At 35.3% G+C, this 126,232-nt stretch overlaps 15 protein-coding genes and 1 long non-coding RNA gene across 25 annotated transcripts in view; 7 read left to right on the plus strand and 9 right to left on the minus strand.

Moving 5' to 3' along the window:
- Positions 1 to 2,139: 2,139 nt before the first annotated feature.
- On the plus strand, positions 2,140 to 5,614 carry LOC142546168 (aluminum-activated malate transporter 12-like). The gene is made up of 6 exons (XM_075653723.1): positions 2,140 to 2,667; positions 2,783 to 2,923; positions 3,422 to 3,694; positions 3,897 to 4,018; positions 4,146 to 4,289; positions 4,840 to 5,614. Exons 1-6 carry the CDS (start codon positions 2,379 to 2,381, stop codon positions 5,473 to 5,475), a joined length of 1,605 nt encoding a protein of 534 aa, XP_075509838.1. The 5' UTR covers positions 2,140 to 2,378; the 3' UTR covers positions 5,476 to 5,614.
- Positions 5,615 to 6,271: 657 nt separating this feature from the next.
- On the minus strand, positions 6,272 to 14,340 carry LOC142546169 (putative chloride channel-like protein CLC-g). The gene is made up of 7 exons (XM_075653724.1): positions 14,104 to 14,340; positions 12,567 to 12,767; positions 12,008 to 12,185; positions 9,960 to 10,222; positions 8,182 to 8,451; positions 6,938 to 8,063; positions 6,272 to 6,705 (listed from the first exon to the last, which is right to left on the minus strand). Exons 1-7 carry the CDS (start codon positions 14,295 to 14,297, stop codon positions 6,571 to 6,573), a joined length of 2,367 nt encoding a protein of 788 aa, XP_075509839.1. The 5' UTR covers positions 14,298 to 14,340; the 3' UTR covers positions 6,272 to 6,570.
- Positions 14,341 to 17,286: 2,946 nt separating this feature from the next.
- On the minus strand, positions 17,287 to 29,044 carry LOC142546170 (bifunctional purple acid phosphatase 26-like). 3 transcript variants are annotated; one of them, XM_075653726.1, is made up of 10 exons: positions 28,886 to 29,044; positions 28,091 to 28,298; positions 27,455 to 27,655; positions 27,088 to 27,199; positions 25,117 to 25,343; positions 19,378 to 19,516; positions 18,470 to 18,690; positions 18,018 to 18,139; positions 17,731 to 17,892; positions 17,287 to 17,373 (listed from the first exon to the last, which is right to left on the minus strand). In XM_075653726.1, the coding sequence occupies exons 1-10, from the start codon at positions 28,990 to 28,992 to the stop codon at positions 17,295 to 17,297; spliced, it is 1,578 nt and encodes a 525-aa protein (XP_075509841.1). In that variant the 5' UTR covers positions 28,993 to 29,044; the 3' UTR covers positions 17,287 to 17,294. The 3 variants fall into 3 exon arrangements, with proteins under 3 accessions (XP_075509841.1, XP_075509843.1, XP_075509842.1); XM_075653728.1 differs by lacking the exon at positions 28,886 to 29,044 and adding an exon at positions 28,823 to 28,844; XM_075653727.1 differs by lacking the exon at positions 28,886 to 29,044 and adding an exon at positions 28,517 to 28,593.
- A 323-nt stretch (positions 29,045 to 29,367) lies between these two features.
- LOC142544692 (protein PLANT CADMIUM RESISTANCE 2-like) lies at positions 29,368 to 30,962 on the plus strand. Of its 4 annotated transcripts, none has more exons than XR_012820079.1 (5): positions 29,368 to 29,684; positions 29,792 to 29,863; positions 30,015 to 30,224; positions 30,439 to 30,549; positions 30,742 to 30,962. XR_012820079.1 is itself a non-coding variant. In XM_075651730.1 (5 exons), exons 1-4 carry the CDS (start codon positions 29,480 to 29,482, stop codon positions 30,529 to 30,531), a joined length of 576 nt encoding a protein of 191 aa, XP_075507845.1. In that variant the 5' UTR covers positions 29,368 to 29,479; the 3' UTR covers positions 30,532 to 30,549; positions 30,742 to 30,962. The 4 variants fall into 4 exon arrangements, 3 of the variants coding, with proteins under 3 accessions (XP_075507845.1, XP_075507846.1, XP_075507847.1); XM_075651730.1 differs by having other exon boundaries at positions 30,443 to 30,549; XM_075651731.1 differs by having other exon boundaries at positions 30,443 to 30,549; positions 30,758 to 30,962.
- A 3,944-nt stretch (positions 30,963 to 34,906) lies between these two features.
- On the plus strand, positions 34,907 to 36,760 carry LOC142546171 (arogenate dehydrogenase 2, chloroplastic-like). Its single transcript, XM_075653729.1, has 2 exons — positions 34,907 to 35,261; positions 35,349 to 36,760. The coding sequence occupies exon 2, from the start codon at positions 35,398 to 35,400 to the stop codon at positions 36,520 to 36,522; it is 1,125 nt and encodes a 374-aa protein (XP_075509844.1). The 5' UTR covers positions 34,907 to 35,261; positions 35,349 to 35,397; the 3' UTR covers positions 36,523 to 36,760.
- A 1,841-nt stretch (positions 36,761 to 38,601) lies between these two features.
- Positions 38,602 to 42,852, plus strand: LOC142546172 (triphosphate tunnel metalloenzyme 3-like). Of its 3 annotated transcripts, none has more exons than XM_075653731.1 (2): positions 38,602 to 39,562; positions 42,623 to 42,852. In XM_075653731.1, exon 1 carries the CDS (start codon positions 38,930 to 38,932, stop codon positions 39,533 to 39,535), a length of 606 nt encoding a protein of 201 aa, XP_075509846.1. In that variant the 5' UTR covers positions 38,602 to 38,929; the 3' UTR covers positions 39,536 to 39,562; positions 42,623 to 42,852. The 3 variants fall into 3 exon arrangements, with proteins under 3 accessions (XP_075509846.1, XP_075509847.1, XP_075509845.1); XM_075653732.1 differs by lacking the exon at positions 42,623 to 42,852 and adding an exon at positions 40,046 to 42,511 and having other exon boundaries at positions 38,602 to 39,534; XM_075653730.1 differs by having other exon boundaries at positions 38,606 to 39,534.
- Positions 42,853 to 43,692: 840 nt separating this feature from the next.
- On the minus strand, positions 43,693 to 45,870 carry LOC142546173 (uncharacterized). The gene is made up of 4 exons (XM_075653733.1): positions 45,704 to 45,870; positions 45,488 to 45,613; positions 44,359 to 44,411; positions 43,693 to 44,277 (listed from the first exon to the last, which is right to left on the minus strand). The coding sequence occupies exons 2-4, from the start codon at positions 45,587 to 45,589 to the stop codon at positions 43,950 to 43,952; spliced, it is 483 nt and encodes a 160-aa protein (XP_075509848.1). The 5' UTR covers positions 45,590 to 45,613; positions 45,704 to 45,870; the 3' UTR covers positions 43,693 to 43,949.
- A 2,236-nt stretch (positions 45,871 to 48,106) lies between these two features.
- Positions 48,107 to 56,489, plus strand: LOC142546174 (protein S-acyltransferase 24-like). Its single transcript, XM_075653735.1, has 13 exons — positions 48,107 to 48,541; positions 50,574 to 50,714; positions 51,226 to 51,338; positions 52,656 to 52,735; positions 52,839 to 53,002; positions 53,292 to 53,430; positions 53,518 to 53,617; positions 54,174 to 54,231; positions 54,325 to 54,402; positions 54,509 to 54,607; positions 54,896 to 54,974; positions 55,088 to 55,236; positions 55,794 to 56,489. Exons 1-13 carry the CDS (start codon positions 48,278 to 48,280, stop codon positions 56,223 to 56,225), a joined length of 1,896 nt encoding a protein of 631 aa, XP_075509850.1. The 5' UTR covers positions 48,107 to 48,277; the 3' UTR covers positions 56,226 to 56,489.
- A 542-nt stretch (positions 56,490 to 57,031) lies between these two features.
- On the minus strand, positions 57,032 to 61,323 carry LOC142546175 (protein PHOX1-like). 2 transcript variants are annotated; one of them, XM_075653736.1, is made up of 3 exons: positions 58,368 to 61,323; positions 58,051 to 58,278; positions 57,032 to 57,364 (listed from the first exon to the last, which is right to left on the minus strand). In XM_075653736.1, the coding sequence occupies exons 1-2, from the start codon at positions 60,430 to 60,432 to the stop codon at positions 58,130 to 58,132; spliced, it is 2,214 nt and encodes a 737-aa protein (XP_075509851.1). In that variant the 5' UTR covers positions 60,433 to 61,323; the 3' UTR covers positions 57,032 to 57,364; positions 58,051 to 58,129. The 2 variants fall into 2 exon arrangements, with proteins under 2 accessions (XP_075509851.1, XP_075509852.1); XM_075653737.1 differs by having other exon boundaries at positions 57,561 to 58,278.
- A 3,877-nt stretch (positions 61,324 to 65,200) lies between these two features.
- Positions 65,201 to 72,507, minus strand: LOC142546176 (uncharacterized). The gene is made up of 11 exons (XM_075653738.1): positions 72,112 to 72,507; positions 70,859 to 70,981; positions 70,648 to 70,744; positions 69,526 to 69,561; positions 69,007 to 69,194; positions 68,826 to 68,928; positions 67,154 to 67,335; positions 66,988 to 67,065; positions 66,667 to 66,769; positions 66,501 to 66,594; positions 65,201 to 65,677 (listed from the first exon to the last, which is right to left on the minus strand). Exons 1-11 carry the CDS (start codon positions 72,423 to 72,425, stop codon positions 65,322 to 65,324), a joined length of 1,674 nt encoding a protein of 557 aa, XP_075509853.1. The 5' UTR covers positions 72,426 to 72,507; the 3' UTR covers positions 65,201 to 65,321.
- Positions 72,508 to 73,823: 1,316 nt separating this feature from the next.
- On the minus strand, positions 73,824 to 76,722 carry LOC142546177 (uncharacterized). Its single transcript, XM_075653739.1, has 7 exons — positions 76,247 to 76,722; positions 75,463 to 75,600; positions 75,287 to 75,355; positions 75,129 to 75,200; positions 74,940 to 75,022; positions 74,442 to 74,787; positions 73,824 to 74,025 (listed from the first exon to the last, which is right to left on the minus strand). Exons 1-7 carry the CDS (start codon positions 76,679 to 76,681, stop codon positions 73,981 to 73,983), a joined length of 1,188 nt encoding a protein of 395 aa, XP_075509854.1. The 5' UTR covers positions 76,682 to 76,722; the 3' UTR covers positions 73,824 to 73,980.
- Positions 76,723 to 79,300: 2,578 nt separating this feature from the next.
- LOC142544693 (uncharacterized) lies at positions 79,301 to 81,498 on the minus strand. The gene is made up of 2 exons (XR_012820080.1): positions 80,399 to 81,498; positions 79,301 to 80,076 (listed from the first exon to the last, which is right to left on the minus strand). It is a non-coding gene; the product is annotated as an uncharacterized LOC142544693 (long non-coding RNA).
- Positions 81,499 to 86,956: 5,458 nt separating this feature from the next.
- Positions 86,957 to 87,436, minus strand: LOC142547853 (uncharacterized). Its single transcript, XM_075656315.1, has one exon. It carries the CDS (start codon positions 87,434 to 87,436, stop codon positions 86,957 to 86,959), a length of 480 nt encoding a protein of 159 aa, XP_075512430.1.
- Positions 87,437 to 104,205: 16,769 nt separating this feature from the next.
- Positions 104,206 to 106,058, plus strand: LOC142544694 (protein CHLORORESPIRATORY REDUCTION 6, chloroplastic). Its single transcript, XM_075651733.1, has 4 exons — positions 104,206 to 104,439; positions 104,514 to 104,645; positions 105,270 to 105,478; positions 105,725 to 106,058. Exons 1-4 carry the CDS (start codon positions 104,253 to 104,255, stop codon positions 105,941 to 105,943), a joined length of 747 nt encoding a protein of 248 aa, XP_075507848.1. The 5' UTR covers positions 104,206 to 104,252; the 3' UTR covers positions 105,944 to 106,058.
- Positions 106,059 to 110,088: 4,030 nt separating this feature from the next.
- Positions 110,089 to 113,449, minus strand: LOC142546178 (uncharacterized). The gene is made up of 3 exons (XM_075653740.1): positions 113,210 to 113,449; positions 111,776 to 111,834; positions 110,089 to 110,481 (listed from the first exon to the last, which is right to left on the minus strand). Exons 1-3 carry the CDS (start codon positions 113,268 to 113,270, stop codon positions 110,263 to 110,265), a joined length of 339 nt encoding a protein of 112 aa, XP_075509855.1. The 5' UTR covers positions 113,271 to 113,449; the 3' UTR covers positions 110,089 to 110,262.
- Positions 113,450 to 124,306: 10,857 nt separating this feature from the next.
- Positions 124,307 to 126,232, plus strand: part of LOC142546179 (putative flavin-containing monooxygenase 1) — a 2,585-nt gene continuing 659 nt past the window's right edge. Inside the window, exons 1-4 of one of the 2 annotated variants that reach the window (XM_075653741.1) lie at positions 124,307 to 124,871; positions 124,968 to 125,217; positions 125,290 to 125,465; positions 125,558 to 125,916. In XM_075653741.1, the coding sequence (XP_075509856.1) occupies positions 124,434 to 124,871; positions 124,968 to 125,217; positions 125,290 to 125,465; positions 125,558 to 125,916 (1,223 nt within the window). In that variant the 5' untranslated portion in view covers positions 124,307 to 124,433. The remainder of the gene's footprint in view (positions 124,872 to 124,967; positions 125,218 to 125,289; positions 125,466 to 125,557; positions 125,917 to 126,232) is intronic. The other variant, XM_075653743.1, reaches the window with a different exon arrangement.

Here is a 126,232-nt window from a genome sequence, read left to right on the forward strand (position 1 = left end):
GGTTAATATTTTTTTACCATACATGAAAATATTAGGGTGTGCAAAATTTTTATTTATCAAAATTTTATTAAAAAAATGGGATAAAATACAAAATAAGATTCTTCCATTATTTTATATTATTTTTAACAAAATATATAACACGTCCTCCGGTATTTAATTGTATTTTGTAACAAAAAAATTTACTTTTAACTATATCAAACACTAAATATTAAAATTAATCTATGTCTATTTTTTATTCTTAAGAATTTTTTTATGCAAATATATTAACTATAAATTCGATATGTAATATGTTTCATAAAATAAAATTTTGTTACTATTCATGTTTATTCTATATAAGATTTTGTGATTAATTAAAAAATTAAAACATTTAAAATTTCAATAAAAAGTAATAAGATATTGAATGAAAGATTGAAATATTCACTTGATTCGAAAAATTGGATTTAAACGTAAATAAAATAAATGAAAATAAAAGAATCAATTAGTTTAGTGAATTATATTTTTAATATTTGTTTTGTGTATTTTTTATGTTTAATATTATCATTAAATTAACTCTACTATTTTGAGTAAATAAAAGTTTTAGAGGACTTATTTTAGGAATTTAAACGATTAATAAATTTACTAAAAATAAGAAAAAATCAATTAAATTGTCAATTTATAACACAAAAATAAAATTTGGCCAACTCAAAGGATATTTGAAGTGGAGACGAGGATAATATGAAAATCTAATCTCTGCTGGGACGGGGAAGGGATGACAAACTTCATTTCATTGTCATTCCTAAAAAGAGATTTATTTGCAATGAAATAATCAATTGTTTTTTCTGTACAAAAATTGTTACTATATATCGCACCATGATAGATTGGTGGCTAGCCCGTACACCGTTCAGGGTTTTTACTGGTTTGTTTCAACCTACCCGTGCAGGCAGTGCCTGCACGGGCAATGAACGGCCCGGATCACTCCACATGAGTGATCCGGGCCCACCTCCATGTAAAAAAAAAAAAAAATTGGCTCGAATTGGATCGACCCCTGCAGGCAGTGCCCGCAGGGGTAGGGTCGACCGAACCGTTTTTACTGGACCTAAAAAAATCCACTAATATCTCGAGTGATCATAAAACATATTTTGCTTTTTTTAGAAAGACTCGATTGAGGAATTGTTACAATGATAATTCGAGATCTTTCTATTCTATATTTGAAGTATATATTCATCTATTATGTGATAAACTCATATAATCTAATGATGTTGAGACTGAATCGATAATTCAAAATGTTATTTGAACAACTTGTAATTTGCAGATATCAAACTTACAAATTTAGTATGAACAATGACCGAACTGATTTTTTTAAAAAAAAATATTTAGGATAATTTTTTTAAAAAGAAATTATTTTTTAAAAAAAATTTTGAAAATAAAATTAATTTCATATATTAATCGAAGAAAAAAGCAGATATTATAATATCGCCCTGGCTCAGAGGAATGGCGAGGGAAGAGAAAGAAATGTAGCTCTATAACACAAGAATCAGGAACAGTTCACAAGCAATTATGTGATGCTTTTGACAAACTATACAGCTAGCGGAAAACACAGAGAGAGAGAGATATATATATATATACATATATATATATATATATATCAACCTCTATATTTGGTATATATGGTTGCAACGTTTAGTTGTGGTAGGCAAGCAAATCTGAGTACCCCAAACTTGTTTCTTGTATCCGGATTTCATGTGAATATATCAACGAAAAGAGAACCTAAAAGAAAAAAGGACACGTGAATTCTAAAATTCAAATATTTATTTTTAATTCCAATTTAAGGAAAATCTCATGTTACAAATTATATTTCTTTAATTATTTCATGTATGTACGTAGATGAATGATAATTGTCGGTAGAAAATAATTTTATTTATCGACACAAGGGGCCGGGAGAGGCACTTGTGATACAAAAATGATAAGGCTATACGATACATGAGAAGTTATATTTGTGCATAAAATGTGGGTTTTAAGTGCAATTTTCCAATTACACTTGTTCTATGTTTATTCATTATTTGAGGAGTTGACTGCTTTTTATGTATAATATTGGGTGTATCAAATATAAAATTTTAAAGAGGTTTTCTCACATAAGAAATAGAAATAGGTACATGAAATGTGAGATGCAACACAAAAAGGTGAATTTGGACATTTTCCAGATCTCTTCTCAAACCTTTCCAATATAATAGTTATTTGCCAAAATTTGAACCATGAAATATTTTCTATACTACTGTCCTCTGATCTCCTGTATATAGCCTCATGGCCTAACTTGAGATTGTGTCCCCAATTCAAATTACTAAACTTGCTTGCATATACATACTCTCCGTTTTTCACAATCCTAAATATATCTAACTGCAATGGGAATCGAAAATCTTAACGAGTGGACAGCCAAGGTTAATGCCTTGAAGAAATATACAACCAATATTTTAGCACTTGAGAAAGTGAAAATATTTGCAGGTTCGACAATGCAAACGATATGTCAAGTCGGGCGAGAAGATCCACGCCGGGTTTTTCACTCACTTAAAGTGGGTTTTTCTTTAACATTAGTTACACTGTTGTATTTGATGGAACCATTGTTTGAAGGAATTGGACAAAATGCCATTTGGGCTGTTATGACTGTTGTTGTCGTGCTTGAGTTCACTGCTGGTTAGTCTTTTACTTTTTCACTTCTTTTTTTTTTATGTTGGAAGTTTTATTGCAAGTGAGTTAGATAGTATGTTGTCAAAGTTTGATGATGCATAATTAATTATGGTGTACGTAGGGGCAACATTGTGCAAAGGATTGAATAGAGGGCTTGGCACATTTTTAGCTGGATCACTGGCTTTCTTGATCGAGTATATTGCCCAAAAAACGGGACATGTGTATCGAGCTATCTTCATCGGGACCGCGGTTTTTGTTATAGGTATGCATCGTACAAGTTCATGCGGTTTGATTGCAACACCATGTGATCTAAATTAGATTATGAAAGATATAACTAGTCATTGTACAAGTTTAATAAGTTCAGTTAGACAACTCTTCTATCTAAAGTACTAGTATTTTGGATTGGTGCTCTTGCTGAAAACCCTAAGTTCCCTTATGTTTGTTATTGCAAAATCTTGAGTGTAGGGATGTTAATATATCAAATTGGATCAATCCAGAACTGGTCTGATTCAATTTTGAAATCGATTATATTGGTTTCCAGTTGAACCGTGCAAATCCGACACTGATGTTGAATCGGATTGGGTTGTTGAAAGTGCATCCGAAGCCATTTTAATCCGGTCCGGTCCGGTCCAGTGATGTAGCATGCCTACTTGAGTGTGTAACTTCACAAAACATTTGTGCATAAAAAATTGGAAGTTATTTTAAACCAACCGATCGTTAAAGTAGAAAGTACTGATTGAAATTACTTTGTTGATAACAGGAGCAGCAGCTACGTACATGAGATTTTACCCGTACATAAAGAAAAATTACGATTACGGAGTTGTGATATTTCTGTTGACCTTCAATCTGATTACTGTCTCCAGCTATCGAGTTCATAATGTGCTAAAGATAGCCCACGAAAGATTTTACACAATCGCCATTGGCTGTGGAATCTGTCTCTTGATGAGCCTCCTCATTTTCCCGAATTGGTCCGGCCAAGATCTCCACAATTCCACTGTTTCTAAGCTTCAGGGGTTGGCAAATTCGATTGAAGGTACTTGTCTGGCATAAAATTATGCCAACACCGTAGATTTTGGTACAGAAACAAAGATCCGATCCATTACATCAGAGCTACTTCTCCACAATCACCACTTTTGTAAAGTGTTCAATATATGATATTTAGACTACTCTACATTAATATAGATTATTTGAGTTTAAGGGATGAAAAAGATTAAAATTCTCTTATCCATTTTCAGCATGTGTCAATGAATATTTCAGCAATGATACGATAGATGAAGACAAAGAAAAATCATTGGAAGATCCTATATACAAGGGTTATAAAGCTGTTCTGGATTCAAAATCCACTGACGAGACACTGGTACATGTACACATTAATTTAAAGCTATAGAGCGCTTCAGAAATAGGAAAAAAAAAACGAAGAAGCGACATATACTTAATTGTCTTCTTGTTCATCTTTCTTGATTGTTTTCTTCATGAAAGTATAGGCATTACATGCTAGTTGGGAGCCACCACACTCAATACACTGTTACAGGTTACCATGGCAGCAGTATGTCAAATTGGGAGACGTTCTTCGTCATTTCGGTTATACAGTCGTAGCTTTACATGGATGCATTCAAACTCAGATTCAGGTCATTATTTTGATTAGAAGCATCCTTAGTAGCATTTTGTTGGACAATATCAAAATATTGGGTATTCCCAAATTATGCCTACCAAAAATGATGTTTATTTGGCAACTCGTTATGCTACCTTGAACTGTAACCGAGACGAGATCGACAGTAGCTCGGTAGGAGTCAAGCTTGATAACCTCGAGACGAGATCAAGCACGAATGTCTCAGCTAAAAAAGCAGCTGGAGTAACCATCGTTTTTAAATATTTCTTACATCGCAATTTTAAGATAAATTGTTTGTCCTGACAAATTTTTATAAGTTCAATAATACTTTCGCAATTTTCCAAACAAATATCAAGCTTTAGTTAAAAAAATTGAACTTCTTGAGTTTTACTCAAATCACATGAAAGCTCGGAAAGTACAGATATATCCATCAAGTTCAAGTTCAAACTCGAGCATTGAAATTTTTTTCTGATCGAACTCCTCTAGTTTTTATTCACATGTGCTACATTTTAATGTAATATATATTCTCTACCTATTATTCGCTAATTCATAACTTGCATAATTCTCAGACTCCCAAGTCTGTTCGAGCTCTTTTCAAAGATCCATGCATTCGAGTAGCTGCAGAAGTAACCAAAGCATTAATGGAACTAGCTGAAAGTATAAAAAACCACCGCCAATGCTCCCCTGAGATTCTATCCGACCACCTACACCAGGCCCTGCAAGACTTGGATACCGCCTTAAAATCCCAGCCGAGGCTCTTTCTAGGATCCAAAGCCACCAACGCCAAAACCAATATGTATGCCTTAGCAGCGGCCACTGCCAGAGAAAAGTCTTCCCAAAACTACGGAGCCTCGCTATCGAGCGTAAAAACCGATACATCAGCATTGCTCAAGTGGAAGTCACAAAGGGTGAGGGAACAAGGAAAGGAGGCCGACAAAAAGATGTTGAGGCCAACCTTGAGCAAGATTTCCGTCACGAGCCTTGAGTTCTCGGAGGCACTTCCATTTGCTGCCTTTGCCTCCTTATTGGTGGAGGCAGTAGCTAGGCTCGATCTCGTGATTGAGGAGGTAGAAGAGTTGGGGAGGGTGGCTAACTTCAGGGAGTTTGATTCCAGTAATGATCGAGTGGTTGTGATTTGCCAAAAACCTGAGATGGGGAATGCCGCGCCATCGAAGAATAATTTGCCTTCCCATGGACCAGAATGACGGCAACATTTAAAACACTGCTAGCATAATTATCCCATCCATATGGGATTGTTCTGGAACTTATTAAAATTATTCATCAAAACCATATTTATTATACAGGTAAAGGTGTAACTGAAAGTTGAATCAAATAACTTGTTTGGCATTTGAGCACCGACATACATATTCCACCTGTCAAAAGTTCAACTCTTGCATTCGTATAACAGTGAGTAAAAATTATATGACTTTTCAACATATATATATACGAGGGCATGGATCCAAAAGGAATTGAAAACTGCTTAAAATAGTGTTATCATGCACGAAGATCTTATTACACAATTGCTCATTCACGAGTGTCAAAGGAGTCTGGCTTAGAATCTGCACGAAGTAGACGTGATTTAAGGTGGGAGACCACTCATCTACGAGCCTACAAGGACTTCATTTATGTATAGGACTATAAAACTTCAAAATATATCATGAAAAATTTAGAAATCACGGTTGTTGTAAATAAAGTTTATAATTGATATATTTATTTTTTGTTTTATTACTTTGAATACTTAAAGTCTAACTATATTATTTTTACAATTTTAAAGTTTGCGATATTAAAAAAATATCATAGTGATAGTAAGATTATGGTTCTGGTGAAGGATCACATTAATAAATATTTTTATATTTAGACAAAATATTGCAACACTATATATTTATATGTATATCAAACCCAAAACAATTCAATTATATTAGTATTCAAAAACTCAAACAAAAAATAAAATCCGAACTTTATCGATATATTGTAGATTGAAAAAATAAAAAAAGCGAGTAATAAATATAATAATTTTTTTCCTCGTATCATCTTTTTACATATCTTCTAGTATAATAAAGGTGGAAGGCGTCAATTTATTTTAGTAAATGAAACTGTGAAAAATTCATAGTTCCAAGTTCACAATTAGAAAACTTGAATCTTTGCCAGACCTGAATGCATACCAGGCCAACTGATGAAGAATGAAGGTCCTTATGCTCCTCTTGAATCAAAGAAAAAGAAGAGAATCGGTGCATCATTTGGTTCGAAGCCAAGGTGAATCATAGAGCTTTAAAAACACTCAAAGGTTTAGCTGCAATTCTCTAGATAAGCTTGTGTGACTGAGGGAACTGAAATATCAATCTTTTCCATCTGCTGGTCAACAAATGTGGGTATAAATTAAGGATATGTTCTGGCATGAAGTCATGCCTAGTCAATATACCAACAACAGGAACTCTCTGCAAAACAAAATAAATGGCATTCTAATAAGCCTGGAGAAACGACGTTTACCATGAAGGCAAATATGTTCATACTCATAAATGTTCAACTGATGTTTTTAAACTTCCTGGCAAAGGAAAATGGGTAACATAAAGACCAAAATTAATGAGAAATAATATTGTTTACAGTTACCAGAAAAGAGAAAAAGGATCAATATAATGGTGTATCGGTTATAAAATAAAAATGTCTTACGTCAGAAGTCTTGGGAATAACCAACAGGTGCCTCAAACCAACTTGACGAAAAAGAATGAAAGCCTTCGCTAATAACATAGTCTCTACAACAGTATAGGGTGATGTGTTAGTAAAGGGATGCAAGTCTATGAACATTTCCATCTCTTCCTCGGACAAATCCACATCTTCAATTTTGTCACCATGGCCCAATCCCTTCGAAAAATCATCAGCTGAAAACCGTGTAGAAGCATCTGAGCCAACAAGTGCCGGGGTTTGCAAGAAAATCTTCATTTTTAATAAAGTGATGAGATGAGCACGAAGGATTAAACCAGATAGAACTGGAGAAACAGAGAGGGGGGGCTCATCTACCACTGGAAATCCATTGTGCCTCGTGGTTTTGAGGATATGGACTATATTACTTACTTTCTCGATTCCATGGAAGATACGAAGAGGGCCAGTAACCACATCACCAACTGTCAATTGCCTCATATATGGCTCAGCATAAGATTCTAAGTAAGGAAAACCCTTTGATGTCACAATGAGGTCATATATATTTCCATTGAATGCATCGGCAACAGTCTTGGAGATGAGAAGAACAAGCATACTAAGTGGTAGCAGTAATAAATTATTTGTGAGTTCAAGAATAATTACACATAAGGAAACTGTTGTCCTCATAGTTCCCCCAAGAAGAGAAGCAGAACCAAGAACTGCGAAGAGGCCATGGTTGAGGTTTGAGTTAGAACCAACTAACATTCCAACAAATCGTCCATAAGCTGCACCTGTCACAATAACTGGCACAAAGAGGCCTGCAGGAGCCACAATACCATAACTGAAAATGCTGAGAAAATAGCATGTGACAAAGAAAATAAACATCGATGCAAGATGAAACTCAGAGTCTGTGTTTTTGCTGAAGAGATTTTTGATAGCATCATCATTTGTATTGAAAAAGAGGCTGGCAAGATCATTGTAGTGACCAGGCTGGCATTGAAATTTCTTGTAATTTCCAGAACGGCCAATTGTTGGACAGGGCTCTGAAGTATCAGATGGGCATGGACGACAATATGCAAGCCATGGCAATCCAAATAGAAGACAAGAAGTGAAAATGGAGATAGAGCACGCTAAAATTATCTTGTAAGCGATTCCCTTCCTGGCACAGACAAAGAAGAAAACTATCACAAATCCCCATGCGCATAGGTTAGTGGATTAAAAAGGACATTTAATCACCTCGCTATCAAGAAAATCAATAACCAAAAGCAAAGACATACTCATTTATCATGTTATATATTCGGAGAATTTTATCGAGTAAAAGATTGTAGAAACTTCCAACAATGCCTCCAATAACTCCAAGAAGAAGAACGGGAGGTACATCCCTCAGTTGATAGGATATATTTGCTGAGGTGACATCAAACATTATGAGACCCCCTTTACCAAATAGTCCACATTCACCCCTCAAACAGACATCAATCAGAGCTCGAAGGACAATTGCAACAACAGCTGTGGTAAAGAAAGCTCTCCACAGCAGAGCACTTCTCCACCTGCAGAGAAGGTCGAGTATAACTAATATTAGTAGCACAGTATACAATACATTCTCAGAACCACACATTGTTCACTATTACATATATCACTTTCTTAATTGTTACATCCACATATTCGTCATGGACTCATCATGGCTTAAGTAACCATTTTTTCTCACTTGCACATCAGATAAGGCTTAGTGTCACCAAATTGCTAAAAGGATATGTACCAAAATTTTGAATATTAACTAATTTATAATTAGAAGGTAATGGATGATTGCTAAATTAATCTAGGGCCCAAAGTTCTCAAAGTAATTGATTTAAAGTCTATGACTAAAGAAGAAATTAAACGGAAGCAGTTAAGTCGACCAAAAGAATGATGATACCAAGTATAGACAACATAACCAGTAAGGACTAGTCAAACAAAAGAAAAAAGGTTAAAGAAATGTCAAACAAAAGAAAACAGGTAAAGACAGAAACAAGATAACCAATATGGATGATGTCGCTGGTAGGAATGGAAAGAGTTGGCACACTGGCGGAACCAACTTAACCAATGAAGATGATGCTCAAGGCAGAAGCAACAAGCAAAGAGACACGATAACTACATAGTGGCCACATTCCGTAAAGTAAATGCTTAAGGTTGGAGGATGAATGGTCGACCATGATAAGCCATTTAGTGACTCCATGATGACAAGTAATGACAAGTGGCACATATGTAAACCAAAATAAACATCGTTTCACAATAACTGTTTTCCAATAAGTATTTACTTATTACATAGTACTGACATGTTCAGATATAACGGAACTAAGACATGGGAGCCTAATGATAAGACTACGTTTACTAAAAATAGGAAGATTTTACACTATAATTATGGATCATAAGTTCACAATACAAACTCGTTTATGTGATCCTCATATACAGTTTATACTCAGGAAGTAAGGAACAAGGCACCTCGAAGTCTCAGTAAAACAGCAGTGAGCAACTTTAGGGGAAAACCTGATATTTGAAGTTTGGTAAGATTAGAACTTCCAATAAGAATAAGATACCAAATAAAAGATAAAATTGCTACATCACTTTCCATTATCTGCACAATTAATACCTGAATTATCGTAAATGTTAAATTGACTGAGGAAATACAGATAGAATTTACCACACACGTAGAAACATGACATCAGATACATGCTAAAGAAGCATCATCAACCGATTAAATATGAATGTTAAGAACACCACGAACAACAATACAAAATTCCACCTAGAGGAGCTTAAACAAGAAAAACAAACCATCAATTCTTATCAAACTTTTCTTATCCTCTCTTACCTAATGTTCTGAAATTCTTTAATTCAATAAGTAGCCTTGCGAGATAGATAACATGTGTGCCATATAATCAGAATGTGTTGCATGATTGCATCTTTCAGAGATATAGAAGTATATAGAGCAACTCAACCGTATGACATCAATTTTAAAGCTAATAAGGCAAAACCATAAGGGAAACTTGGGAAACCCTAAAGGACATAAGTCAAGTAATACCAAGATGCCAATTCCTCAAGAGCGAACAACAAACCACCAACTGGAGCACGAAATGCAGCAGCTATTCCTGCGGCAGATCCGCATGTAACAAGATCTCGCCTGTCTTGATCATTATTGAAAACCCGTAACCACTTCCAGGTCAACCTAAACTTATCTGACCCACCCTGACCTATTATTGTAGCTACGATGGCACCTGTATGAACCATTGGCCCTGCCTTTCCAATGTTAAGAGACGATGACACAGCACATATGCTTCCAACAATCTGTACAGGTGTAAAACTTTTGAAAATTTTGAAGAACTTAATAATACTGGCTATGAATCTCAAGCAATTAGCAATCTACACAAAGAGTTTCTATTCACTTTTGAAGTACAATTTAATCATACAGATAAAAAAAATCTCAGTTTCCATTTTTTTGGCTTTTCAATAGAGATTATTTTCCACAAATCCAACTGTTTGGTTTCATATCTCTGAAAATCAACTTGCTCTAACTCTCACCATATCATTCCTAAAAAATATACATCCCATATTTCAAATTTTATTAATATCTCACATTTAAATCTAAACCAAACACATTATCAAATAACAAACATCACATCAGCTCCAAAAATTTCCAAATAAAATTTACTTTTCAGAAAACTTTCATAAGTGACTTCTAGAATTGAGTTGGCATTATTGAACATAGCCCAGCTGTGGCCAATTAAGTTCTGGAACATGGTCAAAGTGATTTGCAGGTCATTCCACATTAATTTGAATTAGCACCTTCTTCATGTTAAAGTATTTGCAATCATATTGAAATTCGATCATGAGATCCAGTAGGGTCAAAATAAGAAGTAAACAGTATACTTAAAAAATGAAGAGGGTGTAAAATTGACTAAGAATGGAGTAATCGAGAAAAATTTAGGTGATTTGGAGACAACAGCATCTCTATTTTTCAAACTCATCACGATGAAGAGAGATAAGCTTGATTATAAACTCCGTAAGGTTATTGATGATGATAGAATGGCAACTTCAATAGCACGTATGGTCTCCTTCTCTTGACAATAAGGATGGGTTGAATCTTTAGGGTCGCACAGAAAGATTAGAAAAGAAAGATGGCATGGAACTGGAGGATTGCGGCTCAATTGGTACAGAGGGGTGAGAAGTAATAGGGAAGCTTAACCAACTAAATAAGCAGAAAAATGTCGTTCTGAATCTCAATGAACGACAGCAATAGCTAAGAAGCAGAAAGCATAATTGTTGAAAACACGTGCTTATAGAACTTTTTCGAAACAAAACTTTCCTAGTCATAGAGGGGGGAAACGTAAGTCTAGCCTGAAACTTGAAAACATTATATCTATACTTACACCCAGGAGCAGGCTGCATTTGGTACTCAATATCCAACGCAGTGGCACAAATATGGAAGAGTGTCAATATAATTTCTATCTAAGTAATATTTCAAATTCAAAGTGAAACTGGATGAAAGAGCTTGGACCAAACGTTTAAGGCTATGTCACAACTTTTCTGCAAACTGACTGAAGAGTGTTACCAACAATGTTCGAGGATGACGCATTTAACTGGAAAAGAGTGTTTCTTTGTAATAGGGCAAGTTGTGAACAATGGGATACATAATTGTTTACTAAGTACATTCGGTGAAACTGTCCAATACTTGAAGGGTGCTGGAAAAGGATCCCGCCAAAACCGTGATCAAACAGCCAGGATAGCAAAACTTTCGGAAAACTTCAGTAACACATAAGCGTCACATCCCTTTGAATATTATTATGAGGAGGGCATGTTATTAGTGCCCAAATTTTTATTTGTTTTTGGCAACCAATACAAGTTTATATTAACTTGTGTTGATCTGAAGAACTAAAGAGATGCCAATCTAGGTACTTCACCTAAGCAATTTGAATTGTAGCCTTCTTTCACTTAACAGAAAGTTCATTTTGACAACTTAACTATCGAATCCAGAATCCTCTAAGAGTTGGTTGAGAAATTTCCAATTACACAATCTCCTACTGAGAGACACAGAGAAATAGGAAGATAGAGAGAGAAAAAGAGGCAAGGTACCTTGATGATCAGAGTTCGCAACGAAAATATTGCTGGCGCATCTACACCATTCAAATAAGCCTTAACCTCTGGTATTCCTGAACCGGCAGCTTCAGGTGCTATAAAAGCAGTGATCAAGCTTGCAAACAATGTCAATCCAAAATTTGACGATGCAAATACAAGGAAAGCCACCGTGTACCTGATACCAAAATCAGTATATAAACTTTAGTTAAGACGCAAAACCCTAATACAAAACATGACAGAGGTGACATGGGAGAAGCCAACAAAAATAATAATACCCAGATACCATGGAAAATTATTAACTATGACATAGCTATAGTTTAAAAGTTTTAAAAGCAAAACATGAAGTAACCTCCATCATTTTAGATATCTAGAGGCTGCCAAAGAAAGGCAGCAATGAAGCTAAAAAAATGATACATTCACAAGAAGAAAATTATCATTCTGGAATCGAATATTATTAGATAAGCCAAAGCTTAGTACGAAAAATCTACATGCAAATGCAAGTACCAAGATTCTAACTTTCTGGCCAACATTATACATAAAGTACCAAGATTCTTACTTTCTGGCCAACATCATGTTCGAGGTAACGACAAACTTAATTCCAGCTATATTTTCTACAGCAAGGTTGTTGAAGAACCCAAGCAGACCGACTATAACTCCAATAAGAAAACAAAATATCCATCTAATGAGTATATATTGAAATATCTGGGTCTTCCCTCTGCTCCTCCAATCTTTTTTGAAAAAATCGTTCTCTATGATCCTGTAAAAAAAGTTACTTCAGTAAGACCTTAAAGACTATAAAATCATCCAGAGCATAGGCAAACAACACGACAAGGTCAATGATTCTTAAATTACATTCCCTTTATGATAGGATGTATTAGTGTGAATAAAATAATTCAAAAACAAACAACATTGAGAAAGGAATCACATGATACAAGGGGAAGAAATTCAAAGATGTGCAATCACTACCATTTAGTGCAACATAAAACGATATCTATAAAGCTAAATTTTTGTGGACTCAATAAACTTTATTTAGGCTACAAAGCAACAATTTCATGCCCCTCTTTCAGGGACATGACATGGCAATGCTGAGTCCCAAAATGAAATCAATGTACGAAGCCTCACAGATGGAATAATGATACAAAACTTACAACTTCAATAAATGTTGCAGAAGGGTCTTTACATCACAATGAAAAAAAAAATCCTCATTATAATGACAATCAAAGGAACCATAGTCAGTCCTAAATACAAGAAATATAGATATTCGAACATGAACCTGTGGTTGTTCGCAGAAATGATCATTCTCATTATTAATATTGACAGGAACCTCTTGCAAATAATAGGAAATAATGAGTGAAAAAATCACCCTGTATGTAGTTCCAGAGCTTCAACCGATACGGACAAGGTATGTAGTATACATTTTTAATACAATCACCTTAAAATCATATTTTTGACTCGATAGTATTATCTTTATGTGATTAGTTGTTTAACACTATATAAATGTATGAATGTGTGCATATATATGTATAATATATATATATGTATATATACACACACACACACATACATATATATATACATACAATAAACAATCTTGTAATGAACATAAAACATGAAACGTGGTAATTTGAGCATACAAACTTCTTACAGAATATATACAAACTTCATAAATTACTTTCAGCCTTAAAAATGTAAATTGAATAATCGAACAAAAACTGAAGTCGATCATGCATCGACACTAGCATATAGTTTCACCACGCGTCATTTTATAACTAGCGAAGCTCGTATTTCCGTCAAATACCGATGCAGCTGAAAATTAAATCATTTCAAAATACAAAGAACATAGAATTTTGAGTCAACATCAAGTAGATCAAGAAAATATCTGTCAAACACTTGTAAAAAAGTGCAAAGGTATTAATATTTATCCTCTCACACAAACTTCGAGTAAGCGTCCAAATTAATTGAAAAGTAGAGTATCGTATACATAATACACTTCTCTTCTAACCACGCAGCAGTATACACATACAAACACTAATGCTACACACGCACCCACGTTCATATACACACACAGATTGTACATGAACAAGAAAAAATACTCGTAATCAAGGCTTTCAATTGGACAGAGATTGGAGCCGACAATGGCGACTTGAGAGGACGTATTAGACTGCGATCGGCGAAGGCGCATCGACTCCTCCTGCTGCCGCTGCTGTTGATACTGCAGCAACGGCTCCTCCAGCACCGCCGGCGACTCCTCGTCCTCCGCCGAAGCCAAGCCGTTCGAAACCGCCATCTACCCGTGTGATTCACAGAAAATAAATGGCATTAACTGATTATAAATGTGTTTGATGAATGATTACAAAAATCAACAACCAAAGTGTCCGAATAACGACAATAAGTGGGGCCCGTTTGGTCACCGTGCATCATAATATTATCCAATTTATATTTATATTTATATTTATATATACCAGTTATTCTGTACACACGATGTGTGTATAGTTTTTTTTATCATTATCGATGTATTAAAGTGAAATTTGACAAATTATGGAGGGACTAAATTGATATTTTAATTATTCAAATAAAAAAAATAAAAATAAAAGTGTGTGTTGAAATTTTAAAAAAACAAAACAAAAAACGAAAGTGTAAATATTAGTATCATATAAGGTAAAGTTGGAAGAAAAAATTGGTGTCCTTGTTAGATAGTTACTATCGTGTGATTTTAATAGAACATTTCAAAAATAAATTTTCCTTGTTACTGCATTGGAAAATAAAATTATATATATATATATATATTATTATTAATATATATATATATTATTATTATATGGTGGTGGAGTTCGAGATTGAATAAGCTTACTCGGATATCTCTTATTGCGTCACTCCGCCGCAAGTGAGACAACGATGTTGCGATAAGTTCACTCAGATATCTCTTTATTGATTCATTCCGCACGCAAGTGAGACTAACGACAAAAAATATATTTAACTAATGAGTCCGTTGCAAAACTGTCCATGCAATTTTTTTAAAAAGACCTCGTATTAAAAAAAGATGATCCTACATGTTGGGATGATGTACTTTTCCTACATAAAAAAAATCAAGGTTTATTTTTTATATTTTTATAAAAATTACACAGATCTACGTGAACCATGTAATAAGATGTTGGGATGACGTACGTAGTTCTTGGACTAGAAGCAAATCAAATACTTGATAATTATTGAGCCGAGCTATTCCCCTAAACTTGATAACTAGAATAATAAAATATTGATTATTATTTATTAAATATATGCACTAAATTAACTCAATGTGCTGTTTTGACTTGTTAGCACCGAATATATTTATTGTCGTTGAGGACACCATCTTTTTCTTCCAATTTTACCCTTATATGATACTAATATTACACTTTTGTTTTTTGTTTTTTTTTTTTCAATTTCAACACACTTGTTTTTATTTTAACAATTCAAATATCAATTTAGTCCCACCATAATTTGTCAAATTTCACTTTAGTCCATCGATAATGATAAAAAAGATTGTACACACACGCATAACGTGTGCAGAGTAACTAGTTCTATTTAATATTACGCCACCTCCACCAACAATAATAATAGGAATAATAAATGGCAAACTATGGCAACTTCTTTTTGTACATTTCGTGCTGATCCCTTTCTGAATTTATAATTAAGTATGTATATTTCCAGTAATTACGAAAGCAATCATGTTAACAAACACTACCTTGGACAAACTGGACTGATTGTGAAACAACAACAAATGATAAAAACAAACTATGGAGCAAGTGTAAATCAATCAAATTTAAAATAAAATCTAACCCCGTCAGTTTTGCTCGATCCATGGCTAAGTTTGGTTACTGTCACAAGGGCTATGCAACACAGCGAATTATTGCTAACTTTTCCAACCCTTGTGCGGGTAGACTTGCACACTCAAGCCTATTCACCCTCTCACGTTTTTGATCACACTTGTGTTTGATTATATTTTCTGAATATAATTCACTTAAGCCAAGCAAGCAAGAATGATAACAATGGCAAACGAGATTACTAGGCAAATCTGCCCAACCTTGCACTAACACAATAGTTCACAATACAAGGAAATAATATGCCAATGGCTTGCACACAAAAAGGCTTAGCACTCGTGTGTCTTCAAGCCTTGTGCAACTCATGGCCTATATAAACGAAATGCAAGGCAACAATATCAGATAAACTCGAGTAACTGCCCCCTAGAACCGCCAACTGTCAAGCCCAACTGCCATGTCTGGATAAGAACAAGCCTAACTGCTGCCAGATTGCATGCTTGTCTTCCTGCCACTTGTCCTAGACGTTGGCCAAGTGTCCCAACCGTCCACACAACTGCCCAAACATCAGATTCAAGACTTACACGTGTCCAAGGCCTTAACCAACTCGAGTTGACTTGCTTGCACAGCCAAGTCCAAATCTTCCAACACCTAGCCGCCCCTAGCACACCCTCCCAAATGTGCTAGTCGTTTATACACTTAGCCGATTCATTCCAACCGATGCCGGATGCACTCGGCAACATGCCACAATGTTCCGCACAAACATTATGGCTCAAATACTTAGTAAATCACGGATGTAACAGTTACCCTTATATGTAATCCATAATGTATCATCGGTTTTCAATGTTATATGTGATAATGTGCCAAATCAAGAATTATTAGATAATCAAAATATGGAGTGAGTCCCTCATAAAATATAAACATGATGAGATATTTAGAAAAATAGACTTGTTCAACCATTTTTTTTATATAAAAAATTGACATCATCAAGTGTTTTTGAAATACACGACAGGAGGTCGTTTTTTTAAAAACAATTGTCGACTAAAGTTAAATAACAAAATATCCCAATATCATATCCACATAATCCAATGGTTTTGAAACAAGGTCGTGTGTTATAATCATGGATAAATTAGTTTGATATAACTTTGACTATAGCTGTTAAGCCTGATTGGCTAACTGCGGCTCACATATTAAGCCTTTAATCACGTTCTTCTAGTAGCAATTTTAGTTACCTTGGAAATTAAATGGGATTCCCCAATCTCGGTATCAGTTTGTACATGTCGATTTCATGACGGTGTCGTGCAAGTATTAGTCTTAGAAAAATTCACATGGATTGCTTGGATGGTAGTCCATCATCCCCTACCTAAAATTGAAGTCAATAATATTAGATGTCCAAATTTAGAAGCCTCGTAATCCGGAAAGTTCCTTAACTTGAAAACCTATCCAAAATCAATACCTCTCACCAAATTGAAAACCTCTATCACTGGCTATCACTGGCTGTATGCCATTTTGGATATGACTGGATGGAGATGGTTCTTCTTCAGCTTTCTTCTTCGATGATTGTTTCCCCTCTGCATCACCCCAGTCATTTGGTTGAACACATTCTTCTATAAATGAAAGAAATAAGTGGTGGGCTTTCTTAACCCTGATCCGAGCTAAGAACATAATCAGGTACTATATCCTAATGGTACCTAACACAATATTGAGGGAACAAGCGATTTTAACTTGGCACGAAGTTACTGAAATATGACTTAAATGACTTGGGGTGATTAAATTTAAGCCAAAACATATTCAAGCTGATAGATCCATATAATGACACTAACTGGTTTGAAACAAAAATTGGGTTATGACGGTCAACATGCTGGCGAAGAAAAAAATATCGGTCGACCTCAGATAGTCAGATATTATGCAGTTTACTGAAATTACCAGTACTGATTGTGTAGCACAAATGAATCTGTTGTCACTCTTTTGCCATCATCATTCCGATTCCAATGGTAAAGTGCGTGTGTTTTGTTTCTTATCTCTAAGGTGGAGTGTCCGTAACTGGCTTCCCGAAAAGCAGAATAATCTGGCTGGGGCTCTCTAAATCTGCAGAGGCATCAAATTCAATGAAGCATATAAAAAAATGTAATACCGGTATTAAGTGAAGATTCTGAGGAGATCAAACCGCATAGGACGAACTAGGAAAATCAATGTAACATGCTATGCTATACCTTAAAGCCAGGCCTTCCTGATTTCCTCCATCTCCAACAGTAATGTAAACAGGAGCCGATTTATCTGGAACAGGGTAGGAAGCTCCGGTCGATACATTGTATTGTATGTTTGAGATTCGGTACTGAAAGCAGACAAGCTCATCAGATAACTCAACATAAACACAAGGTGAAATGATAACAACGCAGGGGAATGGGAACTTTTTACTAAGAGACAAAACGGTAATGAAGAAATGGGCAAATGAAGAGCCTCAAAAATGAATCACACAAGGGTGAACGACCTTTCAGGTTTTACTAGGATAAGCAACCATGAGACTTAGTGTTAGACAGTTTGACAAAAATTATCGGCCCAAGTAATATGCGATGTCATAAACTTGTATGGATGGTCAGCTTTGCGTAGACACACTAAGTAAATGTTAAAAAGAAAAAAAAGGTATAGTGTTATGAAGACAAACCGATCTTTCGTAGGCATGTACATGACCTGCAAAAACAACATCGACTTTATAGTGACAAAACCAGCTCTTAAAAACAACTCTCATGCTTTCTCCCTCCAAGAAATGAGCATCATTGCTATTGTAGATTGGAGCATGCATCAGGACAATAAGCCAAGGAGTCTTCTCCCTATCTACATGTTTCAACTCTTGAGCAAGCCACCTCCACTGAGGAGTATATTTAACTGAAATTAAGAAGAGACATAAAGTGAACTAATCATGCATAAAAATTAATAGCGGAAAAAATCAATGCAGGAGAAGATTATCATATGAAAATGACTAATAAACCAATGATACACTACCGCAAATGGATTTTTTCCCCAGTTTATTTAAGAATAACAGAAAGAAGAAGAAAGTTAGAATATTATCACAGTTTTCACGACAGTCAACTGTTGGAGTTCAATGTACTAAAGTTACATGAAAACCACCATCCCTTGCCATATGAGATAAATTCCATTCATTTAACTGTAATAAAAATAAATTGGAAGGATGAATATGAAAAGGATAGGCTATAGTACATTGTAACATACAGCCCGTACTAATCCACAAGGCCGAAACATGAGGCAGGCTGGTAAATTCTTGTATGATAAATCATAAATGAAACATGATATATAACCTAACAGAGTGCATATTTGAAAGTTGTGACTGTATCAAGGCTTTCCAAACCAGAGAATTGATTACTCAACATAGGAGGTATCACAAGTCCTTGCACTCAAGTATATAAGAAAAATAATATACGCTTATCAAGCTGAAACAAGAATCTAAACTGCCTTTAAACAGTATAGATAATTCTCTCTTACTAATAGAAATTAATACTATTTCATCTAAATGAAAGTAAGAAGACAACCACGACCGTGGAAATCAAAACTTACCAAATGGAGAGTAGCTAGACAGGACAATAATGTGAGCAGACGCCCGTCTCACAGCATACCAAAGTGGGCTACTGCTCTCACTAGCAACATAAGGTGTAGGGTATCTATGAACATAATTTCTAAACGGAGTTACTTCCCGCTGGAAAAAAAAAAAGGCATTAAGAGAAAATTTACAAATAGCATATGGAAGTTGTTATCATGTTGCCTATATTTGAGACTGTTGTGTCTGCAATATAAAATGAAAATAAATTATGAGAAGCTACAGACATAAAGTATGAGATAAATACGGGGAGATATAGAGACAGTTGGAGGAAACTAAATTATGTTTTCTCATAGTTCTCATAAGAGAATCAGAAAAAGCATCTCAGTATTTCACAACCAATGACCATCAGTACAAGATGTGTTGACGCAGTCTAGAGAAATCTTAGGCTAATTGTTAGAATAATTGCAATAGTTTAGGTCTAGAGAAATCTTAGGCTAATTGTTAGAGTGATTGCAATATTTTAGGATGTGATTAATTGGTTTTATTCTTTCCTTTTTTATCTCTTGTAACCTACAATATAAATAGATAAGTCTGTATCTTAATTTTTTTTTATGAATGAATCAAAAATTATCATCTCCTGTTCTAGTGCTTTTATGGTATCAGAGCAATAAAAGCCTTTTTTGAATATTTTTTCATCAATGGAAAAATCAGAGATGCAACCTGTTCTCAGTGCCTCTGATAACTCCCTTCCATTCCAAATTACCAGCTTTAAACTCAGTGGCCGGAACTACTTACAGTGGTCTCGTTCCGTCCAACTCATTATCCGCGGGAAAGGACGATTTGGATACCTTGATGGTTCCATTTCGACACCAAACCAATCTGATCCTTCGTTTGCAGCGTGGGATATTCAGAATTCCATGGTTATGGCCTGGCTTCTTCACTCTATGGACGACTCCATTGCAGAGATCTACCTCCATGACCCAACAGCAAAGGCTACTTGGGACGCTGTTGCCTTAGCCTACTCAGATCTTGAAGACTCGAATCAGATGTTCGACCTCCGGACTCGCTCTCGTAATCTGCGACAAGACGATGGTACTGTAACTCAGTACTTCGTTTCGCTAACAAAACTGTGGCAAGAACTCGATCTCTTCACTCAACCTGAGTGGACTGATGCTGCCAACCGTGAGATCTACCAAAAATTGCTCGCCAAAGAAAGAACCTATGACTTCCTCACCGGCCTACATCCATCCCTGGATGATGCTCGTGGACGGATTCTGAGTATCAAGCCATTACCGAGCCTTGATACCATTTTCTCCGAAGTCCGTCGAGAAGAACAGAGGAAACGAATTATGCTCGGTGAAGCCACCATACCCGTTGCCACCAATCATGATGCCTCTGCCATGGCCGCTCGAGGATCCCGCAAACCGCAGCTGTGGTGTGAACATTGCAACCGACCTCATCATACTAAAGCCACATGTTGGAAGCTCCACGGCAAGCCAGCTGACTGGGTGCCACGCAGCCAGCGTAACGCCGAGTCCACCAAGCCAGCCGTACCGGTGAAAGTCGACAACAACACACCATCATCCGCTGCAACATTCTCTCAAGCACAACTCAATCAACTTGGCCAGTTCCTTTCCACCTCGACTTCACTGATGGCGCACGGTACTTCTTCCTCTGTTACCGACCCTGGTAACTCTGGTGAGTGTTGGATTATTGATTCAGGTGCATCCGAACACATGTCCGGAGTTCGCACCCTTTTCTCATCATATCAACCATGCCAAAGATGTAGATCAGTAACTTTGGCAGATGGTTCAATTTCTCCTGTTCTTGGTATTGGCACTGTTTCGTTGAGTCCCCGTATGATATTACAGAATGTCTTGTTTGTCCCTCAATTGACTTACAACTTGCTGTCGATCAGCAAACTCACCCTTGACTCCGATTGTATTGCCAATTTTTCACCTAAGTTGTGTATTTTTCAGGATCGGGCCTCGGGGAAGACGATTGGGCGTGCTGCTGAGGTGTCGGGTTTATATCACTTTCTATGAGCTGATTCTACTGTTCGGTGCTGCCAAGTGGTCCATGATTCTACACATCAATCCCGTCCCCAACAAATAATGTTACTTCATCAACGCCTTGGTCACCTAAGTTTTTCTTATTTAAAACATTTGTTTCCTTCGTTGTTTCACTCTTGTGATAGGTTTGTATGCGAAGTATGTCAGATAGCTAAACATACTCGCATACCTTTTCCCATTCATCTTTATCATGAATCTATGCCATTCTCTCTCATACACAGTGATTTGTGGGGTCCGTCTCGAGTCGCTTCAATTTCTAATAAAAAATGGTTTATTACATTTATTGATGATCACTCTCGTGTCTGTTGGATTTTTCTCCTTCCTAACAAATCTGAAGTTTTGAAAATTTTTGAACAGTTCTACAATATGATCCTTACTCAATTTAACTCTAAAATACAAATCCTTCGGTCTGACAATGGCACCGAGTATTTCAATTCATCACTCAATGAATTTTCTTCAAAACATGGTATTATTCATCACAGTTCATGTGTTGATACCCCTCAACAAAATGGGGTTTCCGAAAGGAAAAATCGGCACCTTTTAGAGGTCGCTCGCGCCCTTCTTTTCACAAACAATGTTCCAAAAATCTATTGGGTGGATGCTATTTTAACCGCATGTTACCTAATCAACAGACTTCCGTCTCGGGTGTTAAAATTCCAAACACCATTAAATACCCTCAGAAAATCATTCCCAAAGTCCAAAATATTCACTGATCTTCCTCTACGTACGTTTGGATGTTCGGCGTTTGTTCATATTCATGATAATTCTAGGTCTAAGTTGGATCCTCGTAGCCACAAATGTATGCTTGTTGGTTATTCTTCTACACAAAAGGGTTATCGATGTTATTCTCCATCCAAAAGAAAATATTTTATTTCACGGGATGTCACATTTCTTGAATCGCAATCGTTCTATCCCCCTACTCCGAATCCAATTCTCATCTCCCCTCATAATTATGCTCCCGATCCTACTTCCTCGTCTAGAACCAAAAATTTTTTTTGGGAATATTTATGGGAACCGAATCCAATACAAGAGTCACAAATCCCACCTCCATCCCAACTTAACACTCAAATCCCACAAAATCAGGAATCTCCCTCTTCCTTAGAGCCAGAATTATTTTTGGGATTTCCGTCCACCTTGGAGCCACATTTAATTCCAGAAAATCCGCAGCCTTCACCCAGTATACCACAAAATCCGCCTACTACTCCTGCTCCAAATCCAATTCCACCTTCAAGTCCACCCGCTGAAATTTCTGTAACACCAACTCATCCTCCTCGTGGAACCACTGACCGCTTTGCAGCAACTTACAGCAGACGCAAGCACAAGAATATCGAACCTGCACCTTCTGCATCGCCCCCGTCAAACCCAGCGCCCGATCCGGATACCACCGAATTGGCAAATTTGGATATCCCGATCGCCCACCGCAAAGGTACTCGGATATGTACTCAACATCCTATTTCACATTTTTTGGGGCATTCTAAGTTGTCGCAGCCGCTACAAGCCCTGGTCACTAACCTGTCACATTCCACCGTTCCCTCAACCATTGATGACGCCCTTCGCGATGACAAGTGGCGTACAACAGTATTTGCCGAGATCAAAGCCCTCGAAAAAAATGGGACATGGGAGATTGTTCCGAAACCCGATGGCAAGAAACCGGTTGGTTGTAGATGGCTGTTCACCATCAAGTGCAATAGTGATGGGAGCGTTGACAGATATAAAGCGCGACTTGTGGCTAAGGGATACACGCAGACCTATGGTATCGACTACCTAGAGACATTTGCACCAGTAGCCAAAATCAACACTATCCGAGTGTTGCTTTCTCTCGCAGCAAACTTGGATTGGCCACTTCACCAACTCGATGTCAAGAACGCGTTTCTCAACGGCGATCTCGTTGAGGAGGTGTACATGGATCTACCACCCGGTTTTCACAATCAGGGAAGTAACGACAAGGTTTGCCGGCTAAAGAAAGCTCTCTACGGTTTGAAACAGTCTCCGAAAGCTTGGTTCGACAGATTTTCCACCACTGTTCATCTTCTCGGGTACAAACAGACTCATTGTGATCATACATTGTTCTATCATCGGGTCAAGGATAAGATTGCTATTCTTATTGTATATGTTGATGATATTATAATCACCGGGAATGACGTGGCTGAAATAGAGCGAATTAAGAAGAAATTGGCCACTTCTTTTAAAATGAAAGACCTCGGTCACTTGAGATACTTTCTCGGAATGGAGGTAGCTAGAAGCAAGGCTGGAATCTGTGTTTCACAGCGACACTACGTCATTAACTTACTCAATGATACCGGATTGATGGGTTGTAGACCGGCCGATACCCCCATGGATCCTAACATCAAACTCGAGGCCAAACCAGATGATACACCTGTCGACAGGGGGAGATTTCAACGGTTAGTCGGTAGATTGATATACCTCTCGCACACCCGGCCGGACATTTCCTTCCCTGTGAGTTGCATTAGTCAATTTATGCACTCACCATACCAATGTCATCTTGATGCTGCAATCAGGATATTACGGTACTTAAAGGGCACTCCGGGCCGTGGTCTCATGTTCAGAAAGCAAGAAAAGAGGTGTGTTGAAGTCTTTGTTGATGCCGATTGGGCTGGATGCCCAAATGATCGACGCTCCACGTCTGGTTATTGCTCCTTTGTATTTGGAAATCTGGTTACTTGGCGCAGCAAGAAGCAATCAGTTGTTGCACGAAGTAGCGCGGAGGCAGAACTTCGATCAGCGGCTCTTGGAATTTGTGAAGCTCTTTGGATCAAACTGTTATTGGAAGAACTGAAAATAGAGAAAAAGAGCCATATGCTTATCCTATGCGACAACAAAGCTGCCATAGCTATTACTCACAACCCGGTTCACCATGATCGTACCAAACACGTTGAAATTGATCGGCATTTCATAAAGGAGAAGATTGATAAGGGGATACTTGAAGTGTCCTATATTCCTACGTCGCAACAAACTGCTGATATCTTAACAAAGGCTTTGTTCAAGCCTATGTTCGAAAGACTGATTGACAAGCTTGGGATGTACAACATTTACCATCCAGCTTGAGGGGGGAGTGTTGACGCAGTCTAGAGAAATCTTAGGCTAATTGTTAGAATAATTGCAATAGTTTAGGTCTAGAGAAATCTTAGGCTAGAATAATTGCAATAGTTTAGGTCTAGAGAAATCTTAGGCTAATTGTTAGAGTGATTGCAATATTTTAGGATGTGATTAATTAGTTTTATTCTTTCCTTTTTTATCTCTTGTAACCTACAATATAAATAGATAAGTCTGTATCTTAATTTTTTTTTATGAATGAATGAAAAATTATCATCTCCTGTTCTAGTGCTTTTAAGATGCCTACATCTTTGGTCAATCGGTAAAATCCAAACGAAGATAATTTTTTGACAACAAACTGTCTCTTCGGTAGTTTATACTAGGGGTAAGTAGTGTCAGACAACAGAATATAGCACTAGAAAATTCTTATCTTCAGGCAATTAAAAATGAACATGCAATAGGGATATATGTTCTGTAGAATCACAGCGGGAATGGAATAAAAAGGTTTAAATTAAGAAAATTAATAATAAGAAAAGTAAAGTAAAAACATTCCCCACTCCCTCCCCCCGCAACTAAAAATCTTGGAAAAAACATTGCTATCTTTAATCTCTGCATTCTGCGTATTATTACCAAATGTGGAAAGTACTCTATCTCGTGATTTCCAGCCGACCAGATCCATGGACGATAAGCTGCACTACGCTCAACAAAACGACCCCATGAATCCCAGCGGACACCAACATCATTATAATCGTATCTATCAGCATATGAAAGATCACCAACAAATAAGACAGCATGTGCATCAGTCTGCCAACAATGCTCAATTGTTGAAAGGGAATTATATGTTTGACCAAGATCACCTACAATAAATAAATAATTTGATTCATAAATAGGCATTTCATAAGGCAATTAAACGTAAATCATTTCATTAAACAATTTATTCTGCTCACTCCATATTAAAAGTAAAAAAACTATAAGATAATATGTGTGTGTGTGTGTGTGTGTGGCATAAAGATCGGTCAAATGCAAGAATATGCCGCCAACAACTACAGTTTTGAGAATGATAAATTGTAGCCTCCAAATTATTCAATGAAATTTGCTTGCATGATTCTTGCCTCTAAGTCGGTCCTGCTTAACTAGGTCTCAACAGTTTGATTGGGTCAACATATGGGAATTTCACAAGTGGATTTTTCGTCGTACAAAACAAGATGATCAAGCAGGCAAATGAATTTCCTAATAAACCATCACTCACCCAAATGCCATCCCAAACCACTCCATACGTATTTCACACCAAGGAATCCCTCATTTTCATCTGGGCTTGGTTTAGGGGGAAATAAAAATTAAAAAGGGTCACTCAAATCTTTATCAACCTGTCCATTTTAACCACTCCAACCCAATGCATCATTCTCAATAACAGAATGCTTCGAAAGGAACAAAGTTCCTGCCACTTTAACTGGAGGAGATTTCATGAACTGATTATCAATCAAGTAACAATAATAATTTTGCAATAACACCTTAAATTTGCGAATTGATTGGCAGCATGAAGTCATCTGAAATATGATGAACACAAAAGACTGAAGATGAATGTGTATTTTGAATGCATGAACCCACATTACGTTTTTTATAGCTAATGGAAAAGTCTTAAAAAGGGCACATTTTTTAGGACATGCAATACATTCTCAGAGATGATAGAAGAGTGAGAATATCAGTATTTGGCCATCCAACCCCCCCAAAAAAAATATATAAGTTTCGTCAAGTCTTACATCTCAAAAACTGGGATCACATAAGTACTTTATTAACCATTAATTTTTATAGATTTTGGATCTCATACGCTCATTTCAAGAGGACTCACATTAAAATTCCTTATACGTCTAGAAGACCTTAATGTCTAAATTATATTCCTTTGAAACTAATATATTTCATCCAAAATATCAAGAGCGTCAGAATTCATTCCGGGAAGTTTCTCAGAAGAGATGATATATGGAGGAAGTTAAGAGTATTTTTGTCCAATCAAGTCTACACCTGTCACTGTCACAGAAATGATAGAAAGCCATAATACAACAGATAGATGCGATAACTCACTGTTTACTTTCTTAAGTTCAAGATAAAGCACAATTTGTTCACCATTGAACATGAAACCAACTTTAAGTAAACTGGAAGTTGATTTTCATTCGTGCAGAGCACATAGTAATAGACTGTTATAAACACGAAGCAGAACTTCAACATAAACCTTTACACATCTGCAGTTTAATCTATTCTCACTTGTACACCTAATAGAGATTTTTCACAAACTCTAGGCCATTCTCAAAGTGTACAGTGTATCCTGGACAGTTCAGGTTTTATTTGCTTCCCATAGCTGTTTACAATAAATAGGTTGGGGAACGTATTGACCTTGTCCGTGAAAGACAGTTTCATCAAATAGTGAACAGGTTTTTCAAGGTACATAATCCTATTTCTGACCCCAAAGGTTGCACGTGACTCAGAAAATCTTATCAAAGATCTTGAGAGAAGAATAATTTATTTCCTTAGCCGGTATTGCTTATCCCTTATCTCTCAAGAATGGCGTTTGCTAATGTGGATATTCAACATAAAAGAAAAACTGACCAATAATTCCAAATTTGTAAGAAGCATCTGGATCAATTTCTGGAGGTGTTTGGAACCAAAACCTTCTGGAAGAATCACCACTCCCAATCTCATAGTGATACTTTGTAGAGTACTGGAAAAATTAGCGATCATATCAAATGAGAAAAGAGAACCTGTTGTTCAATAGATTAATATATGAGTACTTTGGGGCATCTGATATCTGCTGAAATCACCAAATTTAGGAAGGAGATGTATCTTCTGATTCAAACATATACATGCCTACCGTGTCTTACAAGAAGAGAAGAAAGAGCTTCTTATTTTATTTTACAGAATCTAGGTGTCAACATGTAGCTGTAGCTGTAAATAACAAAATTGAGTTCAATGGTACCTGAAGACCATCAACTAGACACTGATGAATATAACCAGATTTGTAATTATAAAAGGTATAGTTTTGAACTGTTCCATCTGCTGTGAAATCATATTTTCCCTCTGATAATCCATATTGAACTGTGTTGGATCCTGGTTCATCAGCTGTCACCCATGAGATTATGACAGCCTTTCCATCATAATCACCTTGTGTAATGTGCACCTGAAAATAAAAATCAAAACATGTTAAATACCACTAAAACATTAGGAAACCACTTCAGTAATTCAAAAAAGAAAAATGAAACTGAAGAATTATGTCTAGTCCAATATCGCCAAGCACATGTGTACAGCAATCTTCACCAAATGAGTAGAAGAAAACCAGAAATTGCATGGAAACACAAGGACTTGAATCTTAAGCATCATGTAAGGACACCCTAATACTTTAGAGAAAGTATTTTACATTCAATTGATCAATATTTCATCACTATCCTGTTGTAGCCCTGAAGTACAGGTTAGTGCTGAGTAACCCAAAAAAAAAAAAAAAGAAACCATAATGTCCTTGAAATCTTTTAATAAATATTGTTTCTCTCAGCAGTCAACACCAATATGCCCTTTGTCAAATGGGACCATGTGAATCATCTAGAACACGCAGGCTTACTTGCTGTGGAACATTGTAACCTTTAGGCACAGCAAAAACTTCATTGTCCAAAGGAATATCAACTGATGGCCACTCATTACGAACAAAGGCACTAGTCACACCAGCACTTGCATGACTTATGCAGCTGTACATAAAAAAAGTCGAAAGCAGAAGAGGCACCACCATCGAGCCCGTTCCCTTACTTTTGTACTTAGTCTTGATTATACATCTACCACATCCACAAAAAAATACTAGAATCATTACCAGGAAAAACCAACTTAAGATTAAAAAAAATTAATCATATGAGAATAATGAAAAAGAAATCCGAAAATTCATAATTTATTCTGTAATCAGGGGTCACGGGCCCAACAGAAATCCTCGAATAGGTAATACTAAAACCATGCTGCCAGAATATTTACGAGTAAGCCATAATCTTGTGATAAACACCTAAACCCCGCTCTTATTCCTGCTTTAAAGCCTTTTTCCTCAACATTTGCAGACAGAGACATTTAGCCCCAAAAAGACAGCTACCATCAATTTATCATAGAACAAAAGGAATTTCCAAATATACATGGAATCAATAGTCTATAGTGACAAACTAAAGAACAATCCTCCATTCCTCAGGTAAGTCACCGATCAGTTTCATAAAAATGACTTTTTTTTAACATAAGCACTTCTTTCACCCGATAAAAAGTTTACTGGATTGCATGCTCGAGCTTCGTACATTAAATTCACAAATGCGATTGATATTACCCGCACAGATGCAATTCTAATTAATTTTTACATCGAGCCAACACAATAAAATGTATGGATTACCTAAAACATTCGAAGCAAAGGCTGATGATCTTGCTTCCAATCAAAGTCAGAACTGAGAAGTGATGGTGATTATTTATCCGCGTGTACGCAGGTTTGCTGGGATACATCCCTGGCACATTAATTCTGACACGTGTTCGATTCTCATTACTTGAAAATACGGCGAACTGGATGTTGACAAAAATTAAGCCAAATATAATAAATGATTTGCCCATGTCTATGCTTGAGCAATCATGACGTTAATAATTCAGAAATTAGTTTTAATTTTTAATATTTTTGAAAAATAATATTAATTTTTATATATGCCATGTTTTTAATATTTAGTTGTATTGGATTATGAGCTTTAATTTAACTAAGAAATCAGTTCTCATTCTTGCTCATATGCGGAAAATTCTTTTTAACTTTTTTTTTTAAAAAAAAATGTTTTGAATAATCTCTCGATTACTGGCAGTAATCTTATAAAAAAATGGGTGCTCGTTCAAATCAATACGTATGTCATGCAAATGCATCTTCTTACACATGCATTTATTCAATTAAAAGACCGGCACAAAAAAACCTGCGATTCCCATTTTCTCATCCTCGATCTCCCAACGAACCATGCCTTCTTACCAATTTTTTCAACTCCGGCATCCTCCGCCGTCGTTACTCTCTCTTGAAGCTCCGGATAATGGCCACAACCCACCAATCCCGGCAACCGGTGTCCTCTATATACAACCGACTCCGGTTGGAATTGATTCAAAACGACACCAAGAATCGAAATGGAATACCGGTCTGTTCGGATGTCATGGTGACCTGAAAATTTGTAAGCCACTATCAAGAATTTATGGATGATTATTCATCTCATTTAGGCTTTTCCAATCCTTTCTTCTTCTTTTTTGGTTCCCTTAAATTTCTTTTTGTACGTACGAGGTTGCAAAACGTTGTTCTGTCCATGCATCACGGCTTCTGAGATCGTGGAGATCATAACCGAGGGAACTACGTGTAAGAAACAAACAGATTATATATAGAAATTTATATACATGAATATATAAATATATTTTATAAAAGACACAATTTTGAATTTTTTTTAGGCATGACACTTCCATTTTGTTCTCTAATAATTGCTGTATATGTTGCAATATTCAAAATGCAGCTACAAGGGAAGCATTGGTAATTCTTGGATTGTTCTCGGTGACATATTGCATGTGGGCATACACATGCTTCAATCGTACCATAATCAGAACAAGATTCAACATTAAGGGAAGCCCTTGGAACGATTGTCTTGCTCATGGATTCTGCTTGCCTTGTGCTCTATGTCAAGAGTATCGAGAGCTGGATCATCGGGGATTCGATCCTAGTCTTGGTAAACTCCTCCATCGAATTATATATATATATTTTTTATCATAGTCGAATGACGAGAGCGAAATAAATAATATATGCGTATATATTATATTTGCATGAGCATACAAAATTAATTTTATATGAAATTATAGTAATGAGTTTGTTCTCGACACAGCTAGAAGATGTAACTTTGTGGGTTATTAAATATTTCTAATTAGTTTGTTTGTGAAATGGAGAAAGGATGGTTTGAAAATGTTGAGAGACAAAAGAACGCAGTCGCCATTTACCAAATCACACCACCACAGCCTGCATCAATGACAAGATCATAGAAGTTCAAGGAGTTAAAGGTCTGCTAGGATTCTTAATTATTTTCGATTTTTAATTTCTTTGACGACGTTGTCTCAGAACGAACGCGAATAATCAATCCAACTCGAACATAAATTCATAATAATAATAATTAGAAAAAACTATAAAATTGGAACGAGGCACAAGATTATTCGAAATAAATTAACGACTAACATGTCTGATTGTGTGGCTAGATAAACGGGATGGAAGGCACGCAGAAAGGCCTCCACAGCTTGCGTTGCAGTTGGAGATAAACGGGGAGGGAGTTAGCAACACAATGATCAAGAAGCAGCAAGAAAAAATTTTGAGGAATCGCATAACTTAATTATATATTTCTTTTAATTGTATATAGAGAGAGACAAGTTTTGGACAGATATACAAATACATAATGTATATATAACATAATATATATATATATAATAAATTTATAAGAATGAGCAAATTAAACCAGTATTTAATGTCATCGTCAATAATCCAATGTCCAATGGGATTGATCGATTCATTATAGTCATAAAAAAAAAAAAAAAAAAAACATGCATCGCTCGACAAGAATACTAAATATGATATTCATAGTAATAGTTTGTAGTAATTTTGATTGGACTTATTAATTATTGACATGACTGCAAGAAAATAGACTTATAGTGATGGGAAATATCATCATTAAATATTCAAAACCCGTAGTTAAATACTTTTGGATCGTCGTTATTGCCCTCCTAGGTAAAGGTAATTAATGATGGGAATGACGTCCCGTCATTATTGTTTTAACATATTTAGTGACGGGATTTTACCGTCATTAAAACTAATTTAAATGACGAAAAATTTCGTCATTATAATATCATTTGCCTCTCATTAAATAATATTTTAATACAATATATCTCTTCATTATATCATCATTTACCCCTCACTAAAAATCGATTTAACAATAAAATTATCCCTCACTAAATTATTAATTACCCTCATTAAAAAATATTTTTAATTATGATGAAATTTATAAAAAAAAATTATATTAATTTGTCATTATATTAAAAGAAGACATTACTAATAAAATATGAATTCTAGAACAAATAATTTTTGTTGAACAAAATATTTTATAAAAACAACTGCATCAGCATTTATTCATATATTCAAAATATACAAACTATCAAGTAATAATTTTCTAATCTATCAATGCTAGAATTCTTCTTTGAAGCACCATCCGATTAAGGCAACCTATTAAGTCCCGTCGGTGTGACATCTGTAATATATAAATAGGAAAAGTCAATTAAAATAAAAATGTACTCAAATGATCAAATACCCATACCCACTTCATGCAACAGTTTATATCAAAATATATTGAAAATAAAGTTAAATATTTTAAAGAAACAATAAGAAATATTCCTTCCTGGACTATCCTATGCTTCCAACAATTTCAACTTTCATCAGACTCAAATGACTACTTAACATCAGCATCATGGTCTTGACAACAGAAATTGAATGGATATAAAACATTGAAACAATTTACTTGCCAAGCAAAGATGGGCCAAAACTAACTGCCATAAAAACAAGCTTAACCCACTTATTCATTGCTCAACAGCACTGAATGAATAAATTTTTATGAATCACAAGTTAATTCAGAGAGATACTCAATTAGTTCATCTAGCAGCACTGAATGAATAAATTTTTATGAGTCACAAGTTCATTCAGAGAGATACCCAATTAGTTCATCTGGAGAAGAAAGACTAAGTGACTGTAGAATATAATTTGTAAGCATGGTCGTTGGACCACGACCATCACGAGCCTTCACCACCGCGGTTAATCCTTTAGCAGCAATTCCATAATCACTGAAGACAAAAAAAAAAAGCCAATCAAAACATCGATTGCAACATGAATGTGCATGGACATCATAAAACTCTTACTCTAAATTAAATTTTAATGCTTTGGTCCCTACAACATGGATATAAATATTGCTCGTCTTTTTTACCCCAAATGAGTTCTTAAAGGCACATTTAATAATTAGAAACTGACCAGGAAGGACGTGAGCAACGAAGAACTTACTTAAAAATCATATCCTTATTATGCAGAAATATCATATTCATATGAATTCAACTTTTCTGACTCTAGAAGAAGAGAGAATTATATTAAAACATATTATTAATCTAATAGATGCATAATATAACAAAGGTCTGTACTTTGTTCATTACCTACGATAATGTTTCTCCAAAAACTTTGTTTCTAATTTCGGTTACTAATTCATGTCGATTTTACCTGCCCCAATCACCTAATACAGGTCCTCACCAGCAGCACGAGCTTCTCTTCCATCCTCAGTGCGCGGTTCAGGTCGCAAAATTACCAACGATTCAAGCTACCTTTGATCATAAAAAATCTCACAAAGACAAGAGGTCGCAAAATCACCAACGATACAGGGAAAACTTAAGGCTTCAAATCCTTACTCAATACACTCCAAAGAACCAAGAAAAACGAAGCCCAAAAGCTCACCTAAAATGAAGAAGAAGTAGCGCGCGCAGGGTCGCAAATTGCACAATAAATCCAACAATAATCTATTTCCCAAACTAAACTCGATATTCGACTATAACATTCAAAAATATCCAACAAGTCATTTAAAGTTCCAACTTTTCAAATCAACCAATTTATCGGCTAATCCCGCTCCAAATAAATTCCACCAGCTTTAATAAACAACATATTATCATAATTCCACAATACGCATAATAGTTCCAATAATTATTCATTACACAATTTAAATCCCAACTTCGATTAAAATATCGAATTAATCAACAATTTCAATTTAAATTTCCAACTTTTCAGCAACACGATTTTATTTACTAAATATTTCCCAAATCAAATCCAAAAATTCCAAACATCAACTAAATAATCACAATTCTCAAAATAATCGCACAATTAATTCGATACTAATTTATAAACTCGTCAAATTATACCTCAAAGCTTTCCAACAATCGAACCTACAATATAAACCCAATATATACGTCAATATAACGCATTACAATCGACGAACACGAATTAAATCGAAGCGGGTAAAAATCCAAAATTTAGCAGCCTACTAAACCGAACAAAAGCTGGAATTTTGGACCCGGAAATCGCAAGATCAAAGCTTACTCTAGTCACTAGCCGTCTCGAGGCGGTAACCCACCGGGAACACGTCGGAATTACTGTTCACGAGCTGAAAAATGGGCTGGAAAAGGTTGGAATTACAGGTGAAAAACCAACTGACATACTAAGCTTCAAATCCCTACCAAAAGACAAAAAATGAACCAAGAAATCGAACCAAAAGCTCACCAAAAATTGGAGGAAGAACACGTGCCGAGCAGCTCGCTACATGACTCGTTGTAGCTCAACTTTCACTCGATTCAAGCCCTAATCGAGTTCCTGGGGTCAAGGCTTACATACTGCGGTGGCCGGAGCTCTGGTTTAGGCGACGCGGTGATGGTTGGATGAGGAGGAAGGTGGCCGACGGGATGCAGGGGAAAGGGTTTGGGTTTTTTTTTTTTTTTGGGCTTTTTCTTTTTTTCTTTTTTTCCTACACAAAAATATATACCCAACTATACTACGAGAGAAATTATTAATTTTAATTCAAATAATGACTGGATTAATTATCTATAGTTACGAAATTAAGAATTCGTCACTAATAATTCAACTATTTAACCATATTTTTTTTTCCCTCATAAAAACATAAAAAAAAAATACTCTTTTAATGACCACTTTTGTATATCCCCATTAAGTTTTTGTCATTATTGATCAAATTTCTTGTAGTTGTTGCTCATTGATATTTAATAGTCTTGATAGGAATTTGGGTTTCTTTGGTGCCTTTTAATTAATATCGATCATATTTCGGATTATTTAATGAATTATATAAGTTTTTTGGCAATCGTTGTGCAAATTTTGAGACAATAATTACTCAATTATTATTATATATAGTATTAATTACTATCTAGTTCTTATTTTGGCATAAATTTTTAGCAAATTTAAAACTAATTATATTTATACATTATTACATATATAGAAGTAAATACAAATTATTTTATTTTTTAGATAGATTGTTATATTATTATAAATATCATTTATTAGAATTTGGACATGTATATGGTAAACCTGAGAAATGATAAACCTAACAAATTTCAACCGATGCAAATTTTGAGTCAAGATTTGCTCCATTATTATTATTATTATTATTATTATATACAGCAGTAATTACCATATATTTCATTTTTGGAATTAGTTTTTTTGCGGTACATTATTAGCTCCGTTACTATCTATTTCTTTTTTAGCAAATTTAGAGCTATTTATATTGGTACATTATCATATGTATAGAATTAATTACAATTTATTTGTTTTTTAGTATAAATACTTTAGCGGGATGAGGAGTAGATTGGGGAAGATGGTGAAAGAAGGTTGAGTTGGGCTCAAATTGGAGGAGCGAAAATGATAGTTTGTTGTTGATAGAAATCGTGGTGCCCGAGTTCGGTGAGCAGGAGATTTGGTGAAGGGTGGCCGCAGCTGGTGGAGAATGAGAACGAAATAGCGATGCAGAGGTGAAAGGTGGGCACAATGTATGGGTTTCGGGTGGCGGAGAATGTAAGAAATGTTACAACAGATATGAAAATAGTGGGTTGGTGGCGGAGGAATTGAGACGACAGTCAGCATTTTTGGAATGCAATCTTAATAAAAATCTTACTAAATGAGGCGAAATACACACTAAAAGGTGCGTACGGTATCACACACACACACACACACACACACATTCTCTACCATTGAATTTATGATTTTCGTTTCGTTAATTGATCCATAGATTCATTCATTGACTGAGCTCCTGGAAACATCCAATCATTCCAGTGGAAATGATTTCGATTTCCTCAATCAACCCTACCGCCGCCGCCAATTCCGCCGCCATGCCCTCCCTTCAACCTCTTCGACGCCAACAGCTACTGTTCTTGTCGCCTCCGCAGCACCACCATTCTCGCCGCTGCCTTACAGTCCGAGCAATCGATGCTGCCCAGCCGTACGATTATGAAGCCCAACTCAACCCCGGCTTCACCCAGTCAACCAAGCTCAGAATCGCCATAGTTGGGTTCGGCAACTTCGGCCAATTCCTGGCGAAGACGTTCATTCGGCAGGGGCACACGGTCTACGCCTATTCTCGATCCAGTTACTTCTCGATCGCACAATCAATGGGCGTAGTTTACTTCTCCGATGTGCACGACCTCTGCGAGAATCACCCTGATGTGATTCTCCTGTGTACTTCCATACTTTCGACGGAGCAAGTGCTCAAATCGTTGCCCCTGCATCGGCTTCGAAGGAATACTCTGTTTGTAGATGTTTTGTCTGTGAAAGAGTTTCCAAAGAACATTTTCCTCCAGGTTCTTCCCACCCACTTCGATATACTCTGCACGCACCCCATGTTTGGCCCCGAAAGTGGGAAATACAGCTGGAAGGATCTGCCGTTTGTGTTTGATAAAGTGAGAATTGGGGATGAAGATTCTAGATCAAGGAGGGTTGACAATTTCTTGGATATTTTCAAGAAAGAAGGGTGTAGAATGGAGGAGATGTCGTGCTCGGAGCACGATAAGTATGCCGCGGGATCGCAATTTATTACTCATACATTGGGGAGAATTCTTGAAAAGTTGAACCTGGAAGATACTCCAATTAACATTAGAGGCTACGAAACCTTGTTGGATTTGGTGGGAAATACTTCTAGTGATAGTTTTGATTTGTATTATGGGCTGTTTATGTATAACGAGAATGCAATGGAACAGATAGAGAGACTGGATTTGGCGTTTGAGGCATTGAAGAAGGAGTTGTTTGGGCACATACATGAAGTCCTGAGGAAGCAGTTGTTTGGGAAATCCGAGGAGGGAGGTTCTCAGAAACCGATGATGGCGAAACTGCCCAAGAATAATGGAACTTCGTTGTTGCCATCTCCAACAGAGAGTGTAAGCGGCGACGGTGGCAGCAACAGCCGTTAGGATGGCGATTCTGTGCCGGTGCTAGGTTTGCTTGCTTTCTTCAACGTAGTTTCTGGAGTGAAAGCGATTCCTAAGTTGAGGTGATGGAGTTTTTGAATGGTTTTTTAATAAATTATGACTATTGCATAATTCTCCTATTTTGATGTCAACAATGATACTTGGAATCTCTTGTTTATGTTACAGATGAGGCATTCATTGGGGATTGGATTTGAATAATTAGAAATATTTTATAGAAAAATTTATTCCAACTAGTTGATTACATCAAAGTTTCTTGCCATTAACTACTTGGTTACATCAAAGTTTTTCTTGCCATTCTTGTGCTTTCTTTAGTTTTATCGATAAGGTCTAAATTGCGTCATTGTAAAATATTTTAATGTTCCCAAGCTCAATTCCATGGCCTTAGTCATGGTTATTAAGACTTCGAAGGGATACTTGTTACGTGTTGATCTATGTAAACGTGGCTCTAATAATTTTTTTTTTCTTACAATGGAATCCGAATTTGTTATCTATCGATATGCACCGAGTAAATATTCAAACTAACACAATAATCTATAGATCATGTTAGTTAGATAAACCGCACTAAACAATCGTTGGGCAAAATGTTCGTCCGAGAAAGTGTTTTAACAAATACTTACCCAGAGATCTATTAAGAACTGTAATAATATTTTGTCTGCAACTATTACATATCCGGACCAATGTTCCAAAGTTTTTCACTCAAGTTGCTGTAATGCTATATGGTATCGTGAAATTCATGAAATGCAATACCATGCAACTTTATTTCCGCTTTTTGCTTGACCACACTGTTATCTTGTAATAATATTAAAAAAATTGTAATTTTGGTCATTTATGATCGGTTCTCTGTTATTTTTTGGCCCCTAATTTATCCATCAATTATATTTTGTTAATTTGTTTGTTTGTTTTTTAAAATCTTAATACTTTTCTTGCATAATGTTGATGTGTCCGGTGCTGCGTAATAGTAAGAGAGAAAATGACTAAAATTTCAAAACAAAAAAACCAGAATTATTAAAAATTAAAGTTACATGATTACGACTCAATTTTGAAAATATAACAGTTCAAAACTAAGGTGCATGATTAAGAGTCAATTTTGATAATATCTGTGACTTTTATGTAGACAAATTTTCTCACTTCTCAATTGATTTCTGTTGGGCAAAAACTTGCGTGAGACGATTTTACGGATCGTATTTTGTGAGACGGATCTCTTATTTGGGTCATCCATGAAAAAATATTACTTTTTAGTCTAAGAGTATTATTTTTTTATTGTGAATATCGGTAGGATTGAACAGATTAAAATTCGTGAGACCGTCTCACAATAAACATATTCCAAACAAAAATGTGAGTAATGAACATTGTGCTAAATATTTAGCTAAATGGTTCATCGTGACTTCTCGTTGGATCAAATGATTGGTCGATTGCAAAAATCCCACGTATGATTGGTCGATTGCAAAAATCCCACTGACGTGGGGAGAAAACTTTATTACACCATAAATGGAAGGAAAATCGAACCTAAAGTTAACGACAGACAAATCCAACAGTCTATAATCTCAATGTCAGGCTCGAATTTATGTAGGTGTAGTCGATTTTTTTAACTTTTTTTAATCGAGAAAATATTTGTTATAACTGAATTTTAAAATCTAGATTTGATATATTTTTTGGACACCTACAATGGGATGTTAAATGAGTGTTGAGTGGGCGATTGAACGCCTCTCTGTCAGTTAAATCGTCACTGATTTGTTGACACGCGGGCTCCACGTATTTTGAATTATTTTAATTTTGTTTTTAATTTTTAAATTTTGACTTTCGGATTGGTTTTTTTATAAAAAAAATTAAATTTTTTTATTTTCATTTATAAACCGTTGTATATATTTTATTTTTTATTTTAAATATTTAATTAATGAGTTTGAATGTTAAAAGAAACGTGATAAAAGAGATATGTTGTTATAATGAGTATGTGGCAGTGAGACCCATAAATAATGAGTTTGAACGTAAAAAAAAATGTGGTTAAACGAGATATGTTCGGTTCCAAATGAGAAATTTTGGTTCCAAATACGAACCCATGATTATAAAGTGGGTATTTAGTTTCGAGATCAACCGAACAGGCGAGATGCTTAGAAGGAAGCCGACAAAAATAGAGGTCAAAGTTGAAGACAAAGAGGAACTCGAAGCAGCCCGCAAGCGAGCCGCCGCCTCATCTTCCTCTGCAGCCACTACCGCGTCCTCCTCCCTATTTCACCACTTCGACCGCTCCTCCCTCGATCCCTCCTCCAAATCCCATCGCATCGGCCTCTCGTGACACCACAAATCATATACCACCATAATTTTGTCGTCGTTGTCATTTCAAAAAATTGGTTCTTTTTCAGTCAATAAGGCGTCTTTGTTGAGAAATATAATGGAGATTGAAGTTAAGCTCCGATTACCGAACAAAGCCTCCTATCAGAAGCTTCTCTCGTTACTTTCTCCGTTTCATATCATCACCCATAATCAACACAACACATTCTTTGACGGCTCGGCTTCTGAGTTGAGCTCACGCCGAGCCATACTCCGTCTTCGCTTCCATGAGCAAACTAACCTCCCCAAATGCTTCATTTGCCTCAAGGCCAAAGCAATTATCAGCAACGGCGTGAGCCGTGTTGAGGAAGACGAGGAGGAGGTGGACCCTGCCATAGGGAGAGCTTGCTTTGAGGACCCTGGGAAGCTAACGGAAGTGGATTCAAGGGTTCTGAGGAGAATAAAAGAAGAATTTGGCGTATCTGGTTTTTTGGGGTTGGGAGGGTTTAGAAATGTGAGAAATGTGTATGAGTGGAATGAGGTAAAATTGGAGGTGGATGAGGTTAAATACGAATTCGGGGATTTGTATGAGGTGGAGTGCGAGAGCGTGGAGCCTGAGAGAGTTAAGGTAATGATCGAGGAGTTCTTTAAAGAAAATGGAATTGAATACTCTGATTCGGCTATGTCAAAGTTTGCAATTTTCCGGGCTGGAAAGTTGCCAACCTAGTAAGCATTTCTTATCGGCTGTTGGCTAGTATGTTAAATTGCTTTACATGTTCGTTTTGCGGTTAGTTATCTTCGTAGTAGATTTTAGTGTCATCATCTGAAGTGATACCTGTTTCTTTATTAAGTACGTATGTGATATACTGAGTTGTCAATTGTTCTTTATCTACATATAATACAGTGAACTTCTTTAATAATAAATATCTATCTTGGTAATGCATCTGTTTTGTGTCTGATTGGAGCCTTTGGTCAAAAGAATTTTTCAAGTTAAAACAATAGGTTCTTTTTTTAAAAAAAAAGTTTGTAATTGTCTTTATTGGTTAATTATGATGAGTTTCTTTGATACTTTTCGTCCGTTCGGCTCTTCTTCATAGCAAGTATATGAAAAACTAAGCGCTTCTCGTTACCGAATGGGACGTCTTTCATAGTTTCCCTTTCGATGTTTCGAGTTCTTAGTTTTATGTCTTGAACGGTGTATGGATGTTGGTGCATAAATGAAATTTGTTCTTGCTAGGGATCTGGAAAGCAATCTGAGACAAGATTTAGCATTTAAAATATGCGCGACTTTGAAATTTTATATATCCGACATCACAATGATTCTCAAGATTTTTCATGCTGCAGAATTCGACTATGTAATCTGGTGAATAATCCATTATTAGTACTTTCTCAACTTAGTGTATCAACCGTAGCTCAGTTATATTCGATGTTTGTTTCACCATTCTCTGAGTATGCTGTTTTGACTTTCACGATGCATTAACATGGTGAGCATTGACTTGCAAGAAAGAGAATGTGCTTATGATGTTGGCTCTATCAATTAACTGAATATCGAAGGGTTTTACATCACGTTGCAATTGATGGGGCCACTCATGCATTAGTTGCTGGTATAGCTAAGCATTCATAGGGTAAATAGGCTTGTGTTACCTCTGTCTTTCCTTAATTAAGGTGCCAAGTTGAGAGTCGAATCATAAATTCGTATTTTGGATTTGAAACTCAAAATTGCCATTCAAGTAAAAACATACAACAGTCTGGCTTAAGGGGACAGGATGATCATCACTTAGCAACTCTATCAGAAACAAGTATTCAGGTTGTGAAACACCCAGTCCTTACTAACAAACCTTATCATATATCATAGTCTTTTAAGACTCATAGCATTGAACCGTTTTACGTTTAGAAATTTTCTTAGTGTCCTTAACCCAAAACACTTCAAGAAAAGTATAAGCTCCAACTTTTTTTTAAAAGACTGCTCTTCTACGAGCTAAAGGCTTCCAATGTTTTCCTCTGATTTTTTTCGTTGGAGTTCTTAGTTACTTGCATGAAAGGAACAATAAATGTACAAAATCTGAAAGCTTCCTAACAAGTAATTTGCTGGTCAGAGTAGGCCATAGACCCCTTGTGTTTAAGTGTTTGTTCAGAAAATTCTATTGGCGAAGTTTAGTATTACAATTCTTCAAATTTAACTGATTGCATTAGTTTAAGAGTCACATTTACTTAGGGGTGGGCATCGGGCGGTTTGGGTTTTGTCGGAACCTTGACCTAAAATTTCGGGTACCCGAAACATTTGTGTAATTTTGTAATTTGAGTACTATACATATAGGTAGTCTAAATTTTTATTTCATTGATTTTGGCTAGAAGATCATTGCAACATTTATGCTTAGAAAAGATCCACCTTGAACCATAAAAACTTGTGGTACAAATTCAATAGAAGCATTGAAAAGCTTCAAGCTTTAAGCATCGTAGATTTGAAGAAGCAATAAATAGAAATTAAGTTTAGTGGGTCCATAGCAGCTTGCCCCTAATTAGTCGGTTAGTGTGTTAATTCTTCCACATCTCCTGGTATGAACTTCCTCCCTCATTTGCTGCACTGATTCTTTTAGTTCTCAGTCTTATTCCTGCTTCATAGTATATTTCTGGACCGGAAATGTGTATCTTTGGTAAAAATGAAAAATGGGTGGCTGAGTTTGCGGCAGTAGGGTAGCGGAGAGGGGACGCTTGCGGCGGCGTGTGGGTGAGTTAGTTTGAAATGGGTAGTGATTTGGGAGGTTTCGGATGAGTTTTATGACATATATGACCGAATCAAAGTTTCAGGGAAAAAGATGATGGTTTCTGTGGAATTGAAGGAAAGTACCGACTGTACATTTTTTAAATTTTGACTTAAGTGCCAGTAGTTTTAGTTTATAAATTTAAGTTTATAGGGCAACCGTTTAGATAAACTCGAACACTAAGATGTAAATCCGCTCTTTGTTCGCGCCCTAACTTATGTTGCGTGTACCAAAAGTTGTTAACAATCAGTTATTTTTCTAGTCAACTAGACAAGGCTTGCTTTTAGTAAATGCTCTAAAAATGGTAAGAGTCAGGGTTTAACCTTAAGATGATTTTCGTTCAAATTTAAATTTGAACACTCAGAGTAAATTTATTTGATAATTTATTGTAGAAAATATTCATATGCTACCAAGATCAATGTGTATTATACTTGTTTTTTAATGATGTGCCCATGTTTCCTATTTTAATTTATAACTTGCTTTTTTTGATGGACAAAAGTGGAATAAGAAGGGAATGAAAGTTTAAAATGCTTTACAAGGGTTTACAATAATCTCGTATAGCAACTTGAGTTAACCATTTCCATAAAGCTAGGACGCATACAAAGTAGTTTCTATACTGGTCTATTCTGCAGTTGCTCAAGCTCAGACCTGGGGGCCGGGGCGTGACATGGTTAATGTGGTCTATTGAAGTTTTAGTAATAACTTGTACATCTATTATTATTGGGGTTAGGTTGGGGGAATCAGATTTGGAGCAATGGGGCCTGTTCTTGTGTTGTTCAGGAATCGTGAATTCGTGATTGATGTTGTAGTCCACGAGAAAGCGAGCAAGACTTTACTAATTGGGTGATAAAGTAAGGGCTTCTTTGTTAAACAATAATTGAAAGGAAAAATATGAAAATCTCCCGTGTCGAGACGAATAAGGGTACAATGGTTGTTTTCTGGTTTAAAATAGTAATTTGAGAATCCTCCTCTTGTCCCTTACTCGAAAGCATGTTAATTTCCTTGTGTGTTTTCTTACCAAGTAAACGAGGCATTTTGATTTCATGATTCAGGAATTTCGAGCGGTTGACGTCGAGCCATGGTTGAAGCAAAGGTGGGATGAAAAAGAACTTTCCTTTCGCGCAAATGGTTCTGCAACAATACTTCTCCTTTACATTTTCATGGTTGATATCTATACTCTAATATATTCGGTATTGACTAAGAGCACTTGTGGCATCCTTCTATTGATGTATTTTCTCTATTTTACATCATGCCTGATAAAACTGCTGCAAATTCCAGTTTATTTCTTCTTCTTTTGTCCAATAACAGATAAATGAAGTTTGCTGCACATTTTCTTGAAATAATTGAAATCCTCTCAATTTCATGTTGACATTTACTCGATAGCATGTTGCTTGTCTTAACAGTTGGTCTAATATAAACCTTAACTTTAGATTTACACATACCTATACCAGTGTCATGTAATCTTTCTTTTTTTAAAAAAAAAATGGCTTTTGGTGTCATATTATTTTCACAATCAATCATAAAGTAAAATTATATGCAACCTTGAAGATTCGTTTTATCTGTAAGGCTAAATTTTTCATTTTGGGCTCGTTTTTTCCCCTATAGTTAGTGATATTGTTGAATTAGTAGTGCCTTGGAAAAGTGCTACAATATTGAGAACATGAAATGTATTTATGTTACATATTGACTTATTTTACATTTATCGAGTAGTATTGAAACTTATCGAAATAGGTCGGCTTAGACATTTATTTCTCATTAGTCACTAATGCAACAAGATTATATCTAAGTTCACGAGTAATTGTGGAATAATTGACAAATTTAAGTAGCCTTCACGTCAATTACAACAGGTAATTTTTCGGTTCTGCTATTTCATAACGTAAGCATCTAATCATAATCACGGTGGATCAAGAATTTTGTCAAAGATTGCCCAGTGTAGTATCTGTTTAATTCAATTTTATTTACCCATTTTAAAAAAAAAAAAAAATTGTAATGGGTGAGGTGCAAATAAACGATAGAACATATTTTATTATTCAGTGTTGAAAATCTCATTCAAGCATAAACAAAACAAATACCTTGTCTCCACCTGCTGGCTATGATCCTTGGAAATGAACGAGTGACCTAGTAAACAAACAGGCAACTTGCTTTTCTAAACACAAATATGACTTAAAAAATCATACAACTAACATAAGATCCAGAATTCTCATTTCTCCACAAAAGGGAGCACATGAAATTCTATAAAATAACAAAACACGGTTTAACCCAAACTAGAAAGATCAATTTCCTACTGAATTATAACAGACGAGAGCTAAATTAACCTCATTCTCTTACACACAGCCAATCAACAAAAAAGGAACTAAAGAAACATCAACTGCAGCTACTTCACTTCCTCTTCTTAGCCGGTGGTTGATCCTCCTCCTCCTCCTCATCTTCCTCATCCTCGTCGTCATCCTCGCCCTCATCCCCATTATCATCATCATCCTCATCATCATCACCGCTACCTCCATTACCGTTGGCTTCTGGTTCGTCTTCTGGATCTCCTTCCTCGTCATCTCCACCTTCTTCGCCGGCGGAGAAATCTTCGTCACCGGCATCATCATCATCATCCTGCTCATCAGCATCATCATCTTCATCATCATCCTCAGTGTCAGATGCATCTTTGTTTTCAGGTTCAGGCTTTTCCAATCTATGAAGATCGTCAATTGGGAACCTGCCAATGCTCGACATTTATTCACTTTGTACATTGTCTTTTTTTGGTAAGGAACATTGTAGTGAAGAAAATAAATGTTACCTTTTCTCATTCAAGTCAGGTAGCCCATCAATGTTGTTCAACAGAGCTCCCATCTATATAAATCATTTAGTTGATTAAGAAATTATATTGTTGTATTAAAAAATGTAGAAGATTGCATAACACTCTCACTCATTTCACTACATCAGCTCCATGCCTAAAAACACAAAACTGGAAACAGTGTGATTTAAGATAACTACAGACATCCAAACTGTAACTAGAGGCCACACAGACACAATACTCGTTGAGAATATTAGGAAACTGTTAATCAGCATATATTTCAAAATGAACATATATTTACTTGAAAGAATTATTGAATTCCAAAGCAAGCATGAGAAAGAATTACTGAATTCCAAAGCAAGCATGAGAAAGTAAGGTTTTGAAGCACACGCGCAGCCAATGGCGCAAATTATACATTGGCCAGCCTTTCCTATTCACATCTCCTGAATCTGTTTTCTAGGGGACTAAAAACTCAATCCGATAAGCCATAACGCTGAAACTGAGGTGTGATGTTTACGAGTTTTGTGGTAAACCTCCAGAAAAGTGTTTAAACTCCATATATTTTAGTCACTGGAATGTGACAGCAAAATAATCTACTTTAATTTGAAATAAAACCGGATTGAGACTGAAAAAATCCCGAGAAAACGCATAACACGTGGCACCAAATATCTTTCTAGAATAAACCGGCGTAAGGAAAGACATCCTGCAACATAAACACACAAAATTTGGAGACGAATTCAATCAAAACAAAAACAAACCTTGAGTTGCAGTTTTCCTGTTATTTACAGCTGTGGCTCAAGAAAGCCCACTTTCGAATTTAAATCAGACGAAAAACAACAAAAGAAAGGGTTAGCCACATATCAAACCAAAACTAAATAGTCAAGTCAAACTCTAAAGAAAAAGAATTCACTCCATATACCGAGAACACAAAAAATCCTGAAAAAGGGAAAGTGGGGAAGGAAAAACCCAGACTCTGAGCCATTTAGCTAAAAGGAATCACACAAGAAACATCACCACAGAAGCTCAAAATTCAAAATTAAAGCAAAATCTTAGAAACCCAAATCACGAAATTCGAAATCCAAAATAGAAAAAATTACAAATCAAAACTTTTAAATAAAAAAGGTTTGAGTACCAGTAAAAGAAGGCAAGCAAGGGACTTTTGAGCAGCAAGGATAGTTTGAAGCGCTGCAGCCTCAGCAAATCTGCATACTACGTCAGAGCTCACCACCTCCATGTAACCAAATAAAAGAAACTTCCCCTAAAAAAGGCACTGAAAAAACTTGAAGAACAATGGAGAGAAGTGAAGTTTCAAAGAACGAAAGAGAAGGAAAACAAACGGCTGACGAACCAGGGAGGAGTCGCAGTTGCTTCTCTGGCTAGGGTTGAATTTGGATGTCCGAAAGTAAGTCGATAATAATAAATAATAGTAATAAAACTATAAAAGTACAGGAATTTAAGGAAAGTCGCAAATAATACGTTTGACTAGGGTTTTGTGGGATGACTCTAGGGTTTTGTAAATTGGGGTGTAATGATATTTCATCACTTTAAGGGGGCCTCTTGTAATTATTGAAATTTCTCGCATTAAATGAAGAGTACGTTGTTTTGGTGGCACTTGGTGCAACTTTATCAACTTGTAGATGGAATAATTGGCGATTATTTTCTCCCCAATGGAAGGGTTTGAGCAATCATTGATGAATAAAGATAATTGCAATTTAGTCCTTAATCTTTCTAATTTAGACAAATATTACATCTATTTATAATGTGTTTTCAGATATCTTTTAAAAATAACATGTGAAAAATCGTGTGATACTACGTGATGATAATGCTTACAAAATATAAACAAATAGTCCAAGATCTGGATGTCGAAAGTGCCTTGGGGAGATCTCGTAGTTCATACGGGATGCAGATTATGGGTTTTGATTGTTTATTTTTTTTATCTGCTCAATTTTTGGCACCCTTGTTAAAGTTAAAGGATTTTTTTGAATAATTCGTCTAACCAAATATGTATATAACACATCTGAAAGAATGTTTATCCTTATAAGAATGACTGTTCCTACAACGTCCTAGATTCGACGACTGTTTCATAACTAAACAGTTTTGGAATTTCTCTCATTACGGTGTGAAATCGATTCATTCATGTTCTCTTCGTTTATAAGTTTGCCATTAGCCGCTAATTGTCAATACAACCTCATTGCACCAGCTATCACCCTCTGTCCTCTTCGGCTTCGGGTGTCAAATGCCCAACAACTTCCGTTTAGTTCGTACCCTAACCACACCGTACAAGGAGAGGTCGGCTCTGATACCAACTATAACGCCCTAGATTCGACGACTGTCCACACTGTATAAATACGAGTCTTTCCAGCGTGCTTATGTCCTCACCCACAAGCACCATAGAAAACTTCCCAGAGGATCATCCATCTCATAATTATCTCAAGTCAAACACGCTTAACTTTAAAGTTCTTATGTGATGAGCTCCCAAAAAGAATATGCAAATTCTTGATATGAGTAATACGTATCAAATCTTTTAAAGTTTCCTTAACTGCACGGTCTCATACCTGAATAGTTTTGGAATCCCTCTCATTTTGGTCTGAAATCGATTCATTCTTGTTCCCTTCATCTAGAAGTTTAACAGGAGCCGCTCATTGTCAGTGCAATCTCATGACATTGACGATCATCCCGCCCTCTTTGGCCCTAAGTGTCACATTTCTGAGGTGCAGCGGAAAAAATGTCGTAACTGAATAGAATGGTGAACACTTGAAAAATAGCTGAGAACCATTGTTTTTTTCACTTGTTCCCTTATCAGATATGGAATTTGCAAGATTCGGTTTTACCTATGTGTGTTCTGGTATTAAAACAATAATTATGGTTGAAATGATTATTTTATAAGTTAATGTAGTTTATTATTGGTCCAATATATAAGATTCCACGTACTTTAAGCATTGAATTTCGGTCGATATTGTTTAGTCCGTTAAGTCACTTGTCCTTCTAATGATAGGTTGCGGCTCCACGATCCCCACTGCAACTTACCTGATTACACACAAAATAGATCGGTCAGTGCGGGCCTGTCCACCCCACCACTAAAATTGGTGGGTTGGGTTGGTAATTTTCTAACCCGTCAAAAAGACACGTTGTCCTTGCCTAGCCTGGCCTAATAATGGGTTGCAGCGTTTTTGAACGAGTTGTCTCGCTAATTCGTTTTGACATCTCTATTGTCGATGACTTTATAGTAATTAACTTTTCTCATTAGAGAAGATCTTCTCGATCTTAAAAGACAGCAGCAAATATACCATGAAAATCCAAGAAAACACATACATATAAAATTAAAATTAATAATCAATGATATGTTAAAATCGTGTGTTTCTAAAAATCAAACGTAAAACCTCTTGCAAATGAGGTAAATACATGTGATTTAAAAAAATAATTTTAAAATTTAAGAGTTTTACACTTTCTCAATATTCGAAAGGAGAATGATGATGTCTTTTTTCAAATAACTATAGTCTTCACCATATCTCAGAGTAGTCTCCAAAAATGTTTTGTAACAATAATGAAATATTTCCAGTTTATCTTTAAAAAATTGAAACTTTATTTATTTCTCGATTCAATCAAAACAAACCACTCCAACCTTTTTTTTTATATTTTATAATTATGTGAGATTTTTTCACATAATTATAAAATGTAAAAAAAAAAAAAAAAAAAAAAACTCTAACGGCTTAGGGATACTACCTGTCTCTCTCATCCACGGGCTATTTGCTAAGTGACGAGTCAGTGCCCATATGGACAAAACGCAGCCTACACTTCCAAGAAAAACCTTATAATTTGTCGAGAAAATCTTATAATAATTGGTCAACAAACGACATTTTAACTCGCATTGTTGATCAATTCGTTAGATTGAATCCAACCGATTTCGCAATCCGATTTGCATATGGCATCGGAGATCGAGGTAGTGGAGGAGGTGGAATCCGGAGATAGTCCCTCGAACGGTGGAAAGACGGCGGCTGTGGTTGTGGAAGATGAGAGCTTGAGGAACGACGTGTACACCGCGGCCGCTTATGGTGACATGGAGAAGCTTCAGCGGCTGGTCCAGAGCGAGGGTGGCTCGGTCTCCGAGCCCGATGGCCTAGGTTATTATGCACTTCAATGGGCGGCACTCAATAACCGGACTGCCGCCGCGCAATATATCATAGAGGTATAAGATATTTTGTGCGTATTATCTTCTTCTTCTTCTTCTTTTTTTGATTTGATTTGCTTTGCAATTATTTCGACCTTGTTAGAGTTCATTTGGTATTTTGATAGTGGTTTTGCATCATTAGCTTGTTGGATATGGTTATTTACAATGAATATAAGGAAATGGATTTGATGAAGTAATCGATTGAACTGTTTTCTAGGATGTGAAATGTGCTAGTTATTTGATTGTGACAAATGATATACCTTTGGAGGAAAACCCGTGACCGAGGCATGTTTAAAAATCATGATTCGTCCTTTCTGACTATTTGCATTGATTGAACGTGTCTATAATGCATACTCACAATTGATGGATCTTTAGAAACATATTGAAGTATTGGAGTTAAGTTTTTTATTGTATCCATTAGAGTTTTCTAGACTGACTAACTTGGACGTTCTTGCAAGTATTGTAGAGCCCTTAGAGAATACGAGAAACCAAATAAAATCTTAATTGGATCACCATCGAAAACCCAACTGCTCTAGCCACTACCTGGCTGTCCGAACCGTCCATTATAGGACCTGTCTCGTGGAATGGGTTGTCCAAGATGAAAACAAGGCCGAACGACAATCGCCCGATACGAGAATGTACGAATATACAAACTGATATGATGCATGTGAAATGCAATATACTCGGATATCAAGGATCAAGTCAAGAATCTCATGCTCAGTCTAGAAGTGCTTGAGTGTGTAGTGTCTGATATGTCTTAGGCATGTTTTGGCTTCCACACTCATCATCAAAACGTGGACCTACAACGTCCAGGGTCATTAGAGCCCGCGAATCTCGTTGGACACTGTAGCTCTTGATACCCAACCGTCCACAATATAGAATAGGCCTGAGCGGCCAAACAAATGAGGTATATCTCAAAAGATATCAAGCCCAACGTGATGTCATGTATAATATGTCAAAGCAGTAAAACAAGTATAAAGCAATAGATAGAAATGCAGCATAAAAAATGTGTATACTACGCTTGGATATCTCAGTCAGTATATCACGTACCTCACTAAAACAATCTGACATAAAGTCTACTCGTCTGAACCTGCGTCCGTCGTCAACCTGCTTATGACGTCTCGATCTGCGTGGCCTGGTTCACCGACCTCTCCTCGAGTCGACACTAGCCCCGAAGCTTTCTGACACTAAAATGCCTAGAAACTGACTAAAAACTTAAGGTGTATGGCTAGAACTCGAGAGAGATAAACTGATGAAAACGGTGTAGGAAACAAATAAAATCAGCTTCCATTTATAAGCTACATTCAGATTAGTTCAGAAGATCTGAACCATAGTTATTTAGGGCACAAGGCTCGCTAAAGCACTAGGATACCCTGATGCCTGAGGGGCAATGCGCAAGGCGAAGTACACATTATCGAAGTAAAGTGTATTTGACATAAATTTTAAAATTCAGTACATATAAAGTGATTTATATTATAAATATATAATATTACATAAATTAAATATTTTTCTAGAAGATAGCAAACATTATATATAAAATTCATTAATAGATAATGTACCGTAAATCATAACCAGAAAAAAAAATTTAATCATCTAAAATTCATTAGCTAGTCCATTTTAAATTCGTTGGATCCCAATCATTCCTTTATAATACTTAATTAATAACTCTTTAATAATGTTTTAATTAGTATTTCATTCAAATAAAGAATCGGGTCATTACAAGTATCATGAAACTTTCTGGAATCGCAAGAGTAAATTCAAGATTTTGAGGAACATAGTTTTCACATTTTATTATTTTTCTTCTTTGTGGAGCTACACACCTTAAATTTCAATTGCCCCAAAAATAAAAGGAGGAAATGTGGGGGACGGTGGTTGATGACAAAAGTTAATTTCTCAAAAGGACTTGGATTACAATTTAAATGGAAGAGTAGGACCGAGGATGTGGGTGGTGCACATTCATCATTTTTTTGTTTTGCATTATCGTTTTGCCTTCTTGTAAATTGTTAAGAACTTGAGGTGTTCTGATTATTGTTTGTGGTGTTATTGACAGCATGGAGCTGATATTAATGCCCGTGATAATACAGGCCAAACTGCTCTGCACTGGAGTGCTGTTAGGGGTGCAATCCAGGTTGCTGAACTTCTGTTGCAGGAGGGTGCTCGTGTCAATTTAGTTGATTTTAATGGCTATCAGGTAAACTTTTAATCTTCATGTTTTTATTGAAACTATTTATTGGTTAATTTGTGTGAATAGTTATTAAAGGTTGCTCGGGCATCAAAATATTTGTTATAAGAAGTCTTCGCATCATGGAAACATTTTGAATTACTTTCAAATACCATTGTCTTTTTCTTTTGTTTTTAGAAAGTGGTCTTCAGAATAATTCATAATAGTTGAAACTATTATGATGAGAGGCTACAATTGAAAACTTTTAAGCTGCACTTTCTGCAAATTATTCGACGGGATTGAAACACTAGAACATGTTTTCCAAATCAAGTTGTGTTTTTTCCTGAATATTTGACTACTGGGAATTTTCCTGATTTTTGCGCTAGTGGGCTGAAATCTGAATATGCTATTGGATTTGGTCTTGTTAGTTTGAACCTTTTGTCTTATTTATGCTATTTTTTTGTTAGTTACCATATAAATTTGTTTTTTTCTAGCCTCCCAACATTTTCCTGTGTATTATGTGCACTTTCTGTATTTGCAGACAACACATGTTGCTGCACAATATGGTCAGACGGCTTTTCTTTATCACATAGTCACAAAGTGGAATGCTGATCCTGATATTCCTGATAATGATGGAAGAAGCCCTTTACACTGGTACTTGACAAATGTAATTGTTATTCTTTTGTTTCAATAAATATTTGATTTGACTGTTTTTTCTCCTTTTATGTCATCTCAATCATCCAAGAATTTGTTTATTAAAATGAGATGTCCGAGAACACAACGATTAATTTATGGGGGAAAAGATGTTACTTGCTACAATTTTGTAGATCCTGGATGTGATTTCTGTGAAGTGTGAACCGATGTTCATTATGACTTTTGAGCATGTTATATTGAATTTGTGTTGGTAAGAAGGGATTTTAATTGCTGAATAACCATCCATATATTCTCTTGTTAATTGAATGTGGATAATAAAGTTGAGGAAAGCTTGAGAACATAGCTTGATGTGAATGATATGCACACTTCGAGTCCGTGCCAAACTCAAAAGAAAATTCAACTCAATATTTCTCAATGATCCTCAAATGGTTCTTTACAACTATATCATTCTACTCTCAACTTTCTTCGCAAGAAACAAAATAACAGAAAAACAAAAAACATGATTATTTGAGACGATTAACTTGTTACGCCTCTCCATGTGATATCGTGCCTATCACAAAATCTTTTGTCCATGCTGGTGTCCTCCTTCTCGAACCATCTCTCCTAGTGAATTGAACTTAGGCTTTTGAAAATAATTTGATGGGCTTCTTCAAGTTGGGCTGGTGCCTCTTTTAGTATTCCCTTTAACAGCCCAATCATTGATTTGTTGGTCTATTAAGGCTGGATCTGCATCTATTGTTATTATGCTATCATAGCTCAACTGCTCAAGTATACATGTTTGCTTGTTGAAAGTTTAACATATATTTTCCTCTCTTTTTTAATCTTTTCGTGCTACTTTAGTTCTAGCGTGCTTTCTACGCAACTGCTTTTTCTCCTGAACTAGACTCTTTAAGAACATAACTAGATGGAACTTTGGGCCATGTTTGGTAACAAAGGTACTTAATGACTCCCATTCAGATTATTAACTTGATTATGGTATCTAAGCTATTGCTTTTTTTCCCCGTTGCTTTCTGCTATTGTTATTATATGGTTTAATTGTAATCAGTGACTGTTGGATTAATTTAAGGATTGTGTGGAGTGATGGTCCTAAAGCTTGTTTGTAATGTCATAATCATGTCTTAAAGTTTCCCTCTCTAACTCTTGTGGCGATAAGATTTATTTTAAAGGTTGGCATGCTAAAATAGCTACATGTAATTATTCTTTATTTCCCCATCTACTTTTATACAAGCTAATGTCAGTGTGTTTTGAATGTTATTGATCTGAATTTTGAGGAATTAATCAATTTTGAATTTCTTAATTTTTTTGGCACTACTATAGGGCAGCTTACAAGGGCTTCGCAGATTGTATACGTCTTTTGCTATTTCTAAATGCATACAGGGGACGGCAGGACAAAGAAGGTTAGTTGAAATGCTTCACATGTTGGTGTCTTTATGCTTTTGCTATTTTATTTTTAGTGCTACAAGCACATTATCCTGATTAAAAAGATTGTGATGCTTGTAGGTTGCACCCCCCTTCACTGGGTTGCCATTAGGGGTAATTTAGAAGCATGCACTGTTTTGGTACAGGCTGGGAAGAAGAACGATTTAATGATTACAGATAATACTGGTCTTACACCTGCTCAGCTAGCTGCTGATAAGAATCACAGACAAGTCGCATTTTTCCTTGTAGGTATTTCGCAAACTATTTAATCATGTTTCGTTTTGTCAATGCTAGTCGTTGAGTTATTGACAAAAGTAAATATTCCTTATCAAAAAAGAAGTTAACTATTCAAAAGTAAGAGAATTATGAGAATTTTAATCCTTTGGGCATTAGTTCATGATCTGTACATTCAAACAATTGATTTTTCTTTGTCTTTCTTACTACCTATTTTCCATTTAAGCTTCGAAACTCGAGATCTTTGTTTATATGCATGCTCTGGCATATTCTTATCAATTGGTTGAATTTGATTTGAAGGGAAACGCTAGAAAGTTGTTTGAGAAAAAGTGGGATAGCAACAGCTTGGTTGGCAAACTTTCGAAATTAGGACTTGCTCCTTTACTTTGGTGCATGATCTTTTTGCTGCTAGTGACATATATCCATGCGGTTGTTACAGGTATTTCTCCTGATTTGTATTACCACCTGAATTGATCATTGCCCTTTCGGATGTAATTAGTACTCAAAAAAAAATCGTTTGTGTCAGCTTCTAATTTGCCAAGATTAACTGCTGGTTTTGGTCTCATTGCTTGGATGGGTGTATTCTTGGCAACCTCTGGACTGATTCTTTTTTATAGATGTAGCAGGTAACTTTCAGTTTGAATGTATAAACTTTTTGAAATTGTTTCTTAAATATTATTTTATTGCAAGTAATCGGAGATGTAGTTGACACGCGTAATGAAATTGTTTGTTCAGTTTGTTAATATGGGAATGGTGGAAACTGGTCCATTTCGCTCACCAGCTGCAATATTTGATGCAAACAATCATTAGTTTCATTATAATATAAACCTTAACAGATGAAATTATACATTTGGCATTGAACCTTCGTTAGTTGTATTGTTTACCATATTTGGTGAGAGAGGAATGCGATATTGTTTAGAAAGCTTCCATATGTTGACTAGTTTTTGGGCAGTAATTGTTGTGTAAGTTTATTGAACCTTGTGATCAAAGATATACTTTATGTTGGTGCTAAAATAATTATATAGTTAATTTGTTGTTGAAGTGCACTGAACAGCTGTTGATTTTGCGCGACTATATTTCTTGTTTATCTGTGTCAAATTCGAGTCAATATCCTTTTAGAATTCATTCTTCTCCATTGAATTTTTCCATTAATTTAAATCTGTCTGGACTTTCTAATTGTAGCAAGGATCCAGGGTTTATCAAAATGAATAGATATGATCAAGAAAACATGAAAGATGATGTAAGTTGCCCCATGTTCAGTTTAATCTCTTTCAAATATCTTCTTGTTCTCTAAAATTAACAAATATTTGAATAAAACTTTTGATTTTGTTAGGAACCTTTGCTGAAGTTTGAGGTAAATAATCCTGCTTTGCTTGCTGGGAATTGGTCACAACTTTGCTCAACTTGCAAGGTACTATTTATTTCTTTCTGACTGCAATGTTACATACCCCTCCATTGAGTAGTCCCTGTTTAAATTATTTCTATACTCTTATCACGCCTTTTCTTTCCTTAATTAGATTGTTCGTCCTCTTCGTGCAAAGCATTGTTCCACCTGTGGTCGCTGCGTTGAACAATTTGATCATCATTGCCCATGGGTGTCTAATTGCATTGGAAAGGTGTTTTAACACTTTCTTAACTCTGTTTTATGCTACTGCTGTGAATACATCTATGAGTTATTTTTTGTGGGGTCATATCATATCACAAATTATGTTGGCACTCTTTAATGGAATGATGAATTCAGGTCATTATCTTTATCATTGCAGCTTCTATTCTCATAAACACTTCTACATAAATGCATTAATTTACATTTCCCAAGTAGTTATTTGTTACATGTAATAAGAGAGTGGAAAACTAGGTGAGAATTTACTTGTGGTGGCCTTACCCATTTTTGATTTCTTGAACAGAAAAACAAGTGGGACTTCTTCTTGTTTCTTGTTCTGGAAGTTGTTGCAATGCTGATTACCGGAGCAGTTGCACTTATAAGTGAGATTTGAATTTAAGCTTCTTTTCCCAGTTAGCCTTATGATAAACCTGATTATTTGGCTGTATCTTTTATGCCTTTTTTATCCACTTCTAGCATTTTCTTATCACTGCAGGAGTGTTGACTGACCCAACGGCTCCATCTACCTTTGGCGCATGGTTTAGCCATGCTGGTAAACAGCATGTTGGTGCTTTATCATTTTTTGTTGCAGACTTTTTCCTCCTTTCTGGTGTTGCAGTCTTGACTGTTGTACAGGCCTCTCAGGTACACTCCCAGAGTCTGCTTCTATTTGCGGTTTTGCTTGTCAGTCGTTTTTCTTATGTAGTCTTCTTTCTCCGTTCATATCTGCATGGTCGGCATCCTTTCCGTGCACTTTGCGGACTTCAGGATTAACAGACATGCATTGACTAGTTCATATATTATATGCTGGCATTTTTTTTTTCAGTTGCATGGGGAGTGTCGATTGCCATTTTGATGTTAATCAGTTGTTTCTCTGTTCAGGCATTTCATATGCATTTTCTCTGATTCCCGCTTTCTTGTATGTAAGCATTCACGTTCACTCGATGGATAGAAGTTTGTATCTCCGCAAATTTGTATGTTCCCGCACCATGTATGCCTGAGTAACACTTTTTTTTGGTATCGTAAACTGTTATATCACATCCTCGGTCTCTCTTGTATCGTTTAAATGATTGTTTAACTATACTCTACACTCCCAAAAAAGAACAATATTAAGTTTGACATTATTATAACCGGACAAGAGGTAGTTAACTTTTGATACAGTCTATAGTTGACTCCTAAATGATTTCACTTTTCTGATATAGATTTCTCGCAATATTACAACAAATGAAATGGCAAATATGATGCGGTACAGCTACCTAAGAGGACCAGGTGGTAGATTCCGTAACCTGTACGATCATGGCTGTAAGAAGAACTGCACAGATTTCTTGATAAATGGCTATAATGAAGATATCGAGCGCGCTGAAGAATCGGTGATTGAATCTGAAGGAATTGGGATGATGCACATGACACGAAATGCCATCCATTCAAATGGATCCATCGATCATGCTAGTCGAACAAATGGAAATGACCAAGTAGTAATTGATGTGAATAATACCTCAAATTCGCTTCGTGGTCATGTCCATTCTTCTCATTGTAGCCATGGCCATAATCACAATAGAAAAACTGATTCGATTCCTTTAGGTTTGGGCGTTGGTTTAGCCCGAAATACTGCCCATTCTGCTGAGGTTTCATGATGGAACTTCGTTGTATCAGTTTCAAAAGATGTCTGGGGCAAAAAGGATCAATTTTCACTGCTACGTTACATAAGAAAAATATGTGCTGCCCAATCTGCAAATGGCGATTTTGGTTTCTTTGAAGTTCTTGTATTTCTTATTTCCTTTATTGTATGAGAATGTTGTACAAGGTGCAATTTATGCGTACTTCTGATAGTTTACTATATCTACATAGGTACCACGTTGTACTGTGATGTTTGGGAGATAAGAAAGCATGTTTCTATATTTTCCTTTTTCGGATGGTTTGCTAGCCTTTTAACCTTTAATTTAATTGAATTTTAAAACATTAAAATATGGAATTCTCTTAAATCAATTAACTTCGGTTAATATTTTACATTGCGCGATGATAACTAATAGTATTATTATCCACAAAGCATAATTATTTTTTTTAAGTTGGGTGAGAGCTGGAACTCGAAACTTCATCTTAAATTTGAAACTTGGTGCTATATGAGTGATCGACTACTATACATACTTTTGGAAAAGGTAACATGCATAAATGTCTTGTTTTAGCACTAAGCTTGTCATTCAACAGAATCATAATGCACAAGCACATTAAATATTTATATAAAAAAGAGAATTTCCTCCCCTAAACTTCTCAGTAAAATCTATTTTTCAAATTTTCAGGGTTCCACACCATGCTTGAGTTGGACAAAAACATGAGACATTAACCACGTTCAAGTAAATCCAATCATGTTACCATGGAAGTATTCTGTCTACTAAAAAAATTACTTGACGCTCATTTGAAAATTAAAAAATAAAAGGAAAACTGAAGTAAAGCAAAGTCCATGATAACCAGACGCCTCTATTCATTGACATATATTAAACTAACGTAAAAACCAAATTTCAATTACATTAATCTCACAGACCAAACAATATCAATACAAGTTCTTCAAAAAAAAAAGTGAGACATACAACCCAAACTATAGAAATTAATTTATAAAAAAAACAATATATTTTCATGTTCTAAAAAATTACCGTGACGGGGAGAGGCCAAGATAATGCAGAGATGGCTCCCTCGAAACTCATCTCATGAAACGTGAAAAGTAATCAGTTGATTGATTTTCCATTGTAATTCATCACAAAATGCCCCACCAGAACACCTGCATGGAGATATTATCATTTAAACTTTACCAGTAACGACTAAACAAGAATACATTTCCACATTAAACAAAGTTTGTTGTGTTTTATATATATCTAGCTGCATCAGATTCTTTATTCAAGAACGCATGTTTACGAGCTTTTGTAAGAATATATGATTTAACAAGCACATTGAATAAGCTGAACGCAGAAACTCACTTCTAATCCAATTCCCTCAAGCTTATAGTTTTCATTGCCCTTTCAATGGTACTCCGAAAGCAGATAATTAATAAGACATCCGGGATAGAATGGAGCACATAAACCCAAAAATCCACATTTCGAGTATGAGTTAGACTGTAGGCATTTGAACCACGAGATGGATCAATCATCATATAAAGTTTTCCTCTATCATTACATTCATAAACTTAAAATTACCTCGTAACTAACTTTAGCACAACTTATTTCGTTCCTCAGATTCGCCATCTAAGCTATATTACAAATAACTGGTAGGAATTAGCAATCATTCTAGACCGTTTCAACAAATTTCTGGTTTCTGTAACCAATAGCTATGGTAAATCCTTGAAGTCATATCTCATGTAAATCTTTAACTAATGGAGAATTCAGGTCATTTCTACTTTTCTTATAGCTGGGATCCAACAGAAAAATCATATTATTGTAACATAATGGCCAATATCTTTATCTTACTTACCAGAAAGCAATAAGCACAAATTCTTGCCAAGGAATTCTCCCTAGTTTTGATTTCCTCTATGATACATCAACTTGAGCAGCTACGCATGTTCAAGGGCATAATAAAGTTTTGAAGCTCTTCTTCGAAGTAGTGGCTCTAATCGGAAACAAGGAATGCTGCTCTGCCACGTTTTAGCTTCATACATCTCATTCCATGCCTGAACAATCTCGTCAATATTGAATCCCAAGCCTGAAACCACATATAGATGTTAGAAGACTTTCAAGCAATTATTTAAATCAAAATATCCAACATCCTGAGATGCCAAGTCTATGCATCACCTTTCGATGTAGTGTCTATGGAGCAGTGGTTCTTTATCATAACAGCAATATCAGTCGGAGAAGCTCCAGCAAGTTCAAATTTTTCAACAGCAACCTCCAAACATTCTTGCCACACAGGAAGTCCTAGTTTGAATTCCATAATGGATCTTTCGTAAAGCATGGTACCCCAAATCACAAATATCTGTGATCTAAGATTTGAAGCCTGTTCTGAGGCCTCATTTGCAGAAATATGTTTGAACAAGTTATCCAGTTTCATTTTCTGCAACAGGGTTTCAACTTTCTTTGGCTTGGACAGTTCATTGAGACGGCGTTCTTCCACATCTTCCCACATGAACATACCCTTTTCCATGTTTTCCTCGGCATTGTTGTAAAGCTGAAGAACTTCTGTTGAAGGCCATGATTCTAGATCAATATTAGTACCGACTGCATAATACCAAGAAAGTTTGGCCTGCTCAAACTGTTGCTGCCCACAAGCTAGAATAGCCTCATAGAAATTTGGTTTAATTTTCAGTGCCTCTTCATATTTCTTCCCGGCTTCTACGTACTCCTTCTGTGCCCAATCATACGCACACTTGATCTGCATAAGAACAGATTCTCTAGAAGAATCCTCGGTAAAATAAACCTTCTTTCTTGCCCTGGACATGTGAACATTACCCCAATTAAACAAAGCCAAAGCTGCCAGCTCTTGGAATGTATCTGCCGCAGTGCTGAAAAGGTCTTGAGCCTCTTCACTAGTGATTGCCTCCTCCATAGCTTCAGAATAGAGTTTCATTCCAACCTCATGGAGATCTAGGTAAGCATCAATGTCAAACCCAGCATAGTTCTTGAAGAATTGAGCAAACTCAATGATCCAATCACTGATACAAGATGACTCACTCCGTAACTCCTTTCTTCTTCCCACATGTCCATTTTCAGTAACACGTTTCATGTCAAGCTGGGCTTCTGTTTCAACCCTTTTAACCTTTTGACACGAGGGATCTTGATCTGGATTAACTTCAACAATATATAGTTTAACAGAACCATGTCCTGAAGCCGCTTCAGCCCACCTCAGTTCTTCTGCGGTGGCAATTGTGACCAGGTCACCTTCTTCATCTTTATACTTGACGTGAACAGCTTTAGAGCTGGGAAACCGATCAGAAATAATTTCTCTAAGCTTCGACATGTTGCAGTTGACCGGAATCTGAGCCCATCTTATGTCTTCTCCAAATACCAATTTCACAGTTCTTTTAGGCTCTTCACCCACACCATTACTAATTTTCTCTTCCTCCACGACTAATTTGTCCTCAGCCTTCTTTTCATCAATACGGTCATCAGACTTCCTTGTCATAATAACATTATCAGTGTTTCTTTCTTCAATTTCTCCTTTCATTTCCTTCTCGTCACTTTCTTTCTCATCCTTATTTTCTTTCATCTTGTCATCAACTATCTTTTCCATTACATTGTTGCTTTTCTTTTTCTTAGTCTTCTCTTTGGATACCTTAATTGGAGGCGGAGGAGGAGGCTCAAGATATTCAGGTAACGGAATCAGGTCTATCGGAATTTCATTTGCTCTTGAGCCTTGTCTCTCTAGTGTGCTTTTCACCCTTTCTGCAATTTCACTTGCCATGATATTATTTTGTTCCATCTTCAATACCGTCCCAACATCTCTCAGTGCCAAATCTAGCTTATTCAATGCTTCATAACACCGAGCTCTCTTCAAGAGAGCCTTACTGTATTTTGGTGTGACCTCAAGGGCTAAATTGCATTCGTGGATCGCCCTTGGATACTCACTAATACCTAACTGCATATAGCAAGCGGCCATATTACTCCGTAGATAGGATACATCAATATGGTTTCTTGGAAGCAATTTTATGGCTTTCTCATACTTTAACATTGCGCCTTCATAGTCCCTCCTCTGAAACAATCTATTGCCATCGTTCTTTAATTCTTGCGACATAGAAATAAATATGGCAGTGTCCTTATCATAAGCTCTTGGACTATTTTCACTAGCTTTACTTTGCCCCAAGTTGGATTCCCCTGATTTATCTCCCAATGTTTTCTTGTTTGTTCCACCTTGTTTCCCCATATTAAAATTCAAGATTTCAAACAAACGAAAACTAATTTCAATATCTAACACCTATCTTACCCCTAAAGTTAAACGGCCTTAGTCCCAATCGATTTTCCAAGAACAATAATTTGCTTGAAGTTTCCTATTAAAGAAGGATATTAAAACGAAATCAATCTGAAAAAATCTGAAGATAATTTACCAATCAAATCCAAGCTTTATACCTTAGACCAAAAACCATATGCAATAACACTTACACACCAATTTATATCCCAAAAAACGAGAAACAAAACCAAATCTTCACCTGGAAAGCTCAGAAAATTGCCCCACAATCCCACGAACTACTAACACAGATACCAAGAAATGAACGATCCCACCAAAAAGTATTTTTTTCCCCTCAAATCCCAATCTAGAAACGGTACAGATATAGAATAAATCTTAATTCAGCTGCAAGCAAAGATTGAAGATTGTAGCCCTTCTTCTTCTTAAAGGAGACAAAAAGATTGAAATGATTTGATTGGATGACGCAACTTCTGAAAGGGTCGATTCTCGTTCAAAATATTCTGGGATTTTCCAAGGAAAAAAAAATCAAAGGATTGCAGATGAACGGAAGGAAACCAATGATATTCACCAAGAACAAGAGCTCTGTAGCTGGCGTAAAAACCACAAAAGGAAAAAGGAATCATATAAATTATTACATTATACAATGTCAAATACGCTGGAAAGGAACGAAAAAGAAGGTCTGCGGCATTTGTTTTTTCATAAATTACTACAAAATCGAAAGTGGGATTCTTGATTTTAAATTTTCGGGAAATTTTCACGAAAAATATTTTTGTAACGAGAGACGACACGACAGATAGGACCGACGGGGGTTCCGTGTATTCCAAGATTACGGGTAAGTTTCGTTGGCAACTGTCAGGTTTTGTTTTGTTTTGACTCTCCGTCACTTGGCCAAATGCCTCACCAACAATTTCAGCTGTCTCATCACTTACTTGCCACCTTTTTTTTCCCTGTTTTTTTTTTTTTTTTTTGCACAGGAAATATAATAATAATTTTACTGTTGTAAATATTAAAACATATCTGAAAATAATTATATTGAAAATGAGAGGGTGTGACTCCATCGACCAGACATATAATTCGTTTTCTTAACGAACAAGTCTGATTCACTGTTAAAAATATAAAAATAAAACGACAAAATAATATTTTTCTAGTAATTAAAGAGAAGCATATCCACATATGGTAGTAGAAATACACAAAGCCCGGGAGTTCATAATCTGAAGACATGCCATGGTAAGTTTTCTTGAATATTTCAAGGAACTCCAGATGGTTGTAAAATGAAATGCTCTGGTTAAATGACATGCAAACAAAATGTGACTCAAAATCTCGATACTTCGAAATTTCAACTTATCTCTCAAAAAAAAAAAAAACTTATATGTCCTACAACGTGATCAATCAATTGCTCATCTCGTCAAGACGACCACCAACCCAGATATTATTAGCATGTTGTTGTAGTGCTTGGATTGTGGGAGCCAATCCACATACATGGCTACAAACGGGAACAAAAAATTCGAGAACGTGTTGCTTGGACTGAAAGATTATATCAAGATTACTTCATCGATAATCTCGTCTACAATGAGATAGATTTTCGAAGGCGATTCCAAACAAGGAGACCTTTGTTTTTTAAAATTGTGAAAACTTTACGAACTAATGTGACTTACTTTGTTCAATGTATGGACGCTACATGTAAGCTCGGATTGTTATCACTTCAAAAGGTTTAGACTATGATCCGACTGATTTCGTATGATGTTGCACGCGATGATGTTGACGAATACCTGAGAATTGGTACATCGACAACGCTGGAATGTTTGAACACTTTGCAGGGGGTGTGTGATATATTTTCTGAGCAATATTTGAGGCAACAAACACCTGCAGACGTTGCTCGACTCACTGCTGCAAATGCTAAAATGAGATTTCTCGATATGCATGCTCGGAAGCATTAATTGCATGCACTTAGCTCGGAAGGATTGTCCGACAGATTTGGCAAGGTGATATCAAAGTAGACAACGAAAAAACCTTCGATCTTACTACAAGCAGTTGTATCGAGAGAATTATTGATTTTCCATGCATATTTGTGTTCTAGGATGCAAAAACGACATTAACATGTTGGAGACGTGCAATTTGTTCTTAAACCTTGCAAAGAGTGAAGCCTTTCCCGTGCAGTTTGAAGTGAATGAGAACGAGTACAACATGAAATACAAGCTCGCCGATGATATTTATTCATCTCGTGTTGTCTTTGAGAAAACCATCTTTCAGCCTATTTCACGAAAACATATGATTTTTGCACGATATAAAGAGCGAATGATAAAAATATGTTGAGTTGGCATTTGGTGTACTTCAAGAATGTTGACATACAATGAGATATTCATCTAGCATGTGAAGTCCAATTGATTTGGTTTATACAATGAATGATTGTGGATGACAAAAGTGATGAATTGCTAGAAGATCGTGATTTTCCCGCTTGAGATGATGAATATATGCCACAGATGTTTATTTTCAAGAGATCTTATATAGGGTTCAACGCTTTTTTGGAGCGAAATGTCGGCATTCGGAACCAATTGCACCACAAACTTCAAAAGAACTTGATCAAAAATAGTGGAATTCATCCAATTTTAATTGTATTTTAGTTTTTTTTATATATGTGTAATTTTTAATTTATGTTTAAAAATTTTATTATGTATATTAATAATGTTTTAATTATTATTTTTAAATATCAAATTATTAAATTGAATAAAAAAATCATAATTCAACGTAATCTCACAATTGTAGAACCATGAGATGATATTATAACACTCATGTCATCAACTTCATCTCATCATCAAGCATGCTCTTAATCAGCATGTCAAGACGCATCTGCTGTACTTAATTCTTCAAAACAAGAAAAGTTTGCTCAGACCTATATTAAAATTATATTAAAAAAACATATATTAAAATATATTTTTCATAAAATTTAAAAAAAAAATCTAAAAGAAGCAGAATTAGTTAGCAAAAGAACAAATAGACAGGTTGTAATGGTGATTATATTAGAAAGGTGCTACGAACATGGCTTGCGCCATACAAACGATTCGTGCGATCCCACGTTGTTCAACTTTACAAAAGGATGGCCGATTACTATGTTAGAAGACTGTGTCGGATTAATATTTTCTAAAAAAAAAAATAATGTGGATTTTTAATAAAATGAGTTCCAAATATAAATAAATCATTTAATTAAAACTCTTAGATCCAGCTCTAACATTTTGTAAATTTCATTTTTTACATTTTCATGCACATTTTGTTGAAAATAAATTAATAAATGTGTGAGAATAACTGATTGAGTTGGAAATTGCTGGATTGAGTTTTCTATCACCAAACGAATACGTTTGCTGTAAAAGAATTTCAATTTGAAAAATGAATACATACTCTCTCTCATATATTCAAAAATCATTAAATTAAATAAGGAACTCAAACATCAAAATTCAAAGTCCACATGGAATAAAAAAATCTTTCATATGTCTCTTATGATATAGTCTCGTGAATCTTTTTCGTGAGACGTCTCAATATAATCCATATTTAATTACTTTTAACATAAAATATAATAATTTTTTTATGAATCGAATATGGTTATATATTATTATCATAAAATTGATCCGTGAGACTGTCTCATGAAATTTTTTGTGCATTCTAGTTTATGTAGATTTTTTTATTATACAGATATATACGAGTATGATGAATTCTTATCTTCATTGTTTCGTAAGTAAATTATATATAATTGGACTTCTACGCCCATATATATTTGTGTAGTAGAAAATGTTATACAAATCAGTGGAGATTTTCATTCTGAAAGACATCTCATTCCGTGAAAGAAAATGGAGAAAAATTATTAAGGTCTAAATAAAAATTAATAATTGTCAACACCCAAAATAATATTTGATATATATTAAAATAAAATAATTTAAAAAAAATTCATTTCCGACGAGCTTTGATGATGTTGGATTTATTTGCACATAACTTCATACAAATTTAAATTTCAAAATATCAATATATCTATATTTTTAAAATATTACCCATTTGTTTATAAAATCCTTTTTTTTTAAAAAAAAAGTATATTGTCGGTGCGAGCCTGTTTCTTTTTTGCCTTTACTTTCACGTCATAAATTGTGGTTGGACCTCCTTTTTGTGATATCTTGCTTGCAAGCCAACGACTCTTTCTTTCCTTTTTCTAAGAAAGCAAGCAAACTATTCTTATGTGCTCTTTTTATCTTTTCAATTTTATAAATTAATATTTTTGTTTTTAAAAGCAATTCTACATATATTTTTGTGTATTATTTTCCCAAGTACGCTAAATAAAATATTTAGTCAGTCAATTATTGTACGTTGCCTATTATCACACTAGCCCGTCGTAATTTTTTCAATAAATGAATTAATTAAACAATATTTTGATTTTTTTTAATCATCAAATTCACTAATAATATATACCGATTTAGCTCAGTTATGATCTGGTTAACCCCAATTAAAATTGGTATATATTAGGATTGGTTCAATTTTTTTCATTTTTATGTCCGGAAATAAATATGAATAACATAGGATTTGTTAACAAAACAATCATTTTCTAAAACAGGAAACAAAGTATATATTAAAATAAAATAAAAATAGGAAATAAAGTTTATATAAAAAATTTTTTTTATTTTTTTTATTTAACAATCTATACAGATGGGAAATTTGTGTGAGAAAATCTTGTAGTAGACAAGACATATAGCGAATGAGACCCCATCTTTTTGCTATTATTAAAACCAATTTCAGAACCATCCATGACTCATGAGTGCAGGCTATACATACTTGTGTCAAACTTGAACAAGTTCTAAAAATTCTCAGGTCTATGTAAGAACTTTTACCACATTTTCTGCAGAATTTAACAATGCCAAGTACTCGTTTATCGCCTCACCTTCTATTGTAACATCAATATCATAGTCGGAATATGCATCTGTATTGTTCAGTTCTTCTGTTAGTTCACCTTCCATCTCCATATCCCGAACCTTAAAATCGTTGTCGTCTGATGTACCTCCAGAGCTGCTGCCTATATCATTGGATCCTAAGTTTTCCGTTTCATGAGCATTCTTTGGTGGAACAGAAAGATTTATGCCTGATGCATCTGTGGTACTTCCGTTCAGTTGTCCGAGTAGATAGTTTAATGCCTGCTCTTCATCGCTAAACTTCTGAAGAGCTTCGTCCACTAATAAGAGTAAAAATGAAACATTAATAAAAATATATTCCATGCAACTCATAATATATGGCATGATAAAGAAGCTAGATTGCACGGCACTGAATCTGCCTTCCCCCTGTTACTAATCCTTGTTTAGCCCATACCTACGCTAATGGGAAGGTAACTCGAGAAGAAAAAGGATGAAAAATAAGTGTTCAACACTTATGCATCCTAGGGTCAACATTGCAACCCTTAAGCATGAACTAGAATAAGATAGGGGACCAACAGTTCATATATTTCGCAACTTAAACATGAAAAACAATATTCCAAAATTTATCATAGTTATTGGGGTCGAGTGAATGATTCTTCTGAATTCCCTCAATTCTATCGAGGATCATTTATAAAAGCCAAATAAATAAACTTCGGACCTTGATATTGCCGTCTTCCTCAGTTGTCGTTCACATTAGTTTCATTATTTAAACAGCGCGTATACAAGCCTAAACTACCTCAAACAATTATCGTACATTTGTCTAGACTGGGGCATAAGATATGAATTTTTACTCTTTCTCAGCATGTATTTCTACACGACTAAAATTCTGTTCTATATAATCTCTTCTCTGAGTGTGACTCAAGTTGTTTCGATAACACAACACTGATTTTCTTTTGTGATCCCATGAACCAAAGACAACAACTATGCAGGATCTCATATTGTGCACCTCTGGATAATTATACATCATTAAAAAAAGGCCAAGAACATAAACAAAGAATCCCTTGATGCAACATATGATTTGAAAACTCTGTATATTCTCCTGTATTAGTTCTCATATTGGGATCTGTAACGAATTTTAGATACCTGATGCACTCGTGAAACCCATGGATAAAAGACTTCCTCTAGCAGCAGCTTCTGCTTGACGCGACCTTTTCCTTTTCCTTGATATAATTTCATTCTACACATCAAAACAAAAACAATGGTTGGAATTCAGGAGAACAAAACTGAAACATTAAACAAGCGAACTGACTTGTAAAGCAGAATTTGTTTCAGGGTTTGTCAAGTCATCCAAAGCCTTCTGGGTATCATTTTCATTTCTGCGAAGGGCCTCTGCAGCAAGATCTTTCTCAAACCTGTACATCAGAAAATTTCAGAAATACATCAATGCTTATGGCACAAACTTGATAATACCATGAAAAGCGCAAGGAAAATGTAGATTCACAAGAAAGCGAACTCATTTCAATCACCGGTTAAAGGCCACATTTGTAATGGTTTGTCAGTCAACCGAATATGCAAATGAACCTCTAAATCTACAACTATTCTTACTTCTCACTTTGCCGACAAATCTTACCCCATGGAGACCAATTCATATACTTTCTGGAGATCCACTGCTTTCTTAAGAGGAGTCACTCCATATTGTTTTTGCTCCCTGGCATTGAATTCTAGTCAAATAAACATTGCAGTGTGTAGGACATAAGATAAAGCGTGATGATTTTATTAAACATGTTAAAACTCACAGGATTTCTTCCTTTCTTCTAAGATTCTCCTCACGTTTTTTAGCCCTTTTTGCCTTTTCCTCAACAAGAAAATCAACAGCACTTCCAACATCCAAGTTGTTCATGCGTAGGGCCCTCTTTGCTTCACGATCTTTATAACCCATGCTCATTAGAAAAGACAGGGTTTCATCAGGAACTTGAAGCTGAAACAACACACGTGTTAATGTACCGAAACAACAATTGGTTCTGGAATGAAGCACATAAGAACTCATAATGAAGGATGGAACATGGAATATCAATCCACCGTATACCCCTTGACTTCAAAATTTGAAATTTACACGGCAACAGAAATTCGAACAAGAAAATGCTTTCCATAAATGAATTTAAATAAAATTGCATTTAGTTTGTTAAGAAAAATAATGTGCAACTATCTGATTAAATTGGAACTCATGAAGAAAAAGTCAGAAACGCGACTTTTAGAAGCCCTTGGAAATTTATTTCTCGTTCTTTCCCGGCAATTCAACTGTTGAGTGGGTTGGTTTTGAGAGGGGGTAATTACATTAGGTTTTGGGAGGATGTTTTGGGGGGAGGGGGTCCTTGTTTCAAAGAACGCTTTCCTTCTTTGTTTTCAATTTGCACCGTCATCAATAAACCAATTCGTAATTTTATTGAGGTTTTTGAGTTTGGAGTCAGTCGTAATTATCGTTGGGACGTGCGTTTTAGGAGACACCTTAATGAGATAGAGTTGGGGGAGTTTGGTAATTTAATGGGTGTACTTCATTCAGTCAGTATCGAGTTGGGCTCGGAGGATAGTAGGGTGTGGTTGGGAGATTCTTCGGGTCTGTTCTCAGTCCGCTCTTTTTACGAGTCTTTCTTTCCTTTCCATAACTTTCCTGTTTTCCACCCATATAAACATATTTGGAAAGTTCCTATCCCGCAAAAGATTCAAATTTTCTCGTGGATTGTCGCTCTGGGCAAGCTACAGACCTCTGATTCAGTGCAAAGAAGATGGCCATCATGTGCTTTAAGCCCACAGTGGTGCTGCTTATGTCAAAACCACGAAGAGGATCAGGATCATTTATTGGTGCATTGTTCTTTCTCAAGAAGCATTTGGATTAAGGTGATGGAAGAGTTAAGATTCTTTTGGATTTTTCCGAGGAGGGCCAAAAATTTGTTTATCATAGATCTGGGGTTTCAAAAGGGGGCTATCGTGAATACTTTCTGGTATACGGTCGTTCATTTCACGTTTTGGACAATATGACTCGAGAGAAACAACAGAATTTTCAATGACTCGTCTAACTCGGAGGACAAAGTTTGGGAATTGCTGAAATTCAGGGTGGCACAGTCAACAAGAAATATCAAAGAACTAGGTCATCTAGCTATTTCAGATGTGGTTAGGGATTGGAAGTTTGTAACGTTTTAATTTGATTGTTTTACTCTCTTTTATTTTGCGGAAAACTCTTCCGCTTACAATGTAATGGTCTTTTATAATTAAATAAAATATATGTTTCCTATCAAAAAAAAAAAAAGAAGAGAACCTTTCCTTATCTCATTCTTAGGGGAACCTCAGGTAAAAATACAATCAATATTAAATCAAATTTCTCGGAATAAATAAAGATGGATTGACACGAGTAAAAATTATTTATAAAATCACAGGCGGTGTACAAGAAGCAACAGACTATGGTCAATTAACCTGGAAAAATTTAGCCTGCGCAGATTTCAGGAAATCTTTCGATTTTTGCAACTGACCACCGTGATATGCGACCACTCCTTCTAGCAACTCCATTCTCAAGTGTCTACAGATGAATAATAACAACATAAACCTTGTTTGTTGCGACAACTACTTGCAATGCTAAAGGTGATCCATGACTCACAAGGCTAGCTCAGGAAAACGACCTCCTTGAAGAATCCTCAGGCGAGCAGATTCCTTTCCATGAGAACGCTCAATGCCTTCTCTGGCTTTTGCGAGGCGGATACCTGCTACGGAAAGCCAACTGATATCTCGGAGCATAAAATAGCACCACACCATGTCTATTTGAAGAATTGATACGTTGTCAACCATCTGGAGGTCCAAAAACAAACCACAAGAATAAAGTTATTGTCTAAATGTGCTCCAAAAATAATTTGGCTGATAATTTCGTTTCAATTACCCAACTATTGTTTCAAGTTTTCAGTTGATCCACATTGTGTTGGAGATTGAAAAATGAAAAAAATGGGATAAACTGAGACTTTTTTCGATATGATTGCAAATAATAGATCCACTAGACAAGCATCATAACTGATGATTATTGAGAATGACAAGGACTGGAAGAATTTGATTCTCTGAAATTTAGTTTGAGAAAAAGAATGAGAAGTTTCTTTGTTACAATTACTAAAACGAAACGATGTCTCACCTCGACAAGCTTTGGGTCGCACAGAGAAAAAGCCTCCTACAAGAAAGAAAAGGTTGTCGCATTATCAGGAGATATAAGAAAAAATTTATAGACAAATAACCCTAGAGGGATTGTGAAAATTCTAATGAAATCGACAACTTTGCAAGGCAATACAGAAATAAATAGACAAGCCAACAACATCAAGAAAAGGCATGCATAAAAACATGAGCTAATTGTTGAAACATAAAACCATCATTCCGGATAGCATGAGTTGAAAGTTACAGAAGCCTGGTTGCCGAAAGAGTATAAATATCTTAATCTAAATTTAAGATAATCCATAACAAGGAAAATTAAGCTACATCAACCAAACTAGTCATTTTATATATGTTGTAAATCAAAGATGATATACTCAAATTGGATTTGATATTATTACATTTTTTTGTAATTTACATGGAGTGATTTCTCATGCAATGTTTATCTGTAAGATGTTATCTCAAACTACACGAAAGCGTGATCTTTTGTTGAATAATAACAGTGATAAGAATTTTAGCATTTTTAAATTTTTTCAGTGGACAATGGCAACATAACTGACCACTTTGATCCTGTGTTATGCCCTCTTCTCTCTTCACTGTGTTCATATTATTTCAAAATGAAACAACATAATAGAGCAGGAAAGATAAGAGTCAATGGAGGCTAAAACCGAAAAAAATAATTGACCGGGGTCAATTAATAAACTAACACCCCAGGTGTATGACCATACAATCCTTAATATTTCTAAATCCAGAAATTTTAAACCATTCTTGCAAATGGAGAATATACTTTACATATCATCCTTTTCACATATTATTATGGTTCATGTTACAGTTGTATCATGCAATTCCCTCAAGGGTGCATTTGGATCGAGTAATTTGAAATCAAAGATTTCAATCTATTTTAGTTGTTTGAATGTTAGATAGATTTCAAATCACCTCTTACAAATTTAATATTAGATTTCAAATACATACAACAAGATTGATCTCGTTTAAAAACTCAAGCTCCGTATTCTTTCCCCAAATCAAATTCCTTCGCCAAAAACAAAATTTTCAATTTCAATGCATTCACAATGAATTTATTATCTTTCACATCAGGTTTTTAGACACTTACCTCACCAATGGTGAGGACTTCCAATGCATCTCTATATTGTTGCTTTCGTATTAGTGCTTTTCCATTAGTGTGAAGCATGAGTCCCATCACTATTGCCCTGCCACAAAGATTTAACTCCTTTAGCAACAGTTTGATCTCATCATCCACATACATTCAAAAACCATATCAGATACAAAAAACACTAATACGCTAGCTTGGAGTATACTCATACCGTTGGTCAGTTTCAGATCCCAACTGCACTTTTTCCCCACTCTGATTTTCCAGCTCTAGATTGAAGTCTCCATCAGGTAATGAACCATCTACATGTCTACTGGCCAATGACGTAGCAGCGGCCCTGTAATGTCACAAAGGAAGCGAGAAAAATGAATGCAGAATAATGTCTCAGCATAAGTGAATGAATCACAAGACTAATCGTTCTGGATATCGAATTGTGGTTGAACTTATTATAATAATTGTTGAAAAAACTTGTAAGAAAAACACTACATCTTAAAACTATAACCATGACCACAAAAAAAGAAGACTGCAATGTCTATACAGATAAATTAGATTTTTCGCTCAATAAATATGCACCTGAAATTTCTTAAGACCCAATCAAGCAAATTTATATTCTATCCCAAAAGTATCAAAGGCCCTGTTTAACATACTGCTATCACACTCAAATTTGACTCATAGAAAACTAACAAAACCCCAGACAAGGGCAAGAATCAAGTGCAGATTTTGGCCGCCCAATACATCCAGAAAATCTGAAATCATAGTGAATTTTATGGTAAAATTTTGAGAGAAGATAATTGACACTTAGATATGCAATTTACCACGAGCTCGTGACCAAAATCGCAGAAAATAACAAGTGTTCACCACTATGAGCTAACTCTGGAGTCAACAGGCAATTCAGTATTAAGTCACAGCATGATACTGAAAAAGAGGGGGAAAATAGGCAAAACTCCTATTCACTTATTCAAACACATAGACTGATACACCAATACTAGATGGAGAAATGCCCAAAAATCAACGATTCAAGCTCAGACTCAGACATACAGATGTAGCATTTGGTATACAAATTTCTCCCAGAATCACATCATATATCAAGAAACCATCAATCATACCAAGTTCACATTTACAAAAACCAACAATAACAACAAGTTATGCATTTAACCTTTACACCGCCACAATCCATCCGCAATTCAGTGAATTGTGCGAGTTATACGGCAACTTGATCGTTTACAAACCACTTTGATCAATACACAATTAGAAATTCGAAGAAGCCCAAGAAGTACGGCCAAACGGACACAAGCACGGAAACTCAGTCCAAAAATTCAGGGAAAAAAATATAGGAAAGATTCTTCAAGAGACAATCTACTGTGATTATGCAATCAGAAAAACAAATCATCAAAACCCCAATACTCCAAATAAACCAAGATCCACACACATAGAAAAAAGGCACAACAATTACAAATACACACTAACTTGAGCCTGGAAAGTTTGTTGGCGCGCTCTTCCTCGGCCAAGAACTCATCTTTTTGAGACTTCCCGACTTGATCAGAAGAAACCTTGGAAGCAAAAATCTTGGCGTTGTTTTTGACACCCAATTGGGTCAATTTCTCCGAGCCATCACCATCTCTGAGCATTTTTCCCCCGCATATGAGGTTTATGGAGTGAAGCCCACCGCAGTTTGATCGGTTTGCCACTTCTTCTCTCAACATGGCCACTGTCCAGTCATCTAGTTCCACTTCAAGCACCCCACTCCACGCCCCACCAATTCTCAGTTTCCCGATGCCCATCTTTGCTTCTTTTCAACTGTGAAGTAGTGTGATTTCGAACGATGACTGGGGACTACGTGTGGATTATATATCTGATGGTCTAAGTTTATGCGAGTCTTGGTCATTTTCTTGGGGACTACGGCTCGGATAGTTTTGGTGGGGTCGTGGACATCAATAAATTAATATTTAATAATGTTCATTAAAATAAATTTTTTTGGTTTCATCATTCTAAATTAATAATTTTTTATTTGATTATTTACGTACAATGGATTTTTCTTTTTATATTAAATCGAGGAATATGATATGTACATTAATTTTATAAAAAAAAACAAAATGATTTTTATGTACTTAAATTGTTATTTTTTACATCGAAAAAAAAATCCTATTTAAAAATAATAAATTAATACCATTCTAAATTATTAAAATTTTATTGTCCCAACAATATTAATTTATAGAATATACTAATGATCAATATTAATTTAAATTTATTATATTACAACTGTAGTTACCGAAAATTTCATGGAGCATGCAATCATCAATTATTTGGTAGTTATCAAAATAAAGTTGTTGACAATTTTTTTTATAAAAAAATAATTGTTGACCAATGACCATATTGTTTATGGTATATGTATTGTCGGTTCTAATAAATATTTTATTAAATTAATTAAAACTTATCAAACTAATTGATACACATTAAGGTTGTGTTGGGTTGTGTTGAGGTTGTTCAATTTGATTTAGAATGATAAATTTGATTTGTGGAATATATTATTTTGATTTCTTGATAGTATTTAAAATTCACGACAATTATTATTAAAATTGCATAAATTGATATGAGATGAATTTGAAATTCATTTAGATGCATTTGGGAAGATGTATTTGAAATCCATAGGTTTCAGTTATAATTTTATTACAATGAAACAATAGATCAAATCTTAAATTAATATTTTACTTCTTTACACACGCGTTACACAAAGTAGAATGAATTTCAAATGATAATATTATTGGGTGATTTTGAAATTCGACCTAATTAAAATGAAACACTATATAAATATGTAAATGATGAATTTGAAGTATATGATATGATTTAAATATGTAAATGGTGAATTTGAAATATATGATCTGATTTATCTAAATAACAAAAATACATTTGAATATATTTGAAATTCATATACATGATCATCAATCCAAATATAACATTAAATTTTTGCTAATCCAAACAAGTCAAAATGACTTGATACCAATTTAAATATATCCTTTTGAGATTTATTAATCCAAATAAAACATAAATATTTTTCAAAATGTCCTTGCATTTATGCAATGTCTTGGATATGAGAGGATTGATTTAAGTTTATTTGGTGATAAATTGGATATGAGAAGATTGATTTAAGTAATAGTCATATATGAAAAGAATATAATATTAAAATTAATAAAGAAATATATAAATGAAGTGAAACAATATGTCTATTAATTTTGTTTAAAATGTTGAATTCCTATTTGAAAAGATTATTTGAAGCAATTAATTGCAATACATTTACATTCAAATATCGATCAAAATGAAGCAATGGGTTCCAAATGCTCAGTCCAACGAAAACTCTTCAAGCCATATAAGAATTTCATTCCTCTGCATATCACCACACATGAAACAAAGACAAATGTAAGTATTGTTTATTTCATCTTACGTTTGACTAAAGTACTGCACAACTATGTTTTCCACGTATTTAAATTTATCCTCGTATTATATATCATTTATCATCTCATGTGTCTCAAGCCAAACGATATTTAAAGAAACCAAGAAAATGAAATTCAGGCATGTGACGACTGCATTTTGTGAGCTTCAACAACTCTCACGTTCAACGAACTCGAGACCAGCTATGTGAAACAAATGCCCCATGTTTGATCAACTTAACCGCGCAAATACGATTACTATAAGAAACTATTTTTTCTCTCACAATTGATGGATAAGAATGGGAAAATGTGCAGTGAATACTGGTAAATATGATTTTGTGCATAAAGCAGAGAAGATTTAGATTGACTTACCATTATAAAACTCCAAGTTCGACCGGGATCGTTATATCGAGCTAGCATACAACCGACTTTGGGATTCAGACCGTCTCTTACGAGTGCAGATCGAAGTGCGTTTTCCTTCTTCCGAGCAATATCATCTGTTGGTTTTCCACTGAATCTTGAAACTGCAGCTATACCACCTTCAACTTTATTCAACTTAACACTATCTTGATTTGGAGCTGGTAAACTGCTCAAATCTTTGTCTGCCGGAAGAACTATTTGAATAGAAAGCTTGGAGATCTCCGGGTCAAATGCTTGAGTAAACACCGGAGTTGTCATTGGTATTTTCTCCATTGTGGCATTTTTCCCAAATATGTACCTGGAGATATGTTGAATTTCAAATAATAAAACATTAATTAGAAAGATGCCAATATACACTGGATTCAAAAGATTCGGTCATGAAAAACTACAAGCACGGGATAATCCAATCCATGAAGGTAAGAGTTTGGGACATGATTGATAGAATCTTACCCAGCAACCGAGTTAAAGCCGCTTGAACCAGATAGCTGGTTCGTATCTGTTTCGACCACTATAAATGGCTCATACTTTCTTACCTGCATATCATATCACAGATCTTATTACTAATGCTCGTTGAATTATTTTTTTTAAAAAAATTAAACGAGACAACTGCAGCTGATTCTACTTATACGAACTCGGGACCTCATAATTGGCAGTTCGTTTCAGTATCTGATATTTAGGTGTTTCCAAGTCTGGAATCTTGTAAAAACGCAGCTGCAAAGGTGGCACTCGAAGAATCAAAGAAAATCACTTGCAAAGTATTCTTTATAGTATGTAATATTATGTGCAATGTCTATTACTTGCTTCAGCACTTCAAGTAGACCTTCCACAGAAAAATATTCATTGTTCTCAATGGAATCCCAATAGTCCTGGAGATGAAATAGTTGTAGAGAAATGTAATTAGCTAAAGATTATTGTAAAATTATAATTATATATTTATTGCTCGTGTCGTCGAGTATGAGTAGTAAAATCCTACCAGATGGCTGCAAAATTTATTAGTTTGTGGGTTGATGCCCATAACAGAAGTGCCTGTGAAGACTAATTCAGGCTTCCAAGGCAATAGAGCAAACTTCATCACCATAGTCCATCTTGTAGTTATCTCATAAGCTCCTGTCTACACCATTATACAATAAGTCATTTAAGGAAAAATGGCTTATGTGTCTGATGCAAATGGCAAAATTCACAGGTCTTAGCAGCCTCTAAGGAAAAATGGCTTATGTGTCTGATGCAAATGGCAAAATTCACAGGTCTTAGCAGCCTCCATTCGCGTTCCAATTTTTCACGACGACAAGTGAAAGACTTTAAATTATGAAAGAAATGTTGGGACATCATAAGAGACATTATTAGAAATATATTCAAATCATTTGTGTTTCACAACTACTTTTAACCATGTTACTCTAAAACATCGAATAGGCTGAAAATTCAGTTAATTCTAGAATGATTCATATGTACCAAGAGGCATGTTTATGTTAGGAATAAAAGCATTGGACTAAAGGTAGAACTATGTGCTTTGGTACAAGTTCAACACACATATTTGGAAAATAATTCGAGTGGGTTCTGCGAGTCGACTACCTAAATAAATTGAACAAACATAGTCTATATTGCGAGTAGACTACCGTACTGTGTTTTTTTCTAAATTTGGACATCCTGCGGGGAAAAAAAACCTGAAACGTTGTCTCTAGTTTGGAACCTTAGTGGTAGATGAGCTGCAGGTTGATATTTCCCACTTGTAATCCATTTAAAGTGCTAAAACAGAATACCTGTTTAACCCAGTGCAACTGGAAATCTGGGTTGAAGAGCTTCTTCAACATGGCGATATTGAAGAGGTACCCCCCGATACTTCCGTGCTTCGTGATGGGATCTCTGAAATTCACACGCTCGTCATAAGCCGTCCGATCAATCCCTTGATCATCAAACAGATGGGGAAGATCCTCGTACAAGAACTCCACCAAATGCTGCTGCGTGTCGGAGGTTGAGCTTGGTTTGGGCTGGCTTTCGGTTTCTTGGGTTATGCTTCTACGCTTAAACACACGCCTGAAATCTTTATAGTATGTGAATTTTAGTGGAGGTGAAGATTTGGTTTTGGTGGCGTACTTGGGGAGAGAGTGGAAGAAGGTGGCAGCGTAGGAGGAGTTGGTGGTGACCGGGGTGCTCGGCCGCTGGAAATGTGCGGCGGGGAAATGTGCGGCTGCCATTTGTGTGGTGATTTGCCGTTACATTGTACTTGTTTTTCCATATTTTTTTATTTTAGATTTATTTTTATTTTTGTGGTAGTTCTTCTTCTGCTTTCTTTTTTAATGTCATTTTACTGTAAAAAAATAATATTTTTAATAAATGAAACAAATAAAATATTTTTTTAATATGTAAAACTATTCCATAAGACTGTTTATAATGTTTTTATGATCAAACTAAAGATAATAAAAAAGAATTTCATTCTCTATTTTTTTATTAAAATAAATGGAAATTTTATCTTATTTATTATTTTCATTAAATGAGGTATATATTCGATCCTTCGGTAATAGATATATTATTGTTAAACTCTCTTTATAAACTAATTTTAGCATAATGTTCAATTTTTTTATAATTTTCATAAGGCAAAAACTTATGTGAGACGGTCAAACGAGTCATATTTTGTGAGACGGGTCTTTTATTTGAGTCATTCATGAAAAAATATTACTTTTTATGCTAAGAGTATTACTTTGTATTGTGGATATTGGTAAGACTGACTCGTTTCACAAATAAAGATTCGTGAAACCATATCACAAAAGACATATTTTTCTCACAAATATAGTAGATGGCGAGTAAATGAAATTAATTGCACAAATATAGTTGAAGGACTTCTTATTCCAATCCACTTTTTAAGGAATTTTATATTATATATGTAAGAATAAAAAATAACATCACATTATCCTCTCTCGTGTTATTTACCCATATTTACATATTTTTTAGCCACGGACAGATTGATGTAAGGTAGAAGTAAAAGTTTCCCATTTATATATATATATATATGGAAAAATCTTTTTTAGTCCATTAATTTATCAAATTTTGAATCATTAAGTTTTTAAAATTTGGTTTTGGTATAATAATTTTTAATTTTCGTCTTTTTCGATAAAATCGTTAACTTGTTAGGTGTAGTCTCTGACAAGTCAATAATTTTCGAGTCACGTCAATATTTTCTGATGTTACATCAGTAATTGGATCAAAACAGTCAAAAATTACAAGTTAATTTGCCAAAATCAAAATTTGAAAACTTAATATATCAAAACCAAAATTGAATAATTTAATGAAGCAATAAAACTATTTTCCCTAATTTTTTTGCCACAGATTTCAGAAATTGGCGTTGCAGACTAAATATTGAGTCAAGCTTCCATAATTGATGAAATTTTAGTTGGTCAATTTATAATTCACACCTAAAAATTACGTCAACATTAAAGCCCATTATATATTCGTTATAACAAGAAATAAAGTCCATTTTAAAACGATAAATTGCCCATGATCCTGCCAAAAACTTTTTGAGTCCCATAAATTGAGAAGATGAAATAAATTTAAGTAGTTATCTAACCACATTCATGTATAAAGTTCCAAGCACTTTTTTTTCTTCTAAAAAGCATAAATTTTTTCTCTCTTTTTTTTTTTTTTTGGTGTAAAATTGTGTTAATTTTCAAGGACTCGTAATTTTCAGTGAAATTCACATGTGTATGACTTCATAACATATGGTTCCGATAATGGAATTATAATTCTGATTGATATTAATCGGAATTTACTTTATTTTCATAGTTAAATGTGAGATGAGAAATAATCTTGCCATATATGAGGTCATTATGCTATCAAACTACCGAGTAGGTCTCTTGTGAGATGGTCTCACGAATCTTTATATGTGAGACGGGTCAACCCTACCGATATTCACAATAAAAAATAACAATAATTTTTCATAGATAACACAAATAAGATATCTGTCTCAAAAAATATGATTCGTGAGACCGTCTCACACAAGTTTTTGCTCAAATTAATAAATATGAAGAGATTTTTGAGTTGACGAGTCTATTTTAACTCATTAAAACTCCAAGTCCAAATTTAAATAATTCATATCTTTTTTAGAAAGTAGTTTTATTAAAATCCTTTTAGCACAAGATAAGTATATATCATCATGTTATAATCAATCCTTTAATTCAGAAAGCAATAATCCCAAGCCAAAGCAACTATGTCTCCACTCCTCAACCTTTTTTGTTCTTGTATATATAAGCCTCAAACTTGTACACTAGTAGACAAAATTTAACTCAAAAAAAAGAAAAAGAAAAAAAAAAATCCACAAAGAAGTGCGAGGTGGCAAAGTAACACATCCATGGATTGGCACTCCTGGTTATCAAAAACAAGCCTTGAACCCGCACTAGCATACGAATATGCTTTAAACTTCACCCGAAACGAGCTCGAAGAAGATGATCTAGCCTACTTCAACCACGAGTTCCTCCAAAGCATCGGCATCATTTTCCCGAAATACCGTCTCGAAATAATCAAGCTAGCTCTAAAGGAGTTGAAAGGAAAGCCAAATGGGATCTCAAAGATCATTCTGGCCATGAAAAATGCCAAGAATCACTTCTCAAGCAACATTGTGAAGTGGTGTTCTCACAAAATCCAGCCACAGAAGCCGGTCTCCGAGTTCTCCCCTTACCGAACACCGTGTAACGGTTCAAACTGGAATATCAACGGCGTAAAAGATAAGGGAAGAATCCATATGAATATCATGAGATCAGGAACTTCGGAAAGGAGGGTGCAAGAGAAGTTCTTGGTGACAAGCAGCAGCTTGAGTGGATCTGGGCCTATAAATGGCAAGATTCAAGAGAGACGTTGGTACCCAAATCGGAGCCCACTTGTTACCAGGCCTATGGAGGGAAAAGGTAGAGAAAGAATGGGCTTCATCTGCAGAAGCCCATCTGTTTATGGGCCGATTGAAAGTTTGGGCTGAGCCCAAAAGTGAGCCCCTTTAATACAGAGAGAATCATGGTGTTGATCATGGGGATCAATCACCATGGTACATAATGTTTCAACATATAAAACCAACTCGAAGTGGAACAAAATCTATCAAGAATCCAACAAAGTAATAGTGATTTACGAGCTTCGGCGCTTGAATGAGCTTCGATCAACAACCCATTGTCGTTTTTTCATCTTAATTTAGTGTTCTTTTTTTTTTTTTCTTTTTTTTTTTGTTATGTTTGTTTAAGGTGATTGCTTCTAAGGATATGTTTTGTGTTTATGGTGGTGATATATAGGTTTTTCCTATATATCCTTATTTAATGGGCATATAGAGAAACTTGGAGTTTATGCAGAATTGGGACTAAGTTTCTTTAACATTTGCTTCAATTTTGTATCTTTATACTGCACACTCTTCCATTCATGTTCATTCACTCTGGTCTTGGCCCTTGAGTCAGAACGCTCTGTTTAATAGATTTTTCTAGCAAATCGAGTGGGTTGTTTTGTAAAACGAAGATGAATGAAATCAATTGTCGACATAACGAATCAGGCAGAATGTCGTCCACCCGTGCTTCATGTCGCCTTATGTCATTTGGACCAAAGCAAGTATTAAACAGAAAACCTTGCAGGAATGCAGGGGGCAATGGGTTAACCACATGGTTAATATGCAAACATGTAGGATTTAGCAAAAATATGTTGTGGGAGAAAAAATATTATTATAGTGAGTATACAACACATTAACATCTTAAACAGGAAATACCAATCCTCTCTAATCGAACAAAAGTTTAAGACATGATCTGGATGGGGACCCTCCCCCATAAAATTATTATTGTGTCTGTCCAAGAAGGCCAGTTTGCTAAGGATAATATGATCTTGATGGTAACCCTGCCACATCAAGTTGTCATTCTCTGTCCAAGAAGGCCCAGATTGGTGAGCCACTATACCGTGAGGCCCTAGATCCAAACGTATAATCACGGTTTTCAGGCACAAGGTGCGCCTGCAAGTTCAAGGCTCAACTGTCATCTCGGACAACTCTTCGAGCCCACGTGTAGCCTCGACCATAAGCTCGTATATTGGACCAAAACATTCTCCTCCCCCAGCTCCTAGGCCTGCCAAGAAACCGAGGAGCTGCGGTTTTTGGTGCTGATGATTCTTGGTATATCAACATTGTTGTCCTCTACACATATCAAAATGTTAAATATAGAGATGCTTCATGCTTAGAGAATTGACATAAAATTTCCCCAAAGCTTGCAACACGTCCTTGAGAATCTTGAACTACCCCGTTCCTCTCGTTGATGATAAAAGCCAGAGTCTCAACTCTGTGACGCCCTACTCGCAATATACTGGCTTATCCCTCACAAGATACGATATTTCCCACAATAACTTTTGACGAGGACTTTTGGTCTCTTTCGCAAACTCATCGACATGGAAGTTGAACCAAAAAAGCTGATTTATTACAAACGTGGGGAAGATATATCAGGAGTTTCTGTGAGCAGTTTTTGAAAAACTCACTGCTAAATTATGCACAACGTCATTGTGCAAATGACAGCCTTTCAAGTATACTCGCAATCATGCGAGCGCCGCGGTCCTCAATCAAGCATGCATTACTATGTTTCGCAACACATAATGCGAACCATAACATCCAACAAACAGATAGCTATAATTAGTATTCATATAAAAGTGGGAAATGATTTATAAACCTTTAGATATGTTTCCAATACTGCTGTTTCAAACAGAACTTTTCTTTACACCAGCCGATCAACACCATTTCCAACCTATACCTATTTTTCTCACGCCTTCTCCGCTCGCCCCGGCTTATTTGGTTTTCATTTGATAGTAGTAAATGATATTATGCTCGTTAAAATGCTGCTTACATAATTCAGTCAAATCAATAATTCGTTCAAGGGGTGTTGATTGTTAAAGTTTGATTTATGAACTAAACAAATTAACTATGAAAAGGTAGAATACGTGAACATGGACTATTCATGAACACACACACACACACACACGAAGTATTACATTGTTCATCTTCATGCATGAGAATAGAATATGAAACGCCAGGTAGAGTTATCAAAATTGACCCGCCCCGTCCCCACCATACCCTGCCCATCAAACGGTGGATCTGCCAAATAATTGACGGGTAGGGAAAACATCAACCAACACAACCCGCCTTGGGATGCAACTTGCAAGTTAGGCTGGCAATTTTTTTCCATTCTTTCAAGCCGAAGAGAGAAAAATGAAGTTACAGAGGGCGGGCGAAAAAATATATTAAAAATTTTAGAAGGACAAATCCAAATTTTAAGTAGATGAAGGTGAAACATCTAATACCACACCCTATAAAAATAAAAATCTTTTATCAAAAAAATTAATGAATAAATAAATAATATTTCTAGTTGTTCTAATCTGTAACTGATGACTAATTAGACTTTATTTTTAATTGAAAATTTAATGAGATAACTACGCAATTTAATTATATATATATACATATATATTATATATGTATGTATGTATGTATATATATATATATGTATGTATGTATGTTCGAGGCTGCCTAACGCGACTTTTATTAGCTCAATGCCTTCTACGAGAGAGAGACATAAAGTGGTCCGTAAATAAAACTTAATTCAGAAATTAATCAAATCAAACATCTATTTTGGGATTAATTAAATTTATTAAAATTCCAAAAATTAAATTATGAAATTAATTAACCATTAACTAATTACTTGCCTTTCTTTTGAAACCGTAAAAAAAAAAAGACAGATTAATTGATTTTCTGTAGAATAAATTGTTTGTTTATTTCTACTCATCGGGTGGAACATCAATTTCAAAAGTCCCCATCATGAGTGGCAATTTATATGTATATAAATATAGATATGGATAGTTAGATTAGTAGCACATGGCTTGTCCAGCTAAAAAGATAAATAATGATAAAAAGGAAGAATACTGCATTCTCACTCACCTCTTTGAAATTACCAGCTTTCGTGTTTGGATTCATTTTAAAATTTGGACATTATTTTCACTTGTTTGTCAATTTTGATGACGGATTGGAGCCTAATAAGTCCATTCAATATTTTTGTCATCGATATTTATGTATATTTCTCAACACTTCTACTAGTTACATCGGTTTATAGTTGTTTCTTCGTATTCAATTAGGATATGCTAATTGAATAGTTGGCCAACTCTTTCGAATTAATAGTGTAAACGAATAGAATTGAGTTGAATGTTGATAAAAAAAAATTAGCTCGAGGTTGAGTTTTGACTCGAAATATTCAAAATTATTCGCGACCTATTCGAACTATTATTCAAGCGTTATGCTTTAATAACGAATGTTTGAATGCCCGAAAAAAATTAGCTCGAGGCTAGATTTTTTATTGGTTAGTTTGGAACTCTGAAACTCTGGTTATTAACGTGATAGAAAAACACAAGACATCTATCTACTCCCACATAGTTTGAAGTATCCTGCCTTAACATCACAAACTTTCAACCTTGTTACCCTCGTGGAGTTGGGAGAACAACCATGTTATAATACTCGTCAAGTCGAGCTACATACAATTATGTTTTGGATCGTGGGAATTAATTGTACACAAATTTAATTCACAATTTTTATAGTTAATTGATAAGAACCTGTAAAAGGATTTAGCTTGAGGATTACTCGATGTGCACATCTCCTTACACCTATTTAATAATAAGTACGTGTAAATAAATCTTTAATCGAAAAATAGTTAAAAAAAATTCATTATCATCGTGGTTCTAAGTATGTTATTTACAAATACACACGGCCAGAAACACAATAATATAGTAGAATATACGGAAAAAAAACACAATAATATAGTACAATATAAATTACTCCAAAAAGTTATAGAAATGTTGTTTTTTAAATAAATGACTCCAAAAAATGGATAGGGAGATTGTGTCATAATCTCATCAAACAAGGTCTGCCAAGTTGGTGGTTGGCTGTAAGTTGTGACAAATTGCTCAAAATACTTATTTCGTGTTAAACAAGTTCTCTAAAATAAAATTGATAAAATATTGTGAAATTATTTTAGATTTTTTTACCTTTTGAAAAATACTTAAGATTTAAGATAAAGAAATCAAATTTTGTAAATTGAAAAATGCCCATGGGGTTCATGAGAGGCTGGTATTAGTGTTAAGAGTAAGTCTCTTGTGAACGATCTTACGGATCTTTATTTGTGAGAAATGTCAGCTCTGCTTAGGTTGGGTCTCTTTTCATCTTATTGCAACTTGTAATTAGGAGTTGTCTCACATACAAGTGGGCATAGTAGACATCGCGAGTGAGAATAATTGACTTCTATTTGATTTCGCTTTCATTTTTTCATCTTCCATTCCTCTTATTTATTTTCATCCTCTTTATAAAAATATTTTCATTCTTTCCACCTGTCCAAAATTTAATATTGACTCACGAAAAATATCATAATATATATATATATATATATATAATATTTTATATATATTGTTACGTGCCATCCCCAAAAGGTAGATTATGTGATACGATTTGACATTAAAAAAAATCTTCTTAAAACAATAACCAAATATAAAATTTATTTTTCCAAAAGTCTTATGCAGTTATGCTGAGAGCGAAAATCAAAGAACACCTTATTCTAATTAGCCACATATTTCCTTTTTGCAAATCAAGATTTATGTCTCTTTTAAATTTAATTTTTCAAATTGGATATACAAGTAACTTATATGTAGTTTAAGTAGAGTAGCTTGCATTAGTATTGAAGGTTAGAGAGGACAATTTTTCCATATCGGGAGAGAATTAATGAGTAGATTAATAGCTAGAAAATTGGAGAAAACATACAATCCTATCTGCTTAGTCACACTATGGCCCCAACCTCTCATTTTCAACTTTATCAACAATGTAAAGTTTACCGATTTCACTTATTTTTATTTGTGAAATAAATCAACTTTGCTCATATTCAATAATAAATAATATTTTTGGCATAAAACATAATATTTTTTTTGATGACTCAAAAAAGATATTTATCTCATAAAATTGACACGTGAGACCGTCCAACGAAAAAGTTTTGGCTATAAAGTTTTATTGTTATTATTATTATTTAATTTTTAGTAACACCTTGAAAAGCCATTATTTCATAGTGGGCGATTAAGCTTACTCACCATATTCTTTCTTCTTTGTTTTTTTTTTATACATACCATATTCTAATGTGTATGATAATAAATATGGAATATGAATGAGTTTAGATTATGTGTGCCGGTCAAAGTGTGTGGAAGGTTAAATGTATCTTCGGTACAATTAATAAAGTAAGACTTGTTTGTAAAGATTAAAGTGTTGAAGCACATCATATAATTAATCACATTACTTAAATTACATATATCTATCTATTTTTATCACACGTGTTACATATCAACGTAGATATATCATCACATAGCATGTATCAAACAATACACAAAGTGCTAATAATACAAAGCATTGTGTTTGCTCAATCAGCCAACACAATATTTCAAGAGTAGGTTTCTTGTGAGATAGTCTCACGAATATTTATCTGTGAGACGAGTCAACCCTACCGATATTCACAATAAAAAAAATATTCTTAGCATAAAAAGTATACTTTTCATGGATGATCCAAAAAAGAGATCTGTCTCACAAAATACGACATGTGGTTGTCATATTTCAATGGGACGCCACACAAATAGGGATGACACATGACTCAAACATGAAATTAGATTAGATAACAAGTTTAGATTAGATAGTGACTTCTTTACCCTCATTGGATTTAGATTAGATAACAAGTTTTATAAAACTCGATCCATACTAAACCAAAGTGGATAGCAATGGACGTGCGTACATTGAACTTTTGGAAGAGTATTGATTCCGATGTGTATATTATCTACGAAAATAATTAACTTAATTAAACAATCACAACAATTATAAACTAATTTAAAACAATATCATAATCTGATATGAAATTAGGATATCAGGATCTCACCTCGTTAGTCCACAAATTCTCATTGATACTTGACTCATCAGTCCTTGATCAAAATGAATATAGAGCGACTCCTATATGATGATCTCAAGATCACACCAACATCTGAACACAATGTCCTCATCGATGCATGACATATTGATCCTTCAATCAACATAATATGGATGCAACTTCTATATATTCAAGAACACGACTTTTGGGTATTTTATTATGTCTCGTATATTCAAGAAGTAATTATCATAAATGCAACATCTTGTCACTTGTACCACTTATCTCTTGGAGTTCCTACTATTGGTTGTCTCCTATACCATTTTGTGGGACATATTTTTCAAATTTCTTTATAAAAAGTCATAGTTTGATAAGAAAGCACTTATATAAATATGTGAAAATTTGCCATTTTAGTATATGGAGTTCATTTAGTAATTTTGATTGTTTTTATTTTTGTTATTTTCTCCGAAAAACCATTGAATTTATCGAATATTACTTATTTGACATTAATATTTTTTTATGTGGCGAAAATAAAGTTTACGGTGATGCGAGAATAAAGTCTATGTTACATACATTAAATCAATCTAAGAAAAATATAAATGAGAAAATAAAACAAAAAAAAATTCAATATTTCAAAATGAGGAGAAATAAACTTGTAGTTTATCTTTCATTTACTTATTTAGATTTTAATATGTATAATATATGTTTTATTTTCGTCACACGAGTCATATACGAGAAAATTAGTTTCAAATATTTAATATTCGATGAATTCAGTAGTTTCAAGTAAAAAAGATCAAAACCAAAAAAAAAATTTATGTTACTGATGAAAACAAAATTTTTTGATAAATTAAATGACTATAATACAAAACAATAAATCTTACAAAACTAAAATTTCAATTTTCTTATTATACATGCAAAAAATAAAGAGTGGGTTGTGTCTCTTGTGAGACGTTCTCTTGATCTTTGTCTATGAGACGAGTCAACCCTATCGATATTCAAAATAAAAAATAATACTCTTAGCATAAAAATTAATATTTTTTCATGGATGACCCAAATAAGATATCTGTCTCACAAAATATGACATGTGATACCATCTCACACAAGTTTTTACCAAAATTTAGAACCAGATGAAAGAGATAATCAGATTGATTTGATATATTAATACACTAACGAATAATCTCTCCTCGTAAACTCTTAAAATAGTGAAAATAAATAAATAAATAAACAAAGGTTGAAAAAGTCATGAAGATAAAAGGGTCCCTATTTGATTTCTACTAAAACAAAATATCTCTTTAATTTAATTTACAAAATTTAACTTGATTAAAGGTGGAGTAAAGTACATCCCTATAATTCAATTTTAAATTAAAAATTAAAGAAATATGACTTCCAATTTCCAAAAAAAAGTATATTATTATTTACTTTCACAGAGCATCCAAATCTAATATCTCCGTTCGTTTATGTTTTTCAATTTTCAGTCAACAGGGAAGGGACGAGAAAATCGAAGAGTCGAAAACCCGCAGACGCCATCTCCGCCGCGCTGTGATGTTATCGGGACATGTGAGAGAGGCGGCTAGCGCACGGCTTGAACTGGCCACGGCGCCGCTGCTGATGCGACGACGGCCGTATCAAAGACGCGAGGGCTCTCCTCACCAAATCCCCTTCCACAGTTCCGATTCGGACCAGAGAGTTAGTCATGGCGGAGCGCCTCATGCCCAGCCTGGTCGAGCTCGCGTACGACGTCGTTTTAGAGTTCCTCGAATCACTGCTGTGGCTCAACCCGGCTTTGTGCAGGTTGCAACGGAACGAACCGGGGTGGTTCGTCGGCGAGCACATACACGTCCTCTTCTGAACCGCAGGGGGAGACACGGAGATGCGGTGGTTCGGGGAAACGGGTCGGTCCAGGAAGAAGCTAATGGCTGGGGATGTCGGGCGAAACGACGGCGTACGGGAGGAGAATTGCCGGTTTGTCGGTGGGGTCGACCGGAGAACCGGGCCGCTGGATTTCCGAGCAGAATAAGCTGCCATTTTGATAGTGATGTAGTATTTATGATTTTTATTAATTATTTGGAAAAGGGGAATTTGAGTATAGAAATTGGCAAACATAACTTAACTCTTGCCGCATATTTATAGAGTAGTTTCCTTTAATTGCAGTTTGGACCCTTAAGTTTAAGAATATTAATTAATCAATGCTTGTCAGAACTTTCAATATTAAATGTGACCTATTCAATGCTCAGATGGAGATTAGGGGGGAAAAGCCTTTTCATTTTTATTTTTTTTTTTCAAAAAAACCTTTAAGATTTTTTAAGTAAAAGTTGAAGTGATAGGCCAGAGGATATATTTTTTACTACTGACTAAAGTAATTTTTTTTTGTTGGGAAAGGGATTGAGTCCTAAGAAATGTATAAATTTATTTAAAAGAATTTTATATTAAAATGTACATTTAATAATAATAGAAAATTAAATTTTATTTTATCTATGTTTATATAATATATATCACAGGCAGAGCGACATCTTATCCTAAATGTAGTAAGAAACAAGCCAGAGTTTAAAATGGTGAGATACCCCAATCCCTTTTCATGTGGTAAAGAATAATTTTCTTAAAAAAATTGGATAATCGATTCCTTTATTTTTATAGGTATTTTATTGTATAATAATATTTCAAGTTTGATAGTCATCAGCGAAACGACAAAGAATTGAGCCATTTCAGTAACGGCCTTTTTCTGCAATTGGCAGTGGGCTGGCACATGTAGGATAGAATCTTTATAGATGCCACGTATCGTGTCTGCTCTATTTTATATTTATATTTATATTATTTAGTTAGAATATGAATTCGGACACGCAGCCTAAGAAGCTGACACACATAACATATTGTAATATTTTATTTACACTACTTAATTTTAGTAAAAAATATAATTGCGATTAATTTTAATAATTCATCTTAATTTGTCTGTCTTTTGTTCCGTTTTGTTTTGTTTTCCCGGCATATTGCTAGTACATGACATCAGTAATATATATGATACTCACGGGAAATTTAGGGTCCGATCCACGCAAGCGTCACTAATCCAGACACGGGCTTCAAAATTACCCTGGGCCTGAAATCACAAATAAGACCGTTAGGAGGGGGCCAGGAGGGTATCCTGGCGTAGCCCCTCCGACGCTCAAGTCAGAGACTGAGGATATATGGGGGAGCAGCTAAGGGCGCTGCTGAAAATAATATAGTGAATCCAATAACTGAACACTCAAACCTGGTATTTATAGGAGAATACATGGGCCCTTGATGGGCTTGTCTTCCTTTTGAGCTAGGGATGGGCCAAGGGTAATGGGCCCATCCATGGGGTATCACCAGTCTCCCCTCCCGAGTCGAACTGAATCGTAGGTTCAAAGTTCGATTAGATGTGTTGTCCTCGGGTCACCGGGTACGAGTTGTGTATTTTCTTCCGGTCGTTTGTCAGTCTCCAAAGATTTGGAAACAAATTAAATCATATCGCAATCTTGTTATAGTTTTCTCTTCAATTCGTTCACCAGCTCTCCCCCCCCCCATGCCCGAGTCCTCGCCTCGCTACCCTCGCCGAAACCCCATTCAAGCTCGCCCAGCCCCACGAATCCAAGCGCCCAGCCCCGTGCGCCGCGCTTCGCCATCCTCCCGCTCGCCCTGCCGAGCTCGCCCAGCCGAGCCCCCTGCCCCTCGTCTCCTGCCGAGCGCCCATCCGAGCCCCTCGCTCGCCCAGGCACCCAGCCCCGCGCGTCGCGCCTCGCCATCCTCCCGCTCGCCCTGCTGGGTGCCACGCTCGCCCCTCGCCCAGGCCCACACGCCCGCCTCGCCTGCCTCGCCGTCTCCCTGCCCAGCCGAGCTCGCCCAAGCCCACGCGCCAGCTCCTCGCCACGCTCGCCCCTCGCCCCCTCGCCTGCCAGCACCTCGCCCAAGCTTCGCCCTCGCCACCTCGCCCCCTCGCCTAAGCTCGCCCAGCCGAGCGCCCACGCTCGCCTAGCCAAGCACTCGCCCTCGTCGAGCGCCACGCTCGCCCAGCCAAGCTCTCGCCCGGCGCCCCCAGCATGCCTGCTCGCCCAGCCAAGCTCTCGCCCGGCGCCCCCAGCACGCCTGCTCACCCAGCCAAGCGCTCGTCCCCTCCGAGCGCCACGCTCGCCCAGCCACGCGCTCGCCCGGCGCCCCTAGCACGCCTCACGCCGCTCCACCCTCGCCCAAGTGCGCCTGCTCGTCCAGCGCCCCCCATCTCGCCTCGCACACCCGCTCAGCCCGCAGCCACTCGCTCGCCTCTTCACGCTCGCCCAACGCATCGAGCGCTCGTCCAGTACGTTGAGAATTTTGATATATTCCCTTGCGAATGGTTGTGTGATTTCTGAAAAAATTATGGGGGCGTTGCCCCCACACCCCCACGACCTGACCGGGCAGGTCGATCCCCGCGACCTGACCGGGCAGGTCGATCCCCGCGACCTGACCGGGCAGGTCGATCCCCGTAAACTCTGCTCCCCGTAAACATCTTTTGTTATCGACTAACCAAATAAATTTTTCTCTTCCCAAACTTTTCTCCTCTGCTAGGCGATGTCTTAGCAGGAAAATAAAAACTCAACATCTCCACCCTCTAACTCCTCTGCTAGGTGAAACCTTAGCAGGAAAATAAAAATTCACTACCCCCACCCTCTAGCTTCTCTGCTAAGCCGGGTCTTAGCAGGAAAATAAAATTCAACTCCTCCATCTAACTCCTCTGCTAGGTGATACCTTAGCAGGAAAATTTAAATTCAACACCTCCACCCTCTAACTCCTCTGCTAGGCCGGGCCCTAGCAGGAAAATAAAATTCAACTCCTCCATCTAATTCCTCTGCTAGGTGATACCTTAGCAGGAAAATAAAATCAACACCTCCATCCTCTAACTCCTCTGCTAAGCCAGCTAAGTCGGGCCTTAGCAGGAAAATAAAATCAACACCTCCATCCTCTAACTCCTCTGCTAGGCGATGCCTTAGCAGGAAAATAAAGTCAACACCTCCACCCTCTAACTCCTCTGCTAAGCCGGGCCTTAGCAGGAAAATAAAAATTCACTACCCCCACCCTCTAGCTTCTCTGCTAAGCCGGGTCTTAGCAGGAAAATAAAATTCAACTCCTCCATCTAACTCCTCTGCTAGGTGATACCTTAGCAGGAAAATTTAAATTCAACACCTCCACCCTCTAACTCCTCTGCTAGGCCGGGCCCTAGCAGGAAAATAAAATTCAACTCCTCCATCTAATTCCTCTGCTAGGTGATACCTTAGCAGGAAAATAAAATCAACACCTCCATCCTCTAACTCCTCTGCTAAGCCAGCTAAGTCGGGCCTTAGCAGGAAAATAAAATCAACACCTCCATCCTCTAACTCCTCTGCTAGGCGATGCCTTAGCAGGAAAATAAAGTCAACACCTCCACCCTCTAACTCCTCTGCTAAGCCGGGCCTTAGCAGGAAAATAAAAATTCACTACCCCCACCCTCTAGCTTCTCTGCTAAGCCGGGTCTTAGCAGGAAAATAAAATTCAACTCCTCCATCTAACTCCTCTGCTAGGTGATACCTTAGCAGGAAAATTTAAATTCAACACCTCCACCCTCTAACTCCTCTGCTAGGCCGGGCCCTAGCAGGAAAATAAAATTCAACTCCTCCATCTAATTCCTCTGCTAGGTGATACCTTAGCAGGAAAATAAAATCAACACCTCCATCCTCTAACTCCTCTGCTAAGCCAGCTAAGTCGGGCCTTAGCAGGAAAATAAAATCAACACCTCCATCCTCTAACTCCTCTGCTAGGCGATGCCTTAGCAGGAAAATAAAGTCAACACCTCCACCCTCTAACTCCTCTGCTAAGCCGGGCCTTAGCAGGAAAAATCAAACTCTCACCTCATCATCTCATAACTCCTCTGCTAAGCCGGGCCTTAGCAGGAAAATAAAATCAACACCTCCACCCTCTAACTCTTCTGCTAGGCGATGCCTTAGCAGGAAAATAAAGTCAACACCTCCACCCTCTAACTCCTCTGCTAAGCCGGGCCTTAGCAGGAAAATAAAGTCAACACCTCCACCCTCTAACTCCTCTGCTAAGCCGGGCCTTAGCAGGAAAAATCAAACTCTCACCTCATCATCTCATAACTCCTCTGCTAAACCGGGCCTTAGCAGGAAAATAAAATTCAACGCCCCCACCCTCTAACTCCTCTGCTAAGCCGGGCCTTAGCAGGAAAATAAAGTCAACACCTCCACCCTCTAACTCCTCTGCTAAGCCGGGCCTTAGCAGGAAAATAAAGTCAACACCTCCACCCTCTAACTCCTCTGCTAAGCCGGGCCTTAGCAGGAAAATAAAGTCAACACCTTCACCCTTTAACTCCTCTGCTAAGCCGGGCCTTAGCAGGAAAAATCAAACTCTCACCTCATCATCTCATAACTCCTCTGCTAAGCCGGGCCTTAGCAGGAAAATAAAATCAACACCTCCACCCTCTAACTCCTCTGCTAGGCGATGCCTTAGCAGGAAAATAAAGTCAACACCTCCACCCTCTAACTACTCTGCTAAGCCGGGCCTTAGCAGGAAAATAAAGTCAACACCTCCACCCTCTAACTCTCTGCTAAGCCGGGCCTTAGCAGGAAAATAAAGTCAACACCTCCACCCTCTAACTCCTCTGCTAAGCCGGGCCTTAGCAGGAAAAATCAAACTCTCACCTCATCATCTCCTAACTCCTCTGCTAAGCCGGGCCTTAGCAGGAAAATAGAATCAACACCTCCACCCTTTAACTCCTCTGCTAAGCCGGGCCTTAGCAGGAAAATAAAATCAACATCTCCACCATCTAACTCCTCTGCTAAGCCGGGCCTTAGCAGGAAAATAAAGTCAACACCTCCACCCTCTAACTCCTCTGCTAAGCCGGGCCTTAGCAGGAAAATAGAATCAACACCTCCACCCTTTAACTCCTCTGCTAAGCCGGGCCTTAGCAGGAAAATAAAATTCAACGCCCCCACCCTCTAATTCCTCTGCTAGGAGATACCTTAGCAGGAAAATAAAAATTCTTCTCTTCCACTCTGCTCCTCTCATCGCCGACTCTGCTCCTCTGCTAGGCGATGCCTTAGCAGGAAAATAAATATTCTCCACCTCAGCCTCTACTCCTCTGCTAGGCGATGCCTTAGCAGAAAAAATTTAACTTTTCTCCCCCCCACTCTTCTCCTCTACTAGGCGCAGCCTAAGCAGGTAAAATAAAATTCATATAATCCTCATAATACAAGAACAACCACGAACTTAATATAAGAACTTGGCTTTATTAAATATCAACTGATAACGTAAGACAAATTCAGGAACGAAATACATCAAAAATGAAGTAAAGATGTTCTCTAAGGTGGTAAGCGTTCCCATGCCTCTTTAGAGCCTTACCCAGCGCATTCTCCAACTTTTCTCTCAGCTCCTCTTGTACCTCCACAGGACAAAGTTACCCATTTTGAAGCTTCTCCGAATGACTCTACAACTGCAAGACTGAGCTCAAGCTTCCATGCGAATGCTCGTGACTTCTCTTTTCTTCTTTCTTCACGATTCTTTCATAACAACGACGTGCGACTTTTTGGTCCCCGCACAGGACTCCAACTCCTCTTCCCACAGGAAACTTAAGCTTCTGATGATAACTGGAAGCTACTGCTCTAAAATCCTTCAGGGCTGGTCGTCCTAGAATTCCACTATACGCTGACTGGGTATCTACTACAGTGAAGGCTATCACCTTTGTTACCCGCCGAGGATCAGTCCCCAAGGATAGGGGAAGAACAATCTGACCCAAAGGCAAGATGACGTGTTCTGCAAACCCATACAGCGGGGTGGATACCGGCTCAAACTCAAATCCTCTCATCTTCATTTGATCCAACGTGCTCTTGAACAAGACGTTCACAGAGCTTCCATTATCAATAAATATCCTTGCCACATCATAATTGGCAATGGTGGCCGTCACCACCAAGGCATCGTTATGTGGAGTCACAACGCCCCGGAGGTCTTCCGGCCCAAAGTTGATGACGGGGTCTTGTGGTAAGTCTGCACCACTATATATCTCAAAGTTCTCCAATTTTCTCCCATGTGCTTTCCGAGCTCGCCCAGAGTCTCCATCAGTAGCACCCCCCGAGATCATATGAATCATTCCTCTCGTAGGGTGGTTATCCTCATTCATTCCCCTCCTCGGTTCCACGAGCTCCTGAGGGACATCTTGACATCCACCTTCCCCTCTCTGCTCACCCATCCTCTGATTTATCCATGGAGGGCCTTGACCACGCCTAGGGGGCGAGCGAGACCTTTGTCGACTCCTTAATGAGGATCCTTCTCGTCTATCCCGTGAAGATAATCTAGCACTGTACCCAACCCTTCGCGACTTCTCCCACCTCCCCGCGGGCTCCCTCACCTCCATCACCTCGTCCCGACTCCTATCTAAGAGAACATGGGATGAGAATTGTCTTCTACTACTAGTTCTGTCTTCCTCTCTTTCCCCCGCACCCCTCTTTCTTCCTCCTTTCTCCGCTCCCTCAACTCTACTTCCTCCGGGCCGGCTCTTCATCCTTCTGTACCGTTGGGCATCTTCCAAGTTTACATATTTCTCAGCTCGAGCCAACAGATCATCATAGCTCAACGGAGGCTTCTTGACCAACGACTTGAAAAACTCCCCTCCCCTCAGTCCTTGTGTGAAGGCACTTATCATGATGTCAGGGGTAGCCGCTGGTATTTCCAGCGCTGCACTGTTGAAACGCTGGATAAATTCTCGCAAAGTTTCATTCTCTTACTGTTTCATCACGAACAGGGTCAAATAATTTTTCTGGTGCCTCTTGCTGCTGGCAAATCTGTGCAAGAAAGCTCACCAACGTGCCCAGGAACACCCTGCACCTGACTCCATCTGAATATTGATGTAACATGGCCGCATTCTCAAATCTCCCCAAGTGTTCCTCGGGGTCAGTATGTCCATCGTACTCTCCCACATTCGACTGTCGAAAAGTTGGAGGAAGTTCTTCTTCTAAAATGGCTAGTGAAAAGGGACTTCCTCTCTTGGGTGCCGGTGCTCTGCTTCCCAACTGCTGTCTCAACATCTGTATCTCCCTCCACATCTCCTCCATCTCCGGATTCTCCTCACTTGGGAGGGGTCGCGTCTCCTCCACCCTACTCTGACTGCCCTTCACATTCTCCTCTCGCTCCTGGCGAGCGGCCTGCTCTTCTGCAAACATAGACTCTTGATTCCTCTTCATGGCCTCATCCACTGTTCGAGTGATAAATTGGCCCAGCTGTTCCAGGGTCAAGTTTCCCACATTCTCATTGGGATGGGTTTGCTCGACCCTCGTCTCGTGGATGGGCTGCTCAGTTCTGGCCTCTTGACGAGGTTGTTCATGTCTCGTCTCAAGATGCGGTTGTTCTTGTCTTGTCTCAACATGAGATTGTTCGGGTCCCCTCTGAGGACGCGATGATGCCGAGGTAACTCTTCTACTTCCTTTCTTGCCTACCATCTCTACGTCTCAACTCAAGTCTTCCCACAGACGGCGCCAAGTGATACTCACGGGAAATTTAGGGTCCGATCCACGCAAGCGTCACTAATCCAGACACGGGCTTCAAAATTACCCTGGGCCTGAAATCACAAATAAGACCGTTAGGAGGGGGCCAGGAGGGTATCCTGGCGTAGCCCCTCCGACGCTCAAGTCAGAGACTGAGGATATATGGGGGAGCAGCTAAGGGCGCTGCTGAAAATAATATAGTGAATCCAATAACTGAACACTCAAACCTGGTATTTATAGGAGAATACATGGGCCCTTGATGGGCTTGTCTTCCTTTTGAGCTAGGGATGGGCCAAGGGTAATGGGCCCATCCATGGGGTATCAATATATATTAAAAAAAATTGAATTAAATTGTCAAAATTCAAGATGACTTTTTCCATCAACAATTTTAATGTTTTTTTAGAGGTAGATTTGTCACCCTTCCCATGTAATTCTTAAATTCTCAAAGTTCCAAACATATTAGATCCTATGTTGTTTTTATTTGGAATTGGATTACATAAAATAAATTAATTTAATCATGAGTTTAATTGAAACGAGAACATGACACGTTAATGAACATGTAATTTAAATTGCTAGAACTGGTAAAGAACCTGGTGGGGATTGAATCGAATGGTACGAAGCGACAATTATGTTGCATATTTGAAGAGGAAACATTTTATTTGTCGAGTATCATTGTGAAATATGTAACATGTGAATTATAATTTAAGATTATTTTACGTAAAAAGGGAATTTCGTGAATATAATTATCAACATCAGACGTACAAATCAATGAAAATTGTCTCAACTTCGTTATTAAAAATTTTGACTCTTGCAAAAAATGAAGGATAGAAGCGGTGAAGTTTGATCTAAAAACACACAAAAAATACGAACAATAATTTATTCAATTATAAAATATTAATTAAATTACAATAACATTATGCATATTTGATACTGACGAAAATTTTAGGGTCCGATTCCAGCAAATGTCACTAGTCCAGACGCAGGCTTCGAATTCGCCCTAAGCTTGAAATCACGAAGAAGAACGTTAGAAGTGGGCTGGGAGGGTGTCTCAGCGTAGCCTCTCCGACGCTCAAGTCAGAGACTGAGTACATAGGTGGGGAACATCTAAGTGTGTTGCTGAAAAACAATATAGTGAATATATGAATTAAACACTCAAACCTGATATTTATAGGAAAATACATGTGTTCTTGATGAGTCTGTCTTTAATTTGGGCTAAAAATAGGCCAGGGGATAACGAGCCTATCAATATTAATTTCCACGAAGTCTAACCGTGGCAAGTGGCATGGATGGGGTATTTGGGCAGTCCAACTTTAAAGAGAGTCAGCTCCATAACTAATCCCAACACGATAGGCTGCTACCAGCTACTCTTACTATAGTACTTGACCAAGTCTTTGATTGGTTGGGGTCAAAATTTTCCTCAAAAAATTAAAGCAAACTCCACAACTTGGACTAATTAATTTAACAAGACTTTGAATCAATAGAAAATAATTAAACTAAGCGCGTGTAACGAGTCATGCCATCTGATTTTGGCGACTCTTCTCGTTTTGTTGAACATTTCAAATATAGTTCACAAACACCAATGTCCACAGTTGGATTGTGTTCAACACTTGATTACGTAACAAACTAACTCGTCCCGAGTTCACATCGACTTCCGATGTGAAGATTCAAAAAGCGAAAAACTTAGTTTATAAAACCAATTGGCATTTAGAACTTGGCGTGTTTTAAAACGACTAATAAAACATTTGTTTTGTTTTTTTTTTTTTTTTATGACGAAAGCTCTTGTAATTTATTGAATAAGATAAAAGATCCTTAATTACAAGATTTATCAGCCAAAAAGGAAAATCTCCACGCTTTCAAACAAAGAATCGAGTCTTATAAATCCGTGTAAATTGAAATATTATTACTGTAATTTTCCCCCCTTTTTTAGTGGGTTTTTCTGGTATTTGATCATATTAAAATTGTGTCTCATCTGAATGTTAAAGTTGCAATAATTAAAATGTTTGCAAGTATTTGCGAAGCGTATTTAAAGACATAGAGATCGAAAAGCTTTAATGCAAAACAAAAAAGACAATAATTTTACGGGTTGAAGTTCAAATTTGGGCTTCACGACTTTTTCGTTGCCGAAAGTTCAACTGCGTGTCAACCTCCGAAACCGAATAGGCTTCTCTACCTGTCGTCTTAATACTTGTTCTATATTCATCATCTACATAAAGATAAAATAGTTAAATATTGAAATCATACGCCAACTAAGTAAAAATATATAATTTAATAATTTGTAAATGAAATTACCTTGATCATAACCATGTAATCAATTGCGAGTGCAAATAAAAGCTTGCACTTTTTCCAAAAGAGTGTTACTTCTATACTTGGTGAGCATACGATCAACAATTGAAAAAAAAAAAAAAAAGAGTTGACGGTGGTTAGGAGAATAGTCAAAACATCATATGTCATCCGTGCAAATGTTGGGTACCGATTCTTATGACTCATCCAATATCCAAGGCATCCAAATCTTCATGATATGAAAATTCAAGCTTTTGTTCTACCAAATAGAGATCCAATTTAGAATTTATAGCAGTTGTTGTAGTTTGACTATTATATTCCTTAATTTCCTACATTGATTGATATTGAAATATTTTGTCACAGAAAAAAATACAAACTAATTAAATATTACAATTAAAGTGAAAAAGTATAAGAATGCTCACATCAAAAATTCTTTTGCCCTTGTTTCTAAATCCTCCTCCACTTTGCATAGATGGAAGTGTGATAGCAGAAGATTGAAGTTGTGAAAAACTTGTCTTGTTAACGTTCGAATATTTGTTTAGAACTTTTTTTTCACAAGTGACATCTTCTCTTGGCATTTAAGAGGACCACTCCCGAGTATATATATATATATAGACAATAATAAATATCAAAAGCCAAAATGCTTGAAATATGTGGATTCACAATTTATACCCAAAATTTTTGTTGGGTTGGAACAAAACTTGTGGGTTAACTCAAAGCCCAGATAAAAATAAATAAACAAAAGCCCGAAGATCAATATTTAGTCCAAGTGGTACAAGAAAAGTAGTACAATATGATGGAGATGGGAAATTACGAAATTATAGATCTTCTAATGCGAGATTAAAAAAAATAGAAATATAATAATTTTGTTGTGTGAATTTTCAAATAGAGGGCTCCTTGTATAACTTGTGAACTTGATTTGTCCCCATTTTTCTAAAGAAAAAGGAGAAAAATTGAAAGAATAGAGAATCAAATCAAGTAATAGGAGGCTATATATCAGGATAAGTAATGAGGTTGAACAAAATTCAAATGATATTAAAATATAAGCTTGTCAAATTTTACTATTTCGGAAAAATCTCATAAGAGAGTCATTCCTCGTTAATTTAAACTAGCCAATGATACACGTGCAATTCCAATAGCTATTACATATATGAATCATGATTATGATCATTAACAGATCGAGCAGATTTATAAATTTTTTTATAGTTATAAATTATTATTTGGATAAAGATAATAAATTATATTAAATAAGTAATTTTTAGGTATAATATGTAAATTTTTGAATTTTTAAAGTGAATTAGATATTGTTTTTACGAGTAAAATAAACGAAAAACATTAACTATCTAAATAAACAAAGTATTTTCAGAAAAACTAATTGATATTACAAAATCGGTCCAAAAGAGCTTCAGCCTTTGTATACAATATAGATAATTAAAAGATTATTTTTAAAATATGTTTACAAACTCTTTCAGACATCTCATTTGAATTTATAGTCTCACGTGAGTTTTGTGATTGGAAAATATAGCATAACGTGTGACTTAAGCTTCAATTAAAAGGAAAAAAGAAACATGTTAGATGAAAAACTTCGAAGCATATCAGAATATATTTGGGACAACTTGGGATTTGGATCTTTTGTTGCGACTGACCATACAGCATCACATAGTATTATTTACTTTTTACATGAGATGATCAGTTGATCATGTGATGGACCTCATGCAGTGTCAGATAAATTTGAAAAATCGTCAGACGTAACGAGCACAACATCAGGTGCTGTGTTTTCAGTCACAACAGATGATCCAAATTCTGAAACTTGGTTGCGTCAAATAAATATCCACAAAACTATTTTAAGTAACCTCCTGTATTCACGCACAGCACTTCTCGCGCCACCCTTCAGTTCTTCACGTCCACACGCACTCGCCTCCAGCTTTGGTCATATCCAAAACTCATTTAAACCATATAAAACTCAGAGGAAATATTTTTCTCCTAACAAAATTACTCAGCGTATCGTTCATCGTTGTTCTCTCAAGGAAGACTATAACACCAGTCTTTTCTTGGGGCCAAATTAAAAACCAATGGTGCTGTTGAACGAGAACCCGTTCGGCCGCAGCGCAGCAGCCGCGAAGCCTGCCCCGGAGCCACGTCGACTCGGGGGGCCGTCCCCAAAGCTTTCCAAGAGATTAAGCGCGAAGTTCGAGCGGACGAAGGAGGCTGCGTCGGCCGGGATGGAGAAAAGCGTGGAGAAAACAAAGGTGGCAGCCAAGAAAGTGAAGGAGGGCGCCACCACCGGCGTTCATTGGATCAAACTCAAGTACAGTAAAGGCAGTCTTTTCCAGAAGAAATGAAGATTCTAAATTATCAACAATGTATGCGGTTCTTGAATGAAGAAAGGCAGGCCTATATTATTTTTGTTTTTCGTTCCTTTCGTATTGTTGTTGGTCGATCTATATGTTCATCGGCTTCCTTTTGTATGTATTTTTTGTTTAAGTGAGACAATGTAATTAATTTACTTTAAGGAAGCATCAACATTCGTCTTAATTTGTTTTCTCTTCTTAATATACATGTACGTATGATTGATTGAGGCCGAATTAATGTTGTCTCTTGGATGTATCCTTAGGGCAATGCCTTCATAAACAAAGATAGTTGCTTCGAAATGGACTAATGAGTTTAGCTACCTATAACATATTATTAATTAGCATACGTTAAACCGAGGGAACGAGAAAATTTAGATCCAACGTATATCTCAATACATTTTCCATGGCTCGATCTCGATCTAGTTTATATGGTGACATACATTCTTAAACATCAACTCATCTATAATAAATATTACAGACGGAAATGAGTTATTTGAAAGTCACTGAATCGATGCAGCCCGAAGTACCATGACGAGCATGAAAGTGAAGATTTTATGCACAAAATTTAGCAACACAACGGCTAGCTTATATATCTATATATGTATATGTACACATACATATCTTTGAATGTTCAATTTTTCAATTTATATTCTTATATCTAATAAGAGACTAAGATTGCATTTGGATTAGGTCATTTGAAATCCATGATTTTGAATTCATGTTCATTTTTATATAATTAAACCCAAAAAAAACTCAAATTCATCTCTTACTTATATATTTACATTATAATTATATTAATCACAATGATTAAATATTAATTCTAAGGATTTTAATTTAATTGTGATTAATAGAATTAAATGCAAATAAGTATATATATGGAAAGTGACATCGCATTTCTTTTGTTTAAGTTATGTAAATAATGAAAACACATTTCAAATCACTCGTGCCAAATGCACCCTAACAGAAAATTAGAGTATTAGTGTTTTTAGGAAACATTTTCAATCTCCCAAAACTCATTTCCTCAAGAATTCATGGCGCGAAAGAACAAAGACAACATGGGAGAAGCGATGTTTGGTTTACAAGAAAAATTTGGGCATCGACATGCATATACACAAAAATGCCACGTGCATTAATGAAGGAAGGAGATTAACTAAATAACTAACTAACCAAATAAATAAATAATTAATATATCTTGTCGTTAAAAATATTATCTACATGCATATGCACAATACAGTATGAGTTTACCCAAAAATACTAACACCACAAAAAATGTTCTACTTAATTAATTAGAACAATATGAAAGATTATGCGGCGAACCGACATATTTAAATAGTAATATAAATAACAGAAACATATTTTATAACACTGCTAGTACTAAACTACTAATCATTCTGACATACGAGAGACATATAAATCTCCTGAGAAGGGAAGCGCAAGACCTCTTACATCTCCCTCCAAGTCGTCCCTAGTTGGAACTTTGTATTTTTATTCATTAGATCTTAAAACGACATATAATTCAAACATAGGCTCCAATAAAATTACATCAAACATTTAAGCTGCGGGCGCCACCCTCGAGCCGTCATCGTCGTCATCATCACCATCACCCTCGGTACCTTTCTCTTCCTCGTCAAATGATTTTTCATATCCATGTTTCTTGCCACCTGTGTACACCATCTTGACTGAGCACGAAAAAAGTAGTGAACTCTAATTAAAAAAATAATTAGAAGAATGTCAAAAGACAACTATTTTAGCTGTGGATTCAAGTCTGCTAGGGTTTGAGGAGTTCTCCAAACTTATATAGTACTCAACAAACAAATTTTTTTTCCAGCCCTTTTGCCAAACACGTAATTATTTGGTGTTGTAACTTTCTACTTTTAAATTTTGGAATTTTCTTCCTCCAAGGACCAATTGTATGTAGGTCATTGTAGTAATGTCAACTAAGAGGGTATCGGGTGCTAGCTTATGAGTGACCGACTCAAAAATTTAGTTCGTAGATAAAAGTTCGGTTTTAAAAATTATATATATTTTAAAAAAGGTACAAATAAAATTTTGTTTTTTAATCGCCTTTAATTGTGTCCATAGCTGATCTACATTGTAACACGGCACAAAGAATGGCCTTGAGTGAGTTCAATTCTCGATGACTGCGTGAGATCTTCGGTTTGTTAAGTTAAGTTTAGATAAATCGTTCGCTCCCATTGTATAAGGAAAAAAAGAGGGCACAAAGAACAAAGCAGTGTGCACGAGGGAAGATCATGGAGGAATGGAGGTGTACGCATCCCGCACGTGGTCAGCAACAGTTCAACAGCATTTTCTTGCTCGAATTCGTGTGTATAATTCTTCCAGCTCATGGGAAGTCAGTGGATAGTCAAACCATTTTCAACCCTTTTGGTCAATGAGAATCACATGGAAGAAGGGAACTACTTGAGGGTTTCATTTAGTTTCTGCGTAATGTCGCATTTTCGGTCATGACAACTTTTAATTTTCAACATGATTTTTTTTTAAACTATGAATTAATAAATCTATAATTAATCTTATATAGGGTAGGCCAATATTTTTGTCTCTATGTACATTATAGATATTAATATTTTGTGTGTACTGATACGAAGATAAATTAATCAGTGCAGAAATATATGCGATGTGTGATAATAGGTAGAAGATTGTTTTCTTTTCAGTAAATGAACAATCAACTTGATTTATAAATATAGTTGTGCTACTTTTGTCTCATATCTTAAAAATTAAATATTTAAAATGAGTTTATAATTGACTTATATAGAAACTTGAGTTAATCATTTTCGTAAAGCGAGGACGCATATGAAGTAGTTGCTATAGGAGCCCATTGTGCAGTCACGCAGGCACGAGCCTGGGCTCTGGCTCGGGGCGTGACAGAATGGTATCAGAGCCGATCACCAGCAAAGAACACCATGAAATAAGTGCTATGCGGGGCAAAATGCTAAGTGCATTGAATCTACCTCTTGAACCTGCGGGACAAAGTGCTACATGACGGGAGCTACCTCTTGAACCTGTAGGAGCCACCTCTAGATTATCGGCGCTGGTGGATCTAGTGTTCAGGCCGCGACGTCCTTGTCGCGTTCTGAAGGAGGGGTGATTCTGGTACCTTTGTCCCATATCTTAAAAATTAAAGATTTAAAATGAGTTTATAATATACTTCTATAGAAACTTGAGTTAATCATTTTCGTAAAGCGATGACGCATACGAAGTAGTTGTAATAGGAGCCCATTGTGCAGTCACACAGGCGTCGGCCCGGGCTCGAGGCGTGACAATAGTTCTATTTTTCAAAATTATCTAATGAAGCTCAGCTCTACTCAAACTCGTTCAATATTTTAATTAACGAAGATTGTATAATTAAGTTTCTAATAAATATTATTTCTATTTTTTTTCCTGTTTAGTTTGATTAATAAATAATATACCATATGATATGATAAACATGTGATATATAATATAAGAATAAATTAATGATAAATAAGATGTAGGATATTATATTTAATGTTTGGTATGATTTTAATAAGAGTGATTAAATTTATATATTAGATTGTAATGAAAAAATTAACCTTATCATAATAAATTTTATAATTTCAAAGTTATTGCTTGAGTTCATATTTTTTATCTGTTCATGCACCGACAGTGCTTGCAATTGATTTTTTTTACCTCATTTTATATATTATATAATATGATAATTGAACCCATAATTTTTTGAGTCAAGTCAAATATAAATTTTTAAGGTTAATCGAGATATATTAATAATTTTATTGAGATTTATACAAATCATTTATATAATTATCTCGAGTTCATTTATATAATTATCATATTATATAATATAAAAAAATAATTAAAAATATTTATTTGATTTTAATTTCTACCTACAAGTGAAATGAGAGAAAAATAAGGTTTATGATTTTTATATATTGAGGGCAATTAATTAATTTGATGTTTTTATCATTAGATTAAAATTATCACATCTCATAAAAGAGATATTTTATCCCTATATAAAATTATTTATCTCTGCTTTCTAAAAAGATACCAAACGTGAGATAAGGAGAATTATTTATCAATCTCTCTCTTATCTCATGTACCAAACTATACCTTACTATATATAATACTTGAGTCATAATAGAGACAACCATAAAGTAGCCACTTTCTTTTTTTTAGCCCCCTGTTTTTTGTTTCCATGAAAATTCAATTTATGTTTAAAAAAATATAAAAAGCTTATTATAAACCAGAAATTTTCAAATTTTATTTTAAAATTTTCAAATTTTAATTTCAGTTTTTTTATTTATTTTTATCAAGAGTATTTATATGTAAAAAACAGTTGGACATTTACGTGACGCATGCACACGAAGCTAGTATATTATATTAGATGAAGGGTTTAGTATAGACACCCATGGTGTCATAGTATAGTCATAGAATTATCCTAAGTACCTTAAACTAAATAAAAAACAATACAAAACAAAACAAAACAAAATTTATTAAAAAATATCATCAATTTTAAAATAAATAAAAAATTTATCCCACTTAAATTCTATTGATTGTCTAAAAATTCTTGTAAAATAATATCTCAAAATATTTTTTTTTTTAAAAAAATAGTCACAGAGGTCGAACCAAGTAGAGAGATTTAAGTTGAAACCAAAATAGAAGCACTGGGATAAAAGTGAAAGGGTCGTCCACCCCAAATTAAAAATGGCTTGCATAAGACCTCTTTATCCACATTCTTGTCCACTCAAACAGCCCATTCCCTCTTCCTCCACTCCGCCATTTTTTCACTGCAAATCAACCTTCAGTACCCAACCCCAAAGGCTCGTTTCACTTTCGGTCTCATTCAATCCTTCTGGGAGCTATGATCTCTCCTTGTTCGACGTTGAAAATGGTAATTGGTATGAACAACTTTACATAAGTTTATTTTCTTTATTTTTTCATGTAAAAATCATATGGCGTGTGTAGATACATCAAGAGCACCTCCTCCAATGCCCCCGACGGAGGGGCGATATGAGGTAGTAATCGACAATGATATCATAACTCGGCTCGACTTATCCCCGTTTCATGATGCCACCGGGATAACGTCCCCCGAATCGGGTAAGACTTGATTGCCCAATATTCATACATTAAATGGTTATATACATGTCTGTTTTTTGAGTGGTGATGCAGGAAAATATACGTTAATCGTAATGTTGTAAAGGTTCCTTTTGCAATTTTATCCTATTGTAATAATTCAGAAAAAATATCGCCTAGTTCTAATCCAATAAAAGGATAAATTTTATGTTACTTAGAGAGATTTCACCACCATTGGATTGTGGTAGGCCTCACCTGTTTTGGACGAGTCCACCTCAATCCAATGACTTTACTACATAGGGAGAAGTTCTCCCCTTGTATTATGTATTATATAGGAAGCACAATAGAAGAGCCTCCCAATTTGCCCACAACATGACATATGATGAAATACTTACACATTAGTAATATCCCCGGCATAGATCCAATGATCATCATTGGTCCAACAACGAGGTAATGCTATGAGAATAGTAAGAACATTACGCTCAGGGTAGCAAAAACTCAATCCAGTATGACCGAGTTACAATGTACATGCAATATATCGAGAAAAAGATAAATTTAAAAGTTGATGCTGTAATTTCTAATATTTAAAATTAATGAACATAGTACGTGCTTGGTGTGTGCTTAATTACTAGTATGTATATTATGCAGCAAATCCAAAGGATTATCTAGAACGTAGCATCGGATTTACGATTAATTACGTTAGAGAAGATGGAAGTGATCCACGAGAACTGTCTGAATTCCCTGAAATAAGGCTATGGTTTGTAAGATTGGATGCAATGTACCCATGGCTCCCTGTTGTCTTGGACTGGAGAGCAGGAGAGCTTGCACGCTATGCTGCCATGCTTGTACCTCACCAGGTACCAAAATCTTCATCTTATTCAAAATCTAGACTGCTTTCTCAATGCACTTGCACCTGAATAATTGAAGGTCTAGATAGGTGCATGCTGGGAATACAATAGATCCAAGTCAACTCGATTTTGGAATCATGAGGATGAGTCCAATGTGAATCCAGAAATCGAGTGGTTATGATGCAACTCTTATATTTTGCATGCATGTATATTTGATACATAAATTTGTAACTCGGGATGTGGTTTTATTGACAGATGAGTATGAGAACAGGGATAGTATTCAACCCAGAGGCGCTCGAATTATTCGTGGTGAATAAAGTGTTTGTCGCTTACTTGTGGTTGAAGGAGCACGGCATTCCTAAGCCGAGATTGAAGGCTAAAGACATGGCGAGGATGCTTGGTTTTGGGATTGGAGATGATCTCTTTGATTTGGTTGATGGCCAACCCACCGACCAAATAAGCCCCTCGAAATAAATTCATTTTTCGTATTAACAATTCTATTTTCAGGTTCTCAATAAATTATATACACAAAATTGTTTGGGAATATAGGTTGAATATAATGTCAAGACAATTATATTATCAAAATCGAGTTTTAATCCTATATTTTTTTTATGTTTTTGGCAATTTTGTTAATTTGTTTTGCAATTTTAGTAATTTTTCCACGCAAATGCTTAGTGGCAGTACTGGACACGATGAATTCATATCAAATCTAGGAGAAAAAAAAAAAAAAACAAAGATGATGAATTAAAATTGAAATTTGACGATATGAAATATTAAAATCGCTAGAACACAGACATGAACTAGTATTGCTAAAACACAAACATAAATGACACTGACAGATATGGATACGGGTATCGTACAATTTTCATATCCATTGACTCAAAATAAGGAAAAAAAAGTAAAACTGGCCTGTGTAAATTAATTATAAGTCAAATGTACAGCTTAATTATTAACTCATAATGAAAAACGCACGAAAAAAAGTAGAGATGTCAGAAAATATAGGCGAAAACTTAATGAAACCCTTTATAATTATTGAACAAAAAGGGTCGTTGAAATTAGTTGACTATCCACTTGACTCTCCATGAGCTGGAAGAAATACACACACGAATCCGAACAAGAAATTGATGTTGAACAGTTGCTCACCACGCGTAGGGTGTGCACACCACCATTTTTGCATGAGCTTCCCTCGTGCACACAATTTCTTTCTGCCATTTAGGAAACTATAAGACCCAATCCACACCAATAATTGATTCAATTAATTTCCTTCAAATTGAAAATTTAGAACTTTTTATTTGTACTTTTTTTAAAAAAAATGTTGTTATTTTTTAAATATTTATAAATATATATACTATATATAAATTCAAGTAAATTTTTGAGTACGTACACGCAACCTTGCATTTACAATGCCGTCATGGCCTCGTTGTAGGGACGGGTCCAAAAGCTAGAAAGTAAAAAGTACATTACAATACGAAATAATTACGTCCTAATTGGTAAAAGGGCCGAAAAAAGTTTGGTAATTGATGCTATAAATAGGTTGGGAGAACTCCTCAAACCCTAGTAGACTCGAAGCCACCTTATAAGATCATTATTTGTTTAATTCTTCGATTTTTTTTAAGAAAAAATCAGAGTTCACTACTTGTTCTTGTGTTGAGTCAAGATGGTGTACACAAGTGGCAAGAAACAACGGGGTGAGAAATTATTTGTCAAAGAAGATGAGTACGAGGTTTATTTTAAAGTATACCGAGATATCGAGGGCGACGATGACGACTCAAGCGTGGCACCTGCGGCTTAAATTTTTGATAATATTTTATCAAAGTCTCTATCTTTAAACTATGCAATTTCTTAAGATCTAAGTATTAAACATATAAGGTCTCTATCAAGGAGTTGAAGATGGTTAGTATTTAATCTATTTTGAGAGCGGACATCTGAGACAAAGAGGTAAGATTTGTTGTATTTTAACTTCGCTAGAGACATATTTATTCTCATATGTCCAAATGTATTAATTTTATCGTATGTTGTCTCTATTTTTCAGAAATGATATATCATGGTCAATGATTACTAGTAGCATAGACTATGTTTCTGTTATTTATATCATTAATTTATACAATATGTTGATTCGACACATAATCTAATCATTTTTAATTAATTAAGCAGCACTTCATGCTTGCAGATATGATTTATAATGACAAGATATATTAATTAATCGATTAAGCTGCCTCCTTCATCGTCCATGGCCATTTTTATCGCAGGATGAGTCCTTGTATATATGATTTTCCACTTAATTATATCCATTGCATTTTGAACTCTCTTTTTTCCGTACAAAGTATATGTTCCCAGTTTTCTTGAGTTGGGGGGAGATGTTTATTACAAATTGAGCCTCCGGTCCCGAGACTTCATCTCAAACCTATACTACAAGAAATTTCAGAATCAACAACACACATACGACAACGGTTTTAACTAAAACCGTTGTTAAAAACTTTTAACAACGGTTTTAGTTAAAACCGTTGTCGTAAATCATTTTTTAAGCAAAAGACAACGGTTTTTATAAAACCGTTGTCTTTTGGGGGTCAAAGACAACGGTTTTTAGGGTCAATAACAACGGTTCTGTAAAATCGTTGTCTTTGAACGTTTATGACAACGGTTTCATGAACCGTTGTCTATTAGCGTGTTTTTTTGGACAATCGACAACGGTTTTAGAAAACCTTTGTCGATTATGGTGTGTTTAGAATAAAACACAACGTTATTTAGCGACGATTTTCATAAAACCGTCGCTAATGTTAGCAACAGTGTTATCTAAACCGTCGCTAATTTCACATTAGCGACGGTTTAATTTTAACCGTCGCCAAAGTTAGCAAGCGTAAAATGTACAACTTTCGCTAATTTGAACTTAGCGACGGTTTAGACTGACGGTGTAGCTAAAACCGTTGCTGATATTTGCGACAGTTAAAAGACAACAGTCGCAAATTTCAAAAATTCGATCCCGCCTAATATTCCCTCCATTTTCTTCCACTACTCTTTATAAATACATATAAATTCGCTCCATTTTCTTCCACTTCACTTCACAACACTTAAAATTTTTCTCACTTACACGATTTTACAACTTCACAACACTTATAATTTTTATCTCTTACATGATTTTACTACTTCACAACACTTAAAATTTTTATCTCTTACACGATTTTTTTACCACTTCAAAACAATTAAAATTTTTATCTATTACAGGATTTTATCACTTCACGACACTTAAATTTTTTTATCTCTTATACGATTATACCAATTCACAACACAGATTTATTAAATTCTTAAATTTTTTTTTATTTTACCTAAAATATTAGCGATGGAACTCATGTAAACCGTTGCTAAGTAGCGACGGTTTTGCACTCGCAAATTGTAGCTACGACAACGGTTTTTCATTTGCAACGGTTTTGAAAATCATCGCAAATTGTAGGTATGACAACGGTGAAAAACCGTTGTCTTTGAGCGAACCATTTAACAACACTGGCTTTAACAACAGTTTTAAAAGGGCTACGACAACGGTTAAAAACCGTTGTCGTATGGCTTTTTTCTTATAATGCTATGACATTGGTGTCAGATGAGCAACGAATAATTGACAAAGGATTGCCCTTTCACGAATACAAACAGTGTATATTGAAGGTGCATGCCAATACATATGTAGCTAATCTCTTGATTGAATGATTGTTGCGCCATTCACCTAGTTTCTCACGAGGATTTCATGATATTGTTATATTTGTATTTTATTTTTATGATTATCTTTCTTTTGGTTTATGATACCCTGTGGATGAGCCCATTACCTCTGGCCCATCCTTAGCCCAAATAGAAGACAGGCCCAGCACGCGCCCGGTTATTCTCCTATAAATATCAGGTTTGAGTGTTTAGTTGATACATTCACTATATTATTTTTCAGCAGCGCCTTTAGCTGCTCTTCACTTTTATACTCAGTTTCTGACTTGAGCGTCGAAGGGGCTACGCCAGAACACCCTCCTGGCCCCCTTCTAACGGTCTTAATCGTGATTTCAGGCTCAGGACAATTCAAATCCTATGTCTGGACTAGTGACAATTACTTGAAATCGGACCCTAAATTTTTCTTGAGCATCAGTTTACATTTCCTTCACATAAGCATTTTAAAGTATCGAACCAGCTTAGACATCTCCTTTTACGATCCCGTGGCTTTTGTTGTATTTTCAAGAAAAAAATTCTGAGTTTTGGGAGATTGTATAGTATATTGTTATATTAGTATTTTAGTTTGAGAATATATATATAAGCCAATAACTGAATGTTGCGACAGAGAAATGGAACGGATATTGATCAAACAGAAAAAAGGAAACTTCATACTACTGATTTCATCTTAATTATATGTATATGTAAACAGTCCACATATGTATCATAATTTGCATGCTTAGTTTTCTACAAATATTATTTATTGGTAAAAAATAATTTTAGTCCATAAAGAAGTTCATGATCTATTGATTTTGTACGATATGATTCGAGATTATAATTTGTGATCAAACATCAATATCTATATTCGTTACATGATCTTATATTCGGAAAAACAGTAGTGAATATTCCACAAATAAACAAAATATATAATAAATACATAATTTTCCCTCCAACAGTGGACTTGTTTTCTTCATTCAAACTCACTCATTTAATTTACAGACTTGAATTCCAACGATTAATAATCAGTCATCAAGTAGTACGTACTAAGCATGCAAATTATGATGAACTAAAACCATTATATTATGTGCATTCGAAAACTCAAGTTGTTGAAAATATTAGTTGTGGATATGAGGTTTTCTTCTTGCGAGAGTATAATCCATTTCAACCATGTCTAGTTTCTCCTGGCCATTGGTACCTGTGGAAGAATGTCGTTGCTCGGATATTGATGACGATTTCACGAAGAGATGCCCGTCTTCTTCGCTCCCTTTCGATTTGCTTGGTGAATCGGTGTTCGAATTGGGATCAAGGGATTTATTTGTTTGGTTCTTGGAATTCTGTATATTAATTACAGCTATATATTGAGGAGAACATATAATTCAGGGTAGTAAAATACCTGCACTTACTTATCTAAGAATAGTAGGCAATGTTTGTTTAAATTTTTTCCGGGATATTATCATTTCTGGAAGATATTAAAAAATGTACTGTATTTTATAAAATTTATTGTTTAAAAGTATAGATTTAACACGCTTTCACGTCACGGTCATTACTTAATATTCAAATCTCTTTTAACTGAAATACACAAATCTACAATATTAGTACCAGCTCTTCAATCTGAATGGTTAATAAATACATGTAAATATGATGATACTAAGCTACGTTGCCCTTTTATATGGATCGTTATTATGAGTTTCACTTATAGTCATCACAGTTAGAAAAATAAAAATGTTTTGCTACGAATAATCGTCTTTTAAATTCAATATATTGTAATTGTAATGTTGAAATAGCCATATTTAAGAATTCATTGATCCAACATACTTTGACATATCATTAAATCTATAACAAAAGACGTTTAATTCCTTTCCAAAACATATCCAAATATATATTATATGTTCCACATTCCCAATCAATTTTCTCTATATTAATTTTTAGGAAATATCAGAAATAAGCATAATATTGCTGTTTTCGGGTTGGGGTCGAAGTTTTGATGTTTTCAAATCCCAAGGTAGAGACTTCAGACAACATAAATATAGAACAATAGTTTTAAGTGATATGTTTCCTTTCCACGGCAAATTCATCATAGACAAAAAATTTTTGGGAAAAGATAAATCTAATAACTGAAAGCTTGGAGGTATACTCAAACGTAAGGCCAAGGACTAAATTTACATGGGCGAGTTAAAATTCATTTATAGTAAGGTGAAAAGAGGAAAAAAATGAATGGGTAAGACACAAAGTCTCTGAAAAACATGAGGTAGAATAAAACTTTCTCCGACTATTATATACAGGTTTATATGTGTTTTCACACATATTTAAAAAACTATTAAAAAAGCAAATTAATTAAATTTCACAGAATAATTTTCAATTCTATCTCATTATTTAATAAGTGTTTTTATAATACAATTTTTTTTTGGGAGTAATGTGTTTAATGAATAGATGTAAATCGAGAAAAGAATAGAACAAATAATAGTAAATTAACATAGATATTAGACTGTATATTTGAGACAAATTGGAAAAAAATATAGTCTCTGCATTTGAGACTTAGTAATATTTTTAATTTGAAAGAATGATTTATCTTTCTTACTTTTCAATGGTCATTAAATGTTGGAGCCATATTTATTGTGAGGAACAAACCTTAGCAGTTGTGGTGGTGCTAACATCATGGGTCATCATGAGTTTTCTAGTTTCCCTTTCTGCAAAAACAAGAGTTTGAACAAGGGAATTATGAAAATCTGACAAGGACAATGATCTTTTCCCCTTTAAAATTGCAGAAAATGAGCAGACATTCCACTTTCTGTTTAGTTAACTAAAAGGTTAGTAACCGCGATCGTCCGGGCATGCCCGATACATCATATAATCTGTAATCGTTATATTTCATAATATGATACGCAGTCATTATTTATTTATTTTTATTTTTGAAGAAGAAATATAATACACATTTACTAATAAATAAAATTCAGTAACCAGTGGAGGGGATGGCGCTTGGTTGGGGCTCGATCATTTTGGTGTTAGATGTCAAAATGACGCACAAGTGGAGATGTTTCGACTAAGTTCTATGTATATTTTGGCAATTTCTCCATTTTCCACGCTTCCGAGTTTACGTTGTGAATGGGAATGATTCTATCATTTCCAGTTATTCCACCATTTTGGCTTCAAAAATGTTACACTACCCACATAAAAAAGAAAAATTATTACATTTTTTTTTTTGCAATATAATTGGCACGTTTTCGGTTTTTTGATCTTGTTATCATTTAATTCACTGTTTTAATCCATTATCTTGTTTTTTTCTAATTTAATTTTTTCCTGCCGTAGTGCTGACGTAACATTATACATGTCATTAATATAAGTATCATTTTGCTATATCAGGATGAAAATAGTTAAAATAGGAAAAAGTGGAAATTAGTGAAATAAGATGTAAATTGGAAGATAACGTAACGAAAAAATGAAAAAAGTATAAATTACTTGACGAAAACTATAATTTTTTCTACATTAAAACATCTCGCCACCACACGCACACACACCAACAAAGAATATATAAATGTTATTTCAAACTCGCTGTTTAAATTTTTTTTTCCCTAAAAAAAAAACCCCATCTTTCCATTTCTTCTTTTTTCTCTAATAGAACTTCAAAAATGCCCCCACCAGAACTCAAAAAATGACAAGAATTCTGATGAAAGGAGAAACCGAAAAATTCACAGCCATATGCCTAACTCAGAGCGGTATGGATTTATGCTCATTGTCGAGTATTAAACAAATTTATTAAAGCACAAATGAAATGAAAATTATCTGAAAATCTCTGAAAGTTTACTTTCACATACAGAAAAGATATATCGAGAAGAGAGAAAATAATGTTTTCAAATGATAAAAGGTGCTTAAATTTTTAGTTTCTCCATGGATTCTTAGTTTCCTTTTCTCTTTCCCAGGACCATGCTTGCATTTAATTATAACAGCATTAAATAACAAATAATGGGACATTTATTATCAACTTAAAGACATTGCAAAATTTTTATTATTACATAAACATAAAAAAAATGTATTAAATATCTATAAATTATTGTTTCGACATACCTGGTGCTTCAGAGATTAAACATGTCGAAAATAGCAAAAATGTCAGCAGCAACCACCTCATAGTAAGAATTGTAGTATAATCTATATGTTTTCAGACAGAAGAACAACAGTAATTTGATAGACAAATATAATGAACAGATTGGGAATTCAAATGAAGATTTTTGCACTGGTTTTTTGCTGGCTTTAAAGGAATTTAAATGTCCTGTGTCTGTTCATCAAAGTTGGTGAATGCCATTTAATACAACGAGGCCCATCTCTGTTCTTGAAATCGATGTTTTAAATTATGTCGTTTTGTTTTTATTATAATTCACACTGCAAAAATTTACAACACATAATATCATATGTAGGATGCGGACATGGTCATTCAAAATTTACCCCAAAAAACATTGACATGATCGGGACCCGACTCTGAAGATCAGTATCGGACGTATACGTTATGTTTTATTTATTTATAATATGTTTAGAATGATGGTTTTTACCTTTCACTGGAAGTTGAGAAATATTTCATGTTTTCGGTTTTTTATTAGAGTTTAAATGTTTTTTTCCGTTGATTAACTTGTCAAATTTTTGATTTAGTTCCGCTGAGTTTTAAAATTTTATTTTGGTATACTACTTTTTAGTTTTGACTATTTTGGTCAAATTGATGACGTGCCAACAAATCAGTTATTATTTTCTAATGCACGTCAGCACTCCAAATAAATATGATTGAAAGTCAAAAAAAATTGAAATTTAACATAACAAAGTAAAATTTGAAAACTTATAAAACAAAATCAAAATAGACAAAAATAATGTAGCAAAAAAGTAATCTTCCCTTTAGTATGTTTAATTATTGAACTGTGTTCTCGGGTTTAGAATACAATTTAGTATAATAAAATATATTAATTTACAACATATTTTATTATCATTAATTTATCAAAAATTATAACCGATAAAAATGACGTAACTCCAATACTTTAAACAGTATATAAACACAAAGAGCATATTTCGATCGATCGATCGATCAATCTCCCATCGGTACTGCACCCCAGTATATAAATTAGTTTGTTAAAATATATTTAGCAAGATTTTATTGTCACCCTATATAATAGCCTAGACCTAAATAAACTATGAAACCGCAATGGCTACTTAGTTGCAAAAATGGCAAGGGCAAGTGATGAGATGAAACCAGTCGCGAAAACTTTCTTATTCATGTTTAATATGTGAGTTTGCCAATGGTCCCTAGCTAGATCAATCTTAGTACGTACGTACAAAAAAATTAAACCATGAAAAAAGAAATTGAATTTAGTAATGGATCGGATGTGTCCTGTGCTGTCACAACAAAACAAATTGTCCTCGAAAGAGGGCTTCAATTGATTTCTGCAAGTGAAATCCAACTTATTGAAGCTGGATAGTTCAGTGTCAAATAATTGGTTTCTCTTTTGTTGTCTTTTCATACAAATACATTGTATTTGCTACCACACAAATAAATCATATCTAGTTTCTTGCATTATTCGATCCCAGACCCGATTGTTTGGCCGGGGGCATCTGGTCCACATGTTCAGACATGGTATATATTTTCTGACATGAGAAAATAAGTTTTAATTAAGCCGATCATTCTCGACTTTATTTATGCATTAATTAAAGGATGCATTTAAACTGAGGACAAAAATTTGTCTGAGACGGTCTCACGGATCGTATTTTGTGAGACGGATCTCTTATTTGAGTCATCCATGAAAAAGTATTATTTTTTATGTTAAAAGTGTTACTTTTTATTGTGAATATCGGTAGAGTTGACCCGTCTCACATATAAAGATTCGTAAGACCGTCTCACAAGAGACCTAATCTAAATTGAGTTATTTGAAATATTTGATTTCAATCCATTTGATCTTTTTGGATTAATTTAAGTTAGATAAATTTTAACTTCGCTTTCTATTATTTTGGATTCTGTTTTGATTCAATGATTTGATTCGGGGCAAGAAATTTGGAAGAGTAGATTTCAAACGACTCTGTCAGTTATGAAATTCATTGTTATATGTGAAGAGAAAAACAACTAAAGCTTTACATTTCAATTTATGAAGTTAGGCGTATTTATAAGTAATTATGATGAATTTTAAATACATATAAGATAAATATTATTTAAAATCAAATTATTTATAAAATTAGAAAGGGTGATACAAATTTCCCAAAAATAAGAGAGAATATCTGAAGCAGTAGTTGGGAGATTGAATGTGAAGGATGTGCTCCAGCCCACCAATCTGAACCTCGGCCCACCCCCACACTTTGAATTGTCGGTTCTATCCAAATTCATGCATCGGATTAGTAGTTATATAATTTGAAACTTTTAAAAAATAAAATTTGTTGAAAAATATATTTAAAATGTGTGTATTGAATATTTGAATGTTGAAAATAAGAGTTGTAAATATTGAAAATTAGTGTGTGATGATATAGGTAATGATGTATTTTATTTTTGGATTATTTGTAAAGATTTCCTATAAATAGATCTCTCATTTGTGAAGAAAATCACAATTGAGTAGAGAGAAAAATATTATAAAGTGTGTAGTTTGATAAATTTTGAGAGTTTGAGATTTTTACTTTTTACCATAAATTTTTACTTTTTCACAACACGTTATCAACACGAAGCTCTAAAAGTCCTCCATCCTTTTCCAAGCTCCAAACAGAAGAAAAAGGTAACAAAAGTAATAATATTTATTTTACACTTATTTATTTATTGTGTATATATTTAATATATAATATAATGTTATTATTAATAATAAAAATAAATTTTTCAAAAACTTGTTATAAATTCTGGGAGGATGTTAAGACGACATCCCACACTCCCGGTAAGGGATACGACAAGTATAAAAACCTATAAGATTTTTAAATAAAATATCTTATGACACATCATTATAATAATATAATATGATATACATAATTATTTAAATATGTCTAATATTATATACACCATATTATTACCATAAAATTATACAAATACATACCTTTATTTTTTTTATACACCAACGGTCATAAACGGTAACAAAACGGCTAGTTTTTGCCCTATAAATATGATCTCATAAACACATTCAATCACTCCAACTTTCTCTTCTTCTCTAAAAATTATTCTTCACTAAATTTTCGAAGAAAAAAGAAGATGGCTTTCTCAAGGTTATTTTTAATTATTTTGGTTATCATACTCACGAGTCTTTTATTTATCGGAGAATATCCTCCTCGTGTGTTTTCTTTATTTTTACAAATGCTTGTACTTGTTGTTTATCCATTACTTTGTATTGCAATATTCATTAACTAATAAAATGCATCGTAATTTTTTTTAGTACCACCATGTCAAATTTGACAAAGCTCGAATTTGTTGCGCTCGACATCACAGGAAAAAATTATATGCCATGGACTCTCGATGTAGAAATGCATCTTGAGTCATTGGGTCTAAGTGAGACAATAAAAGAAAATGGCATATCGACATCACAAGAAAAGGAAAAAGCCATTATATTTTTGCGTCGACATCTCGACGAGGGATTGAAATGTGAATATTTAATTGAAAAAGATCACATGGCTTTGTGGAAAGGATTGAAAGAAAGATTTGAACATATAAAGGAAGTTATACTTCCGACCGCCCGTGATGAATGGAATATGTTAAGATTCCAAGATTTTAAGAAAGTCAGCAATTATAATTCAGCGATGTATCGAATAATCTCGCAGCTAAAATTTTGTGGACATGAGGTCACAGAATCGGAAATGCTTGAAAAAATATTTTCCACGTTTCATGCATCAAATATTACTCTACAGCAACAATATAGAGTACGTGGATTTGCGAGATATTCTGAACTCATCGCCTGTCTTCTTGTGGCGGAAAAAAACAACGAGCTATTAATGAGAAATCATCAGTCCCGACCCACTGGATCAACAGCATTTCCAGAAGTAAATGATGTAAGTAAAAATGAATTTAAACTTGGAAACCAAAATCAAATTCAAAGACAAGGTTTTGGTCGAGGTCGAGGTCGTGGACGTGGACGTGGAATTGGCCGTGGTCGTGGTCGAGGCCGTGGTTTTGAAAACAATAGAGATAGTTATTTTTATAATTCATCTCAAAAGAGCGTCCCAAACCATCCACAGAAAAGGCATCATGAGAATACAAGTGTTAATGAGAATCACTCAAAAAGATATGAAAGTTCTTGTTTCAGATGTGGTACTCCAGGACATTGGTCCAAAATTTGTCGAGCCCCTGAACACCTTTGTAAACTTTATAAAAAATCATTAAAGGGGAAAGAAAAGGAGACCAACTTCACTGAACGCAGTGACCATTTGAGTGATTCAACTCATTTTGATGCTGGTGATTTTATGAATGATTTCTCTGGAAATGATCAATATGTTGGTGGGATAGAAATGAACAATATTGATGCTGCAGATTTTCTCAATGATTTCTCTGAAAATGAACAATATAGTGGTAGAATATAAATGTACAATAATTTATTTTTCATGTATCCATATAATGTTTTATTGTATAATTATGATATGTGTTATATTTAAATATATATTGCCAGTAATTTTATTTCATTGCATATTTTTTTGAAGTTCAAAAAATGAAAAATGCTATGAGCAAAGCTGAAGTTTGCATACCCGATAGTGGTACAACGCACACTATCCTCCGAGATAAAAGATATTTCTTGGAACTAAAACCAACAAAAACAACGGTGAATACAATATCAGGTCCTGTAGACTTGATTAAAGGATGTGGTAAAGCACAATTTTTGTTACCTAATGGTACAAAATTTTTGATCAATGATGCTTTATATTCACCACAATCGAAAAAAAAATTGTTGAGTTTTAATGATATATATTCCCATGGGTATGATACTCAAACAATGAATGAAGGGAATAAGAAATATATGTGTCTTATCACATATAAATCAGGAAAGAAATATGTGATTGAAAAACTACCAATGCTCCCTACTGGATTGCATTATACACATATAAGTCCGATTGAATCAAACATGGTAGTTGATAATTCTTCAATATTAACCAATTGGCATGATCGATTGGGACATCCTGGTTCAACAATGATGCGAAGAATTATAGAAAATACACATGGTCATCCGCTGAAAGACCAGAAGATCTTTCAGAATAATAAGTTTCAATGTAAAGCATGTTCTCTTGGAAAACTTATTATAAAGCCATCACCAGCCAAAATCCAAACTGAATCACCAATGTTTCTTGAACGTATTCAGGGTGATATTTGTGGACCAATCCATCCACCATGTGGACCATTCAGATACTTTATGGTATTGATTGATGCCTCCAGCATATGGTTACATGTATGTTTATTGTCAACTCGAAATGTTGCATTTGCAAGATTACTTGCTCAAATAATAAAATTGAGTAATCAATTTCCCGATTATACAATCAAGAAAATTAGACTTGATAATGCTGGTGAATTTACTTCCCAAACTTTCAATGATTATTGTATGTCTATGGGAATCATTGTTGAGCATCTTGTTGCTCATGTACATACACAGAATGGATTGGCTGAATCATTGATTAAACGTCTGCAAAGGATTGCTAGACCAATGATTATGAAAACAAAGCTCCCTATTTCTATATGGGGACATGCAATTTTACACGCTGCTTCATTAATTTGCATCAGACCAAGTGCATATCATAAATACTCCCCATTGCAGCTTGCATTTGGTAAAGAACCAGACATTTCTCATCTGAGAATTTTTGGATGTATGGTGTATGTGCCTATTGCACCACCGCAACGAAAGAAAATGGACCTCAAAGAAAGGTTGGAATTTATATCGGTTATGATAGTCCATCAATCATTCGATATCTTGAACCTCAGACAGGCGACGTGTTCACAGCACGTTTTGCTGATTGTCATTTTAATGAGGAAATCTTCCCAATGTTAGAGGGAGAACAGAAACATACCGAAAAAGAAATTACATGGCATGTATCATCATTGTTACATCTGGATCCAAGAACAAAACAATGTGAAAAAGATGTACAACAAATTGTACACTTGCAAAGAATAGCCAATCAAATACCAGATGCATTTGCTGACACAAAAGAGGTAGTTAAATCATATATACATGCTGCAAATGCCCCTGCTCGAATTGAAATTCCAAAGAAACAAATTGAAGATACTCATGATGTCATTAAACGCCTGAAGCGTGGAAGGCCAGTTGGTTCCAAGGATAAAAATCCTCGAAAAAGAAAATTTATAGAGAAACACGATGATCACAAAATAAAGAATGATGTTCTTGAAGAAACACATGATGATCACAAAATAGAGAATGGTGTTCCTGAAGAAACACATGATGATGAAAATATTCTGTCAGAACCACAAACTGACGAAAATCATGAAATCTCTATCAATTACATTAATACTGGAAAAATATGGAACCGAAAAGATATAGAAGAAATTGATGATATATTTTCTTATAATGTGGCAATCGACATCATAAATGATAATGAAGATCATGAACCAAAATCTTTTGGTGAATGTAAAAATCGGCAGGATTGGATAAAATGGAAAGAAGCCATCCAGGTTGAATTGGATTCGTTAAATAAAAGTAATGTTTTTGGACCTATAGTCCTTACACCTGAAGGTGTAAAACCTGTTGGATAAATCAAATCCTTTAAGTACTCCAATGGTTGTTAGATCATTAAACATAGAAAAAGATCTATTCCGACCATGTGAAGAAGATGAAGATATTCTTGGTCCAGAAGTACCATATCTAAGTGCTATCGATGCCTTTATGTATCTTACAAATTGTACAAAGCCTGATATATCTTTTGCCGTAAATTTGTTGGCAAGATTTAGCACATATCCAACAAAGAGACACTGGAACGGAATTAAACATATATTCAATTATCTACGAGGAACGACAGACTTGGGGTATTCAAAAGATGCTAATTCAAGTATAATTGGTTATGGCGATGATGGATAGTCATCTGATCCACATAAGGCATGTTCCCAAACTGGATATGTTTTTACTCGTGGAGGCACTGCAATTTCTTGGCGTTCACAGAAACAAACGCCCGTAACAACTTCATCAAATCATGCCGAGATTATTGCACTACATGAAGCAAGTCGTGAATGTGTGTGGTTAAAATCAATGACCCAACATATCCAAATCTCATGCAGATTATCATTCGACGAGAAGCCTGTGATACTATATGAAGATAATGCTGCATGTGTTGCTCAAATGAAAGAAGGATACATAAAAAGCGACAGAACTAAACATATTCCTCATAAGTTCTTCGCATTCACCAAGGAGCTTGAGAAGAATAAATGTATTGATGTTCGTCACATTCAATCAAGTGAAAATTCATCAGATCTCTTCACAAAGGCGCTTCCTACGTCAATATTCAGAAAGCATATATATAATATTGGGATGCGCAATCTACGAAATTTGTGAAGAATTGTTCATGTCAACATGAGGGGGAGTTTACGTGACTGCACTCTTTTTCCCTTGCTGTGGTTTTTATCCCACTGGGTTTTTCCTAGTAAGGTTTTTAACGAGGCAATATAAAAACACGTAATGAAGACAATCATTATGATCATCATCACAAGGGGGAGTGTTGAAAAATATATTTAAAATGTGTGTATTGAATATTTGAATGTTGAATATTTGAATGTTGAAAATAAGAGTTGTAAATATTGAAAATTAGTGTGTGATAATGTAGGTAATGATGTATTTTATTTTTGGATTATTTGTAAAGATTTCCTATAAATAGATCTCTCATTTGTGAAGAAAATCACAATTGAGTAGAGAGAAAAATATTATAAAGTGTGTAGTTTGGTAAATTTTGAGAGTTTGAGATTTTTACTTTTTACCATAAATTTTTACTTTTTCACAACAAAATTAAAATTAAAAAGTACAAATTTGATACCTTTCGCGGTAGGAGTATAAATAGAATCGACTCAAATTCCATTTAGTTTTCATTCAAAATTATCGAACTCTAGACCAGCTCGAACATGTTGGTATATATTTTCAAGTCGAGTTCTAGCTCTAATTATTTTATTAGATGATGTCCTTGTCACTTAAAAGTTTAAGTTAAATTTATATAATAATTCTTTATAGATACATTTCAAAATTAAATGACCTAACAAGCGAAGGTTTCATGTTAACATATTTAATGATTAAGTATGCAAAAACGGAATAAGTATGAATTCAAACTTTTAAGTACAGCTCAACTCGAACTCAAATAATTTTTTTATCGCTTCGAATTTTCAAGTTGGACTCTTACAAAATACTAATTTTTGGAGCCCTACTAACATGGTCAAGGTTATTAAGAAAATAATAAAATTAATTTCTTGAATTTCAAAATTTTGCCTATATATTTATGTAGTTTATATATGTCTAAACTGTAACGCTCCAAATTTAATGATTGTCTTTGTTGTATCAAGACAAGTCTTTCCAACATGCTTATGTCCTAACTCTCACGCACCCTAAAAAACTTCATAGAGGGTCAGTCATCTCAGAATTGTCCAAATCAAGGACGTTTAACTTTTAGAATTCTTATGTGATGAGCTTTTGAAAAGAAAATGCACCTTCTTGATATGAGTAGTATCTATCAAACTTTTTAAACTTTTCTCAACTTCACAGTTTCATACCTGAATAGTTTTGGAATTCCTCTTGTTCCGGCTAAGAAGAGGAAGTGAAGTAGCTGCAGATGATATTTAATAAAAATATTTTCTTTTTTTCAGCCACCGGTCTTCGTTTCTCGATCGTATCTCGAACAACCTTTAAAAATACAGTTTACACGCATTCGTGTGGAAAGTACATTTTATACATGCAACCGTGCACATCATATTCAATTAAGCAATTAAAATCATTTAATTTGTTATTTTTCATTTTTCTTAAATTTTCATGCAGTTAGATTGCTTCATCTTATTTTTGGACCTTACACTATGAGTTTAATACATGGAGTAACAATTAGTAATACGAAGTAAAACGCTATTGGAGTGAATTTTGCGTTTAACTATCCCTAAAGATTTTTAGAGAAGGATGTAGTGGCCTAAAAATAGTATTCCCATGGAAATATTCTCGCACGTGATTGAATTTATTGTATACAAAAATTTGGTTGGTTCATGTGTTATTTTAAAAAACGAGAATACAAAAATCCAATTCAATCGAATAGTTTTGAAATTCCTCTCGTTCCGATGTGAGATCGTTTCATTCATGTTGATTTCGCCTAAGATTCTGCCAGAAGCCGCCCATTGTCCGTGCAAACCTCATGGTACACCCCGTCCTCTTCGACTTCGGGCCTCACATAAAAACAAGATTACTTTTTAATTAATTATGGTTTAAATTTTAATATTTATATGTGAATATTTTCTTATTTTATTTTAATTTTGAATAATGAAAAGAAATTCTTCTCTTCTTTTATTTTTGATTTTGTACATTAAATATTTTTATTCACAATGTTTTCGGGCCAGATCTTGTTCTAGCCCATATTTAACTAGGCTATACGGGCCTGGTGAAAAGGCAGACAGTATTTTGTTGGTGTTTGGGTCCATTATCACCCATAGAACCCACAAGAAATATAGTGTAATATCACATGTTCTATGTAAAGCCATTAAATAACAAGCCTTTTATGTATCGAGATTTTCTCTCCACTTACAAATATGCATTAAATAGATTTTATATATTTTTTTTCATTCATTGTTTGATTCGATTTTATAATAATTGAAGTTTAAAATAATTATATTATTAATATCTTCTAATTTTTTATCCTTGTGCTATTATAGATCGTTTGGGGCAAAAACTTGTGCGAGATGGTCTTACAGGTTATATTTTATGAGACATATTCGTGAGACCGTCTCATAAGACACCTACTCATCGCTTGGTATCTATAACCCGAGCCTTATTGTTAAGAATCCAAAATGAACAATATTCCAGCAGAGTTGAGTTTATTTGATTCAATTAAAATAATTTGGAATCTACATTTATCAAAAGAAACACAAGATCCAGCTACAAGAGCTAGCTAGCTACCAACCAAGAGAAGTGCAATGTAATTGCAAAAGGAAGAAACTATTAATAATATTATGAAGTTTCAAACATTAGTAAGTTTCTAATATATACTAATTTCTTCTTTTTTTTTTTAAATCAAAATAGAGATTTATTAAAAATAACTTCAAAAATCAACGAAGATGAATGTATAATCATACGTTTTCGATCGGTCATAGAACCAACTGATTTAGCCACAATGAACAAAAATAAAAATACAAGATCATATTTCCAATGATAAGACTTTAAATCTTGGAAAATCAAACCAGTCTAGATTCAACCATAATATGTACTAATTTTTAAAATTAATTGGTCTAAAATGCTTTTTTTCTTTGCCTTTGAATTTTCTTTTATAACATAATTACATCTAGAAAAGTAGAGTTTCTGATAAATGTGACAATAACATCAAACATTCTCGTTGGTCCAGCAAATCGTTTCTCGTTGAATTTCGTTCTCATTATTAATTTGTTTTCAAATAAAAAACATCAAAAAATTTAAATGATGAATCACCTATATTTTTGTATATATTAATAATTAATATATATATATTTTTTTTTAAAGTGGAGCACTAGACCTAACATTCGACACGTACGGACAAGGACAAGGACCAGGTCGAGTTCTTAGGACATGCACTTTTTCAAATTCAATGACATTTGTAAGCAATTCACTTTTAAATCAGTAAATATTATATAATAGTACGTCAGCCAATGTTATTTTACCAAATCAAGATCATATTTTTAAATTCGAATCGGTCATTCACTTTCAAATATTTATACTTAACATTACCATTTATTTTTTAAAGTCCACTTTTTGATGATTTTTTTAGTATTTAATTTGAATCATATAACTGCTTTTAATCTAAAATTTTATTTGTCTCTACCTGTTTTTCTTTAATTAGTTAAATTTTATTATTTTTAAATTTATTGTATATTAAACAAAAAATAGGAATAAAAATAAATAAAATTATCGTTTATCTTAGATTGAAAGAACCAAAGGAGAGACCGACCTTTTGGCGCGAAAGTGGTCTCACCGACTTCCCCCGGTGCTACAGTTTAGAAAATCTAAAAAAAAAAACATAATATATGACTTCTGCGTCAGATAGATCAAACGAGACAAGAAATATACTATAGAAATTTCTCCAGCCAATCAAGTTCTTAGGTGGAAAATCTTTAGCTTTTATGATAGCCGCATAAGAAGAAATTTCTCACAAGATTTCATCAATGGAGAAAAGGGTAGCAATAATTGGAGCAGGACTCGGTGGCCTTCTTGCCTGCAAATGCGCAGTATCGAAAGGCTTCAAACCCACTGTTTTTGAAGCGAAAGATCAAGTTGGTGGGCTCTGGACGCAAACCATCGAGTCCACGAAACTTCAGATTGCGAAACCATACTACCAGTTTTCCGATTTTCCATGGCCGGATTCAGTCAAAGATATGTTCCCCCACAACTCCCAGCTTCTGGATTACATTCAATCTTATGCCCAACATTTCCATCTGTTGCAATATGTGAAATTCAACAGTGAAGTGGTTAGTATTGACTACGTGGGGGAGTCTGAAGATGAGATTCAGTCTTACGAATTGTGGGGTGGAGATGGGAAAGCTTTCGGATCCAAAGGGAAATGGAACTTGAAAGTTCATCACACGAAGGAGGATTCGACGAAGGTAATCGTTCTGAATTCTGCGCAATTTGATGTTATTGTTGTGTAGATAATCAAGATCAGTGATAAACAGCGGGCTGAATTTGTGATATTAAACAAGCTGTGTTGGCAGGTGCATGAGGCTGAGTTTGTGATACTGTGTATTGGAAGATTCAGTGGATTAGCGGACATCCCGGAATTCCCCGAAGGCCACGGCCCGGAAGTGTTCTCAGGGAAAGTAATCCACTCGATGGATTACTCAGCCATGGACAATGCAAGTGCTGCAAATTTCATTAAAGGAAAGAACATCGTGGTCATAGGTTCTGGGAAATCAGCAGTCGACATTGCCTTCGAATGTGCTCAGGAAAATGGTACGAAAATTCCATCTGTGTCGTCCATCTAATGCGTAAATGATTGAATTTTAATCGATACTCGGCGATCAGGGATCGAGAAACCGTGCACCATGATCCAGAGAACCATTCATTGGATGCTTCCTGATGCGGAACCATGGGGAGTTAACTTCGGTTATTTGTTTTTCAACCGATTCTCGGAGCTAATGGTTCATAAACCTGGGGAAGGGTTCTTTCAAAACATCTTAGCATTTCTACTTACACCTTTGGTAATCCTTCAACCAATGAAACTTGTGCTGGTGATCAATGGATTTCATTATTCATAATTTATGACCAGTCCTTGTGCTTTTTTACCGTGTAGCGATGGGGCTTGTCGAAGTTTGTTGAGAGCTACCTTAGATGGAAACTTCCCTTGAAAAAATACGGGATGATACCCAAGTGTAGTTTCGTTGATGACATATCTTCTTGTACGATATTTTTCCTGCCGGATAAGTTCTTTGATGAAGTTGAAGAAGGGAGCATCGTTTTGAAGAAATCGAAACGTTTGAGCTTCTGCAAAGAAGGTTTGCTAGTCGATGGAGAGGTCGATCCCTTGAAAGCGGATATCGTGATTTTTGCCACGGGCTATAGAGGAGATCAAAAGCTCAAGAATATCTTTGCCTCTCCAAATTTCGCTAACATCATTGCAGGAACTCCAACCTCTTCAGTTCCTCTGTATAGGTAATGTTGCTTGTCTTAGACTGTTGAACTAAGTGTCATTGAATTACTTTCTTGGGACAAGTATATATTAATCAAAGCCACATGATTTTACGTGGAAAATACTTCTGAAATTGAAAACTTTGTGTTCGTTTCAAGCGGTTGGGTTCTTTTTGTTGAAATTATGTAAGTATCTTTGTCATTAATACTTTGTTTCAACACACTACACATACTTGATACTCTGTCACGAGGTATAGCTACAATCATCATCCGAGTGTTAAGGAACTTGATTCCCCTTAAGCAGCATGTCAAGTTCCACTCTTATGAATAAAGAAATGTA

Source organism: Primulina tabacum, chromosome 5, assembly GCF_025594145.1.
Source record: "Primulina tabacum isolate GXHZ01 chromosome 5, ASM2559414v2, whole genome shotgun sequence".
NCBI lineage: Eukaryota > Viridiplantae > Streptophyta > Magnoliopsida > Lamiales > Gesneriaceae > Primulina > Primulina tabacum.

Excerpts from the sequence above, each read along its gene's own strand:
- LOC142546168 (XM_075653723.1), top strand. The coding sequence starts at position 2,379 with ATGGGAATCGAAAATCTTAACGAGTGGACAGCCAAGGTTAATGCCTTG. Across the intron at positions 2,668-2,782 it reads CGTGCTTGAGTTCACTGCTG|GGGCAACATTGTGCAAAGGA; the intron begins GTTAGTCTTTTA and ends TGGTGTACGTAG. Across the intron at positions 2,924-3,421 it reads GACCGCGGTTTTTGTTATAG|GAGCAGCAGCTACGTACATG; the intron begins GTATGCATCGTA and ends TGTTGATAACAG.
- LOC142546169 (XM_075653724.1), bottom strand. The coding sequence starts at position 14,297 with ATGGCGGTTTCGAACGGCTTGGCTTCGGCGGAGGACGAGGAGTCGCCG. Across the intron at positions 12,186-12,566 it reads AACATGATGTTGGCCAGAAA|GTACACGGTGGCTTTCCTTG; the intron begins GTAAGAATCTTG and ends TTTTGGTATCAG. Across the intron at positions 10,223-12,007 it reads TGCGAACTCTGATCATCAAG|ATTGTTGGAAGCATATGTGC; the intron begins GTACCTTGCCTC and ends ACACCTGTACAG.
- LOC142546170 (XM_075653726.1), bottom strand. The coding sequence starts at position 28,992 with ATGTATCCCAGCAAACCTGCGTACACGCGGATAAATAATCACCATCAC. Across the intron at positions 25,344-27,087 it reads TTACAAATTTGGAATTATTG|GTGATCTTGGTCAAACATAT; the intron begins GTCAGTTTTTCT and ends TATTTATTGTAG. Across the intron at positions 17,374-17,730 it reads GTGCTACACAATCAGTACTG|GGGAAACAATCATCGAAGAA; the intron begins GTAATTTCAGTA and ends GGTGATGCAGAG.
- LOC142544692 (XM_075651730.1), top strand. The coding sequence starts at position 29,480 with ATGCCTTCTTACCAATTTTTTCAACTCCGGCATCCTCCGCCGTCGTTA. Across the intron at positions 29,864-30,014 it reads CATAACCGAGGGAACTACGT|CTACAAGGGAAGCATTGGTA; the intron begins GTAAGAAACAAA and ends TTCAAAATGCAG. Across the intron at positions 30,225-30,442 it reads GGGATTCGATCCTAGTCTTG|GATGGTTTGAAAATGTTGAG; the intron begins GTAAACTCCTCC and ends AAATGGAGAAAG.
- LOC142546171 (XM_075653729.1), top strand. The coding sequence starts at position 35,398 with ATGATTTCGATTTCCTCAATCAACCCTACCGCCGCCGCCAATTCCGCC.
- LOC142546172 (XM_075653731.1), top strand. The coding sequence starts at position 38,930 with ATGGAGATTGAAGTTAAGCTCCGATTACCGAACAAAGCCTCCTATCAG.
- LOC142546173 (XM_075653733.1), bottom strand. The coding sequence starts at position 45,589 with ATGGAGGTGGTGAGCTCTGACGTAGTATGCAGATTTGCTGAGGCTGCA. Across the intron at positions 44,412-45,487 it reads TTGCTTGCCTTCTTTTACTG|ATGGGAGCTCTGTTGAACAA; the intron begins GTACTCAAACCT and ends TGATTTATATAG. Across the intron at positions 44,278-44,358 it reads CCTGACTTGAATGAGAAAAG|GTTCCCAATTGACGATCTTC; the intron begins GTAACATTTATT and ends GAGCATTGGCAG.
- LOC142546174 (XM_075653735.1), top strand. The coding sequence starts at position 48,278 with ATGGCATCGGAGATCGAGGTAGTGGAGGAGGTGGAATCCGGAGATAGT. Across the intron at positions 53,003-53,291 it reads GACAAGTCGCATTTTTCCTT|GGAAACGCTAGAAAGTTGTT; the intron begins GTAGGTATTTCG and ends TTTGATTTGAAG. Across the intron at positions 54,975-55,087 it reads CGGAGCAGTTGCACTTATAA|GAGTGTTGACTGACCCAACG; the intron begins GTGAGATTTGAA and ends TTATCACTGCAG.
- LOC142546175 (XM_075653736.1), bottom strand. The coding sequence starts at position 60,432 with ATGGGGAAACAAGGTGGAACAAACAAGAAAACATTGGGAGATAAATCA. Across the intron at positions 58,279-58,367 it reads CATAGACACTACATCGAAAG|GCTTGGGATTCAATATTGAC; the intron begins GTGATGCATAGA and ends ATGTGGTTTCAG.
- LOC142546176 (XM_075653738.1), bottom strand. The coding sequence starts at position 72,425 with ATGGGCATCGGGAAACTGAGAATTGGTGGGGCGTGGAGTGGGGTGCTT. Across the intron at positions 69,195-69,525 it reads GCGACCCAAAGCTTGTCGAG|ATGGTTGACAACGTATCAAT; the intron begins GTGAGACATCGT and ends TTGGACCTCCAG. Across the intron at positions 65,678-66,500 it reads GGGTTTCACGAGTGCATCAG|TGGACGAAGCTCTTCAGAAG; the intron begins GTATCTAAAATT and ends TACTCTTATTAG.
- LOC142546177 (XM_075653739.1), bottom strand. The coding sequence starts at position 76,681 with ATGGCAGCCGCACATTTCCCCGCCGCACATTTCCAGCGGCCGAGCACC. Across the intron at positions 75,356-75,462 it reads ATAAATTTTGCAGCCATCTG|GACTATTGGGATTCCATTGA; the intron begins GTAGGATTTTAC and ends TTTCATCTCCAG. Across the intron at positions 74,788-74,939 it reads GGCTTTAACTCGGTTGCTGG|GTACATATTTGGGAAAAATG; the intron begins GTAAGATTCTAT and ends ACATATCTCCAG.
- LOC142547853 (XM_075656315.1), bottom strand. The coding sequence starts at position 87,436 with ATGGCAGCTTATTCTGCTCGGAAATCCAGCGGCCCGGTTCTCCGGTCG.
- LOC142544694 (XM_075651733.1), top strand. The coding sequence starts at position 104,253 with ATGGCTTGCATAAGACCTCTTTATCCACATTCTTGTCCACTCAAACAG. Across the intron at positions 104,440-104,513 it reads CTTGTTCGACGTTGAAAATG|ATACATCAAGAGCACCTCCT; the intron begins GTAATTGGTATG and ends TGGCGTGTGTAG. Across the intron at positions 104,646-105,269 it reads GATAACGTCCCCCGAATCGG|CAAATCCAAAGGATTATCTA; the intron begins GTAAGACTTGAT and ends TATATTATGCAG.
- LOC142546178 (XM_075653740.1), bottom strand. The coding sequence starts at position 113,270 with ATGAGGTGGTTGCTGCTGACATTTTTGCTATTTTCGACATGTTTAATC. Across the intron at positions 111,835-113,209 it reads TTTAATCTCTGAAGCACCAG|AAAGGGAAACTAGAAAACTC; the intron begins GTATGTCGAAAC and ends TTGTTTTTGCAG. Across the intron at positions 110,482-111,775 it reads GCACCACCACAACTGCTAAG|AATTCCAAGAACCAAACAAA; the intron begins GTTTGTTCCTCA and ends ATTAATATACAG.